This window comes from Pseudonaja textilis, chromosome 13, assembly GCF_049901715.1.
Source record: "Pseudonaja textilis isolate UNSWEBS1 chromosome 13, rPseTex1.2, whole genome shotgun sequence".
Classification (NCBI taxonomy): domain Eukaryota; kingdom Metazoa; phylum Chordata; class Lepidosauria; order Squamata; family Elapidae; genus Pseudonaja; species Pseudonaja textilis.
The window spans coordinates 16331708-16472811 of record NC_142002.1 but is presented as its reverse complement, the minus strand read 5'-3'; the positions used below and the strand labels follow the sequence as shown (position 1 = coordinate 16472811).

Sequence of the window (141104 nt, the reverse complement as noted above, 5' to 3'; positions counted from 1 at the left end):
AGCTGTGCCCTGGGAAAACGGAGAAAGGGTTCATGGAGGGGTTTAACTCTCTCTGGAAGGAGGCGAACTCATAGAGGAGCCCTCCTCCAAAAGAGTCAGGGTTAGGCTTCTCTATGGACTCTGTCTCTCGGGTTTTACTTCTCATCATCCCACAACCATCTCGATGAAGGGGTGAAAGGAAACATTGGCATTGATCCTGTTGTAAGTATCCATTTCTAAGCTTCGTTTCAAAGACTTTTTTTTTTTTTTAAAAAGGAAAGAGCTTGGCCTGCCATTTTTCCAGCCGCTGAAAGTCAGGCCCATCCGGTGGCCTCAAGATATGGGGGTTCGCCTCTTCCTGCAAACAATATATGTGGGGTTCTCTTCTCCTTGCCCAGACTAACAGCTGACTGGATGTTGTTTGGGTGGTTAGCCAAACCTAACTGGAAGCGAGAACTCCAGGCACAGACGCATCCCACTAAAACTGGTTGCCCGCTACTGCCATAAAGCACAAACCGCTTACATCTTTTAAGGGCTATGTTTTTGCTATTATGGTCTCCAGATGTTAGATGGGACGCAGACTGGGGCAGTGGGGTCTTACTGCAAAGCTACCTCCGATACAGAACCATCCTTCTTTTTGTGTGTATAGCCAAGTCCTTGCGGAAGATTTCGCTACTCATCCTTTCATAGGGATGAAGCTTGAAGCTTTTGAAAGAAGGTGACTTTACAATTATTATTATTTTTTTAAATTATAAGGGATACTGTAAAGGACTATCCATGAAAACAGACGTTTTGGGACTTGAGGGGTTTCAGGTTACGCCATCAATTCAGATGGGATCAAGAGGACTTCCTTGTATGGGTCCCTGTAAATTCTAGCGCCTTAAATCGTAGGTCTGTTAAAACGTACTTTGCTCAATATCCGTCATCAGAAATCGTGCCATAAAATTAAATCTTCCTTTCTGGTTTCTTCAGTACAGACCACCACCCCCATATAGCTGGAATTAACAAGATCTTTTGGATCAAAGATGAAAGCTCTCCAAGGGAGCCATTTCTCCTACATTGGGTATTAAACCAGATCTGGAATTCACGTGTTGGTTAAATCATTCTAGGGGAGCAGACACAAATAATTCTACTGTTAACGTGTCTAACCTGATGAATGGGAGTTGACCACCCTGGGTTTCTTTTACAGCTGTTGGAATATGTAGAAACCCCTAAGTCAGAGAGGCCACCTGGCATGAGATTTTGCAGTTGTCAATGGCTTCTCTACCCTAGTCTCAGAAAACAAGTAGAAGGGGTTTCTACTTGGACCCCAGCGGGTTGGCATTCCATCTGACATTCCAACTTTCTTCCTTTCCTCCAGCTTCTGCTTAGACAATGGGTCAAGGCCTACGGGGGCCCTTGAAACATCATCCTTGGTTTGCAATCTTCTTGGCCGGGGGTCTCCAACCTTGGCAACTCTTAAGACTTGTGGACTTCAACTTCCAGAATTCTGGGAGTTGGAAGTCCACAAGTCTTAAGAGTTGCCAAGGTTGGAGACCCCTGCTCTTGGCCACAACTTGGAAGTCATGAGGACCCAGGGATGAAGTGTACGCCAAGTATAACCGTAACCTTTCTTGACAACCAAATTGATGGTGGATGTAGTGATGACCTGCTCTCCCATGTGTCTTAGGCCCCTCTGAAGAGGGAAGAGTGCTTGTTTTCATTCATAGCATGACAAACAGATGGGTCTAGATTTTAGCCCACCAACAGAAGTGGTGGAAAAGAAGTCAATGTTTTCAATAATTTTTGAAGGTGGCCACCATCATCGAAGTGGCCAGTGTATGTAAAGGACTGTGTTTGGGGAAAATGACCCATTTCAAGCCCACTTTCCGCCATTGTTGTTCCTTTAGAAAAATCATGGTCTGAATTGTAGATTTGGCTTTCTGTATGCAAGGTATTTCTGTTCTTTCCTCCAAGTCCTTGGATAACCATCGGTGTCCCATCCAGATCACAAGCACAGGGAAAAGTGGAAACATTTGGTTGTAAATGCGGGTTTATTACTGAATCAAAACCTTTTAAGAAAAATCTGGACCTCCTGCATATTTTTTCCCCCATGAGGGTCATTTGAAAGCTGCCGACTCAAGTGGGCACACGGCGTTTCAATAAAAATAACTTCCTCCCCTCCACTCACTCATTTCATTTCATGCTCCTCTGCACCACACCACCCCCTTCTGCATAATCTTAAATTTCCTTTCGGCCCCACTAAGATTTAAAAATGGCAGCAGCAGGCGGACGTCAACAACTCCTCCACACTTCCTAAAATGTGAGATGTGCAGGAATTATGCAGGAAGTGAGAAGGTTTGGGGAAGGTACGACTAAATCTAAGGTAAACGGGGAAAAAAAAATCCAGTTATCCTTCTCCAATGTAGTACCTGCTTCGAGGAGGATAGAAATTCAAAAGTATTTCCATGATGGGGGAAATCTGAATTAATTGAGAGTTGATGAAACAGTCAAGTTAAGGTCCTCATCATCCAAAAGTCTAGAGTTTGGATCAACTGATGAGATTCTCCCCCTCACCCCCATAGTTGGTTGTTCACTTAAGTCAGATCTTTGGCTACACAGTTCTCATCCTGGATAGCCAGATTGAAGGTCCACATGCAATGATAGTTTGTGCCTAGTTTGGCTGTTCTGAATGGCAATGCTCCCCATCATGGTCTCTTTTTCCGCCCTGAATTTGGGAAGAGGAACTTTCTTTAGGCCATCTCCCCCATTTCCATTCCCACACACACAAAACACACACACACACACTCACGGGCTTTCGGTTTCCATCCTCCAAAGGAACACTGCCTCCCAACGGTGGGAGCATTTGGGGGGGGGTGGCATTCCAGTGGATTATACGATTCTTTTGATTGGTCTTTCTTATGATTTCCTTGTAGTATAATAATAAAGACAGACAAATGGGCATTGTGATCTCTGTAGCTCTGTAGTTCAAATGATATTCTGCTTAAGACTGAAATAAAGCACAGTCCAGTGGGAATTTGACCGGATTGTTTGCGTGAGTCTCTTCTCAGAAAAGTTCTGCTCTCCTGGGGAGCTGCCTACCACTTTATTTAACTAACTTACTTTAAACCTCACCGGATCCTTGTATTCTTGCTGGGCAAAACAGCACCAGAAATGCCCATTGGCTCGTGTGGATGCTTCACGTCCGCTCCCTGGGAAATGCCTCAGCAAAGCCCAAGCTTGACATCTTGAGACACGGGAATTTCCTGGCTCCACAGAACCATAAATAGGCTTTTGGGTTCTAAATCTTCAGAAGATCATAAGGCAGGGCAGATCACTTGCCTGTCAAGCGATTGCTTGCTTTTGAGCCCAAGACAGAAACATCCCTAACCTCAAAGGAAGGAAGCAGAGGAGGCCTCCATCTGACCAGGTGTTAAAAAGAATCCAAAATGCGCTTCCTCGTAAGTAGCAGCTTACTCAGAACGCCGGAAAGAAGAGGGAGCCATTCGTAGATATTGCTATCTGATCGGTATACTGGACCAAAGTTTAGAACACTGGGAGGCCTCCCAGAGGACAGGTGGTTGAAACCAACGTCCCTCAAATCTTGACCACTTTTAAGACAGGTGGACTTCCACTCCTAGGATTCTCCAGCCAGCCTTCTTGGGAGTTGGAAGTCCACTCGTCTTAAAGTGGCCAAGGTTGGAGGAACGTTGATCTAGAACCTCTTTGTCAACTTTGTCTCTTATATATATATATATATATATATATATATATATTTTGCTCCACGGTCTGTCAAGAGCATGAGGACTGGATTCCAGGTTCCTACCCCCAAATTCCTACCCTCATTACTATTTTTTCCAAGAAAATCTGGTCCTATCTGATCTCCTCTTCATCCTTGGTCTTCTTTCCTACACAACAGACCACAGAAAGTGGGAGAGGGAAGATCCAGGAGGCAGGGACCTTAAACGGCATGTTCTCCAGAAATCCAAAACATACGAAGGACGGTTGCAGGGTTTGGGTTTGGCTAAAGAAAAGAAGGACTAGAGGGGACACAATAACAGTCTTCCAGTATTTGAAGGGCTGCCACAAAGAGGAAGGGGCCAACTTATTTTCCAAAAAGGGGCAGGACAAGAAACCATGGATGGAAACTAGTCAAGGAGAGAAGCAACCCGGAATTAAGGAGAAACTTTCCGACAGGGAGGACAATTAACCAGGGGTACAGCTTGCCACCAGAAGTTGTGGCTGCTTCCTCGCTGGAGGTTTTTAAGAAGAGACTGGACAGTCCCTTGTCTGAGGTGGTCTAGGGTCTCCCGCTTGATCAGGGGGCTGGACTAGAAGACCTCCAAGGTCCCTTCCAGCTCTGTTCTGATTCTGAACCGGACAACCTGCAGCCACAAAGGACTTGGCTAATCATGTTGGCTAAAAACCAATTGTGTTTTTCTGCCATTTGCAGCTAGGAATCAATGTAGGCTGTCACCGTTCAGAAGCCAAACAGAAAGAGCCGCAACAGATTCCTGCCTCCTATACCGATACGTCCATCGATCTATGTGATGCAGCCATTCTCCCTCCTCTCTGTGACAAGAATGGTTAAATGTGGCCTTGGGTACCACAATGGGGGCTTCCCCAGACCACCTGGGTAGAGAGAGGGGTATATTTCCATAGGGGGAATATAGGTGAATACCTATATTCACATATATACATTCCCTGACTCCTTTCTTACTCAGGGACAGGAGGAGAACAACAGGAATCCAAAGATTGGCACATCCTAAATCCTAATCTGAACAAAAGCCGGATTGTTCCATAAAGGACCTGAAGGTCTGAAAGTATAATTGCAACAACAACAACAAAAGAAAAAACTAATCTCATACACACACGCACCAATGGAGAAAGTGTGTGCAAAAGGAAGCGCGCCGCTGTCCTGCATATCCAAGAGGAAAAAAACCGCAACATCTGCTGGCGGGTTTTGGAAAAAGGATCGCACACGGGGCCACCGAGCGCAGCTTTTTTTTTTTTTTCAAAGAGAATTTTAATAAGCTAAAACCGCTTGCTTGCACGCGCACATTCTCTCTCTGGGGGCTCTCTTGTGTCCTTGTGGGGTGTGTGTGTGTGTGTGTGTGTTTGTTTTGTGTTTCTTTTTCTTTTCTTTTTTGCTCGTTTTCACGGTTCCGAACGCCGTCGCCGAAAACGTGGGCATGCAGCAAAAACTCTTTAAACCCTTCCAAGCGCTCACGGGAATTGGGTCCAACTCCGCCCACTCAACTCTACGGATGTGGGGGGGGGGAGAGAGGATGGAGCTGCTGCACGCCCCCCCCCCCTCCAGGGCTGTTCCCCCTTCACCCCCCCAGCCCCGGCGTCCGCGGTCCAGAGGTTTTGACAGTGGTTGCTCCCTCCGGTGGGGGGTGTGTGTATGTGTGTCTCAGTCTTCGGCCAGGCAGAGTCCTGTGTATGGTCCACAACATCGGTCCCTTTTCCTGTCCCCCTCGGGGACAGCGCCAGCACAGTCTGAAGGGAGGGGCTCCTCCACCCCTTCAGTTTGTATAGACCTGAGTGCCAATTACACGCATGATCTCCTTCTGGATTTTAGGGTCCTGAGTATTGATGTTGGCGTCTCCGACTTGGCCGTCTTCATACCTGTGAGGACCAGGGAAGGGGGAGAAGAACTGTGAAATGGTCTCTTTTTTTGGGGGGTGGGGGGGGCTCCTTCCCATCTGGCTCCTGAGCTATCCCACAGAAAGAGAGCGCAGCCCCTCCTCCCACGCGGCTGAGAGGGCCGAGCTTACTCACACAAAGAAAAAGCGGGTGCAGACGTGGTCCGACACGGGACAAACCCAGATGTTGCCATGTTTCTGGAGATCCTTGGATGTGATCACTGCAAGGGAAGGAGAAGCGGGGGGTCAATGACAAGAGCGGGGAGAAATGGACGCGGCCTGCACCGGTCTGCCCCATTATGCTAGACAGCCGAATTGCGGGGGCAGGAGGATTTTCCAGGGTACCAGCCTGCCCACTGTTGAAATGGACTACAGGAGTAACCGGACATTCAGATTGACTCAGCAAAGCCTGCTGTCAGGGCTCCGACAAATCCACACACACACCCCAATTCAAATCAGAAGTCTTTAGCCGCATCTCTCAGAGTTAAAATAAATAAATCATTTATTAGGAGCGGCCATGTCGGCGTTACCTGGGTGCAGCCGACACTAAAATACATCATTCATTTCCCCCCTTGACCCCTGGTCTTCCCCGCATCCCCCTGGATGTATATTCTCCAATGGGACACATCCATAGCCAAGAGTCATCAATCACGCTCTCTGGGAAATTTCTCGCGCGCCGACAGTTTTGGCGATTATCTAAGGCGTTTGAGGAATGCATGGCTTTTCCCCACTCCCTTCCTGAAGGCAGCTAAAAAGACCAAAGGAGTCTTTTTTTTTTAGTTGACACCTGCACCATGTCCCAAAGGTGCTTTTTCCAAGGGTAACTGGACCTTACTTGGTTTCCACCCCACCTCTTGAAAAGAACTGAAGAAGCTTCTTGGATGAGAAGCCAAACATCTTCAACGAAAGTCCAGTTGCCTTCTGAAACAAAAAAAGCACCTTTGGGACAACCCATGGCCTGGATGACTGAGAACCTCCGCAGACTTTAAGGTGTTTCCAACCTCTTTCTTTCTGTGAATGATCTACCCATTAGCATTTGCACACACGCACACACACACACAATAAAGGAAGCAGACGAACCACGAGGGGTAAAGTCTCACAGGGGTGAACCGGACAGGTCAACCGAACGCTCCCTTTTCAAACTCACCTTCACAAAGCGCGATGCAGTTCAGATTGCGACTCTGCAGGAATCTGGACTGGATGGATCGCGTCTGGAGAGGAAAGCAGAGACCCAGAATCAGCCCCCACCGATTCGTGCTTGGCACTTGTCACCAATTTCCCCATCCTGCCCTCCTTGGCTTCTGTTCCTAAGCCTCACCCCCACAGGTGATCTCCCTAAAAATATGGGCATCCCCCCCTGCACCATAACAAAGGTGCAATGAAGAGTGTCAGGGGCTCCGGTAGTAACCCCCACTTAAATCATGAGTCTCTAGCCTGATTTTCAAAGCTCAAAGATTTATTAGAAGACATGATGGCGCTGCCTGGGTGCAGCCGACTCTGAGACACATCATTCATTGTCACCCTTGATGCTGGTTTTCCCCCCATCCCTCTGGGTGTATCATAATTCATATTCTCCAATGGGACACCTCCATAGCCCAGAGTCATCCATCGTAGGCTCCAGTTAGCATTTTGCGGGGCAGAAACTGTGGTTGCCGGGAAACTTATCTATGAAAACATCCACGGAATGCAGTTTCTGTTTTGCAGCAGCTATACTGCTGCCCCGCTCCCTTTCTGTTGGCAACGCTAAAAGACCAGAGAAATATTTGATGAGTTGACAAAGAAGAGCGTGGGAAACCAGGCAGTTCGAATGAACGTATGGGTTGACAGCCAAGCATCAGCTCTCTACAAGAATCTGGACTACTAACGGTCAAAGCGAATTGGCGGTAGATAAGGGTCAACGGAAGTCAAGGTGGGCTGGACTTCGATCTCTTGTGGGCCTGAAGGGCCTGATGACACGACTGACCCCTCTTTCAGACTCGGCCAGGTTTTCTCCTACATTTGCTTATGACACTCAACGAGGCAGGTCCATGGCAGACCTCAAGATCTGCATCAGAGGTGGTATTTAGCTGGTTCTGACCAGTTCTGGAGAACCGGTAGAGGAAATGTTGAGTAGTTCAGAGAACCGGCAAATCCCACCTCTGACTGGCCCAGCCCTCATCTATTCTCCACCTCACGAGTCCCAGCTGATCGGCTGGGTCTCCTTTTGTTGCCCTGCACAGGAGAACGGAGCTGGAAAGCAGGTTAGTGGGGTGGGGAAGGAATGGGGATTTTGCAGGATCCTTCCCCTTCCACCAAGCCACGCCCACCAAGCCACACCCACCAAGCTACGCAACGCGCACAAAGCCACGCCCACAGCTGATTGGCTGGGTGTCCTTTCGTTGCCCTGCACAGGAGAACGGAGCTGGAAAGCAGGCTAGTGGGGTGGTGGGGAGGGAATGGGGATTTTGCAGGATCCTTCCCCTGCCACGCCCACCAAGCCACGCCCACCAATCCAAGCCACGCCCACCAAGCCACGCCCACAGTAGTAACACTTCTTTGAATCGCATCGCTGATCCGCATAAACCGCTTACGTTACCTGGGGAATCGTGTTCATTCGGTTGTACCTCTGCACCAGCTCATCCTTAGAGGGCATCCGGTGCTGCCCTTTCCCCATCCCTGCGTGGACAAGGAAGAGGGTGAGAAGCAGCATCCACGGGAGGGACAACAGGATCTGGCTGACCTCCTAGCCTGAAAGTGAGCAGTGCTCTTAAGCCCCTGACAACGCAAAGCTTTGTGGAGAGCGGCGTAATGCACACAGCAAACAGGACCAAAGGAGATCCTGCTGAGCGAGAGAGTTCTGAGTCAAGCACCCTGGACCTCACACGGGGCCTTACAAGAGATTCCTTGTTGTGTGCCAAGCTTTCTTTCTTTTCCTTTCTTTCTTTCTCTCTTTTCTTTCTCTTTTCTTTCTCTCTCCTTCCTTTCTATCCTTCGATTAAATTAAAATGAGCTCAAAGCTAACACGCTGCAAAGCTAAACCCCAGCCTCAAGGATATATTCTGTAGAAATTTCCTGACAGAACAATTAATCAGTGGAACAACTTGCCTCCAGAAGTTGTGAATGCTCCAACACTGGAGGTTTTTAAGAAGAGGTTGGATAATCATTTGTCTGAAGTGGTGTAGGGTTTCCTGCCTAAGCAGGGGGTTGGACTAGAAGACCTCCAAGGTCCCTTTCCAACTCTGTTATTCTATTCTATTGGAAGTTTTGAATTCTATTCTATTCTATTCTATTCTATATTCTCTTCTACATTCTCTTCTCTTCTATTCCTTCTCATTCTGTTCTATTCTATTCTATATTCTATTCTATATTCTCTTCTACATTCTCTTCTCTTCCTTCTCATTCTGTTCTATTCTCTTCTATTCTATATTCTCTTCTACATTCTCTTCTCTTCCTTCTCATTCTCTTCTCTTCTCTTCTATATTCTCTTCTACATTCTCTTCTCTTCCTTCTCATTCTATTCAATTCTCTTCTATTCTATATTCTCTCTACATTCTCTTCTTCTCTTCCTTCTCATTCTCTTCTCTTCTCTTCTATTCTCTTCTACATTCTCTTCTCTTCCTTCTCATTCTATTCAATTCTCTTCCTTCTCATTCTCTTCTCTTCCTTCTCATTCTATATCTCTTCATTCTACATTCTCTCTCTTCTCTTCCTTCTCATTCTATTCAATTCTCTTCTATTCTATATTCTCTTCTACATTCTCTTCTCTTCTCTTCCTTCTCATTCTCTTCTCTTCTCTTCTCTATTCTCTTCTACATTCTCTTCTCTTCTCTTCCTTCTCATTCTGTTCTCTTCTCTTCTATATTCTATTCTATATTTTCTTCTCTACTCTTCTCTTGTCTTCTAATTCTTATTCTTATTCTCTCCCAAGAAGACTTCAGAGGCATTTTCAGAAAATAAAAAGGCCGGCTGGTCGCAGCCCGGTAGTTTGCTGGCTCCCCAATGTCTGGGTACGAATAGAAGAGAATATTTGAAACTTATGGATGAACTGTGGGGTTCTTGCTGCTCTCTCTCAGCTTGGTGGTTTTCTTGCAGACATTTCATAACCCGGCTAGGTAACATCATCAGTTCTAGAAGGGAGTGGGGATTGCTCTCATTTTACGTACTAGTGGCTGTTCCTGTCGGTATTGGTGTGAGTGGTCTTGGCGGTTCCTTAATTGGGCTGTTGTTTATTGTTAGCTTGCTTGTCTGATCTGACCAACTCAATTCTAACAGGACAATTCAACCTGAGCGTAGATCCCACACGGCCTCCTCCTCTTCCAACTACTAAGCAGAACTTCATATAATGGTTATTGAGAAGGAACAGGTTCATCTCACATTTTCAACTCATTTGTAAGGCTAGGTCTCAAAATTCATTTGGTGCATGGTGGTTAGTACCTTCTTTATTCCTCTACTCAGGAGTAGACCTTAAAGTCTGCATCCATAAAGTATATTCAACCTGGTTACTGAATTAACCCATGTTCAGGCTTTGAGCAATCGCACTGAACCTTAAACTAATCAATAAGCTAAGCTCACATAACATATTCAGCTAAGATTAAAACTAATTTAACATGCTGCCACCTGAAACCCCTTGATCTGCGAGACCCTCACAGGGGATGGCTGCCCCCTCACCTACTCACTCTCCAGAACCACATCATATTGTTGCTGTGAAACAAAAAGTGGGAGATATCTATCTGTAGATCTTCACTCTTTGGAGGATGAAGGGCATTTAAAAAAAATTTTTTTTTAAAGGACTCTGTGACACTGTGTTTTTCAATTTGGATCCATCTACTTAAAGAGCCAGCCAACTAGTTGGATGGAGGAGATTTATCATATCTATTCTTAATTTATATATAAATCAGAGGATAAAATAAAGAAGCATGGAGTTAACTCCAGCTTTCCCTCCTGTTTTGTGTGGTTGGCGGCACTCCAAATGGCTTTCCTCTCAGTTGGAGAGAGAAGAGTTGGGGTCCAACCTATCTGTAAGACATCAACTTCAAGAAGCCGGAGATAAACCGACTGGCAGGCAGCAGAGTGGAAATAGCAAAAGGCAGTGAGTCTGGGAGGTCTCAAGGCCGCGTCTCGCTCTGTGGAAGCAAACAGGCCCATAAGGTGGGCCACAGGTGCATGGTGCAGCTGCCTTATTGGACATTTGCCACAACTGTGCACATGGTTTACTCGGGACGCTCCCTGAGAGCCTCAAAACAGGTCTCCCACCAAAGCACACCCCATCCTAAACTTCAGGATGACCCACTGCGACTGTTGGTCAGATCCACCCGTTCTGACGACCTCAAGCTAGCAACCTGCTCCACGCGTACCCAACCTTCTCAAGGGCAGGAGAACCTTTGCCGAAGGAGAAGGGGGGGGGCCCTGGGTCAGGTTCCCCACCCCAAAAGAGAGATAGAGAGAGAGGGCCAAGGTTAGTGCTGGCTGCCACCACAGTTCAAGACGCTCGAGATGTCCGCCAAAGGAACCGACCCAGATGTGTGGCGTGAATGGTCCCTTCCCCGCCCTGGGGATCATGTGGATGAAAGAACACAGGAAAGGGGGGATGGGGGAGGGTGAGAGCGGCTCTTGGATGCCAGACAAGCGCATGTGCAGGACATGAGGTGCACTGACAGATGGAGGGACGACGGGAGAGCCGCTTACCTGAATATCCAAAGGAAATACTGGAGATGGGGCTCAGATAGATGCCTTTGCCATAGGCTGCTCCATGCAGCTTGCAGAAAAACACCAATGTGAGCCAGAAAAAAAAAAAACGAAACAAAAACAAAAACAAAAAAAAAGCAGACTAGGGCAGGGGTGTCAAACTCAAACTCATCGAGGGCTGTGGTTCACCTTGCGGGGGGCGGAGGGGGCGGCCACGCCCGACTGGATTGGCATGGCCAGCTGGCATGTTTCCCCTTCGCGTCGGGTGGACCGGGCGGAAGCTACGTTGGCCTGATCTTTCCTCTTCGCATTGGGTAAGCCAGGACGGTCCTGCAGGCCGGATCTGACCACATCGCGGCCACATCCGGGCCGCGGGCCTTGAGTTTTGACACCCCTGGGCTGGGGGGGGCAGAGGGGGGAAGAAACGGGACAGAGGACAGGGTCTGGGCCCTGAAGAACTGCGGTGTTGTCGTCTCTTTCTGGAATGATCTGGAAACGTTTCTCCAGCCTGGCTGCGGAGTCCCCCTACTACGGCTAGTAAGTTTCATTCTATACAGTAGCCAATCACTGAGCAGATCTTCTGGTGCGGGCGGGGGGTCTCGCCTCCCCAAAACGAGCAGGAGAACGGGGCTACCTTATCTAGAGACGCTGGCTGCGACTGAGTCAGCCATCCGTGCTGGGGGGCCTTGGGATGGTGCATCCCAGCCCGCCCCTCCTGGTGGAAGCAGAGCGGGATGGAGGGAGGGTCTCTCCTCCTAAGGCCTCTGCTAACTCTCAGCACGTGAAGGTTGCTGCTTCGATCTGTTTGGGGCGTTGAGCTCTTCCAATTAGACGGGGGGTGTTTCTGCAGGGGGAGGGAGGACGGGTGGAAAGAAGGGAGAAGCGTCAAGGGTCTCCCTCGCGCATCCGTGCTAGTCGTCCCTGCCTCTAGGGGGCGGTGCTCCTCTCCGTTACAAAGCCAAAAGCGCTGTCCGAAGACGTCTCCGTGGTCATGTGGCCGGCAGGACTAAACGCCTTCGAAGGGGCACGGGGCGCTGTTCCCTCCCCACCGAAGGGGTCCCTATTTTTCTACTTGCATTTGGTTTGTTTTTTTACATGCTTTCGAACTACCAGAAGCTGGGACAAGTCAAGGACGCTTGTGATAGCATGATTATAAATGTTCCGTGGACCGAGTTTCACGTTTTTAAATGGATAAAAGAGAAAATTTTAAATAGTTCCTTGCAGCCACTAGCCTTCCTCTTCAAGCGGCGGAAATGTACGATCTTCTGAGTAGCACAATTTTTTGCAGCTCCGCTTGTGTGATTGCGGGAAGCTGCAATTATTTTATTTTTATTATTATTCATCGCACAGTCAGCCAGATGTTCACACTGAGTTTGGCATTTTTGTCTATTATTATGATGATGATGAAGATTATTTTTACTACTACTATTACTACTATTTTTACTATTACTATATTATTAGGGAAGGGAGAAGGGAGTACTACTAGTAGTATTATTACTATTACTATTTTTAGGGGAGAACTATTACTAGTAGTATTATTACTATTATTTTTAGAGAAGGGAGTGCTACTACTATTATTACTATTACTATTTTTAGGGCAGGGAGAACTATTACTAGTAGTATTATTACTATTACTTTTAGGGAAGGGAGTACTACTAGTATTATTACTATTTTTAGGGAAGGGAGAACTACTACAACTAGTATTATTACTATTACTGTTTTTAGGGAAGGGAGAACTACTAGTAGCATTATTACTATTACTATTTTTAGGGAAGCGAGTACTAGTAGTAGTATTATTACTACTACTATTTTTAGGGAAGGGAGAATTACTACTACTAGTAGTATTACTATTATTTTTAGGGAAGGGAGAACTACTACTACTAGTAGTATTACTATTATTTTTAGGGCACGGAGAACTACTACTATTACTACTATTATTACTATTACTATTTTTAGAGCAGGGAGAACTACTACTACTATTACTACTACTATATTTAAGGCAAGAAGAATGCTGAATCCTCTTGAATTCCTCAGAAGAAAGTGTAAGCCGAAATAAAATCAAGACTTTTTAAGGCCGCAACACGCTTGTAGGGAAGGACATGAGTGTCTGTAGGCACGCAGGTGCCTTTACGTCAACGAACACAACTGGAAAGTGGGGAAATGCAAAGCACTTCCTCCAAGAGACCCCACGAGGGAGGCGATGCAGTTAATCCAGGCGGAGCCGCTAAGTCAGGCCAGCCTCCAGGACTGGCGACTCGCTCCTGCTGCACTGAGCCACACGGTGCTATCGTACAACGGCACCGAGGGGGTTGAATCTGGCTACAGGCCGGCATACCAAGCCCCTAGGCTTTACCAGGGGGCTCCAGACAGCTGAAGCGGGAGGTGAACAGCAGCTGGGGGAGGTGGGGGGGGGGGAATCGGTGTCCAAAGGGGGGAGTATCACAGGGGTGGGACGGTGGGGGCGGTGGGGGGCAGACATCCAGAGCTGCCCGTAGCCAGCTGGACAGGAAGGGAGCCCGGACGAAGCAGGACGGGTCAACTGGCTAGCCGTGATTATCATCTGAAGAATGGGGGGTTTGTTAGGCCAGGAAGCCCACAGCCTCCCGTGAATGCGAGCTGCCCCTCTGAGAACGTCGGGAGCCCAGCACAGTCCCTTACCTGCAATTTGGTGTAGGATGCGTTGACCAGCCCATTGCGCAGAATGGAATGCCAATTCTCAATGTGAGAGCCACTGTGGGGTGGGGGGGTGGGGACGGGGGGAGGTGAGAGAGAAAGAAAACTCGTCACTCGCCACACAGCCTTTTCTGCTGCCACAGATAATCATGTCAGCATGCGCGCGCATCAGTACGAGACCTTGTGGCAGGAAACAGACCGAGGCCTCAGGCTAAGCGAACCTGCAGAAAATGGCTCGCACAACCACTGCTTTCCCAAACCTCTTTGCCATCAAGGCAAAACCGAGAGAGACAGAGAGATGGGGGGAGAAAGAAAGAGGGGGGAGAGAGGAGAGAGGAAGAGAGAGAGGAGAAAGAAAAGGAGAAAAAGAGAGGAAAAAGAGAAAGAGAGAGGGGGAGAGAGGAGAGAGAGAAAGAGGGAGAGAGGAGAGAGGGAGAGGAGAGAGAGAGAGAAGTGAAAGAAAGGGAGAGAGAAAGAGAGAAATAGAAGAGAGAGGGAGGGAGGAGAGAGGAGAAAGAAAGAGAGGGAAGAGAGGAGAGAGGAAGAGAAAGAAAAAGAAAAGAAAAAGAGAAAGAGAGGGAGGGAGGAGAGAGAGAAAGAGGGGAGAGAGGAGAGAGAGAGAGGAGAGAGGAAGAGAGAGAGAGAGGAGAAAGAGAGAGAAGAGAAAGAAAGAAAGGGAAAGAGAAAGAGAAAAAGAGGGAGGGAGGAGAGAGAAAGAAAGAGAGAGGGGGAGAGAGAGAGAGAGGAGAGAGGAGGAGAGAGGAGAAAGAGAGAGAAGAGAAAGAGGGAGAGAGAAAGAGAGAGAGAGAAAAAAAAGAAAGAGAAAAAGAGGGAGGGAGGAGAGAGAGAGGAGAGAGAGGAAGAGAGAAAGAGAGAGAAGAGAAAGGGAGAAAGAAAGAGAAAGAGAGGGAGGGAGGAGAGAGAGAAAGAGGCAGGAGAGGGAGAGAGGAAGAGAGGAAGAGAGAGAGAGAGGAGAAAGAGAGAGAAGAGAAAGAAAGAAAGGGAAAGAGAAAGAGAAAAAGAGAGGGATGGAGGAGAGAGGAGAAAGAAAGAGAGAGAGGGAGAGAGGAGAGAGGAAGAGAGAGGAGAAAGAGAGAGAAGAGAAAGAGGGAGAGAGAAAGAGAGAGAGAAAGAAAAAAAGAAAGAGAAAAAGAGGGAGGGAGGAAAGAGAAAGGAGAGAAAGAAAGGGAGAAAGGAAGAGAAAGAGAGAGAGGGAGGGAGGAGAGAGAAAGGGGGGAGAGAGGAAGAGAGAGAGAGGAGAAAGAGAGAGAAGAGTAAGAAAGGGAGAGACAGAGAAAAAGAGAAAGAAAAGAGAAAAGAAACAAAGAGAAACAGAAAGAAAAAGAAAAAGACATGAGAGAGAAAAGAAAGAGGAAAAAAAGAGAAAAAAGAGAAAAAGAGGAAGAGAAAACAAGAAAGAAGAGAGAAAAGAAAAGCCCGAACACTCTCGGGACAAAGCACCCCAAATGACCCCTTCTCATTCAGGTTGGACTGGGAGGAGGACTGGGAGGGACTGGGAAATGGAGCCGGGAGACTTACTGGAAGGCGAAGGTGCTGCCATACAGTTTCTTCGCGGTCCGGAAACGAGCCTCCTTCGCAGGGGGGCTGCTCAGCAGGAGAAACTGGTGTGAGGTGTGCATAAATTTCAGCTGCTACCGAGGGAAACGGACCCACGTGAAAAGGAGAAGAGGAGGGAAGGGGGGGGGGGAACACAACAGCAGAGAAAGAAAGAAAGAAAGAAAGAAAGAGAGAGAGAGAGAGAGAGAGAGAGAGAGAAGGACCATCATGCAAGGTAGTTTGTTTTTTTGCCAGCAAGCTCCAATTCCAACATAACAGCCTGCCTTTTCCTAACCCTGTTTTCGTTTCTTTTTTTGTTTTGTTTAAGGTTTTAATGAGCATTTTAAAAGTCTTTTTTTACAAAAGGTAAATTATTCCGGCTCTTAACACGGGACTTCCAAGGGGGTGGCCTCTCCATTCTTTAAAAAAAAGAAAATGGCAGTGCAATTGTGCGTGTTCTTTTTACACCAAGTAGCTCTGGGAGGAAGAAGCTAGCCGTAATTTAGCGATAATTAGCAATAAAGCAGCAAATCGTTTAAAAGGATCCCCACGAAACTCAATCCTGGCAAGTTACAACACGTTGTAAGAATGCTAACTCCAAAGGGGTGGGGGGAAAAGGGGGTTACACCCTGGGAAGGGTTTTACAGGAGGAGCCTAATGTCACAGCGTTTAAAAGGTGTGCATGTTAAAAACCATTGGAAAAAAAAATATTTGAATGTGCAGAAATGAATAGGCTGACGCTAGAAATTAAAGAAAAAGAAGAAACTGAATGTTAGGTGGTATGGAATACGCTTTATCAACGGATAGAGAATAGAACAACTTAAAAAAAAGCTTTGATGTATTTATAGAGCAATTAGAGGAATTTAAGCCAAGTTATAATGTGTGGTATTATTATGTATATGGGAATGTATACAGGAACGTTGATATATTGGTAGATTTGATAAGAAGAATATCATTTATAATGCTTAAATAATTGAAATATGTACCCAAGTCAACGCATGATTGATATGGAATGATTGGTTGTATATAAAAAAAAACAATAAAAATTATTTTTTTTACAAACAGTGTATCGGTTGGTTTACCACTTTTTTTGTGCATCCGTTTCCTAGACGCCATTATAGTTGTATTACATAATAACTCATATTATCAATCAACAATTATATAACCTAGTATCATTACTGAGAAATCATTGTAAATCCATGAAGGAGGAGGATGTTTTTATGTTGTATGTTGTATGTAGTTTTGTTTGTTGTTAAAATCAATAAAACTTTTTTAAAAAATAATAATAATTTTTTTTTTAAAAAAAGGTGTGGATGTTTAGGGAACCAGGGGAGATGGTTGCCAGGTGAGAGGTTCGCTGCATCCTTTGGAAGAGATAGCAAACGAACTTTGAGACCGTCTGCGTGCAAAATCCGCCCTTTACTACGGAGTTACGGGGACGCTTCGCTACTCTCGTGTCCGGCCTTGAAGCGGGCTGACTACAAGCGAAAGAAATGGAGGCTGGCGACCTACCCTGCTGAGAGGTAGCTTGACAATGTGAGACCTGTTGCTGGAAATGATCCTAGGAAGGGCAGAGAGAAAGTCAGAACAGGCTGAAGATCCTTTCATCAAGCGAGAGCACACAATCCAGAGAATGTCCTTCGAGGCTGCTGGAAAAGCACTCACCCCTCACCCCACCCCAAGGCCAATTTAGCAGAAGATCCCCAAGTGGATAATTTATCTCCCCCGTCAGAAGCTCCTTTTTCAAAGACCTTGGGGGAAAAATGGTGCCCCCGTTTCCGAGTGGAGACTAGGACAACAGATAAATCTGTGCGGGGGGCCCTTTCGAACCTCAAATGTCCTGAACTCAAACCCAGGTCCTAAGGCAGAGGTGGGCAACTAAACCCGCTTTAGGACCCGTGGACTTCATCTCCCAGAATTCCTGAGCCAGCGTAGGCCGTAAAGAGGCTGTAGCTGCCGGGAGACGTTTCAATATGGAGTTGCTTAAGGACGGCGACCACCGTGGTCAACCCTGAAGCGAACCTGGGCTGAGGCCATCTTGGAGGCTTCAGGGTTTCCACACAACAAAGGGAGGGGAGTGCGGGGGGGGGCGGGGTTGGGAATAGTTAGATGGGGCTTTGGAAGCCAAAACAATAAAGTTTTCCTGTGGGAACCAAGGACATTCTCACAGGTAGCTGTCCAGAGGAGGAGTGAAGTCACCAAGCAACCGGATTGGAGAGCGTGACCAGGGACTTGGGGGGGAAAGAGGAAAACTTTTACTTTTAGTTGGGTGAAAGCCGCGGGAATTTTCAGAGCCGGCTTTCGCCAGTTGTGCAAGTGGGATACTTCCAATAAATTGTCTTTTGAGGAATTTGCCTGCCTCGGAGCTCAGTTACTTTGCAACGCCGACACGCCGCAGAGATAATCCCACTTCCTATCCCAAGCCCAACTCAGGCCTTCCTCTTGGCTTCCCAGCCATCACTGCACCACCCTGACCATCTGCTTGCTTACCACTGTAGGAGAGGGTGGGCCAAAGGGTCTAACTTGTCCATTTGCTTCTTGATCTCCAGGTAAGAACCCTGAAAAAAAAAAACACCCAAAGGCAGCCGATTCCGAATGGATGGCAACGCTCCTTGCCGTCGCTCTGAACGAGCCAACGTGCCGATTTCACAACCCTACACACAGGAAGGCACACCTACAAACCTACATCCAACGCATGCAGGGGTTCGTGCGCTCTAGTTCGCACAACTTCTACGCATCCCATCAACACCAGAGCTCCATCCTGACCAGAGATGGGCTTGATCTAACCCAGACATAGAAGTGCAAATGCCTACTTGAGTCATTTCACGGATTGACATGACGCTGTCCAGGGCCTTCTGCAGCCTCTCGTAGTTCTTTTTCTAGGTCAATGAAAGAGATACGGATCAAAAAACACAGATAAACGACTCTTACGTTATTTGCCCATAGCAAGAAAGCTCCGAGAACCAAAGGCTACACAGATTCTGGTTCAACTGGTGGTTCAACTGCTCATAAGACTACAAAGTTCTTGTTGCTGACCACGGGCTCTTGGCAATTATCTGAGCCCATTGGCTCAATGCTTCTCATCCCTGACAGCTTTAAGATGGCAATAGCAATAGCACTTAGACTTATATACTTCTATCACAGTGCTCTACGGCCCTCTCTAAGTTGGTTACAGCAGGGGTCCCCAACCACTGGGCCGCAGACCGGTACCGGTCCGTGGAACATTTTCTACCAGGCCGCTGGTTTGCTGGGCGCCGCCATCTTGTTTTGATGAGAAAGTGCTTCCGGTAAGCTTTTCTGGTTGGAAAGCGGCGTTTGGGTCCTGAAGGAATCCTCGCGCCTTAGTTTCATCAAAGGGGGGGCGGCTTCGAAACTAAGGCGCAAGGATTCTTTCAGCACCCAAGACAACGCGAGCCGAGCGACCCTCCCAAAGCCGTCCCAAAGCCCATCGACAAAGGTACAAAGGAGGAGTTGAAGGTGGTGGGGAGAAGCGGGGGACGGCTGGCTGGCCGGTCGCTCGGCTCGCCTTGCCATGTGTGCTGATGCCGGTACCGGGCCGCGGATCGTTTTGTGATGCCAGTACTGGGCCGTGGCACAAAAAAGGTTAGGGGTCACTGGTTTACAGAATCAGCCTCTTGGCCCCAACAATCTGGGTCCTCATTTTAGCCACCTTGGAAGGATGGAACGCTGAGTCAACCTTGAGCTGGTCGGTTTTGAACTGCCAAATTGCAGGCAGATGGCCGGCAGCAGAAGTAGCCTGTAGTACTGCACTCTGACCACTGTGCCACCATGGCTCATACGCAGGCTTCAGCTCCTAGAATTCCCCAGCCAGCATGGGTGGGGAATTCTGGGAGTTGAAATCCAGCCCCCTGTGATTTCAATTTTAGGAGCTGATCCACCCATCTTAAAACTGCCAAAGTTGGGAGACGCTGCTCCAGTTAAAGAACAAAGCAACAGGTTAAGTGGCTTCTATAATGGAGACACTGCATTCATGGTGTGAACGTTCTTGGCGACTGTACATCCCATCGCAGAGAAGAATGCTTTTATGCTGAAGGATTGTGCCAACCTTGGGGTTGAAGGCAAGGGTCTTGGGGTCACTGGGATCCACAACAGATGGGTAAGGCTCGAAGATGATGCTCTTGCGTGGAGATTCCAAAGCCGCCCGGCACATGGCGACTAGAAGATCCACTACCTGGAGCAAAGGAGACACGGAGGAAAGGCTGCATTGGCTCGTCTCCATTATAACGTCTCTCCTACTCTGACATTGTCAACTGATAGCCCGGATTGTGAGCCTCCCAGTGTCACTTGTTGAGAGGGGGAAGGAAGGCGGGGGAGGGAGGGAGGGGAGGGAGCGAGGGAGGAAGGAAGGAAGGAAGGAAGGAAGGAAGGAAGGAAGGAAGGAAGGAAGGAAGGAAGGAAGGAAGGGAGGGAGGAGGAAAGAAGGAGGGAGGGAGGGAGGGAGGGAGGAAGGAAGGAAGGGAGGGAGGGAGAGGAGGAAGGATGGAAGAAGGAAGGGAAGGAGAGGGAAGGGGGAGGGAGAGGGAAGGGGAGGGAGGGAGGGAGGGAGGAGAGGAGGAGGAAGGAAGGAAGGAAGGAAGGAAGGAAGAAGGAAGGAAGGAAGGAAGAAAGGAAGGGAGGAAGGAAGGGAGGAGGAAGGAAGGAGAAAGGAAGGAGGGAGGGAGGGAGGGGAGGGAGGGAGGAAGGAAGGAAGGAAGGAAGGAAGGAAGGAAGGAAGGAAGGAAGGAAGGAAGGAAGGAAGGAAGGAAGGGGAAAGAAAGAAGGAAGGAAGGAAGGAAGGAAGGGGGAGAGAGGAGGAAGGATGGAAGAAGGGAGGGAGGGAGAGGGAAGGGGGAGGGAGGGAGGGAGGAAGGAAGGAGGGAATCTGATATTTAATTTCCATCATAAATAGATATAGACTATAGTTTTAGTTAGTTAGTTAGTTAGATAGATACGACAGACAGATATAGAAAGAAATTAATATGTATGAGAATCACATCCCCAGTTTTCTTCCCTAACGTACTTTTTCACTGTCCCCTTTATTCCTCTTTCCATTCCACACGTCGCATGCATATTTGGGGGAACTATATCCAAATTCAAACTTCCAGAGATGCCGTCCCACTATTGGGTGGGTGGAGACAGCCTGTTTGAGTGAGGGGCTTCATGGGAGTTGAGGCTTAGTAGAACCTGAGGGTACCAAGTTGGGGACAAGCCCAAATAAAAGAGTCCCACTGAAGGTTCGACAAGGTGGCCCTTGACGGCGAAGGCAAGAACTAGCCCAGGGTTTAAGACGGGCCTTTCCCAGGTCCGAAGTTCTTCGGCCCAAGTCCTAACCCCGTGCCTGTATATGCCTCTGGTTTGGCACCCGAGCTCTTGTACCTCTGCTCCTGTGGCCACCTCTTCCGCAGCACCCGACATCACCCCCAAGGTGTAGAAGGAGAAGACGCAGAGCTCTCGTGTGCACACAGCTGGCTGGAGAAGAAACAAAAGCCACATCACAGGTCAGAAAGGACCCCCGAAGCCAAGCCGAAGAAGCTTCGGGGATGAGAAGCAAAACCTCTTCAAAGAAAAAGTCCAGCAGCCCCTTGAAAGAAAGAAAACAAAAAGCACTTTTGGGACTGCTGTCTACAGTCCCTGCGTTACGACCGCAGTTGAGCCCAACATTTCTGTGGCTAAGTGATACGTTTGTTAAATGAGTCTTGGCCCATTTGATGAATTTTCTTGCCACAGCTGATCACTGCCAGGGTTAAGTTAGGAACAGGGTTGCTAAGTAACTCTGGCTTTCCCATTGATTCTGGGGGTCAGAAGGTCACAAAAGGGGACCACCACCATCATATATATATGATGAATTTTGATCATCTGACCAGGGGGACGCCGCAGTGGCCGTGAGAAAAAAACCATCGTAAGTCACTTTTTTCTCTGCCGTTGTAACTCTGAACAAACAGAATAGAATAGAATAGAGAATTGAATTGAATTGAATTGAATTCTTTATTGGCCAAGTGTGATTGGACACACGAGGAATTTGTCTTTGGTGCAAATGCTCTCAGTGTACATAAAAGAAAAGATACATTCTGTCAAGAATCAAGAATCATAAGGTACAACACTTAATAATAGTCATGGGGTACAATTAGAATAGAATAGAATAGAATAGAATAGAATAGAATAGAATAGAATAGAATAGAATAGAATAGAATAGAATTCTTTATTGGCCAAGTGTCATTGGACACACGAGGAATTTGTCTTTGGTGCAAATGCTCTCGGTGGACATAAAAGAAAAGATACATTCTGTCAAGAATCAAGAATCATCACTTAATGATAGTCATAGGGTACAATTAGAATAGAATAGAATAGAATAGAATAGAATAGAATAGAATAGAATAGAATAGAATAGAATAGAATTCTTTATTGGCCAAGTGTGATTGGACACACGAGGAATTTGTCTTTGGTGCAAATGCTCTCAGTGTACATAAAAGAAAAGATACATTTGTCAAGAGTCAAGAATCATCACTTAATGATAGTCATAGGGTACAATAAGCAATAAGTTGTAAATTGAGGACTAACACAATTTATTATTTCATGTTCCGTTAAGATGGGAATATTTATAGTAATGCCCCATTCTCTGTTTAAACAAGAACACCAAGGCCTCCTTGCCACCCACAAGGTCAAGTGAAACAGCCCTAGTGACTCCAGAACTCTCCTTTTCCTTAAGGGCGTCAGAAATATTCCTGGTGGTCCCTTCCCAGAAGGAAGTAAAATCAATGAAATGGACAGCAAGCACGCCCCCGTTAACAACAGGCAGAGCAACCTACTCCACATAAGCAGGGAGCAAACTCAACCCCCACTGGCGCTGATGGTATAACTTAGTCAGGTAATGAAACTTCGGCAAGGCAACAGCCAAGCACAGAAGGCACCTCCAGAGAGAGAAACCAACGCTTTTTAACAAGGTGCAAAGTACCTTCAGCATGGACCCGTTCTGGAAGACGTGCTGCTCGTCACACACCACACAGTACTCATTCAAAGTAGGGATCCTCTGCTCTGCGTATTTCATAATCTGAGAGAGAGAGTGGGGGAGGGAGGGGGCGAGAGAGGGGTGTTATATATGGCAATTATATATATATTGTGAGTTACACCTGAGAAAATGAAGAACAGAAGAGATTCCATGTTTATCCGAAATATGACCTATAAAATGATTACTGGACAGTTGTATAACTATCTAACAAACATATTACGTTGTGTAACTTGTTAGGTTTTAAAAGTAAAGTGTCCTGTTCTTGGCTGGAGCGGGGGTTTGTAATCTTGGCTTAAAGATTAATGTAAGAGATGCTAGGTCGTTCTGACCCAACGGAAACCTGTTAATGATCCACTGTGATTAGATGGACATATACCAGGAAGAAGCCATGAGAACAAGGGTAGTTTCCAAAGACAAGGAAACAGGTGTTACGCAATGGGTGTGGCGTAGGGAGATACGTAGCTTGAACCCAGGAAAGGGGCAGAGACTGTATATTTGAACCTGTATATAAACCCCAGCCTTCTTGGAAACCCTGTCTTCTGCCATGAGCAGAGTTCCCTTTTGCAAAAGATTAATAATAAAAGCTCTTCCATGTTGTTCACTATCTGCGACCACATTTTGTGATTATTATCACAGAGAGGGAGAGGGAGAGGGAGAGAGACCACAGCGAAGTCAGTAAAACCAACTCCGCTAGGCCTGGGGAAGAGAGCAGAAGAGTGAAGTCTCAATTTGGAGAAGGTCCAGAGTCAATCCTTTCCCATTATTGGATCTCAAAGCAGGTTTGCCAGGCCACTCAAATCAACCTCACCCCAGAAACAAGGGATCAGCTTGGAGCTCGGATAAGAACAACACAGCTGCAGGGGAAGAGGGGATTACAGAAGGAAAGGCGACCACGTCTAGCACGGCCCCTTTTGGACCCACCATAAGCAGGTGCTTCCAGCCCATCAGCCTATGAGAATATGGCCCCGAAAGGAAAGTAGAAAGTACAGCCCATGACCTTTGCATTTAAGTCCCACCAAGCTATATACACCAATCCGTTCATCTGTCATAACTCACCAGAATTCCAGTCTCACTACAGATGCTGGAACTACAATCCCCAGAATTCTCCGCTAAATCAAAATTTTGGTGGACATTATGCCATTTGTGGACCAAGACACAAGGAAGGCAGCTTAGTTTGCACCCTTGTGCTAGCCGAGACACAGTTGTAGTTGTTGTTTTTACTGGAATTCCTAACTTCTGCCCAGGTAAACAAGGTTGGGTTGGGGTCAGTTGGGTCTTTGATTTCAATCGGACCAACACCAAACTGGTGTATTATGTGACGGGAGTTAGGATGTAACGCCGGGAAAAGTAGAATAGGAACGCGAAGGAAGATGCACGGATATTTACCTGGACGAGGAAGCCATACTCCAAGGTGGGGATGTTTTTGCAATGGCCGCCAACCTGCGGACAAAATACAAGGAAAGAGACCACCGGCATGACTTGGTACCTGCTCGCTCATCATCTGGAGGGGCCCCTTCATCCACGGCTCAGGCCTGTTCTCATTCCAGGAAATCTTTTTAGGAAGGAACTTCAGGAACCTCAGCCCAGAACTTAGTAGCCTATCCTTCTAGGTAGGCGAACCTGTGGCCCTCTGTAAGTGGAAAGTGTCAGGGTTCCAACGGATGCCCTAATTAATTCATAAGCCTCGAGCCAAGTTTCAAAAGAAATCCAACTCTTTTTTAGGAGCAACATGTCAGCACGTTCCCAGGTGCAGCCCAGGTGCAGCCTGCTTTGCCCCAAGTAATTTACTGCCTACCTATGACTCTGTTTCTCCCCTCCTACCGGGGTTGTGTCATAAATCACATGCTCCAACGGAGCACTTTCCCGGGCTGTAGAAAACACGCCTTTCCTGCTGGTTTTAGTAACCTGGGATACAATCTGGAGAAAGGTGCTTCCGGTTGTGGCAACCAAACTGCTCCATCAGTTCTCCCCGCTCCTGCCTATGGCAACTCGAGAGCAGGCCAGGAATGCTTTACAATTTGACAGAGAGCACCATTTCCGTAATGTGCAAGTGTTGACCATTCAGGTTAAAACTGGGACATCTGGAGGGCTTCCTATCACGGCAAATGTGCCAAGGAAAGCTGCTTGCTTATCCCCATGGGGCGAAGAAGGAAAATCTCCAACTTGTAGAAAGGAGCACTCCAAGAGGATGTATCCAAGTTGCGTTCTGCAAGGTTTGGGATGATATCTGTCGAACTAACCCCCTAAAAACTAACCCCCTAAATGGGAGGCGCGCTGTTGACGTAGATGACTGGGCAGCTTAATGCCAAGGTGCCAACTTTACACCAAAAAGTCCTGTTATGGTTTTTTTTTCATGGAGCCGTTGATGGGAAGGTGTCTCAGCTACAGATTAGACGGAAATGGGGCCCTGGTGGCTCCTAACCAAATATAGTATTTGCTTTGCTTTACTCAGTCAGCCAACCCAACCTGTCTTCCTACATATTGGGGCTATGATCATGGAAAGAGGGATGCTACTCAATTCCCTAGGCAGAGTAATAAAAACCAGGCAATTTCCAGCCAGATTCCAACAGAAGGGATTTTCCCCTCAGCTGTACTTGGTAGCTAAGAGAGACTAAAAATCTCTGTGGAACTCCAGAACAAAAACCCCAAATAAAACTGTTAAGTGAACTATAGCCGTAGCCATGACTGGATAGTTCTTTTTCTAGATTCCAAGGGATGCATCTTTTCAGAAAGTGAGCGATTGGGCTTTTAAAATTTTTCTCTTGACCAAAATTTTAAAAATAATAATTCTCATAATAGAAATAGAAATGAGCCGGAAGGGACATTGGAGGTCTTCCTAGCCCAGCCCCCTGCTCGAGCAAGAGAACCTATAAATAAATTAACAAGGCAGAAGAACCTCGACATTCTGCTCAAGGTGCCATGACGAACTTGCGGGATCTTTCCTAATGTAGCAGAGAGAAGCCTTCGACCTGTTTTCTTCCCACCTGCAACCCAAAGCATCCAACCCAGGTCTCTGTTCCAAGAGTCCGCCAGTCATCTTTTTTCCAGGCTAATTTCTCCCAGGAGGGAAGGCGCGAAACCCCAAATGGAAACTCTACCCAACCAGCCCGAAGGGACAAGGGCAGAGAGGGAACCCACCAGGATGTTGAATGGGACGACACCTGCCTGGGTGCTGGGAGGGTAGCCAAAAACTTCCACCTTAGAATTCTTCATGGTGCAGGAGATGGAGCGGTTCATCAGGCGGTTGACGCGTAGATCTGGGACGCCGAGTTTGCCCTTGAGCATCGAGTCCTGGATGACGGGAAAACTGGGAGACCTGCGTAGCCCAAAGAGACGTGCATCAGCTGAGGGATCTCCAGGTTGGGTGCGGAAAAGGAGAATCAGGAGAGCCTTGGCTGGGTAGGGCTGGGTTTCAAAGCTAGGGGGTCAACTATGGTGGTCGGGCATGTTGGCTTTCCTCCATTACCACATCCGTGTTCCCACTCCCTACTCCCTTAGGAAGGAAGGAAGGACAGAAGAGAGCAAGCCAACCATCTTCCACATCCAACGGAGGCTTGCAACCACCTCTGTGTCCCCCTTAGGAAGGGAAGGACAAGAGAACAGCCAGCCTACTTCCGACCATCTTCCCAACTTCCTTCCACGTTCAATGGAGGCCTCCAACCACAACCCTCTCACAGTAGGAAGAGAGGAAAGAAGAGAGTAGCCCTACTTGGGGATGGGCGAGAAGATGCTGAGGCCGGCACGGAACTTTTTGATGGTGCCGCTGGCTTTGAACCAGCTGTGCCGCTTTTCTTGCTGGGTCTTGAGGAAGTCGTTGCTGAGGTGTTTCCATTGCTGGGATGTGAACATGCCCAGGATTCTGTGAAGGTGATTGACAAGGGTTAGACAGTAACCAGACGAAAGAGGACACACCACAAGGCCTACTCTGGGGGTTTCCCCGCCCGATCTGAGTGTGAAAAGGAAGGATGGATGGATGGATGGATGGATGGATGGAAGGAAGGAAGGAAGGAAGGAAGGAAGGAAGGAAGGAAGGAAGGAAGGGGAGGGAGGACGAGGAAGGAGAGAGATGGATGGAAAGAAGGAATAGAGATTAGAAGAAGGAGATGGGAAGGAGAAGGAAGGAAGGAGAGGGAGGAAGGAAGGAAGGAAGGAAGGAAGGAAGGAAGGAAGGAAGGAAGGAAGGAAGGAAGGAAGGGAAGGAAGGGAGGGGAGGGAGGGAGGACGAGGAAGGAGAGAGATGGATGGAAAGAAGGAATAGAGATTAGAAGAAGGAGGAGATGGGAAGGAGAAGGAAGGAGAAGGGGCAGAAGGAAGGAAGGAAGGAGAGAGATGGATGGATGGAAAGAAGGAATAGAGATTAGAAGAAGGAGATGGGAAGGAGAAGGAAGGAAGGAGAGGGGGCAGAAGGAAAGAAGGAAGGAAGGAAGGAAGGAAGGAGGGAGGGAGGAGGACAAGGAAGGAGAGAGATGGATGGAAAGAAGGAATAGAGATTAGAAGGAGGAGGAGATGGGAAGGAGAAGGAAGGAAGGAGAGGGGGCAGAAGGAAGGAAGGTGAAGGAAGGAAGAGGAAGGAAGGAAAGGAAGGAAGGAAAGGAAGGAAGGAGAGGGGGCAGAAGGAAGGAAGAAAGGAAGGAAGGAAGGAAGGGGAGGGAGGGAGGGAGAGAGAGAGAGCGGGAAAAGGCCTCGGGCTTTGTCCTCCCCATCACTACATCTCCAGGCACACACAAGACAAAAAGCCAAGAACTTTCCTATGCCACCTGCCCCTGTAGTTTGTCACATCCTGGCTCTCTCTGAATGGGAGTCTTTCCAAAACTAAACCAGTTTTCATCACTAGACAGATAAATTTAAGCGGACTAGCAATGAAAGCGTCTGTGGAGATTCTCCGTCGTCCAGGTCATGCTTGTCGCAAAAGTGCTTTTTTCCCCCAAGAGTCAATTGGACTTTCTGGGTTTTTATTTGAAGACGTTTCCCTTCTAATCCAAGAAGCTTCTTCAGCTCCGAAGCAGCAGCAGCTTCTTGGATGGAAAGCAAAACGCCTTCTAAGAAAAACCAGGAAAGTCCAGTTGCCCCTTGAAAAAAAAACACATGCGATGAAACGGATTTACTGGCAGAGAGACGTCCTCGTTCGGAGAGGACCAGGGTGTGACAAACTACTTCAGGGACAGGTGGCAGCATAGGAATGGCTCTTGGCTTTCTGCCTTTGGGGCACTTAAGGCCCTTTGAGGCAAGCAGGTGACTTGTTTTTTTCCTTGGGAGAAATAATCCCTCGGTCCCAAAGTCCGAGGCCTGAGGAACGGGGTTGCTGTAACTCGAGGCCCGGGATTCAAAGGACCAACCCCCCGACTCACTTCTTCAACTGCAGGCCCAGTCCAAATCCTTCCTTGTTGGATGGTTGGAAAACCTCGATGGACGGTTCTGGAGAAGGAAGCCAGAGTGAAGGGTTAGCGTTTGAACGAGGAGTCTCGGATGGGAAACCCCCGTAATCCTGATGAGAAGTAGAAGGCCGAGACCACAGCAATCCCTCAACCCTTTCCCCCTCTTTGAAACACACTCGTGTTTCCTGGTATGTAATAAAAGAAAAGCCCTTTGATAAGGATGAGGGTTTTTTTTTCTCTGCTTGTAAGAGCAATCAAAAGAGATAATCTGATCTGTTGTAATGACGAGGCAGTCGAGTTGTTTGATCATGAACAACTGAATCAAGATGATCTTTATTGGAGTCTAGTCTTGCATTTATACACCTTTTTAGTTATCCTCCAACACTGGTTAACTTTGGTTACTGCTTAACTTTCGTTACTGTTTAGCATAGTAATTAACACAATTAATTATCTCTAGTTAAAGTCTAACATACGTTTACTTCCTCTCTCTAATCCTCCTTTAGATTAGTGACTTTGTTTGCCTGAGTTGTATTTGCTTGGAAACCATTCTTTATCCGAGGTTGGCCATCCGAGATTGGAACACTGCTGCAATTACAACTCTACTCTGATCTGGGTCGGAAGAATTCCCTTCGTTTAGTTTAGTTTATTGTCATTGCACCTCGTACAACGAAATTAAATGCCATCTTCAGTGTACATTATAACTATGAAAATAAAACACAAACACACTTCCTTCACATTCTATACGATTGAATTGAAAACCCCTGATATTGCATTAATATTCCACTATACAGTGGAATTCTATAGTTACTGCCCTGGGATAGAAGCTGTGTCAAGCCCAAAATTGACATATGTGTAGTCATTTTAGTTAGGCTTAGTATATATTCTTTTTCTTACTTTCTCTTTGGTGGTTATGGGGGAAGGGTTTCAGGCTGGCCACATTCCTCCGGAGGGAGGAGTGGCGATAGAGGGTTGTTTAAGCTAGGTGATTCTTCTTCCCGTGGGAACACGAGCTGACCCTGCTGAGGCCCCCTGAGGTGGAGATCTATGACATCAAGCAACGCTGAATTACTTCTGTTGGAGAATTTGACTTTTGGGGGGTTGTTTCTAATTTCTAATATTGCGAGGTAATTCCGGGTTGTGTCAGATCCGGAATTACCACGGACTTTGCCAATTGGATGCTTTCCTAAATAAAAGAAATTGTTTTTGGAAGGTGGACTTTGCTCTTTTCTTTTTAAATGGATTTCATCACTTGGAAACCCGACAAGCTGTTTTTCAGCCTATTTGTCCTTGTTTTTATAGAAGAGAGTTTTAGATAGTTTTTTTTTTAATAGTTCGAGAAAAGAGATATATGGGAGTTCTCTTTCCCCACTGCTAGGAGCGAAAAAGAGGAGTGGAACTTAAACCACCAGCCTGCCACACAACCCCAAAGTGTACTTCCACGCCAAGGATCACAAAGAAAAGGCTGAACCCCGTGTGATCAACCCCGGGCTTAGCGTTAAGAGGGCACTTCAGGGGTTTCTTATACCGAGGAGCCAGCAATCAAAAATTTAGCGTTGCGTGTCAGCAGGAGCCCAAAGGAGCTGATGAAATGTGACAGCGAAAAAGCCGTACGCAACAAAAGCTCTGTCATTTATTTATTCACTCGCTCATTCATCCACCCCGCTGTGGCAACTTTCAAGCTGGCCAAATGCATTTCGGCTCAAAAAAAAAACCCCAACAGCATCAAATAACAATGTACGGCTACGGGGAGTCCTTGACATAGGGACACAACTGGAGCCCAACTTGTCTGCTGCTAAGCGAGACTGTTGTTAAATGAACCATTTTTGGTGATCTTTCTTTGCCGCGGTTGTTAAATGGATCCCTGCGGTGGTCCTTAAATCAGCATCACGGTTGTTCAGTGAATCTGGCCTTCCTCCGTTGACTTGGCTTGTCAAAAAGGGGAAACGACCCCAGGATTTCCGCCCCACCCCCCCACCCACAGCGCCATTGTAACTTCGAAGAGTTACTCGATGAATGGTTGTTAAGTCAAGGGCTAATCTGCAATGGCAACTCGAGGACTGGACATGCACTCCTCAAAGAAAAGACATGTCAGATAGTAAAACGGCTAAGGGTCGACGGGCCCCCTAATCTTGACCAACAGGTCAACAAGCAAAAGAATTGAGACTCTTTAATGTTCCTTCCGTGTCTCATCAAGAGGCACGTTACTCACCGGGGCCATCCAGATACTGGGAAAGGGAAAACCGCAGTCGGAGGACGATGGGTTCGGTCCGTAGGACCTTCCAGGCTGTGGCGACCTCTTCCTACAATGCGAAACAATAAACTTAGCGGGGGTGGGTGGGGGGAGAGGGGGCTTTTCCTCATTTCCTCGTTTTGATGAGAGAGAGAGAGAGAGAGAGCAATCCCAGAGCAAACACACCAGGTGATCTTCTGGGCAGAAATCAGCAATTTTCCGCAGTGCTGGCTCAGGGGTCCCTTACAGGAGCCACTGGAGAGACTACGTGCCAGGGGAAGGGAATGTTTGCAGCTCAGGATTGAATTGCGGAGACCTTGGAGCTTCCCCCGAGCTTGGCCGTTTTCTTGCAGGCGTTTCATTGCCCAACTAGGTAACCTCATCAGTGCTAGAAAGGAGTGAGGTCTGCAAAACTGGGTAACGAAACATCAGCAAGGAAGAAAAAAAAAAAAAAACCCGAGCTGAGAGAGCACCAAGGGCTCTACGTACGTGCTGCGTCCTGCCACCCATACCGCCCACTGCTGATTTCAACAACTATGTTAGTCCCATCTTGGGAAGGAGGGTCCTTCGCTGTTGATGACTAAACAATGCCAGCTGGGGGAGGAAAGAAATCCACAGAGAAGAAAAGGGGCAACCGGGCAGCCCTTCTGCCAACTTCCATTCCCTTCCAGCGCAAGAGAGGCACTAGCCCCGGCCTGCAACTTACATCTAGGAAGCCGATGTTGATATGCAGGTCGATGTCCACATCATCGATGGTCCCATATTCCCTACAGGGGGAAAAGAGGCGGGTCAGGGAAAGGCCCCGTTGAAATGAGGAAGCCAGGCAAACGACACTGGGGGGCGGAGGCTGGAAAAGAAGGCTGGCACGGAAGTTTCTCCCGTGTTTATGATGGCACGGCTTAAGAGGGTTTTAGACAGGAAAGGTTATAGAAAGGAGAGAGTTAAGTTGTAACCACAGAATAAGCGGTGAATTTATCACGGTTCTGCTGTAAAAGCTCTGATACGCTTCACTAAAAATCCTCCCTGGTTTATTTCTCTGACCTTAACATTCTGGCTGCTGCTATCTAATAATTGCTCCTTCTGCTTCAGAAGGCAACCAAAGAAGCAACTTATCCTCAGGGCACAAGCATCTCACAAATACACACACACAGAGAGAGCGAGAGATACACACACACAGAGAGAGAACATTGTCCTGGAAATCACCTGAGAGAGATTTTATTGCTTCTCCAAGGAACTATATTTAGAAGGGAAATGACACAGTTCCTCTCCATTGCACATATCTAAACTCAGCTTTGCATTAAACAGCAGCACATGCATGTTCTCTAGCGCTCCAACCTCAAAGCAGTTCTTGTCTGTCTCGTCTTGTTTAAAAGGAAGTGGCCAGTCTGCAGTATTGGGCTTACCGGACAGAGACAGAATTCTCACTGTAGAGCTCCTTCACGGCTTCGATGTCCACATCCAGTTGAGGATGGCGATATAGGTCTGCGGCACAGGTGCCCTGCAGAACGACAAGAGAAAACCGTCGCGGAGTTATATCCAGAGACGTTGGTAGGTTCTCACGTCGCATTAGTCCGTAGTTTGGTGGCTGAGCCGCAATGCTTCTTCACACGGCGGGCTAAGCCAAAATGTCATCTGACCACCTCGTGGTTTAGCCTAAACCAGGAATCTCCAACCTTGGCAACTTTACGCCTTGTGGACTTCAACTCCCAAGAATTCCTCAGCCAAGGAATTCTTGGGAGTTGAAGTCCACAAGGCGTAAAGTTGCCAAGGTTGGAGACCCTGGCCTAAACTGTCCAGAACGAAGACAGTGCGATGCCAAGTCCTTAGACATTTAAGGATTGTGATTAGACTTCGGAATGAAATGCTAACATTGTTTCTAGTTATTCCCAGTCAGAGCATTTGAAAAACAGACGGCTCTGCATTGCAGGATCCAATAATCCAGGTAGGATATACAGAATGATGGTGATTTTATTTGAGTGAGGGCAGTTTTATGCTGTCCCAATTTTTTTCCCAAGAAATCCTACTCACTCCCACCTTAAGTAAGCCACCACAACTCATCATCTTGACCCTTCAGAGGTCACAGGGGCCTGACCTGTACTCCATATAAAAATTCCTCGGACTCATTTTCTCCATCAGAATCATCATCGGTCCAGTACTGGCCTTTGATGTCCTAGAAAGACAAAAAAGGCAGCTGAGATTTAGAGCTGGAAAAAATCAACATGTTCACCTCCTACTAGAATTGCATATCCTGAATCACAGAAGGGCTCATTTTGGGACTTCAACAACAACAAAAATAGTCACTCCTCCGCAATGAAGTTAAAAATCCATGTTAAATTATCTTAAATTGGCATGCAGAATAGAATAGAATAAAATAGAATAGAATAGAATATAGAATAACAGAGTTGGAAGGGACCTTGGAGGTCTTCTAGTCCAACCCCCTGTTTAGGCAGGAAACCCTACACCACTTCAGACAAAGGGTTATCCAATCGCTTCTTTAAAATTTCCAGTGTTGGCGCATTTACAACTTCTGCAGGCAAGTTGTTCCACTGATTAATTGTTCTAGCTGTCAGGAAATTTCTCCTTAGTTCTAGGATAAATTGGCATATTTTCTCATTGATCTTCTACTTTCCTTCCTGTTTGTTCTTCCATCTATGGAATCAGAAATTACATACTCCTCAACAAGAATCCAACTGCCTTCTTGTTACAGATAACCAGAGATCACCACCATTAGCCACTATGTCATGAGCTGACTCATACACACACATGTATAAATATAGAATTTTATGTGTATATAATTTATAAATAATTGTTTATAAGGTAATTGGTTTATAAATAAAAATGTATAATTGATTTATACACACACTCTAAAACAAAAAGGCTAGAAATAACAAGAACAATAATAATCCTGTGGGACTTTCAGATTGAAAGAGACTTTTGGCCCACGACACACCTGACATCACCATGATACCGTAGAAAAGAAAAAAAACGTCTGGTTCATTAATATTGCAATACCAGGTGATGCACAAATTGAAAAGAAACAGCTAGAAAAAATAACAAAAGATCATGATTTTCAAATTGAACTTGAGCAATTATGGAGGAAGAAATCAATGGTTGGACCAACAGCCACAGGAGCCCTTGGAACAATACCCAAAGGGCTGCCTAGAAACCTGGACATTTTGAACTTATCAGACCTGAATATTCTCAGATGCTACCTTAACAGCTCTTAGGTCCTTGGTTAGGATTTGAACTGTTAAGTTTTTACCAGCCCCAGACTGTGAATCGAACTGAAGATTAAATATTACTGTTGATGATATTGTTGTTATTATTTTACCCAGATATATTATTTTATTACCCAATTATTTATTATTGTTTTTACCAGCCCCAGGCTGTGAATCGAACTGAAGACTAGAATACTTTATTGTCCAAGTGTGATTGGACACACAAGGAATTTGTCTTGGTGTAAATACTCTGTTTACATAAAAAAAGGTACATTTGTTAAGAATCAAGAATCATAACGTACAACACTTAATGATAGTCATAGGGTACAATCAACACTCAAATCATACTAGGAAACAGTCAATATAAATTGTAAGGATACAAGTAACAAAGTTACAGTCCTACAATCACAAGTGGGAGGGGATGGGTGATAAGGAGTGATGAGAAGATTAACAGTAATAGTTGTGTACACTTTGTAAATAGTAGAACAGTGTTGAGGGTATTATTTGTTTAGCAGAGTGATGGCTTTCGGTGGGAAAAATGTTTTTGTGTCTAGTTGACTAAATATTGTTGCTGATATTGTTGTTGTTGTTATAATTATTTCACCCAGATGTATTATTTTATTACCCAATTATTTATTATTGTTTTTACCAGCCCCTGGCTGTGAATCGAACTGAAAACTAAATATTATTGTTGTTGATATTATTATTCTACCCAGATGTATTATTGTTGCTATTTTATTACCCAATTATTTGTTTTTACCAGCCCCAGGCTGTGAATCGAACTGAAAACTAAGTATTGTTGTTGATGATGTTGTTATTATTATTTTACCCAGATGTATCATTATTGTTGTTATTTTATTACCCAAATTATTTATTATCATCATCATCATCATCATGCGATCCCTGGAGGGGGCTGTTCAAAGGCCTCTTCCTATAAGTTCCACCCTCCGGGGACACAAAGGGCCTCCTTTTGCAGGGATTTTTGCCCCCCCCCCCCAAAAAAAACTCTTGTTTGGGTTTGAACCCCAGGATGGTGGCAGAAGCCCATCTCCTGGGATTCTGGCTGCAACATGGGGTCTGCCAGGGGGTCCCACCCAGTCACCGCTGCTGCCCAAACGTAACAATAAGGTGCAAACCAGGTGCAGGACAAGGTGCAAACCCTCCCTCCACCCAACCCCAGAGAAGGGCTATCCCAAAACCGGGCTGCAATGCTCTCCATGGGCACTAGAGGGCAGCAAAGACAAGCCGGGCACGGCCCCCTAGCGGAGCCTCGGGGTTCTGCAGCCCAGAATTGCCCTTCCTTACTTGGCTCCCCAGGGTCCATCCCGGGTGGGGGGGCAGAGCGGGCACGCGTTCCCCCCCCGCTCCCTCCCCGGCGCCGCCCCTTCCCCTCCGCCAGCCCTCCCCCTTCCGCCGCTGACCATTTGCCTGGAGGGTTCAGAGGCGCTGCTTTCTGCTCAGGGCCGGGTCTCGCCCCTCCATGCCACCCTCCGCCAGCCTGCGAGCTTCCAGACGGGCATCCGGGCCGGGCGAGGGGAGAGGAGGCCTCGGGGTCAGGCCGGGCGGCCGATTCCTCCGTCGCCCCGGCAACCAAGGCTCCGTCCGCGAGGAAGCGGCGGCGGCGGCGGCGGCGCGGCGGCGGTGACGTCAGCGTCTCCTCATTGGCCCCGAGAAACTCCGCCTCCTGGGGGGAAAAAGAGAGAGAAAGGGGAAGTCCGGGAGGGTTGGGTGGCTTGCTGCCCGGGGCGCATGGGAGTTGTAGTCCCATCTCGTGTGGAGCTGGGATAAGGTATCTGGCCCTGAATTCTCTCTCCTTTGCCTGCATTGGCCATTCAGAATTCGTCCTGGGCCTTCTGGCTATAAAGGAAGGAGGCGGGGAGATGAGCTAGACAATTGGAGAAAGGGAGGATAAAATATGGATAGATAGGTAGATAGATGGATGGATAGCTAGATAGGCAGACAGATAGGTAGGTAGATGATAGGTAGAAGATGGATGAATAGATGATAAGATATAAATAGAGAATCTAGACAGACAGACAGATGATAAGTTATAGAGAAGGAGAGAGAGAAAGAAATGATAAAATATAAATGGAGAGAGAGAATCTACATAGGCAGGCAGGCAGGATACAAATGGAGAGATGATTTAGATGGAGAGGGGTAGATGATAGACAAATTGATAGAGTGTAATAATAGATGATAATTAATAGAGAGCGCCCTGATAGATGATAAATGGATGATATATAGACTGAGATGGAGAGATAACAGAAGAGAGACTAGAGAGAGTGTGTATTAGAAAATGGAGGATAGAATCGGTAGGAGCTAGACAGAAGAGATAAAAGATTTATCTTCTAAGTAGAGTAGATATAAGATACATAGAGGTGAGAGTTAGGTGTATACATACCACCTGCACCTATATTTCTATCCATATATTTGTATTCTTTCTTTTATTTCCCCCAAAACAAGTTTCACACTATGAAATGACTTTTCTGCTGCCGTTACATTTTTTTTTCCAGAAAAGGAAGGTATTGGTTCTTCCTAGAATCCGAAAAGTTCTTTGTGGGAGTAACCTCAGGCTAGTGAAAGAAAAGTGTTACAATACACGTACTAGTTTGAAAATGCAGAGAAGTCCATTGCTATTAAAGCATTATCCAGGATACTTCTGGTTCATTCTGAGTCCTTTCCCCCATATCAACTGGTTTTGGTGATGTACAACCCTTCTTTCCATGATGTCTAAGCTGTTTTTTTCTGTTTATCTTTTAGATTTTATCATTTGCCTTGCATTCGTTTTCAGAGCAAGGGTAATATTAAAATAAAAATAAAATGGATACAGGGACAAACGTGGAAGGAAAGCAGGAGGCAGTGTTGGGAGAATGGATTCAACCTGTGTTTCTCAAACTTGGCGATTTTAAGATATGGGGACTTCATTTCCCAGAATTCTGGCTGGAGAATTCTGGGAATTGGAGTCCACACATTTTACAGTCGGCAAATTTGAGAAACACGGGATTAAACCAAAGCCAACATATTGGTTAGAACAACAGCCTTCCCTTCCTTTATCATAAAATCCAAACAGGTTGGAATATGATGCAGGAAAAGTCCAAAGCTCTTTCCTTCCTTGGCCATGAGAATGTTATGATAGTTAATTCAATAGCCCAATTGAATCATTTCATTTTCTTGATCTCCTGCCTCGGTAACCTTCAGGTCATTGTGCTCCTTAACCTACGTGGGAGAGTCACTCACTTTCAATTAATATATTAGAAATGAGCAAGAGCTAATTTTCTGCCCTAAAACCTTGATGTGACACTCCTTCCCTCCAACAGGGGCCTTCGCACACCCCAGTTGTAGGGAAAGGCCCTGAATTTTAACACTGTCAAATTAACTACTAAGACTATTATTATTAGACTATTAACTACTAGGAGTATTACTATTCTTCTTATCCTTACTAGTACCTATCTCTTCCCACTTAAGGCTATATCCATGTTGCTTGCATCTTTACAATTTATATTGTTTTTGTTTCCTAGTAAGATTTGATTGCTTATTAGTATCCTATGATTATCACTATATGTTGTATCTTATGATTCCTGATGAATATACTTTATTTTTTCTTTATGTACTTTATTTTTTCTTTACTGAAAGCATATGCACCGAAGACAAATTCCTTGTGTGTTCAGCCACACTTGGCCAATAAAGAATTCTATTTTGTTCTATTTGATTTGATTCAATTCTATATTCTTCTCCTCTCTTCCTGTCCTATCCTGTCCTGTCCTGTCCTGTCCTATCCTATCCTATCCTATCCTATTCCCCATTCTATTCTATTCTATTCTATTCTATTCTATTCTATTCTATTCTATTCTATTCCATTCCTTTCCATTCTAAATTAAAAAGCCCTCTAAAGGCTACTTGGGAGTTAAATGTCACCTTCTATTCTTCACAATCCCTGCTTGCAGGTGATCAGGAAGAATTGGGAAGTGCCTAACATGCCTTAGAATTCCCAGGGGTGTCCCTAACCAGCAGGACCCAATCCTCGTTTTATTACACACAAGGAGAACGTCACACCCGCTTTCTAAAAAGCCCCACAAAGCTGTCCATATGTGCATGAATATGCACGAACGAAATCAACCCCCATCCTTTGATGCAAGATTTGCAAGGCCAGATTGTGGTTCCTCCCCCCCCCCCCATCTCCAGGCAACCTTTACAAGCAAAACAGAGGCGACAACGTGGTTGTGGGGAAGGGTTGCTATGTAGCGGTTGGAGGGCAGAAGGCGGTCAAGGACCCTGGTTCTCCATCCCCCACCCCACCCTGCAGCAACCCTTGCAGGCTCTCCGAAGCCTGCAAACCATCCTCCCCTTCCGTCCTACTCACGGCGACTGCCACCCTGATGGCACGACCCTCTGCGAGGAGGTGGGCCAGGGGGACCCAGCCAGGAGACGCCGAGTGCCAGACGGAGCCTGTGGGATCAGCCTCCCTGCAGGAGGCTCACCAGAGCATCCCCGAGCTGGCCTGCCTGCCTCGGCGGAAACAAAAGGCTTTCCTTCGGCCAGCTGCCGCCGCTCTCTTTGTTGTTCTCCCAAAAGCACCAGCCTGGTGGCCCAGATGGTTGTGCCCATGCTCGGTGCAGCTCTAGGCTGGGGGGCTGGGGGGGAGGGTGTCATGTGATGGTTCCCTGTCAGCGGACTGGAGCTCTGAAGAGGGTCTGCTGGCACAGGAACAGCCATACACCAGGATCGGTGCGCGGGCGGGGGGGGGGGAGATGCCCCAAAACAGCACCAGCTGACCTCGGTGGGATCAAGAATAGAATAGAATAGAATAGAATAGAATAGAATAGAATAGAATAGAATAGAATAGAATAGAATAGAATAGATAATAAAATATAGAAATAGAATAGGATAGGATATTAGAATAGAGAATGGAATAGAATGGAATTAGAATAGAATAGAATAGAATAGAATAGAATAGAATAGAATAGAATAGAATAGAATAGAATAGAATAGAATAGAATAGAATGTAGAGGAGAATATAGAGTAGAGTAGAATAGATATTAGAATAGAATAGATATTAGACTAGGATAGAATAGAATAGATGATAGACTAGGATAGAATAGAATAGATATTAGACTAGGATAGAATAGAATAGATGTTAGAATAGAATAGAATGTAGAGAAGAATATAGAGTAGAATAGAATAGAATAGATATTAGAATAGATATTAGAATAGAATAGATATTAGAATAGAATAGATATTAGAATAGGATAGGATAGGATATTGGAATAGAGAATGGAATTAGAATAGAATAGATGTTAGAATGGAATAGAATAGAATAGATATTAGAATAGAATAGATATTAGAATAGATATTAGAATAGAATAGATATTAGAATAGGATAGATATTAGAATAGAATAGATATTAGAATAGGATAGATATTAGAATAGGTTAGAATAGATATTAGAATAGAATAGGAATAGAATAGAATAGAATAGATATTAGAATAGAGAATGGAATGGAATTAGAAGAGAAGAGAAGATTATTTGAATTTAACCTTTGTTCTCCAGACTGAAGCACCATTGCTCATCTGTCCCTACCTGGAGGACATGACATGCTCAGAAGTCCAAGCTGTGATGACCGGTGGCTTCGCTACCATTGCTGGTAGTGTGATGAGCGCATACATTTCATTTGGAGTGAGTCTGATCATTGGTGGGATTTAAAAAATGTTTACTACTGGTTCTGTGGGCATGGCTTGGTGGGCATGGCAGGGGAAGGATACTGCAAAATCTCCATTGGGAGTAAATACTCCACTCCTGGGGGAAGGTTATTGTAAAATCCCTATTCCCTCTCCACCCCACTAACCCGCTTTCCAGTTCCGTTCTCCTGTGCTGGGCGACCCAAAAAGACCCAGCCAATCAGCTGGGACTCAGGAGGCAGAGAATAGGTGGGGTTAGCAGGGCCAGTCAGAGGTGGGATTGGCCGGTTCTCCGAACTACTCAAAATTTCCGCTACCGGTTCTCCAGAACTGGTCAGAACCTACTGAAGACCCACCCTTGTGGCAGATGGTTGGTACAGATGGCAAGGCCCACGGACTGGGCTCTCTTTCCAACCTGCTGTGGGTTTCACCACAATCCAGTCATGGCAGCATTCTCCCCAAGAGCATCTTCAGAGGTAGGAGGGAGAAATGCCCAAAGGGGACAGCTATATATACACACACAATGCTTCTTCTAACATCTTATCTAACCATGATTCTGTCTGTATATATTCCTAGTTTCCCCTCAGGCTGAAATCTCTGTGTTTTTAATGTGATCCACCTGAATTGTTTGTGATCCTGATCCCCTCCTGGGGGAAGGGAAAGGAGTCTAAGCGAAACTTTTTTGAAGTTTGTCCTGCAAAACCCCTGAAGGCCAGGAGATCCTGATGAGAAACTTGAAGGGCAGAAAAAGAAAGACAAACCTTGCATTGAACAAAGCCAATTCTCTATCACTAGGGGTTGTCTTTGGGTTAAAAAAAAACCAAAACAAAACCCCAGAACGATTTTGTTTTGCTTGTTTCTTTTTTTGCCTTCCACAGCCTGAAAAAGTTTCAAAACTCCTCTAAAAAAGCTAAAACTCGTTTTAAAATAGATTTTTATACCACAAGAATTGGAATGTCCTTCACATGAAGTGAGTTTATTCATTTGTGAATGTGCTAGTTCAATATCTGCATACAGTTCAACCCCATTCTTTTTGGGCTGGGGCAATCAGACCCTTGCTTGCAGAATAATAGAATGACAAAGAGTTGGAAGCGACTTTGGAGGTCTTCTAGTCCAACCCCCCCCTCCTCCACCCTCTAGCAGGAAGCCCTATATCTTTTCAGACAAATAGCTGTCCAATCTCTTCTTAAAATCCTCCAGTGTTAGAGCATCCACAACTTCTGGAGACAAGCTGTTCCACTGATTAATTGTTCTTGCTGTCAGGACATTTCAACCTTAGTTCTAGGTTTCTCTCTTTGAGGAGTTTTCATCCGTTGCTTCCTCAATAAAATGATTGTTATCCATTCTGTGTTTCTGGTTGATAAGACTTGATTCCTCTCCCACCAAGACATTTGAATCCAGGGAATGGAATGTCCTTTTGAACCCTTTTGAGGGTTTTAATTAGCCCATTTGGTCCCCTAAAGTCCATGGTATATATTGCACTGCTTTTTAAATGCTGTATATTTATTCTTCTCTTCATCGCAGGCAGCTCAGAAACTTCCTTACTTTAGCAGATTTACAGAGTTGAAGGGACCTTGTAGGTCATCTGGTCTAACACACACACACACACACACACACGCTCAGGCAGGACACCCCACACTATTTCTGACAGATGGCAGTCCAATCTCTTCTTGAAAGCCTCCAAGGATGAAGCTCCCACAACTTCCGAAGGCAACTTCTGTTCCATGGGTTGATTGTTCTGTCAGAAAATTCCTCCTTATTTCCAGGTTGAATCTCTCCTTGTTCAGTTTCCATCCATCGTTCCTTGTCTGGCCTTCAGGTGCTTTAGAAAATAGCTTGACCCCTTCCTCTTTGTGGCAGCCCCTCAAACATTGGAAGACTGCTATCCTGTCTCCCCTGGTCCTTCTCTTCACTAGACTAGCCAGGCCCAGTTCCTGCAACCGTTCATCGTTGAATTGAGTTGGGCAGTCTTATAAATGTATGAAACAAAAAAAAATTACATTACGGGTTTTTTCTATCACCACTGTTATCTGAACAACTAGATCTTTTTCCATTGCAATGCTTGAAAGTTTGTGGCAGGTGTCACCTCAAATAAAATATGCCATCACTTCTATTATATTCCATGCTCTATTTTTTTACTTTTAGCGAAGAAGAAAACAGTGTTGACAACCAGTTCTATACAGTCAAGTAATTTCTTCTCATTTATGCTTGATACAGAATCACTAAAAAAAAAAACCAACCGGACACTGCCTGAAGGGTTTTGCAATTTAGAAATTTCCATCTCAGTAGAACGTTTCGCTTAGATGATTCCAAAATGAAAAGATGAGTTGAAATTGTAGCTTTTTTTTTTCTCCTTGTGCAGTTGGACAAATGCACTTCACATACAGGGATGGTGTGGATAAATCATGTTGTTTTCTTCTGCTGTGGCTGGAGGCAAGAGCTTTTTTTAAACTCCCAAATTTTGCAGCAACTAAGGAGAGGACAGTTTTAATCATTCTCAAAATCTTCTTTCCAGACTTGGAAGTTCAAGAGCAGAGACAACTATGCCTCCCATTTGAAGGTTTGGGGAAGGATTTTTGAAAGTTTTGCAAAGCAAAACAGCCCTTTATATTCCTTGCACACAGCTGCTCATTTGCATTCTTTTAGGGAGTCGTTGAGGCCACTGTGTCCTCAAGGAATTGAAATCCTTCCATTCCCCCCACCATCCAGTCAGAGCTGAAGAAGCTTCTTGGATGAGAAGCGAAACATCTTCAAAGAAAAACAAGAAAGTCCAGTTGCCTCTTGAAAAAGCACTTTTGGTCCCTGTTTCTTATGTAATGTTGTTATGTTATTTTTAATTGTAAATTCAATAAAATTTATATGAAATGAAAAAAAAAAAAAAGAAAAAGCACTTTTGGGACAACCATGTCAACACAATGAGTAAACACAGTTCTCCAATGAGTAAAAGTTACCATGAACAAAGAAGACCGCAGTCTAAGTCTGCCATTTTGCGTTTTTATTACTTACTTGAAGGAACCAACAAAAGACAACTCAACTCTTACCAAAGAAGGGTTTCACAATGCATCCTGGATAAATTCATAATACTGAACTGCTTCTAGACACATGCAAAGACTCTCCATAACAAGCCATCTGCTTCCAGGCCAGCTTCTTCGTCCATCTAGCCGTCTCAGCTTCTTCGCCCATCTGTTGATGTAACTACGAGTAGCTCTCCAGCAATCCAGCAGGAGTTTTCCACATCATAGTACAGTTTAATTCTTCTTTAGTAGAAGTTCCTGGGAATTAGATCTGCAATCTTTGCGCGCCAAACATCAGTTTTGGCACTGAGATGTGGCCTCTGTTTTCTAAATCCTTTTTATTTAGCTTTCTAGTCCATTAGCCCATCAGTCCAGATAGCAATCTTCTCAATGCATCTGTTCTCCAATTAGCAACAGCAGAAATCCATCAGTCCTGAGAATCAGATAAAACACCTAAAAGAAATCTATTCTCTTAGTTCAGAAATTAAAAGAGTCTTCTCTATCTATAAAAATAGAGACCCCCATTCAATCATGGGATGGAACCCACCAAAATTAATCTCATAGCTCATTAAACCTATTACGTTGATTAGGGCTTCTTGACTGGCTAGCAAGTCATTAAACCTAGTTATGTTGATCAGAGCTTCTTGGCTGGCTATCAAGTTACAATAGACCAAGAAGGACGTGGATGTATAAATGACTAGAAATGTCATTCCTTAACCCAGTCATTTATACATCCATGTCCCTCTTGGTCTATTGTAACTTGATAGCCAGCCAAGAAGCTCTGATCAACAAAACTAGGTTTAATGACTTGCTAGCCAGTCAAGAAGCCCTAATCAACATAATAGGTTTAATGAGCTATGAGATTAATTTTGGTGGATTGACAGGGATGACTCTCGATGCCATCAAATATTCAAGCATGCCACCAAAGAAAGGTTTTGATGGGACACATATTAGATCCTACAAACGTTGGATCTGCAAGGCCTCCGTTGCAGAGGCAGAGCCATGAAGAAGTAGAAGCGACGTACCCAAGAGGTAGGAATGGATGAGCACTGAGCAGATGGAATTCACAATTTGGGAGGCTGGGGGGGAGGGGTGGATGCAGGGACGTCATTGCAAAACTCTGGATTTGATGACCCAAGGTCCATTTCAGGACGGACCACTCCCTCCACGGAGAAGGATGACCTGGCAACCTTGAAGAATGCTTTGGAGTCCAACATGCAAGATGTGGCTGTATTGGCCAACTACGGAGCCTAAGATACAACCATTCTTGGATCTGCAGACCTCTGGCCCACCAACGAACTGTTTCCAACTTCAGGCGCTTCCTGCCTCCTCTGCGCAACACGAGCCTGTAGACCACAAATGCTTGACCCAACCTTGACCCAACCTCCAGCTCCTGGCTTTTGGGCCCTTCAGCGCAAGTCACTGCTCTGCGGCCAGGCAGCTGGAGGGCTGAGTAGAGACCGGGTAGAGCAAGGACATGTGTTCAGCCCCCTGAATGGGCAGCTTGTGGCTGGCATAGTGGTGGATGACCTCTGGGATGTTGTTGAAGGGGGGGCTGTGCTGGCCCAAGATAAACTTGTTGTCTTCGGTCTGCAGGAGCTTCATGTGAAGGAACCCTTGGCTGTTCCTAGTGGGAGAGAGAAAGAAGAAGAACACAAACACATAGGTCAGCCTGCAAAACGACTTCAGCTGAACCCATTCTCTCTCTCATGCTTACTCCGGCTTCGTTTCTTGGTTGTCATTCATGGTGGGGTTGGGTAGGGTGGAACTTAGGAATGTGGTGCCTCAGCGGCTAGTCAAAACATCTACCAGCCGGCATGTGAACCAAGGCCGTGTCAACAGACACCAGTCAGAGCTGAGCAGGAACCTGTGGCTGAATTGATTGGCCCATGGTTCTGACCAAGGCCATAATTAAGCACACGTTTCGTCCAAACAACTCTTTGTTTTAATTCAATGGCTGGGAATTAAGTTCATCCCCAGCCTGTAATGAGCCCCAAACAGTCCCTCGAGATAAGCACCCACCTTTCTCTCCTTTGAATTGCTGCCAACAACTAAAGTGCCACATCAACTGGAAAAAAAAACCAATCGAAGTACAAAGTCCTTCAAGGATTAATCTGAACAGAGCGAACGACTTTCCTTCCTGCAAAGGCTTCTCTACCTTTGCCTCTCCTTTATACCTTATGGGAGGGACAATCACCTCCCAGTCTTGCTCCCGAGTTGCCCCTTTTGTCTCTTCGAGCAGCTCTGTGCACACACGCACTGGGGACAGGCTCCCCTTGTTCCTCTGCCTTGCTGCTGCCAGACTGGAGGTTCTGGAGTCAGCACTCCACTCCCAGAGGGTCCTGGCTCCATCCCTGCATTGGACCCAGGACCCTCGTTCGAGTTCTCTCCAGACTCCCTGAGTGGTCCCCGTTCTACGCCACTGTTTGATTCCACTGCCGTCTGCAAACCACAACACCCATGTGATCTAAAAGACACGGGGTGAGTGGGTGAGGAATTTCTATTCTATTCACTATCCCTAAACCAGAGGTCTCATTCTCGCGGCCCGTGGGCCAATTGCGGCCCCCAGGACAATATCCTGTGGCCCCCACCGTGATATGAAAGTATAATATTAGTGCGGCCCGCAGGGGGAATGGACCTCTGAAGGAAGTCCCGCCCGCCGTTCCTCATCATGGCTGACATTCGGTGCTAGGCTAAGCTACACCGACTTCATGCACACTACACTTGTAACAACAGTGTGGTGGATGACGAACAGTCCGGTAGCAGTTGCCTTTTTTTTTTGCGGTCGCCATTCCGGTACTTTCTACCATCAACAAATGCCACGATCAAACGCAGAGAAAGGCGACTGCTACCGGGCTGTTCGTCATCCGCCACGCTGTTGTGACAAGTAGAAGCGGAAAGGACGTCACGCGGAAGCGGAAATGACGTCATTTTCGTGGAATCCCTTATGCGGCCCAGCCTCACCCAGACTCTGCCTCCAGCGGCCCCCAGGTAAATTGAGTTTGAGACCCCTGCCCTAAACGCAGGAGTATTTGGAACCAGCTTCACCTTTCTAAATGCCAACACGGTGTACTCAATAAAGGGTTTCTTGGACCTGAGCAAATGGTCAAGAGTCTTGACTGCCCTGAGTTCAGGAATCAGAAGGTGGACACATATGTGCCATCAGGGTGCCAGCCATTCGCTGTGATGTACCAAGAGGAGGAAGCGCTAGTATGATTACACTCACTTGAGGGAAAGGGAAAAGGCATCGTGGCTACTCTCACTGTTCCGAACCAGGTAACTCGCTTCCCGGCAAAGTCGGAGCAGGTTCTCAGCATCCACCCGACTCAAGGTCCCATGGTACCACCTGCAAAGAAGAGATTCATTCCCCTTTTATCCTTTTTTTTTTTTTTTAAAGTATTCAAAAAGTTAAAATACAATTTGTTGTTTTTTGTTTTGCTTTGTTTAATGTCCCTGTAATCTCTCGCGGGGTGGAGTCGGGGCAACTGAATGGAGCGGAGTGTTTACTGGCTGGATGCCCTTCCTGTCGCCAATGCAGAGTTCTCTTTCAGCAGATCTATTCTTATCGTGCCCAGAGGGAGAAAAAAAAAAATATCAGCCTCTACCTAGGATGGAACTCACAGCCTCCTGATGGTGAGGCGAGAGCTCCACCGAATCCCGAAAAATAAATCCAAATCTCAAAAAAATAAAAGAATTACAAGTTTAAAAAAAAAAAACCCAAACAAAATGAGAGAGAGAAAAAATGTTTTTAAAAATGCCCCTTCAAAAAAAGAAGATCAAAAAGAAGGTCTCCTGGGATAGGTGGCGGTCTCTAAATCAGCCTACTTACGCTTGGCTCTCCAGGGGCAGTGCAGGATTGACATATTCGCCAAAAGCCGCCCCATCCTCTGGGCTCAACCAGCAGGGGGCGCACTTTCCTTCCGTGCACGCCGGCGGCGCATGGTTTTTCACCGTCGCTGCACCTTGGAGCAGAAGCACATAATGGAATAATAATAATAAAGGTGGACTGGGAGCTGTGGGACGCGGCTGCAGGACAAGAGTGAAAGGCAGGATCAAGCCCTCCCCGGGGAGGGGCGGGAATATGGGAGGAGGCGAATGAGATGGAGATAAAAATATAGCCAATGGGCTGAGGATTTGGCAAAGTTAGGGGTATCTACGGTAGGAGCAAGAGAGTCTCTACAATGGAGGCCCCGTCCCGGTTTTTTTGACATATAACGCATTGTGATAGGTGAGGAGGCGGAGGGGCTGCCTTCCAAAGGAGCGAGAGGCCGCTCAGCCCAGATATTTTGTGTGAGAGAAAGAGGGTGAGGATAGCTTCTCCTCAACAGTTCCCACAGTATATTGTAGATGCAGATAAGGGCGTCTTCAGTCTGGCAAGATTCTGTCTATAGGTGTGGAACAATAAATATCTCAGCTGGGTAAGAATTGTCATGTGTCCTTCTTGGTTTGGGGACTGAGATATGGTGACTGAGGTGTTCTGGGACTTGAAGTCCACACACGGTAGTTGGGGAATTCTGGGAGTTGAAGTCCACAAATAATGTGGGAGAAGGCGGTGAGGTAGATTCCCAGGAGGGGAAGGGTGCAATCCAGAGTAGGAAGAGGCAACGGTGCCCTGGTATCATGTGTGAGAGAAAGAGGATGAAGACAGACACTCCTTTATAGTTCCAAGGGTATATTGTAGAGGCAGATAGGTGTGTCTTCAGTCTGGCAAGATTCCGTCTATAGGTGCGGGAACAATAAAGCACTCAGCTTGCAAGATTCATCGCCGTGTCACTCCTGGTTTTGGGCCTGACACTCGCATGTGAAAAGAAAGGGTGTGTGTGTGTGAGAAGCTTTGAATAAGTGGTTGCAACCAGCTTGACTTTTTTTCCCCCCTCCTCTCCTGCAAAGAGACCCTTTGGGGCACAGGATGAAGCTCCAATTCTCTGGTTCAGCGGCTGTTCATTAAGCAAGGACTGCCTATAGCTGACGGTGCAGTTGAAATTTGGCAAAAACCTATGTGCTCATTTATACTGTTTTAAGGGCTGAAACACACACACAGTCACACAACACACACACACCTTTGTTCACACAATCAGCTTACTCACTATTGCCTTCCAGGGGACAGGACAAAGCAGACGAGTCTGGAGTGTTGGTGCTGGCATTTTGGAGGCCCGGAGGAGCATCTCTGTAGCCGCTGCTTTGGAGAAGGAGGTGTTTCTCGGGTTCCGAGTGGTTAGTAGTTGAACCATCGAGCTGCCCAACTGGAGGAGGCCACGGCAGGTCCTTGATCCCTTCAATCTCCACTGGGGGAACCATCAAGAGAGAAAAAATGAGGAGGAGGGGGCGCCGGAAGATGTTTAGAGAGCAGGAGACCACCAAGGTAGGTAGCCTCGTGCTCATGGGTGCAGTGGTGGGATTCAAAATTAAAAGGTTCTCTGGGCGTGGCTTGGTGGGCGTGGTGGGGGAAGGATACTGCAAAATCTCCATTCCCTCCCACCCACCCCCACTAACCTGCTTTCCAGCTCCGTTCTCCTATGCAGGGCAACCAAAGAAGACTCAGCCAATCAGCTGGGACTCAGGAGGCGGAGAATAGACTGGGGGGCGGGGCCAGTCAGAGGAGGATTTGCCAGTTCTTCAAACCATTCAAAATTTCCGCTACCGGTTCTCCAGAACTGGTCAGAACCGGCTGAATCCCACCTCTGCATGGGTGGGAGGCGGCTACCCGAGTCCCGATTCTCAGGACGTCTCCAGAGGTAGCATTCTGACCAGTTCTGGAGAACCAGTAGCGGAAATTTTTGAGTAGTTCTCGGGCAGAGACCCCCGTGGCAGCAGGGGCTGCAATGCAACCAGGCGCACAGCCCTTCCTCCAAATCGGATTGCCCGTTTACTCGGAAGTGAATCCTCTGAGCTGGCTTGTTTTCTTGCAGAGACGTCTCATGACCCCCACTAGGTCACCTCATCAGTGCTAGAGGACGGCGTGGGGTTTATGCTAGCCGTTCTAACACTGATGATGTCACCTAGTGGGGGGCCATGAAACGTCTCTGCAAGAAAACAAGCCAGCTCAGAGATCCAGCAGGTTCTGACCGGTTCTGGAGAACCGGTTGCGGAAATTTTGAGTAGTTCCGAGAACCGGCAAAAAACCACACCTGATTGGAGATTTTGCAGTATCCTTCCCCTGCCAGGCCCACCCAGCCAGGCCCACAGAACCGGTAGTAAAAAAATAAATAAAAAATCGAATCCCACTCAGACGAAAGGAAAGAAAGATGGAGGGAATCAAATGTGGACGTTGTGGGCTCCAGGCAAGACCTCTTGCAACGGGGAGTTAAGGAAGGAATGAACAAATTGGTGGAAGGATTTTGGACTCCGCTTGATTCCTGCTCTGAACTACCACCTAACCTGAGCTGTCTCTTGAAAGGGAGGGAGGAAGGAAGGGGAGAAAGGCAGAGGAGGAGGAAGAAGGGCAGAGGCAGAGGAAAAGGGAGGGGAGGAGGAGGAGAAAGAGGGAGGGAGAGGGAGAGAGGGGAAGAGGAGGAAGAAGAAGGAGAGGCAGAGGAAAGGGAGGGGAGGAGGAGGAGGAGAGGGAGGGAGAGGGAGAGAGAGGGAAAGAGGAGGAAGAGGAGAAGGAGAGAAGGAGGAGGAAGAGGAGGAAGAAGGGGAGAGGCAGAGGGAAAGGGAGGGGAGGAGGAGGAGGAAGAAGGAGGGAGAGGAGAGAGGGAAGAGGAGGAAGAAGAAGAGAGGCAGAGGAAAGGGAAAGGGAGGGGAGGAGGAAGAGGGAGGGGAGGGGAGAGAGAGGGAAAGAGGAGGAAGAGAGAAGGAAGAGAAGGAGGAGGAAGAGGAGGAAGAAGGGAGAGGCAGAGGGAAAGGGAGGGGAGGAGGAGGAGGGAGGGGAGAGGAGAGAGAGGGAAAGAGGAGGAAGAGGAGAAGGAAGAGAAGGAGGAGGAAGAGGAGGAAGAAGGGGAGAGGCAGAGGGAAAGGGGGGGAGGAGGAAGAGGGAGGGAGAGGGAGAGGGGAAGAGGAGGAAGAGGGGAAGGAGGAGGAAGAAGAAGGGCAGAGGCAGAGGGAGGGATGAGGAGGAAGAGGAGGAGGAAGAAGAAGGGGAGAGGCAGAGGGAAAGGGAGGAGGAGGAGGAAGGGAGGGGAGAGGGAGAGGGAGGGGAAGAGGAGAAGGAAGAGAAGGAGGAGGAGGAGGAGGAAGAAGGGGAGAGGCAGAGGGAAAGGGAGGGAGGAGGAGGAGGAAGAGGGAGGGGAGAGGGAGAGAGGGAAAGAGGAGGAAGAGGAGAAGGAAGAGAAGGAGGAGGAGAGGAGAGGAAGAAGGGGAGAGGCAGAGGGAAAGGGAGGGGAGGAGGAGGAGGAAGAGGGAGGGAGAGGGAGAGAGGGGAAGAGGAGGAAGAAGAAGGAGAGGCAGAGGGAAAGGGAGGGGAGGAGGAGGAGGAAGAGGGAGGGGAGAGGGAGAGAGAGGGAAAAAGGAGGAAGAGGAGAAGGAAGAGAAGGAGGAAGAAGAGGAGGAAGAAGAAGGGGAGAGGCAGAGGGAAAGGGGGAGGAGGAAGAAGGGCAGAGGCAGAGGGAGGGGATGAGGAGGAAGAGGAGGAGGAAGAGGAGGAGGAATAAGAAGGGGAGGGGAGAGGGAGAGAGAGGGAAAAAGGAGGAAGAGGAGAAGGAAGAGAAGGAGGAGGAGGAAGAAGGGGAGAGGCAGACGGAAAGGGAGGAGGAGGAAGCGGGAGGGGAGAGGGAGGGGAGGGGAAGAGGAGAAGGAAGAGAAGGAGGAGGAGGAGGAGGAGGAGGAAGAAAGGGAGAGGCAGAGGGAAAGGGAGGGGAGGAGGAGGAAGAGGAGAAGGAAGAGGAGGAGGAGGAAGAGGAGGGAGAAGAAGGGGAGAGGCAGAGGGAGAGGGAGGAGAGGAGGAGGGAGAGCGAGGAGGAGGAATTTGGCATCTGTACTTCAACTGGTCTCTGTGGCACCCACATAACGGCAGAGCATCTCATCTTGTCTTACCAGCAAAGACTCGGGAGATCCGCTCCTTCTTCCACTCCCACGGCTGGTCATACTCCTCTGGAGGCCTCTCATCATCTTCTGGCAACCACGAGTAGCGGCAGGAGAGGGCAGGCTGAGAAGAAGGCGGGTTCTCTGGGCCCGATTCATTCTCGGGGGCTTCGTAGGGGGTGTCATACAAATGTAGAGGTTTCTGAGTGGCAACTTCTTCCTTGGATCCACCCTTCTGAACCTCTAGGTTGCAAAGAGAAGGCGCATGCTTGGCCAGGACTTCCTCCTCCTGGTTATGCATGCATCACGACACCAACTCTCCCCTCCCAGTAGAACTTCTCCTAGCCTCTTGGGGAGGAGGAGGAGGAGGAGGAAGGGGAGGAGGAAGAGGAGCAGGAGGACTGGGGGCCTCCTTGATGCTCTCTGAGCTTGATGGCTTCCTTACCAACTTTTCAATTACTCAACTAGATAACAGCCTCCGTGCACTGATGATATGACCTACTTGGGTCACGAAACGTCTGCAAGAAAGCAGTAGGACCCCACAGTTCTCTTCCTCCTCTACTTTGCAAACCCCACTCCCTTCTAGCACTGAAGATGTTATCTAATAGGGTCACGAAACGTCTGCAAGAAAGCAACTAAGCTCAGAGAGCCCTATGGGCCTCACAGTCCTCCTCCTCCTCTTCTTCTTCCTTCTCCTCCTCCTGTCCACAAACCCCTCTCCTTTCTAGCGCTGTTCATGTTACCTAGTAGGGTCATGAAACATCTGCAAGAAAGCCACTGAGCTCAGAGAGCATCAAGGATCCCAGAGTCCTCTTCCACCTCCACCTTCCATCTCCTTCATCTCCACACTGCAACCCCCACTCCCTTCTAGCGCTGATGATGTTACCTAGTAGGGTCATGAAACATCTGCAAGAAAGCCACCAAGCTCAGAGCACACCCAGGACCCTACAGTTTAACCCTGAGCTACCAATATTCTCTTCGGTCAATGAAAACCACCTCGCTTACCAGCCAGGAGCTTCTGGGCTTCGAATGGTTCCATGTATCCTTCATTTTTATCCCTTTGCTGCTCCTGCAGATGACTGTGAGTTTCTTGCCTTGTGTCGAACGGGTCTGAATAGTCTTGCAGAATGGTCATCTACACAAAGGAAAGGGCCGTTTAATCATGGATCCAAGCAGTAGCAGGAGAAGACCAACTTTGGCTTGGGGGGCAAGGAAGAAGGACCTTCCAAGCCAAGATGTGCCCATGTCCTTGACTCCAAAAGGTGCCATTTGACACCAAATTTGCTCCGGCCATGCTGGAGGATTTTGAGATCCAAGTGAGTCACTTGTCCACCCTGTTCATTCATCAGCAACTCAAGGAGAGATATTTTAATTAATGGCTAAACTGGAGGCAAAATCTATAGTCACGAAGGGCCTGTTTTGGCTTGTATATTCCAAAGGAAGGCCCATAAACTAGATACAAGGACAGTTTTTCCCCAAAAGCCATCACTCTGCTAAACAAATATTTACAAAGTCTGCACTACTATTACTGTTAATCTTCTCATCACTCCTCATCACCCATCTCCTCCCACTTGTGGCTGTATGACTAACTTTGTCGCTTGTATCCTTATGATTTTTATTGACTGTTTTCTAGTATGTTTTGATTGCTTCTTGTACCCCATGACTATCATTAAGTGTTTTGTACCTTCTGATTCTTGACTCTTGATGAATGTTTCTTTTCTTTTATGCACACTGAGAGCATTTGCACCAAGACAAATTCCTTGTGTGCCCAATCCCACTTGGCCAATAAAGAATTCTATTCTACTCTACTCTACTCTACTCTACTCTACTCTACTCTACTCTATTCTATATCCCTAATTTTAATTCTTATTCTATTCTACTCTATATCCCCTATTCTATTATATTCTACTCTACTCTATATCCCAAAAACTATTCTATTCTATTCTATTCTATTCTATTCTATTCTATTCTATTCTACTCTACTCTATTCTATATCCCTAATTCTAATTCTAATTCTAATTCTATTCTATTCTATTCTATTCTACTCTACTCTACTCTATATCCCTAATTCTATTCTATTCTATTCTATTCTATTCTATTCTACTCTACTCTACACTACTCTACTCTATATCCCTAATTCTATCCTATCCTATCCTATCCTATCCTATCCTATTCTATCCTATCCTATCCTATCCTACCCTACCCTACCCTACCCTACCCTACTCTACTCTACTCTACTCTAGAGTAATATTCTAATATTCTATTCTAATTCCATTCCATTCCATCCCATTCCCATGCTATTCGCAGTGTCCCAAGGAGGTCTGAACCCCAAACAGCCCAGCCGGGGCGCAGCCCAGGCCAAGCGACCAAGGCGGATTCGCCCCTCTTTCCCTCCTCCCTGGAAAGCCAAGAAAAGACCCTTCCCCTCCGCTGGACAGAGGTGCCCAGCCCTCCCCTCCCGCCGCAAGACCTGGCTCTCCTTGTTCTGGTCCGGCGGGCGGTCCCCCAGGCCGGGGCCGTCGGCGGGGCCCGCCTTCTCCTCCGCTTCCACCCGGACGAGCCTCCGGCGGCGGGGCGAGCGGCAGCGGGGCGGGGCGGCGGCGGAGGAGCCCCCGCCGTAGGGATCCTCGAAGTCGCGCTGGCGTTGGAGGCGGTAGGCGGCGAGGAGGTCGGGCTGCTCGGGACCCGCCGCGTAATCCGGCTGCGGGGGCTCCGGCTTGGCGCTGCGGAAGAGGAGGCGGTCGCGGAGCCAACGAGCCATGGAGGAGGCGGAGGAGGCGGCGGCGGCGACCCCCCTTCGCGGACCGACTCCAAGCAACGATTCCCGGGGAAGGGGAGTTAGGGGGCTTGCACCGCCGCCAGCATCCTTTCCCCCCCCCTCCTGGATCCCGGCTGGATCGCCCAACCCGCCGCCTTTAAACCCGCATCCTCCGCGTTTCTACCTTGCCAGATGCTGCGGGGACTACAAGGCCCGGCAGCCTCGGGCGGGCCCGCTCTCGGTGAGGGATGATGGGAGCTGTAGTTCGCCACTTCGGAGCAGCCTTCCTCCTCCTCCTCCTCCTCCTCCTCCCCGCGCGGAGCCTCTGCTCAGAGCAAAGAGAGAAGGAAGCAGCCCGCTTAGCGTCCTGCTAAGGGTTGCAGGCGGGCAGTTCCATGGGGCCCGGCCATGGGCAGTGGCTGATGGGGCAGGGGGTTGGGGGGGGTTAAGTCCCAAACAGGTGTCCATCATGCTGGACTCAGAGCCGTCTGATGCCACACACACACACACACACACACACACACACACACACACACACACACCCCTCCCCTGGGCAAAGCGGTCTACTGGAGCCCCTACCACAACTCCTCCCAGGAATCAAAAGTGTAAATGGTCCATAAAATAAAATACATATTTATCTGTGTTATCTGTGTTGATTTCTAATTAAGGCATGTTAGTATTCATTTTAAAAAGGCAGGAAAATTAAACATATATTTGCATGTTGGTGTTAATCTTTAAAAAATGCAGTAAAATGTAAATAAATACGTTGCTGTATTTATAGGATACAAGGTGCACGGAAGGGTTAACATACACAGGTTAGTATGGGGGTCCCTATACTGGGGGGTGGGGGAGGGCACAGGCCCATGTGTTGAGGCAGCCCTGGCTGGATTGGTTGGTCTGAGGGACTCAGGACAGTCGAGCCCTAAATATAATACACTCATAAAGTCAATGTAGTTTCTTCTCTTTGAGGACACATTGGAGTAACAGAGAGAGAGAGAGAGAGGGGGAGGGAGAGACGGGGGATGTTTGGGGTCATTTATGCCCCTTGTAGGCATGTTTAGGTAAAATCCACACACTGATAGACTACCTGGAGTGAAGCTCTCTTACATTGGTATATAGGCCCTATAGGGTCTCCTGCCTGGGCGGGTGGGGGTGGGGGGTTGGACTAGAAGACCTTTTTAGGTCCCTTCCAACTCTTGTTATTCTGTTATTTCTAACGTACTGCTAAAGTTCAAGGCCCTTTGCTCAGGATGGAAATATACATTGCAATGTCCTATCTGTCAATGAATACTTCAGCTTCAACCACAACAACACAGGAGCACACAGTAGATACAAACTCAAGGTTAACCGCGCCAAACTTGATTGCAGGAAATACGACTTTAGCAACAGAGTGGTCAATATCTGGAATACTCTACCTGACTCTGTGGTTTCTTCCCCAAACCCCAAAAACTTTAACCTTAGACTGTCTACTATTGACCTCACCCCCTTCCTAAGAGGCCTGTAGGGGGCGTGCATAAGCAAACAAATCGTGCCTACCGTCCCTGTCCTATTGTTTCTTCTTATTTTCTTATATGTATCCATTTCATGTATTCATAACTATGTTTATTCTTATACCTGTATCTTGTAAGCGATTGACAAATCAAAATAAATAAAAATAAAATAAAAATACATTCAACCCTGTATTACATATCAGTATACATTCTGTTCATTGTCACTTATTATATCTATGACAACTTTCTATTCTATTCTATTCTATTCTATTCTATTCTATTCTATTCTATTCTTATTCTATCCTATCTTCTATTCGATTCTGTTCTATTCCATATTCTATTCCATTCTTCATTCCAATACATTCGATCCTATCCTATCCTATTCTATCCTATCCTATTCTATTCTATTTCTATTCTATCCTATCCTATCCTATCCTATCTTCTATTCTATTCTATTCTATTCTATCCTATCCTATCCTATCCTATCCTATCCTATCTTCTATTCTATTCTATTCTATTCTATTCTATTCTATTTTTATTTCTATTTCTATTCCTATCCTATCCTATCTTCTATTCTATTCCATATTCTATTCTATTCTATTCTGTTCTATTCCTATTCTATTCTATCTTCTATTCTATTCTATTCTATTCTATTCTATTCTATTCTATTCTATTCTATTCTATCCTATTCCTATTCCTATTCTATCCTATCCTATTTTCTATTCTGTTCTATTTCATATTCTATTACATTCTTCGTTCCAATACAGTCTATTCTATTCTATTCTATTCTATTCTATTCTATTCTATTCTATTCTATTCTATTTCTATCCTATCCTATCCTATCCTATCCTATCCTATCCTATCCTATCCTATCTTCTATTCTATTCTATTCTATTCTATTCTATTTTTATTTCTATTCCTATCCATTGGCCTTGAATGGGTTAAAGCTTAAAAACAGCAAAACGGACGCCTCCTGGGCAAAATGCAGCCGGGGGTGTTGCGCGTTGTTTTCCAGCAAGCTTACAACCACCCCTCCAGCAAATTGCACGCGAAACATACATTCCAAAACAATTCACTCCGAATGTAAAACCGGATTCCTGCTGGAAGAAACCCAAGCTGGGCTTCCCGCCTCGACGCTGGGCTTCATCGGTGCATTGAATTTTGCAAGAGCCCTTCTCTTTTCCTTTACTGCCGAATAATTTAAAAAGCACAGAGGAAATCCCTTGTCGTTAAAGGCTGGAAATCCGAATTTAGAAAGGGGAAAGAAAAAGGAAAGCACCCTTGCCGTGACTCGGATTCGAACCGAGGTTGCTGCGGCCACAACGCAGAGTACTAACCACTATACGATCACGGCGAGCCACCCAGGCGCTGGAGAAACAGCTTGGCAACCACCTTCTTCATTTCTACGGTCTCTGACGTCATCGCTTCTTCGAATAGGGATGCGTGCCCGTGCACAGCGCCCCCTTTGGTGAGTAGCCTGCAGGACAGGATGGAAGGAATTAAACCGAATTTTGTGGACGATCAGCCTTCGGATGATTTGCAGAGAATTCGAATTAAAAATTTTTATTGGCCAAGTGTGATTGGACACACAAGGAATTTGTCTCTGTGCAAATACTCTCAGTATACATCAAAGAAAAGATACATTCGTTAAGAATCAAGAATCATCATGTACAACACTTAATGATAGTCATAGGGTACAATAAGCAATCAAATCATACTAGGAAACAGGCCATATAAATCGTAAGGATGCAAGTGACAAAGTTACAGGAATATAGTCACAAGTGGGAGGGGATGGGCGATAAGGAGGGATGAGAAGATTAACAATAATAGTAGTGCAGACTTTGTAAATAGTTGAACAGTGTTGAGGGAATTATTTGTTTAACAGAGTGATGGCTTTTGGGAAAAAACTGTCCTTGTGTCTAGTTGTTCTTGTGTGCAGGGCTCTATAATGTCGTTTTGAGGGAAGGAGTTGAAATAGTTTATGTCCGGGATGTGAGGGGTCTGTAAATATTTTCACAGCCTCTTTTTTATTCGTGCAGGATACAGGTCCTCCATGGAAAGCAGGTTGGTAGTAATTGTTTTTTCTGCAGTCCTAATTACTCTCTGAAGTCTGTGTCTGTCGTGTTGGGTTGCAGAACCAAACCAGACAGTTATAGAGGTGCAGATGACAGACTCAATAATTCCTCTGTAGAACTGGATCAGCAGCTCCTTGGGCAGTTTGAGCTTCCTGAGTTGGCGCAGAAAAAACATTCTTTGTTGTGCTTTTTTGATGTCTTTTTGATGTCTTTTTTCCATTTTAGGTCTTGTGATATAATAGAACCTAGAAATTTGATACAGGTAATTCTTGATTTACGACTGATCATTTAGTGACCATTGGAAATTACAATGGCTCTGAAAAAAAGGGACTTACGACTGTTTTTCACACTTACGACCATTGCAGTATTCCCATGGTCACCTGGTCAAAATTCGATGCTTGCCCACTGACTTGTATTTATGACAGTTGCAGTGTCCTGGGGTCACATGATCCCCTTTTGCAAAGCAGAACCAATGGGGAAGCTAGATTCACTTAACAACCGTGTTACTAATTTAACAACTGCAGTGATTCACTTAAACGGGACAAGAAAGGTCTTAAAACGGAGTGAAACTCACTTGACTGTCCTGTTTAACAAAAGAAATTTGTGGCTTTTTTGTTTTTTTGAGTACAATTTTTTTTAAAAATTCATATATAAACATTTTGAATACAGCGTATTGTCAGAGCATATCATTTTACAAAAGAAAACAGAAAAAAAGAAAGTCACATGTATGCTAATAACCACAGTAGTGGTACAACAGAGTGATCTTGAGCAAGATATTTGAGACTTAATTGTGGCCCTAAATGGAGAACTGCCTGTACTGATGTGAAGGTACAAGGTTGAGTTGTGAGATTGATTAAGAAACGCTTTTTATCTCGGTGGCACCCAACTGTAAAGTCTGTCAGACATTATGGCACCTAAAATAGATATGGGATGTGTTTAGGTGAGTCCCCTGGAGCTGCCCCCACACACACACACTTCTTTTGATGGAACCGTTGGGTTGTTATCTCCATGTCCAAAGTTGACAGTTATTATGCAGTTGGCACCTAACAACAGGCAGATTAAAAATTCTCCAAGGAAGTTTTGCTGCACTGCATTCTCCTTGGGCGACTATCGAGAAGCATAACGGTCATTCTTTGACTTCTGATTGTTGTTCCTTATCCTTTTCTCGAATTCCCTTTGATGCTAGTTGTCATACCCCTGGTGGAGACTGACTGAGGAAGAGGAGGAACAGCTGACAGGGAATGGAAGTGTGGTTCTGGAGGTTGTGGAGGAGGCTGGGGAGGGGGAGAGGCCAGCTGAGCAGTCAGAGGAGGACCCAGGCCCATCCCCTATCCATCCTAGGGCACGCAGGGAGGAAAGGATCAAGCAGAGATGCGTCTACTTGGGAGGAGAGGTCCTTGATCCTCTTCATGCGCTGCAGGTGTGAGAACTGCATAAGAGTTTGGACCTGCATACTGGCAAACGCTGGAAACAAGGCGTGTTTTATTTTGGTCTGGAGTTATCTTAGTTGGCCTCCTTCCAACAGACTGTGCCTTGTTATCTCCTTGACTTTGATAAATACTTCTCCTGTTCCGTTGTGGAAATTTCATCATTGTAGTTTGTCTGGTTTTGTATTTCACCTCTATCTGCTCATTAAATTCGGACTGTATTGCTTTCTCTTGAAGACAATTTTTGAGTATCTCCAACTGAGTATTATTGAGCAGTAGGGCCAAGTTGGAGGCCTTAAAGGACATTTATTTACATTTTGGATTTTGTTACATTTGTGTTAACACTCTGGGTCATCACACCAGTAGCTGGAATCAAATCAATTGTTTGCGTGCAATTTTTGTTTATTCATCGGGTTTGACATTCATTTCAGATTTGGCAGCCTCCCAGAACACATCTTATAAATATTAGGTTCAAATACTACACAAATAAAATTATGACTCATCATCATCATATAAGTAAGAACTGGCACAGTTAAAGGAAGAATGGCAGAAAGTTAAAGGAAGAATGGCAGAAAGTTAAAGATATTCTTAAGGCCTAGGTGGAAAAAGAAAGCTTTGCCTATCAAACTGGGGAGGAAAAAAACACACTTAGCAACTCTAAAAAAAGGATTTTTAGATGGAACCTGAAAAGCCGATGGATTCTGGTAAGAATAGACAGTACTGTGCCAAAAATGTCTGACTTTTCCCACTCTAAGAGAAGAAGAAATGGTTGAATGCAGGGGTGGGATTAAAATTTCTTAACAACTGGCTCGGTGGGCGTGGCCTAATTTGTGGGTTTGGCTTGATGGTCACATGACTCGCTGGGCATGGCTTGTATGTAAATATTGTAAATATTTATGTAAATATTTAATTTTTTAAAAATGACTTTTATCCAAAATCAGGCAAAGCAGACAAGCAGATGGAGTTGCTCACAAAATCACAGATTCACTTAGACAGCTATCTTTCTGCAATCTGCTACCTGAGTCTGCACTGAAAAATAGAAGCCTCAGTCCTTTTAGATTAGCAAGAAAGCAAGAAATCCAACTATTTCATGCTTTCTAACTAATCTAAATCTCCCAGCACAGCAGTACAGCTAATGGTCAGGAAAAAAAAGAAAAAGAAAAATAGCAACTTAGCAGGCAAGTTTGATGGCACGCATGCCAGGTAAGAAGTGACTGGGCGGGAAGGGGTGGGGTGGGACCAGCCAGCCACATTTCTCTGTGAACCACCAAAATTTTCTCATGGACCACCAGTGGTTGGTGACCACTGGACTAGAATATCTCCAAGGCCCGTTTCCAACTCCGTTATTCTCTTCTCTTCTGTTCTGGTGACATTTTGTCGTTGTTTCCTTAATGACTTGGTTTCTTCTTATCTATCTCCCTTCCTTATCTGTCCCCTGAAAGGATCTTGTAGACTAGATTCCTGCCTTTTGTCCTCCCGGCTTACTGTACGTCAGTGGTGGGATTCAAATTTTTTTACCACCGATTCTGTGGGCGTGGCTTGGTGGGCGTGGCAGGGTAAGGTTACTGCAAAATTCTAAAAAACTGAAATTCAGTGTAGAGAAAAGTGAAGTCCTACACTTAGGCAAGAAAAACCAAAAGTACACATATAAACTGGGTGAAACCAGGCTCAATAGCAGTAACTGTGAGTCTTAGTGGACAACCTGCTAAATATGAGCCAGCAGTGTGCAGCAGCAGCCAAAAAAGCTAATGCAATCCTAAATTGCATTAACAGAGGGATACAATCAAGAGAGGTACTAATACCACTCTATAAGCCTTAGTAAGACCACACTTAGAGCACTGCATCCAGTTTTGTTCAACACATTATAAAAAAGATGTTGAGACTCTAGAAAAAGTGCAGAGAAGAGCAACCAGGGTGATTAGGGGACTGGAGGCTAAAACATACGATGAACGGTTGCAGGAACTGGGCCTGGCTAGTCTAGTGAAGAGAAGGACCAGGGGAGACAGGAGAGCAGCCTTCCAATATCTGAGGGGCTGCCCCAGAGAGGAGCAGGGGGTCAAGCTATTTTCTAAAGCATCTGTAGGCCAGACAAGGAATGATGGATGGAAACTGAACAAGGAGAGATTCAACCTGGAAATAAGGAGAAACTTTCTGACAGTGAGAACAATCAACCAATGGAACAGAAGTTGCCCTGGGAAGTTGTGGGAGCATCATCACTTGAGACTTTCAAGAAGATATTGGACTGCCATTTGTCAGAAATGGTGTAGGGTCTCCCGCTTGGGCAGGGGGTTGGACTAGATGTCCTACAAGGTCCCTTCCAACTCTGTTAATCTAATTTAAATCTAATGTGCAAAGTAAATTCATACAGCTCTCAGGACCATCACAAACATTTAGCCTTGAGAGGTATGGAAGTAACATATAATAATAATTATCTGTTATCTGTTATCAAAATCCCCATTCCTTCCCCACCCCACTAACCTGCTTTCCAACTCTGTTCTCATGTGTAGGACAACCAAAGGAGACCCATCCGATCATCTGGGACTCGATGGGAGGCAGAGAATAGATGGGGTTGGTGGGGCCAGTCAGAGGTGGGATTTGCTGGTTCTCCAAACTACTCCAAATTTCCGCTACTGGTTCTCCAGAATTGGTCAGAACCGGCTGAATACCTACCTCTGCTGTACATGCCTGCTTCATCTTGAGGTATGGCAATTTCAGCCAAAAGGTTGTGAATGAATTGTCCATTGTTGAAGATCCATCCTGAGTTTTCCTGGGTTTTATTCCACCCAGGCAAAATTTAGTGATTGTTTTCAAGCTATCCAAGAGCTGAGTTGTTTAATGTGTAACTATCACCAGAACAGCACCAAAGTTGTTGTTGAAACATCAGCACATTTTACCCTTCTCGGAGTACAAGAGGGCACGCATCTATCCTGCTGAGCACACAATCTAAAATTATGCGATTGTGGTGGTTTGCAGGCTTTTCAGTCTTTTAAGGAGATTGCAAGGACCCCTGTAATTCCACTGTATTGTTATAGCTTAAAATAACTGAATCTTGAAAACCTGCCAAAGTCTACTTCTATTCCTTCTTTTACCAAATAAAATCAAGGGTGGGTTATTTTGCCTTTTTTTTTTTCAAGCTTTCCTTTTTTCCCCCTTAACTGCTCCTGAGTACCGAGGAGATCTTGAAAAGAAACGATCAAGATGATTTTTGCATTTCTCTATATTTTAGACTCTGCCTAAAGTATGACTTGAAGAAGCTAGAGAGAGAAAAATTGCTGACATCCATTCTAGTCCTTCTCTGTTCTTGACCCTAACTTGAATGTACCATTTCCCTTTAACGCTGGGTAGCCTTTTCTGCTTCTACCTGTTCTGTATTTAAGGAGTAGGGTCCCTTTGCTGTCTAAAACCAGGTGCGTTTCATATCTGAAGGACATCAAGAGGACCTCAGGACGTCTAACAAGCCTCCAGAAAGCGCCCCCTGGAGATTCTTTCTGCAATCTACTCTGTCCTCACCACCCCATTCCTTGCAATTGGAGAATATTGACTGGATTGAGATCTTTCTTCTCAGATCCCAGAAAAAGAATTGAAGTTCTTCCTAGAGATGTGCAATGCTAAAACATAATAAAATGTTGTGCAAAAAATGGGGAGGTGTGTAAACAACAGGTGTGTGAAAAAAATGGGGAGGAGGAGGAGTTTTACGGTCTAATAAATCTTTGGACTACGCAATTCATTGATTACTGATTTATGACCTGGTCTTAAGGGTGTAGTAAGAAAAGGATTTCTTCTTGGTTCTGAGGGTAAGCTGGGAAGAGTCTGATTTTGCTGGAAGTTATTTACCTGGATATGAGTAGGATTATTGTCAGCATTGGGAAAAGAATTAGACCCACTAAAGAGGGATTAAGGAACAACTGGTTCCCCTAGACAAAGGAGCCAGACAACAAAACTGTGTGGTCTGGTTTGTGATCTCCTGTAGATGTGGAAGGAAATACAGTGGAAAGAATCACAGGGTGTTTTGTTGGTTGAGAAGGAAAGCTGCACATTGTGATAGCAAAGATGCAACCAATTGACCATCTGGTGCATTCAACTGAAATAGGTAGTGTTGGGTCATAGATTAACTCAACAGGTTTGTGTCTCCTACAGATCTTGGTGGCCCATGGACAGAGGCACTCTACCTGGAACTGGGATTATAGGATTGAAGCAGTGCTGGGGGGAGAGAGGTTGGGAAGGACGGGGGTATGAGCATGGCTGTTCTGACCACAGGAAGATGCTCTGGGGTGCTACTTGCCAAGATGACAGTGGATCATGTCTTCCAGAACAGACCAAGGTAACAGATTCAGAACCCCAAGACAATGGACGAAGTCAAGATTTCACCTAAAAACAGCGACGATGGCTTGGCAAACCCAGCATTTGAGGCTACAGTAAGTTTTTCTAATCCTCCTTAGCTTTGTCCTTCACCCTTTCCCCAAAGATGGTGATGGGGTTTGTGTTTTTGGCAGGAATCAGAGACAAATGGAATGGAGGAAGTCAGGATTTCATCTAAAACCAGTCATAAGGGCTTGGCAAACCCAGCATTTGAGCTTATGGTAAGTTTTTCTCCTCCTCCTTAGCTTTGTCCTTCACCCTTTCCCCAAAGATGGTGATGGGGTTTGTGTTTTTGGTAGGAATCAGAGACAAATGGAATGGAGGAAGTCAGGATTTCACCTAAAACCAGTCATAAGGGCTTGGCAAACCCAGCATTTGAGCTTATGGTAAGTTTTTCTCCTCCTCCTTAACTTTGTCCTGTACCAAATATGGTGATGGGGTTTGTGTTTTTGGCAGGAATCAGAGACAAATGGAGTGAAGGAGGTCAAGATTTCACCTAAAAATGGAGATAGGATGGTAGGTTTTTCTTCCTCTCCTTAGCTTTGTACTTCGCACGTTCCTCAAAGATGGTGAATTGGGTCTGTGTTTTTGGCAGGAATCAGAGACAAACGGAAAGGAAGCAACATCTCTTGAGTTTGGGGAAGAAAATCCTGTGCAGGACAGTCGTTTCGGGAGGTACTAAATATGAATGACCAAAGAAATTCAGTGACGTTATTTCAGCTGGACGGTCAACTGTTGTTTAATATTATAAGATCCTCAGATGCTCCCCTTCTTAGAACTGCTGTTGTGTGTAAACCCGTATAGATTGACAGCCCCAATCTGAGATCCCGGTTTGTCTTTTCACCCCAACTTTTGCAAGGAAGAGCAAAGTATTACCTCTCAGAAATGACACAGAAATATGACAGCTCCTCTGGATATTGTCCGTTATTATTAACTATCGTTTGTACGCTGCTCCATTTCCAGAAATTCTGAGCTGTTTACTGTATCAATGTAGTGAGACTTTAAAAGAAAAGAAGAAGAAGAATGAAGTCATGGGGTTAATCAAGATGATGTGGTCCCATATGGAAAAAGCCTGATTTTATTCATCCTTAAAGGTCTTTGCGGAAAGCTTGTTTTAAAGTCTCCAAATATGTTACAAGGATGGGTTGAACCAGATCTTTGGAGGTTAAGCTAGTATAGCAGGGCTCTTCAAATGTGGCAACTTTCAGATTTGTGGCTTCAGTTCCCAGAATTCCTCAGCCTACCTGGCAGAGGAATTCTGGGAGTTGAAGTCCACAAGTCTTAAAATTGCCAAAGTTTGGAGACCTCTAAAATTACACAGTAGGGACAGGGCTATGAAGGGCTGATTCAGAGTCTCTGAAGTTGACAATTCACTGGTGATGGGATCTTTAGCTACCTGTCTCATCAAGATCTAAATAAATCAGATTCAGCTTGCAGAACACAGTCACCGAGCTATATGGGCAATCTCTAATCTAATAAATATCTAAAATAGGACTTTGCAAAATGATGTCTAACATCCCTTCTAGATGCCCTTTAACGTTGATTTTATTGATGTGCTTTTCAGCAGGTTCAAGAACGTGACTCAACCTTTCTCTAAAGTAAAGGGATTTTGCAAGGCTCATCGTGAATTACTCCACAAGATCTTCTTAGGCATCTTATGTGCAGGTCAGTCTTTCACTCTCTGGTCAAAAATGGCAATCCACATGACCACAAGAAACTGCAACTGTTATAAATACAAGTCAGTTGCCAAGTGCCTGAATTTTGATGGCATGATCGTGGAGAGCCTTCTGATGGCTGTAAGTGCAAGGGTTGCTTGCAAGTCCCTTTCTTTTCCAGTGGCATTGCAATTTTAAATGGGTCACTAAATAAATGGTCATAAACTGAGGACTACCTATATTCGAGCCAGTGCTGGAACTTCTGCCTCAAACCTTTGAGAATGGCACCGGTCTAAATGAGGTATAGGGACCAGCTGAACCTAATTTGCAGCGGTTTCTGATGACTTAAGACCTTGGGCTGTTTGATGCTTTGATGTCTTGACGTTGAATGCCTTGAGCCTTGGTGGTGCATTGGTCAAAAGGCAGTATTGCAGGCTAACTCTGCCCGCAGCCAGGAGTTCGATCCTGACTGGCTCAAGGTTCACTCAGCCTTCCATCCTTCCGAGGTTGGTAAAAATGAGGACCCAGATTGTTGGGGACAAGACAGAGGCTGACTCTGCAAACCGCTTAGAGATGGCTGTAGAGGACTGTGGAGTGGTATATAAATCTAAGCGTTGTTGCTATTCTCATTTTAGGCTATCTGGCCTACTTCATTGCTGCTTGTTACCTGGACTACCAACGAGCCTTGGCACTGATCATTTTAACAAGCCTGGTCCTTGCTTTCCTGGTTTATAGCTTCGTCAAAAAAAATTGGGGAGCCAAGATTATCCAAAGGTTGAGACCCTGCAGGAAATGCTGTCAGAAGGCCTGGCCGTGGTTGAAATGGTAAGAGGCTGACTGGCTGCACAGATCCGTTTTATGGTCAGGTCTTGTTCAAGAAGCCATGGTGAGCCAATCTTCACTCCACTCCTTTGGATAGCAGAGCATTTTTAGAACATTGAGCTGGTGGTTGGGTTGGGTGATCATAGGTGACCCATGATCATGGTGGAATAAATACAGTGCAATGCAATACACAACACAACACAATGAAATAAATAATATAAGTGACTCTGGACTCTGCCCAGGATCCTCAGCCAGGCAAGTAGAATATAAATATCAATATTGTGGAAAGTAAGATGAGATAAATTAAGTATTACAATAAAGACTTTTCTTATATCCCAACCTATTATCTTTTGTCGTCCCCTCCTTTCCCCCTTATCAAGGCTTATCAAGAGTGTATATTTAATAAATGGCTTATTGTGGATGTATATTTAATCACGCCGATATTATTATGTTTCCCTTGGAATTTTCTAGGGTTTTGTGCGCCGTTCTTCTAATTGCTTTGATCACATGGCTGGCTCTGGACATGTCCCAAAGGAAAGAACAGCTGGTCTCACTGGGTGGCTTCTGTGTGCTCATCTTCTTGTTATTTCTCTTCTCCAAGCATCACATGGCGGTAAGCACCATCATTGGTTTTTTGGTTGTTGTTTTTTTGGTTTGGTATCTTAAACCTAACCAAGATTCAATAGAATAGGTCTTTGTCTTTTGCTACTGCTACTTTCTTCACTCTGCCTCCAGTTCCACTTCACAGAGCAGTCGATAAATTCTCCATGATGTTGGCTTGGGTAGAAGTCACTTGTTCATTGAAGACAGTCAATTGTTTCTCTGGAAACAATTGGTTTGATCTGCAGCATTAAGGAAAGTTTGAGTTAAGGCGACGCTGAGCGCTGATTGATTTTTTCCAATCCTCTATTTGACTGCCTTTGCTTCTTCGGCTACTGAATGTATATGGAGATTCTCAGTCCTCCATGATTGTCCCAAAAGTGCTTTTCCAAAAGTGAGGCAGGTTTTGTTTTTCCTTTGAAGACCTTTCGCTTCTCATCCAAGAAGATTCTTCAGCTCTGACAAAGAGTCCAAGAAGCTTCTCGGATGAGAAGCGAGAGGTCTTCAAAGGAAAAACAAAGGCCAGTTACCTTTTGAAGGAGCTTTTGGGACTTTGTCTACCTAGTACCAGAGATCAATGTGGTTTAACCTCAAGGCTTCGATCCAAGTGTGGGTTCCTACCTGTTCCACTACTGGTTCAGGGATCATGCGTGCGTGTGGACCTAACACATGTGCACCTAACAGCTTTCCCCACACCAGCTGAGGTCTACAGCACCAATCAGCTGAGAGGATAAAGAAGAGAAAGGTGCAGGGGCAAGTTGGAGGGATGATTCTGCCTTTTATCTTCTTACTCCTCTCAGCTGATCATCGGAGGGTTTTTTTACTACTGGTTTTGGTGAACCGGTCTGAACCGGTAGCATGCCACCACTGCTTCCGTCTCTCCAATGTGCAAATCTTCTATCTCTCGTGGCTCTCCAGAAGATGTTCACAAAATGTCCTGGATTGCAGGTACCCTGGAGTGCTGTGTTATGGGGCCTTGGTCTACAATTTGCCCTTGGACTTTTCATCATCCGAACGGAACCTGGATTTCAGGCTTTCCAATGGATGGGCAATCAGATTCAGGTACGGTGGAATAACGTTTGAAGGCGTTATATCCCATGTTCCTCGGGGACAAAAATCCCCACCTTACAAGTCACACGTCCACTAGCTTCGGTTCAGAAAGATCCCACGGGAACCATTAGCCAAATCAACTGTTTGGTTTGACCCAAGACAATGTCCAGCTTAGGATGACCAAATCTAGTGGGGAAGGAGAAGGCTTCGACCGATTTTCCAGCAACGAGGACAATGATTTTGAGTGGCTATTATGATTATCATTGACTTTGCACTTGAGCTTCTGTAGATCCAAAGGCTGCTAAAATGATCAGGGATCCTTCGTGTTGAATCGCAGGTTGTGCCATCATTTTTTTAAAAAGTTGTTCTGACCCAAGCCTTGTTCAAAGCAAACAAACGCCAAACAGAGATAAGAGCAAACGCTTTTTAATGCCTCTCTGTGAATTCTGTTGCTTCACGCTTAAAAGGCTATTAAAACTAATTGTCTCTGATAAGAACAAGCCTTGCCAAGGTTGTGCAAGGCTGCCAAGAACACCAGATTAAATTGCAAGGAAATAATCAAAACCAAAAGTCTCCAAACACAATTCAGGAGAGTCTGAACTTCCACAAGACTTGAAGTGCAAAAACGTCTTTGCTTCCTGCAAAGAATCCCATCTCCGAGGGCTGGCTTTTATCCCTTAAGGGAGGGGCCATTACTTGCAGCCTTACTCTCGAGTTGCCCATGCTGCTGCAGCTGCTCTTTCCTTTGAGCAGCCCTGTGTGCATGCACACTTGGCACAGGCTCCTCGGAGATCTCTTCATCACTGCTGCCAGCCTCCACAATCTCCGTGATGGTCCTGGCCCCATCCCTGCATCACAGGCAGGCCCCTCATCCGAGTCCTCGCTCTCTGAGGCCTCAGCCATCCACACCTGCTGCCAGCGAACCACAACAAAAATGAACATGACTCTATTTCCAAACATTCCTTCTAACGTTGTTTCCCTTACAGGCATTTCTCAACTACACGACGGCAGGATCCAGCTTTGTCTTTGGAGATAAACTGATTCAAGAAATTTTTGCCTTTCAGGTGAATTTAGATAAACATATTCTCCCTCTCCTCCTCTTTCTGGTCCCCGTTTTCTCTTGATCTCCTTCTTGAAGGTCTTAAAAAATGGCTTCCCAGCTGCCTTGCCCAGGTCTTTGATTCTTTGTGCTGGGGTGAAAGATGGAGGGGACACCTCGGCTGGGTTCATTCTGTGTCCTTGCCTCTGTCCGCTGCTTCCGTCAATGAGGGAGTGACAAGAAAGCATCACGCCCAAAGATCCTCCAAACAGGATGGGAGCAACTTGCTTTCTTCCCAAATTGGACAGAGCAGATCAGGAAGTGGTTCCTTCACATTGTTTTCTGCCCAAGCGGTCCATCAATTTGCAGATGTGTTTTTGAACACTTGTGTCAGGGTTCCGAGGATTGCCCTAATTAAATCATGAGCCTCAAACCAAGCTTCAAAAGCATTCAAAAGATTTATTAGGAGCAACATATCTGGCACTAACCCCGTATGAAGCCAACTCTGAGACATGTAATTTACTATCACCTATGACCCTGTTTCCCTCACCCAAGCCGTGTGTCATATATCAGATTCTCCAACGAAACACATTCCAGGCTGGGTGTCATCAATCACGCTCTCCAATGAAAGATTTTCCCGGGCAGAAGATCCAGTAGCCTAGGCTACAATCTTCACAAGATAAGCGTGGAATGTACTTCATCTGCCATACTGCTCCGTCAGACCTTTTCTCCCCTACTTCTAATGTCAACTTGGGAACAGGCAAGAAGAATGATTTACGAGTTGACAACTTAGTCTGTTCAGGCTGCCCCATGTTTTACTAGCAACCTAAGTTTATTCTGATGGAATTTTTCCAATGCTTCAAACTCCGCAACTACCACATGACTTCTCTCTATGAGGGTGTGTTACTTTCCTCCAATTATCCTGTATCATTAATCTTATTGGCTAAGGTGGATGGGATTTGTCATTCAGCAACATCTGGAAAGCTGCAGCTCCGTGCTAAAGCTGTCTACTGTTCTATTCTGTCTCCAGGTACTGCCTATTATTATCTTCTTCAGTTGTGTGATGTCCATCCTCTACTACTTGGGAGTCATGCAGTTTATAATCCTGAAGGTAAGGCTGAGTTTTAGGAATTCAAGAGTAAGCTTATAATTGTCCTAGTGGAGCTAAACGGTATATTGATCACCCATATATACCATACGCCTGGCCATGAGGCACCCGGAAAGGCCAAGATACGTTATAAGGTACCCAAAGAGAGTAATATTACTTCTTCTGTTATTAGGAAGTACTAACAGAAGGGACACAACACGATAATTTACAAGGAAAGAGTTTATGGTGAAGCACAGAGTGCAAAACAAAAAGTTGCGTTGCCAAATCAATGGGGGTATCAGAGATTGAAGAAGAGAGAGAAACATGGAAGATGCTACTTCTCAAAATGATGAGAAGAGAGCACCACCACGAGATGAGGGCAACACAGGTAGTGGGGTTAATTCTGTTGACTGCGTCCTCTCTGTGGACTTCATTTCAAGTCAAACCCCACTGCTCCATCTATGTCACAGTGTAGACCAGGGGTCTCCAAACGTGGCAACTTTAAGACTTGGGGACTTCAATGCCCAGAATTCCTCAGCCAGCTTCTGGGAGTTGAAGTCCCCAAGTCTTAAAATTGCCAGGTTTGGAGACCTCTGGGTGTAGACCGACCTTCTGGAAGAAGCTTTCATGGAAGAACCTCCGACTGAGATGTATCAGAATTTGGACCAAAGGTTCTGGAACACAAATCATATGCTTGTCACTGAGCTACGGCCCGAATAGCTAAGGATATCTCATTGCTGCGAGACTGGCAAATGAATCAGCAAGATATTAAATCTAGGATATTCTGGGCAACAACCATTAAGCTGCCAATGTCCTCCAACTCACACTCTCCAACTTTCTTCCAACAGTTGTCCTGGCTCCTGCAAATCACAATGGGCACAGCGGCCACCGAAACTCTGAGCGTGGTGGGGAATATATTTGTGGGGATGGTAAGTGATCTTGACCTTCCTCCATGAATCTCCATGAATGGTCCTCTCCATCTTCTCCTCTCTGTACAAGAGAGGCAGCAAACTTCCGTTCTGATTTCTTTCTGTTTTTCATTTTCCAAAGCTGTTTTGCTTCTGCATTTGAGAATAGTCTCCTTTCTCCCCCGCCAATTTGTGTGTATGTGTGTGTGGAAAATTGCTAGGAAAAGGGGTACATACTTTTGAGTGCATTTCTCTGAATATGTGCGTCTTTGCCTGTTTCTTCGATGTAATCTTTCTTCCTTTTATTCTGCTTTGCAACACTTAAAGAAATGCAGAAGGTAGAACTAGCTAATGTTTGGATTATATTTTGGTTCTGAGGTGCAAAAACAAGGTATGTTTGCATTCCAATGAATTTCTCTTCCATTTCTTTGTAATGTGAAACAATTCACAAAATCTGGACACTTTCTTTCTCACAGTTTATTCCAGAACTCCAGTGTTTTATTCTCCTGGGCTGTGTGTTTAAGCAGAACATGGAACCATGCTATCTACTTGTTGTTTCTGACTAATAGAAATCTGAGACATATTTCTAGGGTCTGCAGAGATCTTGAAAAAAATCTATTTGGATTTATCTTTTGTCCTCCAGACCGAAGCACCATTGCTCATCCGTCCCTACCTGGGGGATATGACACGCTCAGAAATCCATGCTGTGATGACCGGTGGCTTTGCTACCATTGCTGGTAGTGTGATGGGCGCATACATTTCATTTGGGGTGAGTCTGATGAAATATGATGTCCGTTCAGTTAAATCTAAGGGCCAGGTCTCTCCACATCTTCCAATCTTGAACGACCTTCTTTGAGTTGTTCTATGCTGTGGATTGTGCCAGCTTTGATGGTGAGGGTGAGTTTAGTGTATCTATCTATCTATCTATCTATCTATCTATCTATCTATCTATCTATCTATCTATCTATCATCTATCTAAAAGCAAAATACCATTCACGCATCATCACAAAATCTCCAGAATTGTAAAGCCTACAAACTTGAAATTTGGCACATATGTTCCTTTTGGCTTTTAGGTGCTCACTAAGAAAGGATTTTTCAAAACGACCATCAGAGCATTTAGTATTTCGTATATTGTTATTAACACGCTCTGATGCTAAGGAGTTCTAGTCCCTCTCCCCACCTGAAAAGAAATATCTTCCAAATGCAAAACACAGAGGAGAGGAGTATCAGTTTTGGTTTTAGGTTCACAGCAACAAACAGCTTTAGTACAGAACAGTTGAGCTAAGCCACGCCCAGGCTACTTGCTGTCTTCTTCTTGCTCACACAGCAAATACTGTTTCAGTTTCCTTGTTTCAGTTTCCAAACAGCCCTCAACTTTCTCACACACTGACAGGACGCTAGTCAAATGAATACCGATGGATGCTGGTAGGCAGAGGCAGAAATTTTTCCCCTTATTTTCCTCCCCAAAGTCTAAGCCTGATCACATAGTTTTGTAGCGAAGCATGGGTATCCAGCTAGTAAGAAAATAAATATCAACAGCTGAGTCAAGAGGGGAAATTCTTGTACAGCAGCATTTTCTGTTGCACAAATGATATGGAATTATCGTAGGTATCATGGCAGATTATACACACTTTGGTGTTTTTCTGAACCAGGCTGTTTGACTGTCTACAGGTTCGATATTGGGACATACTTTAGGTCCTTCCTAAGTGTAGGTCGTGGAGTGAATTTCATTTAATCAGATGAAGGCATTTGATCGGGCCAAATGGGAATTGGATGAAGATTCAGAGGACTTGGGTTGGAGTAAACAACTTTTTTAAAAAAATAATTTTTATTTTTTAAACCAACATACACAAACAAAAAATAAAACATAAAACCATCTTCCAGTTACATACAGTGTGTTGGTTGGTTACAAGTCTTTTATGCTTCATCTCCATAGTCCTCACATATAATTTGTATAAATTCTCATGTTATCCATCTAGTATGTGTGTGTGTGTGTGTGTGTGTGTGTAATCATAGTTAATAATAATATATTTGACTATAACTATTATTCCATCATTTTATGCGAGATATTCAACATTTTAGATTTATTTATATTATAACATTCATTACCTCATCATAAATCCATCCAATAATAATACATCCTTATGTTATATTCTCTATAATTCTATTATCCTTATATTGTGAAATTCTCTAAAATACAGTATTTCATTTCCGTATTTTTAATCTAACCATTGATAAAATAAATCCCGTATCTTGTAATAGTGTTTGTCTTCTTGTTCTCTAATTTCAAATGTCAATTTACTCATTTCAGCACATTCCAATATTTTCTTAATAACTTCTTCCTGCATTGGTATTTTCTCATTTTTCCAATTTTTAGCAAATACAATTCTAGCCGCTGTTAATACATTTACAATCATGGAGTAAACAACTTTTGACAAAGCCAATTTACTTGGACTATTACTGCAACTCAGTTTAAGGCTAGATATTATTTTATCTTTATAGTCCAGACTTTGGTCTGAGTTGTTTTATCAGGGGAATGGGGGAGGAAATTGTAGCAAAAGGCCATTTTGTGATGTGTGATTTGGTATTATCAGTATCATATTCTAATAAACTGTGTAGGAATCTAGGCAAAATGTATTTCCCAGTCAGCCTTTTGATTAGAACTGATTGGAAGAACGTATAATTATTCCACAGCAAAGAATAATTGTATCATACTTTTTTTAAAACTGTGCTTGGCAAACTTTTAAACTACTGTTTGAAAAGGGAAAGAATCCGCAAAGCTCCAGAGTTAAACCTCTTGGATTAAAAAATACCATACTTGTTGACTCTTCTGTGGCAATTTGTGATTCTTCTTGCAGATCGATGCCTCGTCTCTGATGGCAGCTTCAGTAATGGCGGCACCGTGTGCTTTAGCTATGGCCAAACTTGTCTACCCAGAAGTGGAAAAATCTCGATTCCAAAGCCAGGAAGGCATCAAAATTGCCCGCGGGTGAGAACAGCTAAAATCCATGAGGTTCCCGTGGCTTGTAGGAGGATCTGGGAAGCAGGTTTCAAGGAGGAGGAGGAGGAGAGAAAAGAGGAGAATGTGTCGAGCACAACTGGATGGGGAGAAGGTTGGAGAGATACAAAGGGAAGAAGGTGCAGCCTCAGTTTCCCAGCTGTTTTTACCTGGGCTGGCAGGAGGACCATGGCACAGGTCCCATCAATTAAAGGATGCCATCTCTCTCTGTCACAGTGCCTGCCTTTTGAAACTCCACAGCCTCTGAGTGGAATTAAATTGGCCCTGACTCTGTTAAGCATGGTTTTTTGTTGTTTTTTTCTCAGCACAAATCTCAGTTGTCTAGGAAGGTATGGACAGCAAACAAATTTAAGAGGGAGGGAGGAAGGAAGGAAGGAAGGAAGGAAACAGAGAAGGGAGGAAGGAAGGAAAAAGGAAGGAAAAAGGGAAGGAAAATGGAGAGAGAAGGGAGAGAGGAAGAAAGGAAGATGAAGAGAGAAGGAGGGAAGGAAGGGAGGAAGGAAGGAAGAAGGAAGGAAGGAAGGAAGGAAGGAAGGAAGGAAGGAAGGAAACAGAGAGTGGAGGAAGGAAAGAAAAAGGAAGGAAAAGGGAAGGAAGATGGAGAGAGAAGGAGAGAGGAAGAAAGGAAGATGAAGAGAGAAGGGGGAAGGAAGGAAGGAAGGAAGGAAGGAGGGAGGGAGGGAGGGAGGGAGGGAGGGAGGAAGGAAAGAAGGAAACAGAGAAGGGAGGAAGGAAGGAAACGGAAGGAAAAAGGAAGGAAAATGGAGAGAGAAGGGAGAGAGGAAGAAAGGAAGAAGAGAAGGAGGGAGGGAAGAAGGAAGGAAGGAAGGAAGGAAGGAAGGAAGGAAGGAAGGAAGGAAGGAAGGAAGGAAGGAAGGAAGGAAGGAAGAAAGAAACAGAAGGGCAGGAAGGAAAGAAAAAGGAAGGAAAATGGAAGGAAGATGGAGAGAGAATGGAGAGAGGAAGAAAGGAAGATGAAGAGAGAAGGAAGGAAGGAAGGAAGGAAGGAAGGAAGGAAGGAAGGAAGGAAGGAAGGAAGGAAACAGAGAGGGCAGGAAGGAAAGAAAAAGGAAGGAAAAAGGGAAGGAAGATGGAGAGAGAAGGGAGAGAGGAAGAAAGGAAGATGAAGAGAAAAGGAAGGAAAGAAGGAAGGAAGGAAGGAAGGAAGGAAGGAAGGAAGGAACGTTCTGGACCACCTCTCCATTTCCTTCTCTCTTTGTACCTTCCTACAGGGAGGAAAAGAATATTCTGGAAGCTGCTGGTAATGGAGCCTCTGTCTCTGTGGGGCTGGTGGCCAACGTTGCAGCCAACCTCATTGCCTTCCTGGCTTTGCTGGCATTCATCAACGCTGCCCTCAGTTGGCTAGGAGGCATGGTCAACGTGCCCCAACTCTCCTTCCAGGTATCTCCCACAAGACACACACACCCCAAGTTGTTTGTGACAGGATAATGAAAATATCAAGAGGCAGGAGGGGTTGTCTGGCTAAATGACGAGGATGTGAGATGCCCAGCCTGACGAGAATCATCTTTGGAGAAGAAGACCACCTCATTTCTTCTACTAGTTCTGGGTTCCTACAATCCATTGTTATTTGAGCGTGCTCCCTTGTAACAATGGAATTGAGGTTCAAACCTTTGGGCCAGTATCAAATTAACCCTGATTTAAGGTGTGTACTAGGCCCAATTTTCAACCATCATTTGTTTCAGCGGCTAGTCCAGCTAGAAGCTGTGTCCCACACTCACAAGGCACACACCCTAATCTTGTGGTGTCTAATGGTGGAAACGTGTTGTCAGCTTTGGAAGCCATATTAGCACCAGGAGCTTCCATACAGCCACATTCTTGCGCTTGGGAAATTGCATTATGCATTATGCAATGCTAATATTTCAACTAGACTTTTGTCAAATTTCGGAGAGAGGGGGGGAGTAGAGGGGCCAATGGATGTGTACAGAGGAAGCCATGGCAGATGTCAAAAGATGTGATGACCCAGAGTATCTCAGAAATATAACAAAATCCAAAACATAACTAAAAGTCCTTTAATGCCTTCAACTTGGCTTCACTGTTTAATTGTTCACCGTGGAAGAGTCAAAATAACATTTCAAAGGCAAGAAACACAGTTCACATTCAAAGAGCCGATAACAAAGCAAAACCCCAAAACTAACCACATTGAATTAAAGTTCCTCGACAGACCAGGTTAGATAATGGCCAACTTCAGGAAGATAACCAGGAACAGTTCGTTGGAAGAACGCCAACCAAGATAAACCCTCTTTAGAAATCAAACACTGATTTATCTCCAGCGTCTGTTAGCACGCAGGTCCACACTCTCATGCAAATCTCCCACCTGCAACCCATGAAGAGGATCATGGCCATCTCCTCCTGAGTAGGCCACACTTTGCCCTGATCCTCTCCTCCCTGCGTGCCCTAGGATGGAGAGGGGATGGGCCTGGGTCCTCCTCTGACTGCTCAGCTGGCCTCTGCCCTTCCCCAGCCTCCTCCACCACCTCTGGAGCCACACTCCCACTCCCTGTTGGCTGTTCCTCCTCTTCCTCAGAGTCAGTCTCCACCAGGAGCATGACAAACGATGGCCAAAAGACCAACCACGATGAGTTAGCCAAGCACTTCATTTACAATGCTCTTAAAAGAATTGTCTTCTGGCTTTCAGCTGATCTGCTCCTACGTCCTGATGCCTTTAGCCTTCTTGTTAGGGGCCAGCTGGGAAGAATCTTTTCTGGTTGCTGAGATGCTGGGAGTCAAGTTCTTCTTGAATGAATTTGTGGCCTACCAGCAATTGTCGACCTACAAAAATAATCGTCTGATGGGTCTGCCCGAGTGGGATGGTTCTCAAAAGCAGTGGATTTCGGTGAGTACTGTTAGGGATATACCCTAGCAGTATCTGCAGGGCAGTCAGTCAGGCAGGCAAAATATGTGAGATAAACGTTTTTGTAGCTTACACTCAGTAAAACAGATACACAGTGCTAATTAAATAGTTTATTCCAGTAAGAATTATAGCATAGTCAAAACAGTCCATATATCATTCACTAGTTCAGTCCGTCCAGGGATTATTCAGTTGCAAATTCCAGTGTCGAAAAAGAGAGGTCAGTAAACTTACAAATATCAGTCCAGTGATATATCTCCTCGCAGTAGAGAGATATGAAGAACTCAAAAACTCCTCTTTTCCTTCAGCAACTCAGCAATAGGGGAAAACACGCAGCTAACAAACCATGCAATCCAGTAATTGTCAGTAATTGCCAGCAATCAATCAGGTTCTCTTGCTCCCTCTTATGGTGGTTTCACACCACACCCAAAATTACATGCTTTGCAGTTTTAAAGTGACACACACTTAAACTTACAATCATAGTTTATATATATTATTTTACCCAAACTACGTTAGGTAACCTATGTTATTCCTAACAAGTACCCTGGTCATCATACTGCATGGAAAAGAAAGCCCACTGCTCTTTTTCCTCCAAGCCCACCTACCCTACCCTCTTCTTGATTTTGTGAGAGCAATCTCAGAAAGAAAGTTAGGGATGTCCTGACTGGCGTGTGGTTACAAGAGCTTCAGTGGACTGTCCTTCTTAAGACCAATGATTTTCAACCTCGGCAACTTGGATTTCAACTTCCCCATGCTTTCTGGGGAATTCTGGGAGTTGAAGTCCACCCATCCTAAAGTTGTGGAATGGAACAATTCACCAATTCACCATGGCCAACTCGCCATAGCCAACTCACTTCAGGACAACATGCCACGGCCAACTCACTGTGTAATATCTTTATTAGTGGAACTCCTGTCCCACAGCAAGTTGGCTGTGGCAGGTTGGCAATAGTGAGTTGGCCATGGTGTGTTGGCCACAGTGAGTTGGCCATGGCGAATGGTCATAGGCCCCTAAAGTTGACTATCCTTGCTTGAGTACACAACAGCAAGTGCTGAGCAAAGTGGAAGACGCCAACTGGAAGAGGAATGAGTGGGTGGTGGATTTGTTCTTTATCACAACACTGATTACATTCTCTCTCTCTTTCTCTCTCTCCTTCCTTTAGCCCAGAGCTGAAACCATTGTAACCTTTGCTCTGTGTGGATTTGCCAACCAAAGCTCTATTGGGATCATGCTGGGTGGCTTGAGTAAGTGAACAAACCAGGGAGGAATGTGAAGACTTTATGGTGGGTGGAAAACATCTCTTTTTGCTACTGGTGGTGGGGAAAAGAATGGACTGCCCCATAGCTATAGCCTCTGTGGCTTAAGCATCCCAACCACTCCTTCCAAAGGCTTGGTTATCTTCAGTTACCAAAGTGGTTTGGTCCTGAAGAAGAGCAATTACAAAGTGTGTATATTCCCGTGACCCAGTTCCATGTGCTTTTCTTTTAACACAAAGCTTCGATGGCACCGCAACGCAAGGGTGACTTTTCTAGCATCGTTCTACGAGCTTTGCTCACCGGGTCCTGCGTCTCCTTAATCAACGCATGCCTTGCAGGTACTGCCTGGGGGAGGTTGATGGGGGAATGGGGCTAAAAGTAAAACAAGTGCCGTTGAGCCCCCAACTTTTATTGCTAAATGAAACCTGCGTTAAGTGAAACGTGTGTTATGTGTGAAGTGAGTTCGGACCCATTTCTTCAGACCTTTCTTGTTCAGTGTATCACTGCAGTTGGGAAGCTAGTAACACAGTTGTTAAGTGAACCTGGCTTCCCCATTGACTTTGCTTGTCAGAAGATCACGAAAGGGGATCATTGATGACGCTGCAACCGTCATAAATACGAGTCAGTTGACAAGCGCCTGAATTTCGATCCCGTGGTCATGGGGAAGGTGCAACGGTCATGTGAAAAATGGTCACAAGTCACTTTTTTCAGTGCCGTTGTAAGTTCAGTCACTAAAGGAACTGCTGTAAGTGGAGGACTCCCTGTATAGGGTTCTTACGTTCTCTCATTGTAAGCTCATGTTTTTTCGGCATGCAGTGTCCTTTGCAACAATGCAGGCTGGTGGGTTTGGACCAGGGGTGGGATTCAAATTTCTTAACAACCGGTTCTGTGGTTGTGGATTAATTTGTGGGTGTGGCTTGGTGGGCATGGGTGGGCATGGCTTGCTGACTGGGCATGACTTGGTGGTCATGTGACTGGGTGGGCGTGGCTTGTATGTAAATATTATACTTATGCAACTATTGATTTTTTTATTTAAAAAAAGAGCAACTTTTACTCAAAATCAGGCAAAGCAGGCAGGCAGATTGAGTTGCTCTCAGAATCACAGATTCACTTAGAGATCTATCTATCTGCAATCTGCTACCTGAGTCTGCACTGAAAAATATAAGTTTCAGTCCTAAGGAAGGTTCAGGTCTGCTTTTAGATTAGCTAAAAATCAAGAAATCCAACTATTTCCTGCTTTCTAGCTAATATAAATCTCCCGGCACAGCAGAACAGCTGATGGTTGGCGGGGGGAAAAGGAAAAATAGTAATTTACCAAAAATTAGGCGAAGGCACAAGGCAGGCAAGTTGGATGGCACGCATGCCAGGTAAGGATGAGTGGGCGAGGCAGGGCGGGGCCAGCCAGTGGCACGATTTGCCGGTTCTCTAAACTGGGCAGAATCGTAACAACCGGTTCTGTAGAACTGGTCCGACCAGGTAGAATCCCACCCCTGGTTTGGCCCCACAAGTTGGTGACTTCCTTTCTCTTTAAGCAAAGGTGTGGCTTTTCCCACAAGCTCCGAATTTCCTACCCACAGGAATCCTTTACGTGCCCAGAGAAGTGCCAGACTGTTTAGACTTCTTTAGCAACACCACCATCAACTCTACCAGCTACTTTCTGCATGAATGCTGTAAAAATTTGTTCAGGTGAGAGCTTGTGTGTGATATACACAGTGAAAGGAAGTACCTCGAAACCCTGATTCCTTTTGCTTTGCTTTTACACAGAGTAGGGCACATCATGGATCTTTCTACCAGCAAGGGCAAGTAGAAGAATGTCAGGACACAGAATTGCCACAGATGTGTGGGTCAATGCCGCTTTAATAGCTTTACACTTGGTTCTGTGCTTTAGAACAGTGGTCCCCAACCTTTTTTGTGCCGCGGCCTGGTACCGGCATCACAAAATCATCCGCGGCCCGGTACCGGCATCAGCACTCATGGCTAGGCGAGCTGAGCGACCGGCCAGCCAGCCGTCCCCCGCTTCTCCCCGCCACCTTCAACTCCTCCTTTGTACCTGTGTCGATGGGCTTCAGGATGGCTTCGGTACGGTCACTCAGCTTGCCTTGCCATGCGTGCTGAAAGAATCCTCGCGCCTTAGTTTTGTTCAAAGCCGCCCGCCCCCGCGATGAAACTAAGGCGCGAGGATTCTTTCAGCACCCAAATGCCGCTTTCTACCCGGAAAAGCTCACCGGAAGCACTTTTTCATCAAAACAATATGGCGGCGCCCAGCAAACCGGCAGCCCGGTAGAAATTGTTCCACGGACCGGTACCAGTCCGGGGACCGGTGGTTGGGGACCCCTGTTTTAGAAGACACCAGGGATGATATTGTCTGTGGTTTTATTTAACTTTAATTGCCACATGGAATGAGCTTCAGGTCACCGACACTAGGAAAAGCTTTTGTCATGGTAGTCCCCAAGTCCCTGCTTTCTCAGGAGGCAACTGGGCTTTATTTTTTTTCTTTTGAAGATGTTCCACTTGTCATCCAAAAAGCACCTTTAGGACAACCATGACCTGGACGACTGAGAATCTCTATGGACTTTGTAGTAGACACATATCATTAACCGATTCCTTCTGCATTGGCTGGCAAAGTACATCATCAAGAGCTTCCAAGGTGCCTTTGAGGTTCCCACGTTTGAAAACTGTGTTTTTGAAATCCTGGCCATCAAGGCAGCCCTAGAAATCCCTTGACTGTTGTGTATGCGGTCTTCCGTTTCCTTAAAAATACTTTTTTTAAAAAAATGACCATGAGATGGCACCCTTTTGCCTTAGGAAAAAAACACACACACGCACGCAACAGCTCAGCAAATCGATACTCAACTTCATAGTGGCTTGAACGATTCGACATCTCTTACGGCCAGTCATTTAATTTCCAGAAAGAAATATTGCAAATCTATCGAGCGCTGAACAGATTTCCACATCACATTTGTTGCTTTAAAATAAAAAAGTAAGATGATCTGCAAGGCAGGTTCTCGTCTTCCCTGTGTCAGCATTATCCATGGAAAATTAGAGGCTGGAGAATCACGTTATGGAGAACACAGAAAGCCGTGGTGACCCAGTGGTTAGAATGCAATATTGCAGGCTAGCTCTGCCCACAGCCGAGAGTTCGATCCTGACCGGCTCAAGGTTAACTCAGCCTTCCATCCTTCTGAGGTCGGTAAAACGAGGACCCAGATTGTTGGGGATACCACTCAGTGAGGGCTGTGAAACAGATTAGCCCCCACCACACACACACACACACACCTTGGTGGACTGGTTTGATCCGTGCATTTGTGTGATTTTTTTGATCGGTGCATTTGTGTGATTTTTTCGATCGGTGCATTTGTGTGATTTTGCACACTGCCTGGATCTTGCAAATGCATAGATGGGGCTTCGCATGGATTCTGGGCAGGCCATAGACCAGTGCTGGGTCCTGGCCCAAGGGTTGTGATCTCCTGAGGTAAAGTACTATGGGTCCATAAACAAGCGCTATTGTTACTAAACCCCCTAACCTCTTAACTTTTCTTTCCCACAGTTCTTTCTCCTTAGATGGCACGTGGGAGAACCTACATGCCAACACAACACAGCTCTATCTCCAGAAATGCTGCAGTTATTATAACTCCTCCGTATGTCTCTGGCCTTAACCGATGAAGAATGAGATGGTGGGGCAGAAGAGAACCATTCGATGAATACGTAGAAGATGAATAAAGGAGGGAGGTGGCAGTTTTCAGGATTGTGTGAGACCGTTTTCAGGATTGTGTGAGACAGGTTTAAAAAAAGGGTCAAGGAGCAACATTTCCCCTTCAACTGTAAAAGAGTTTTATCAACGCCGACGAAGAATGCAAAGAGCTCAAAGCTGCACTGTAATGTATGAAAAACATCCTCCATTGTTTAGGTTCGAAGTGCTCCATTGTGCAAATACAACACTCCTTTCAGAGGTTTGATTTTGTGACAATGCAAGAAAGGGGTCCAGCAGGGATGGCCCAGGCCAACTCTTTGTGTGTGTGTGTGTGTGTGTGTTTCGGCAATTGAACCCAAATGCAGTTGAACCCCAGGAGTTCACCCAGCCTTCTACTTCTGTTGGCTCTTCAGTCGCAGAGGTGACTATCTGCCTGCGTCTACCCACAGATAAGCCTGCTGAATTTCAATCAGATTTACACTCAGCCGGAAACCCGCACTCACCTCCGAGTTTCTTCCTGAGTAATGAAAAAAAAAACAACACACCCTCAAATTTGCAGATGGCAGAATTACTTGTTTTGAAAATAAAACCGATGTCCTCACTCATGTTTTCCAAGAAACCGTGTTCTCAAGTCTACGCTTACCAAAGTCTTGGCAATCAGCCAGATTTCGACAGAGAAATGCGCGTACAGTACATAAAATTCAGAGAAGATCTCAGCTGCTTCCACAGACAAGTTACATCCTGTTTCACTTTATTCAGTAACTACTGAACCCCAAGTTGTTTATTATTATTATTTTTATTTTGAGTCAGCATTACACAACCCAATCAGTCCCAATTTCTCCCTGTATTCTTGTAAACCCTATACAAGGGCATCAGGGGTGGGATTCAAATTTTTTAACAACCGGTTTTGTGGGTGTGGCTTAGTTGGTGGGCGTGGCTTGGTGGTCATGTGACTGGCTGGGCATGGCCAGCTCAACATCACTCACATCGAGGCACGCATCGCCTCGCCTGGCCTCTCATAACTGTGGGGATGCTGCAACAGTCGTAAGTCTGAAAAATGGTCATAAGTCACTTTTTTTCAGTGCCATTGTAACTTTGAATGGTCACTCCACACAAGCAAAGTACCAGCAAAGGAGGAAAAAAAAAAACCTCCAGAGAAGTTCCTGAGACAGGAAGTCTAGTCCTGCCAAGAATGTAAAAAGGGTTAACGGAGAGGCAGTTTCTGTAAGCAACACCAGAATGTCTCCTTCCTGCCTTCCTTGCAGGATTAGCCCTGTAATTTCTTCTCACAACCAGTTCTCCGAACTGCTCAGAATGTTAACAACCGGTTCTAGCGAATGGATGCGAGCCTGTAGAATCCCACCCCTGGGAGGGCATACAACTTCATGCCTGCACCTTCAAAGGAGCTTTGAAGACAAGTTTTGGCCCTGCCACTTCAACATCACAGCTTCAGCAGAAGTTCCGATACATCAAATGAGGTTCTACATGGTTCGTTGGATGACCCACCACGGGGAAGAGTCCGCAAGGGGAACTCAGCTCCTTTCTTTCACTTGGGCAACTCAAGCACTAATATCAAGCCGGCAATATTTATAATGAATTGTTTTCCAATTGAATGGCGCAGGAAGAAAACGTTTTAGAAGGACCACCCATTAAACCTAGATGTCCCTCACCCGTCCCTGCTGCTTACATCGTTTTTGGGGGGTTCCTTTGGGGTTCCTAAGGTGTTCTCTGTCTAAGGGTATGATGGAAGACAATAGAGGTTTATTCACAAGTGGCAGGTCTCCAGATTGTGATGGTTTGTACAGTAGTCTTTGGTTGAAGGGACAGTCAATGGAGCACCTATGTTCAGGATCTTCTTGCTGAGTGACATCTCCATCCTACATGTAATTCAGTTGAGCTCTGGAGCAGTGGTGTGATTTAAAAAAAAATTATGACCTGTTTTGTGGGTGTGGCTTGGTGGGCGTAGTGGACAAGACAGGAGAAGGGTACTGTAAAATCCCCATTCGCTCCCCACCCCACTAACCTGCTTTCCAGCTCCATTCTCCTGTGCAGGGCAACCAAAGAAGACCCAGCCGATCAGCTGGGACTCAGGAGGCAGAGAATAGATGGGGCCAGGGCGAGTCAGAGGGGGTATTTGCCGGTTCTCCAAACTACTCAAAATTTCCGCTACCGGTTCTCCAGAACCGGTCAGAACCTGCTGAATACCCACCTCTGCTCTGGAGGCTAAAGGCAATTTATTTGACAGTAGGTGGCGCTTCAAATCTTGCTGGTTGAAGGCAACTACTACACACCTTGCATTTATCTGCTAAGGGGAAATTTGGAAAAAAAGCAAAATATATAAAGTGAACCAAGAGAAAGTTGTTCAAGAGAGAGATTTGGATCTAAAAGGCCTTCCCTAACTCTACATCCTCAAGAAGTGACGGATCTGTACTTCCAGAATTCCTAAGGTTTTGAATCCTGGCTAATCCCAACACATCTAGAAGAAGTTAGACTGAGGAAGACTGCAACCCAGACAGCACACTTATAGCTGTGTTCATACAATATCCTTGTCAGCTGTAAATTTAGGAACTGCATTCATACAGGCTGAACTTGGTTCTGGTTAAGCCAGTTTCTCTTTGGGAGGCATGTGGGGTGGGGTTGGTGTGTGAATCCAGCTTCTTTGGTTAACTTACAGGTCCGTGTATGATGTGAATCTAGCAAAAAAACCCACATTACTTCAGTAACCAAGTTCAGCCCGTGATGTGAATGCGAGCTATCTGTGATCATTCACAGGTAAGAAATATAACAGATCCGCTTTGAATATTCATGTCCCGGAGTCTCTGACAGCAAATGTGTCCCTTATTCTTTGATCTCTTGAGGGGAGATCAAAACATTAACTGAAATCAGAGGTTTCGGTGTGCAAAATATGTGCACCAGGAGTGGATGGAACAGGAAGTCGAGCAGGAAGGGTTTAATCTTCCGTTCATCACAGCAGCCTCAGTCGATGGGTCCAAATGTCCTCCCGTGACATGTTGGACGCTTGAATTGTCCCCAAACACTGCAAGGAGATACCGCCACGGCCACGTCGCATGGAGTCCCATCAAAGAAGCAGCCGAGGAGAAGGAAGAAGTCAACTCTTTTCTCCTAGGCGGTCTTTTGGGTGTGGGCGGGAAGAGAGCCTTGGGCCCAAGTTCATTCTCAAGAGTCTTGACTGGGATGGTGGTTGGCCCACTCCATCATGGGAAAGGCAGAGAGCGTTGGGTCGTTGGGAGGGCATTGCAGTCAAGGGCGTGACTCCTGTGTTACAGCCCAGCCACCTGGCGTCCAGACCCCCATCTTGGACTTCAAACCTATTGGGAGCCCTAAGAGAGGCTCGATATTCAAAGCACGGCCCAAGCACTAAGGAGAAACAGAACCACAGAGGGCCAGGCTCATGTGATGGGACTCTGGAGATGGGACTCTCTTGCAGGGTCGGTAGTGAGCACACGGTTGCATTCACACATCGTTCCTGAGGGGGTTCCAAACCTGCCCAGAGAGCGTGGCTCATTCCATCAAACACCACACACAGACCTCACACTTGGACAGAAGTGGGGGGAGCCAACAGGGGGACAAGGCAATCCCGCCCCCTTCCTCGGGCACACACAAGGTGTAGGGCTGAATGGCCCCCACCGCCCGTCACTGCAGCTGTCCTGCCTTGTTGCCGTCTCTTCCTTTGGGCCATGCTGTCGATTGTGATTCCGCCACATGTTCTGGACCTTTCCGGGCATTCTTGGGGCTTACAGACCCTTTTCTGGAAGCCTGGGGACTAGAGAGGCCTTTCTTCTGGAGCTGAGGGCTGGATTGGGCTGACGAGGATTTCCGGCCCACGTTGGGGCTCCGGGAACCTTTGCTTCTCGGGGGTGGTTGAGGAACCTCAAGGCTCTTGAGAGCAAGGAGCTCACAGTAACGGTTGCATTGATGGGAGGTCACAAAGTGATTGAGGAGGTTGGGGTAACAGCTCTCCTTCAGGCCTTGGTACCTGTCAGAGAAAGAAGGTTACTCCCCAAGGTACATTCCCCATCCATCTTTGACATGCTCGTAAATTATGGGATTCGCTGATGCTTCTCCCTGGTCTTCTATCTATTCATGGACTAGTTGGATACCCGTGCTTCGCTACGAAATGATGTGGTCAGGCTTACTTTGGGGGGAGGAAAATAAGGGAAAAAAATTCTGCCTCTGCCTATCAGCAACCATCGGTATTCCTCTGGCTAGCGTCCTGTCGGGGTGTGAGAGAGTTGAGGGCTGTTTGGAAACTGAGACAGTATTTGCTGTGTGAGCAAGAAGGAAACAGCAAGGAGCCTGGGCGTGGCTTAGCTCAACTATTCTGTACTAAAGCTGGTTGGTGCTGTGAAACTAAAACTGAAACTGAAACTCCTCTCCTCTGCTTGTGTTTTGCATTTGGAGGAGATTTCTTTTCAGGTGGGGAGGGGGAGTAGAACTCCTTAGCATCAGAGCATAATAATAATAATAATAATAATAATAATAATAATAATAATAATAATAATAATAATACAAATGCTCTAATGGTCATTTTGAAAAATCCTTTCTTAGTGAGCACCTAGAAGCCAAGAGGAACATATGTGCCAAATTTCAGATTTGTAGGCTTTACGGTTCTGGAGATTTTGTGATGATACGTGAGGAGTATTTTGCTTTTATATAGATAGATTAGCTGACATCTGAGAGACAGCCTCTGTGTTAATAAGCACCGTAGAAAATTCCAAAGGATTTCAGGTCAACACAGAAGACCTGTGGGTGACTAATCAAGGTTTAAATGCCCACATCCCATCAGAATCCTCTGGTCTGGATTGTACAAGAGTTTAGCATGAGTTTAACAAGAGTTTAGTCTTTTGCTAAGCCATGATGGACAAAGATTTCACAGATTCCCAGTTCAGGAGTATGAACTGCGCTGAAGTCAGACACAGCAAGACATTATGATCATGGTTTCATCCTAGAAGGGAGCTATTATGGAAGGATGATGCCCTGAGATACGCTGAGAGTTGAATAATAAGGTGCTGAAGCGGCTTATTATTTGGCAGGTAGAGAGAAGCTGCCTAGTTAATGATATTAGCAGATTCCTTCATGTGCCAAAAATATAGAATCGTAGGGCTGGAAGGGATCTTGGAGGTCTTCTAGCTCAACCCCTTGCTCTAGCCTTGGCTCACTGTGGTAGAGCCCAGTTATCCAGCCTGGATTGAAAGCTACCCAACGTGGTTACTTACCCCTTGATTTTGGTAGCAATCTTCACATTGGTGACTTTCCATCCAACCCCTGCAAGAAAAGCTCTGGTGAAATCGTAAAGTAGGTCCACTACACGCTTCATGTATGGTTCAGCAACAGCGCCATGCTGACCCTTAGCGCATCACACTGAAGCCAGCCTCAATCCATTCACCTGCAGCAGAGGTGCAAAGGTCTACCTTCCTCCCACTGTTGCTGGCCTACAACTCCCAGCATGCCTCAGAACATCAGGAGGAACATTATCCAACTATGGCAGTGATGGCGAACCTTTTGGTTGCGGTGTGCCTAAAGCCACGCGCATGCAACACGCACAATGCAATGCACCCTGCCCCCCCCCAAACACACACATGCGTGTGCAACACTCCCACCCCCTTACCTGCACTGTGCATGCCCATGCGTCCTAGTTTATCTTTGGTCCGTTGGAGGCCGTTTTCGCCCTCCCGGGAAGCATCTGCAGCCTTTGGAGGCCGAAAAACGGGCCCGTTTCGGCACTTCCGGTATTTCCGGAAGGCTTGTTTTTCAGCCTCCCGAGGCTGCAGAGGCTTCCCTCGAGCCTCCAGGAGGGCGCAAAATGGCCTCAAATAGGCCAAAAATCAGCTGGGAGGTGCGCGCATGTGCAGTGCAGGCAAGTTTGGCTGGAGCAGTGGTGGTATTCAACCGGTTCGCACCAGATCGGACGAACCGGTAGCAAAGAATTTGGCATCGGTCGCCGAAACGGTAATAAGTTCTGGCTGGCCACGCCCCCAATCCGGTCACCCGCCCGCCCGATGCTCACTTACTATGCCCGCCTGACGTTCACCTAAGGTATTTCTTTCTTTTTTGTCCCTCCCGATAATCAGCTGTAGATACGATCAGCTGTGGTGGGATTCAGCCCCCCGCCTCCATTTTTTGCCTTCCAGAGCCCAGAGGAGCCTTAGGGGAGTAAAAATGCCCCCCTCCCTGAGGCTCCTTTGAGGCTAGGAAGCTCCCCAAAATGGGTGGGGGCAGCAAAAAAGCAAAAAAAAAAAAAGCCACACCCCGCCTACCCTGTTTCTCCAACCATACGGCCTCCCCCAATAGGAAGTCCCAGCATGTTTTATAGGCATGAAATGAAATTAAGCCCCTCCCCCCAAATTAAGGCCTATATTAAAACATGCGAAATGGGGGGGAATGGTGGGAGGGATTGCCGTTAGGAAGTACTTTTGTTGCACACCCGGATATGGTGCTGCCTGCGTTGACCCTGATACGAAGTGCCCCACCAACGCCGAGGTCAACATCCAAGCCATCGCTGCCCGCCCACCCGAAGATGCAAAGGGGGTAGAATTAAGTCATCCCTGAAAAGACGGCCTAGCCATTTTTTCCGGGCTCAAAAAAAAATAAGACTCGGCCTTATTATATGAGAAACACGGTAGTCGCATGGCCACGCTCACCAACCTATGCCCACAGAACTGGTAGTAAAAACAATTTTGAAACCCACCACCGGGCTGGGGCTTGCGTGCCTGCACAAATGGCTCTGCGTGCCACCTGTGGCATGCATGCCATAGGTTCCGCCATCACAATCTGACCTGCCTCCCGCCAGGCCTTCTCCTAAAACTTTAGACGGTGCAATCTTGTGGCCCGCACAAGAGCCTCACCTTCCAGGTCTGTCACCAAGATATTGCCATTTGTCCACTGGTAAAGCCAGTGCTGGAAAGCGGAGCATTTTTGTCCAATCTCAGAGGGGTTGGGTGGAGCCAACCGGTTGCCACCTTCTTCTCGTCCACAGTAGCACTGAAAGGAGCCAGGCAAGTCTTCCTCCATGGTTGCATAAGGAATATTGTTGGCGGGGCGATAGATGAGGTAAAGTGGGATTATCCTGTATCAAAGAAAAAGAGCGCTCCTAATTAGGGAACTTCATCTACTTGGGTTGACACGTCAGATGTGGCCATCATCTCCCAATTAGGATGGAAGTTTGGGTCAATTAAGAGGGAAGTTGGGTCACCAGTCAAGAGTTCTTGGACATGTAAAAATTAGTCATTCTGGAGCAAGCTGAGGTCTGTAATGCAAAATATATTTGACCACAATCAGGATGTTCTTTCTCTCTACGCCGCCAAATTTGGGTCATTCATGAAACCTCCCCCTAGACCAGTCAAAGTGACAACAGAGTTATTTATCATCATCGCCTTCTTCATTTAATGACCTCATAAACAAATTGGAGCTGGCAGAGTGTTGTAATGGCCGGATGCCCTTCCTGTCACCAATGCGGCGTTTTTTTCAGCAGATCTCTTTGCAGTGCGCCCAGGCGGAGAAATATCTGCCTCTATCTTGGATCGAACTCACAGCCTCCTGATTGTGAGGCGAGAACTCTGCCCCTAGGCCACGGCACCGCTCCTCCCCACTGCTACTTATGGCCCAGTTTTTGAAGTTCTAAAAGCGGCAGCCTCCAACTCCTGCGGTCACACGAACGCACTGTGGGCCCTTATCAACTGCCTCGCATTTTCTGTGGCTATTTGCCGCGCTTGGTGGTCACGGGACTGTGATTTTCAGTGTTTTGTTTGCCAGTTTCCAGAATTTACCGCTGATTTTTGCCCACCACCCAACCAAAAAAACCCATTGTGGAAAACGAACTCATTTAACAACCGCAGCATTTGCTGAACAACCACCATGAAAAAGGGCATAAAATCAGGTGTAGCCATGTGGTGATCAGCTTAATGACTGACCTGACTTACAACCATAATTTCCTGGCTCAGTTATGGTCAGAAGTCTAGGACGACCTGCAAACCTATGAAGATTTAACCAGGCCGTTCACAGCCTTCGAAAGAAACAACTTACTCAGGTACTGATCCAAAGTCAGCGATGACTCTTGTCTCCGCAGCAAAGATCTTGCAGTATTCCCGACTGGAATTCTGGATTTTACACTCCTGCAAGGAAACGGACAGTTCTTGACATCTTTTAACCAGGGGTGGGATTCAAATTTTTTAACAACCGGTTCTGTGGGTGAGGCTAGGTGGGTGTGGCCACGTGGCTGGATGGGCGTGGCTTTTGCAGCACCTCCTCCATTTTTTGGCCTCCCAGGCCTCAGGGAAGCGTCCTGGGTGGGCGTTTTTGCTCCTAAGCGGCTTCCCTGAGGCCCAAGAGGCAAAAAACGGCGAGGGCACACACACACACACACACACACACACACACACACACACATGCCCCTTTTGCCTTCTGGGCTTCAGAGGGATCTCGGAACAGCTGATCGTCGGAACAGCTGATCGTCGGGAGGAGGAAAAATAGAAATACCTTAAGGAGTGACTGGACGGGGGAGAATGCAGTCAGTGATGTCGGGCACGCGCAATAACAACTGACTGGGCAGGGAGGGGTGGGTGGAGAGGGAGTTGTTGCCCACAACAATCTGGACCCTCATTTGACTGACCTTGGAAGGATGGAAGGCGGAGTCAACCCCGAGCCAGTGAGATTCAAACTACCAAACCGCTGGCAGCTAGCAATCAGCAGAAGTAGCCTGCAGTACTGCATTCTAACCACTGTGCCACCACGCTCTTATGACTGTAATTCCAGGCTCAGTTACGGTCACAGTTCGAGCACCATCTGTATATTATCTAATTCTTGGTGACTGAACTTGAAGATCTGCTTGACTACAGGACTGGGGTTGAGCAAAGGGTGCCCTGCTACCCACCTGAATGGTGATATCATAATTCCTCTCCACCAACGTGTTCTCGCTGCGTCCGCCAAATGCAATGAGGTTGTGGACCTTGATAATGCCAGTGTGCCCAGACTCAAAGACCGGCTCAAGGCCATATATGGCCCGGGCCCGGCAAGCCTTGCGTAGAAATCCTTGTCCAACCTCCAGGTCCTCCACCATGATCCGACCAAAGAGCTTATCCCCCCAGAAGCCAGAATCAGCTAGACCTTTGGCAAACACCATGGGGGTCATCTCAATCTCCTCTCCAGCTGTAAAAAAAATAAAAAAATAGAAGAACTGCCTTAATTTTAAGACTGGAATTCCTAGCAGTGGATAACTAGGAGAAGAGAAGCAATGAGCTGGTCATCTGGGCCCATGTCTACTGCTGCAGGAATGGCTGAAGTAGGAAATCAGGTATGGGTTGATTCCACCAAGATTTGCTGGTTTGAAGAGAAGAGAATACAATAGAGAATAGAATAGAATAGAATAGAATAGAATAGAATAGAATAGAATAGAATAGAATAGAATAGAATAGAACAGAATTTAGAATAGAATAGAATAGAATAGAAGGAATGGGGAATAGAATAGAATACATTTAGAACAGAATAAATTTAAAATAGAATAGAATAGAATTTAGAATAGAATAGAATAGAATTTATAATAGAATAGAATAAATTTAGAATAGAATAGAATAGAATTTAGAATAGAACAGAATTTAGAATAGAATAGAATAGAATAGAATAGAATAGAATAGAATAGAAGGAATGGGGAATAGAATAGAATAAATTTAGAACAGAATAAATTTAAAATAGAATAGAATAGAAATTAGAATAGAATAGAATAGAATTTATAATAGAACAGAATAAATTTAAAATAGAATAGAATAGAAATTAGAATAGAATTTAGAATAAATTTAGAATAGAATAGAATTTAGAATAGAACAGAATTTAGAATAGAATAGAATAAATTTACAATAGAATAGAGTAAATTTAGAATAGAATAGAATTTAGAATAGAATAGAAAAGAATAGGACAGGACAGGACAGGACAGGACAGGACAGGACAGAATAGAATAGAAATAGAATAGAATAGAATTTAGAATAGAATAGAATAGAATTTAGAATAGAATAGAATAGAATAGAATAGAATAGAATAGAATAGAATAGAATAGAATAGAATTCTTTATTGGCCAAGTGTGATTGGACACGCCAGGAATTTGTCTTGGTGCAAATGCTCTCAGTGTCCATAAAAGAAAAGATACATTCATCAAGAGTCAAGAACGATAAGGTACAACGTTTAATGATAGTCAGAGGGTACAAATAAGCAATCAAATCATACTAGGAAACAGTCAATAAAAATCGTTAGGAAACAAGTGACTCCATAAGCAACGTTGTCTGCAAACACAGCAGGTGGATTCACATATCACAGAGAGCCAAAATAATAATAATAATAATAATAACAATCTTGGCCCATGTATGGACCAAACCAGGGAAATGGGAGAAAGGCACAGAATTTTGCTCCGAACCTCCATGAGTAAAATATCTTCCTTCCTTGGATCTTTGGCCTCGGTATGAAACGGGACCATCTCAACCATCTCTCTTTCCTTCAACTGGAAAGTCACCCATAGCGAGGAGCTTGTGGAGGGCAGGGTTCACGATGGGGACCATGTTATCTCCAAGGGCTTTTGACTCACCGTACCTTTTTTTTTGGTGTACTTTACCTTCTATTTCTTCTTTGGCGATAAATCCAGACAGCACTAGGGAAAAGAGCAAGACAGGGAAAGAGATGTAGTATGATTCTCTTACTTGGAAGAAGATCGGAAAGGGGTAAAGAGGTCTTAACAGAGTTGGAGCCAAGCCGCGTTGGACTTGTTCTTTTTGGAAGATACAAAGCCAGATGTAGGCTGATCCCAAGAGAGGGGCCAAGCCAGAAGGGGGCTGCTGCAGGTTTGGACCAGTTCACCAGAACCCCTTGTTCCAATTCTGCGCGATTCGGAGAACCGGCAAATTGGACCACCACTGGCCCCGCCCCACCTGTTTTTGGGGGCCGATTTTGGCCATTTTGGGGCCATTTATTAAGCCAAAATCAGTGTCAGGATTCATTTAAATCATGAGTCTCTAGCCAAACTCCAAAAGGATTTATTAGAAGTCAAAAGATGCGGTATTGCCTGGATGTAGCTGACTCTGAGACACATCATTCATTGTCACCCTTGACCCTGGTTTTCCCCCCCGCCCCCTGGGTGGATCATGATTCATATTCTCCAATGGGACACATCCATAGCCAAGAGTCATCAATCATGTTCTCCAGTTAGAATTTTGCACAGCAGAAACTTTGGTTACCCAGAAACTATCTTTGAAAACATTTGTGGAATGCAAGCTGCCCACTGCTCCTCCCTCCCTTTCTGTTGGCAACTCTAAAAAGACCAGAGAAATATTTTATGAGTTGACTATCAGCCTGAAAACAGCCTGAAAAACGGCTTGAAAATGGCCCTGAAAGTGGCTGAGAAATGGGTGGGGGCGGGGCCAGCCAGTGATGAGGTTAACCCCCCGACAGCTGAATCCTACCTGTTCCTTTGAGGTGAGGGGCTGGGAGGCAGGGCTGGGTATATGAGTGACATCACCCACCCAGTCACATGACCAACCGGCCACACCTACCTAGCCAGAGAACCGGCTGTTAAAAAATTTGCAGCCCACGACTGAGTCAAGCAAGTCATTCGTCTCGAGTCTTTCACTCTCACCAGAGATCTATTGAGTGACTAAATCTCACCTTCAGAGCTCAGCAGGAAATCAGTACTGTCACTCCCATATTCATTCTGGATGGTACACTGATACACCCCACAATCCTTCAGGGACATCTGCACGATGGCCAGAGCCGCCTGCCCTTCGTCTCCGGAGCTGGAAAACACGAAATCTACAGCACACATATGCTTCCAAATTATCATCATAAAAAAATAAAGCAATTAAGCTGATGGTGAGTAAATGGAACCTTTGAATAGAATAGAATAGAATAGAATAGAATAGAATAGAATAGAATAGAATAGAATAGAATAGAATAGAATAGAATAGAATTCTTTATTGGCCAAGTGTGGTTGGACACACAAGGAATTTGTCTTGGTGTAAATATTCTCAGTATACATAAAGAAAAGATACATTCGTTAAGAATCAAGAATCATCATGTACAACACTTAATGATAGTCATAGGGTACAATCAACAATCAAATCATACTAAGAAACAGTCAATATAAATCGTAAGGATACAAGCAACAAAGTTACAGTCCTACAATCACAAGTGGGAGGGATAGGTGATAAGGAGCGATGAGAAGATTAATAGTAAGAGTAGTGCAGACTGAGTAAATAGTTGGACAGTGTTGAGGGAATTATTTGTTTAGCAGAGTGATGTCTTTTGGGGAAAAAACTGTCCTTGTGTCTAGTTGTTCTGGTGTGCAGGGCTCTATAGCGTCGTTTTGAGGGAAGGAGTTGAAACAGTTTATGTCCAGGATGTGAGTGCTCTGGATGAACTTCGTAAGCTAACAGCCCTCCCCAATTTGCTACCTGCCAGAGGTGTGCAACTTAACTCCCAGAATTCTTAACAAGCCTGACGATGGTGGTGGTGTGGTTCGCCGGCAGCCTGTGCAGATGGCAGCGGAATCAGACAGTGAGGAAGAAAGGGGACCAGTCAGGGAGTCTGGAGAGGACTCAGACGAGGGTCCTGCGTTTGATGCAAGGATGGGGCCAGGACCATCTGGGAGTGGGGTGGTAACTCTGGAGCCTCCGAAGTCTGGCAGCAGCGAGGCAGAGGACCCAGGGGGGGCGGTTCCCAGTGTGCGTATGCACAGAGCTGCTAGAAGGCAAGAGCAGCTGAGACAAAAGGGGCAACTCGGAAGTAAGGCTGGGAGGTGATTGCCCCTCCCCTAAGGTATAAAGGACAGTCAAAGGTGAAGAAACCTTTGCAGGAAGCAAAGTCGTTTGTTCTGTTCGGATTAAACCTTGAAGCTCTGTGTGGACTTTGTACTTCGGATGGTTTTTTACAGTTCATTTGGCACTTTAGTTGTTGGCAGCAATTCAAAGGAGAGAAAGGTGGGTGCTTATCTCGAGGGACTATTTGCGACTCATTACAGGCTGGGAATGAACATAATTTCCAGTATTGAAATAAAACAAGAGTTGTTTTAACTTAAGCGGGTGCTTAATTACGGTCTCGGGAAGCCTTGGTCAGAACAGATGGCTGGGAATTATGGGGGGTGAACTCTAGCCTATCTAGAATGTTGGAGAAGGACTGAAGATAGGAGTTTGGGGCATGGTGGGAAAAGAAAACAGGGCAAAAATTATCCAAGAGAGAGAAAGAGAGAAACACTGCTCAGATCATCACATTTCTACTGCTACCCACTGGAGACATTTCCACAAGACTAACCTTCGTTTGACTTCTGCCATGGGCACCTCATCCTTGTACCAGATAAGCTTAGAGTCACTCAAGATATTGAAGAACTGACACCATAGCTTCAAATTCCCGGAGGCATCCGAGAACTGTTCCCCTCGGATCTTGCGAACCACTTGCGGTGCTAAGAAAAGATGACAAACGAGAGCGGTCATTTCTCACTGCCCAGAGGTCAATTGGGATGGAAGAAGCTGCAAGCTCTCAACTCGCTTGGCTTTGAAAAGAACATTTACTGGATTCTAGAAGGCAGGGGCTACGTAGCAGAGAGGTTTCCATCAGTGATGGGATTCAAAAAATTTTTGACTACTGGTTCTGTGGGTGTGGCTTGGTGGGTGTGGCTTGGTGGGCGTGGCAGGGGAAGGATACTATAAAATCCCCATTCCTTCTCTACCCCTGGGGGAAGGTTACTGTAAAATGCCATTCCCACCCCACCTCCACTAATCTGCTTTTCAGCTCCGTTCTCCTCTGCAGGGCAACCAAAGAATCAGCCAATCAGCTGAGACTCGGGCGGCGGAGAATAGATGGGGCGGGGCCAGTCATTTGCCGGTTCTACGAACTACTCAAAGTTTCCGCTACCGGTTCTCCAGAACTGGTCAGAACCTGCTGAAGACCCACCTCTGGTTTCCATAGGTTTGTTCAACCCACAGCTGTGAAGGTTCCGGGATCTCTTCCTACCCTGTCCAGCCTCCTTCCACCTACGTCCCCCCCAAAGAGAAGGTCTTTTCAGAACCTCAGTCCTCAAGGTCTCCTGACTCTCCCAGAAAGAGGTATGCACACCTACCTTTAAATGGATCGTTGATTTTCCTAGATTCTCCCACCTTGGACACACTTTCTTCTACACCCTCTGGCACCCACGGGGAGCTGTCCTCCTCCTTTTGGCTTTCTCCCGCCGTCTCCTGATACATCTTGGGAACCTCCAGTGTTGCCATCTTCCTGGCCAAGTTTGGAGAGCGCTTCTCCGCAGGAGAACCCGGGGCCGAGGTCTGCAAGAGAGCCTGGCTCTTTCGGCCCTGCTGTGGAGACACACTGGGACTGTCCCTTTTAGGCCACAGCTGACTCTCCAGGGACCCTTCTTCCATCTCCTCCGTTGGCTTGGTTTTGGGTAGAAAGATCTTCCGACGGGCGCCAGATGCCAGCTCCTCAGGTGTGGCACTTGGCAGGGCTGTTGGGGTGTCACTAACAATCTCAGAAGAGGGAAGGTGGGGGAGACCTGCTGGTTCACCGCCAATGCCGCCGACCACAATGGAGGGAACACAGGGCAAAGGAGGCGTCTCCGGTTCAATGTTGAGGTTCTTCTGACAAGCAAGCAGTTCTTGGTTGATCATCCCTGTGAGTTTCCGAGAAGTTCTAGGCGTCAACTGCAAGTTCTCGGCACTCTGGAAAAGTTGATCGGTCTCCACCTGTTCGAAGATCTTCCTGGAAGTCCGGGGAGTTAATCCCGCAATGCCCACATCTGGCAGATGTTTTGGAATAGCACTTAGTGGAGTCTTCTCCTCCATCATCTTGGCTTCTGGCTTGGGGCTTCTGGCTTTGCTTTTGTCTGACTCGGAGGTGATCTTCAAGAGCAAGAGCAAATAATTTTTCAAAGAAGAAACAAGGTCGGTGTTCTGGTCTTTCTCCAGGGATAGATTCTCCTCCACTGCCGCCTCAGGAGGACGAGAATTCTCTCTTGAAAGAATATCAGAAGCTATCGTGTCCTTTTCTTTATCTCTAACCTCTGTCTTCTTGGTGTACATTTTAGACTCTTGCTTCTCTTTTTTACTCCTTGGAGGAACCAGGAATTCTTTCTGCACACAGACCTCTTTGGTTTCAGTCCTGGTGACTTGCCGGTCTGGTTCTTCTGAAGCCACCATCGTCCCAGGTGGCTGAGTTTCTGTTTCTCTCTTAATATCTTTTAGCAAGTGGGCTACGGATTGGTTCCTCTCAACAAGGTCTTCCTTGACTGGACAAAGCAGAGTTTTTTCTTGGGAATCATGAAGCACGGGAGCGCTCGTCACTGCTGAAGCTGGAGAAGGACTCTCTGAAACAACTTGAGAAAGACCTGGGGTGGTGGTGGCAACTTCTGAGATCGATTGTGATCTTTCTATTGCTTCAGATGATCTCTTCCTCTCCGGAACTAAATGCATTTGGGGAGTGGGTGTATTCTCTCTCAATAACTTAGGGGCTTCTTCTTGCTCTTCTCCTCTCATGCCTTTGGTCCAAGGAGCAACTTGGTCCAACTCATCCTTGGATCTACCCTGAAAACGGGTTTCTTGGGCTGTTAATGCGGGAGTAATTGGCTGCTTACTCTCACGATTAGGAGGTAGTCCATTTTGGGTTTCATCCTGGCCCCAACCTGGACAATACTTCTCTGCATCTTCCTTCTGAGCCCGACTGTCCATCCCATTTGGCAATGGGACACTAGAAGAAATGCCTGGGGTATTTTGAGAAGTCACCGGACGATTCTGGAAAATTGCTGGCTGGTGCTCTTCCAGGTGTTGCTTTCCCATATTTGAATCCTGGATCTCTGGGCTGGAACCAGATTTCTCCTCTGACCATTTTATTCCTGAATCTTCCAGGATATCTTTCCTTATTGTAAAGCAAGTGGTTTCCTCTTTTGCTTCCTCCCTAAACTTGGAATTTAGAGCCTGCAAAACAGAGGCAACAGATAAGCTTGGCTGTGAGTTTTCTAAATCCTGCAAAGAATAGACAGCCATTAATTAATAATGGTCATTAATTAATCAAAGAATAGAAAGGCCTTACTATTACTATCAATCCTCCCATCCTTTCTTTCACCCATCTCCTCCCACTTATGACTGTATGCCTGTAACTTTTTCGCTTGTATCCTTATGATTTATATTGACTCCTAGTATGATTTGATTGCTTATTGTACTCTATGATTATCATTAAGTGTTGTACCTGATGATTCTTGATGAATGTATCTTTTCTTTTATGGACACTGAGAGCATTTGCATCAAGACAAATTCCTTGTGTGCCCACTCAATAAAGAATTCAATTCTGTTCTATTCTATTCTATTCTATTCTATTCTATTCTATTCTATTCTATTCTATTCTATTCTACTCTACTCTACTCTACTCTACTCTACTCTACTCTACTCTACTCTACTCTACTCTATTGCGTGCCCACTTGGCCAATAAAGAATTCAATTCTGTTTCTATTCTATTTCTATACTCTACTCTACTCTACTCTACTCTACTCTTTTATACTCTACTCTACTCTACTCTATTTTATACTCTCCTCTCCTCTCCTCTCCTCTATTCTTTTCTTTCAAAAGTAGGAATCAAGACCAGCAAGACTTCAATCAAGACTTCCTCCCTTTTTCAATGCTGCATTTGGGGGAAAAAGGCATTTGCTACCTCGTTACTCCTCTCCAATCCGTTCCTCGCTTTTGATACCCTTCTGGATTGAGAGTCAGTGCATAATTTTTGTTTTGTTTTGTTTTCCTTGTATTATTACCAAACCACGTCTTTTCTTTCTCCCCAGCTGTTCTTTGAAACATTACGCATTTTTTAATCTAATTCTTAGATGTCAGTGGCGCTTGGGAGAAAGCCAACCAGAGAAATAAATTGGATGTTGGTACATTCAGGTGTTGGCAGCAGAGTAAACTACATCCTTCAGCAGGAACAGAAAATCATGTTTTCCCTCTCCAAGTTCAGCGGGGAATGGTTGGCTTTTCCCAAAGTCCCTGAATAACTTTTTTTTCTCTTTAACATTTGGTTCCAAGAGCCCAAATTAACCTTGCCGACAGCTCTTAAGCTGACAGAGAGATCAAGAAGAAGCAAGCCACGACATCTAAGCTCCCCACTGAGCACATGGCTTAGAGGCCCGCATGAAGACTTGGCTTACACATCGTTCGCTCACATACGGGGCACTAAATTAATCCCTTTTTTTCCCTCATTTTTGCACAGTCTATTTTAGGGGTCAACGGACCAGCTGGGCTTGACCAACCAGCTGTGCCCGCAAATAACTAACCCAGGTTAAAACTAAGCCCAGTTTTATGAACAAGTGCAAGAATGCAGCTGCCGAGCATTTTAATTGGGCTTGCGCAAGTCCCCGTTAAAGCTACAAGATCGTTGCAATCTAAGGATCCTGAAAATTTTGCATTTTTAGCTGCTGGGAACGAATGCGCCGGGTTAGAAACATCCTCACAAATCAGCAATATTATTTGACAACTGAGTCAGCTAGAAGCTTGCCAAACCGTGCAGCATGCGACCTCCTCCGCAATTTCTCTATTAATACAAAAACCCTTCTCTCTCTTTTCCGATGAAAGGCATCCAAAAAACTTTGGGGTACCTTTGGCCGAAGCCTATTTCTTTCCACAAACGTCGCTCACGCAATTCTTTGCGCGCCGACTCAGGAACGAGCATCACGAAATCTGATATAACTAGGACCGACCCCCTTTTAACAGCAGGCTTTCGTTTTGTGTTTTAAGCCTAGGGTGGTTAAAAGTGGGCTAAACTGGATTGTTTGGTTAGAAAAGGAAGAAGAACTACTTGGATTAAAAAAAAAACTGGATAAATCCTTTATGGACTTTTTGCTGGGAATGCAGAAAAAAGTCCGACGCCTGGAATGAGCGCCCTCACCAAGCCTTCCAATGGTTATTATGCCTGTTCTTAGCTCCACATCTTCATCAAAGGCCGAAGCTCTCCTGCATCTCCTAAAATGGTGAGAGGCCAGACGAATTCCAAAGAGACTGCAGTCCAATCACCAGGACACACCCAGGTGCTGAAAGCTGCTTTAAGAGGGCGATAAGAAGAAGGAAGTCATCTGAATAGTCCCTCGACAGGGTCAGCAGCTCCAGTGAGCCTGCTCACATACCAGTATACCAAAGCGAACTGTTCCTGGGGAAGAGGAAGGCCACGTGCTGATTAGATTATCGATTTTAATTAGAGTTTTTTTTTCTCCATACGATAAAAGTCTTAAAACATTCTAGGGAAATCGGAAAAAGAGAAAGATAATAAGAAAGAGGGGAAGAGAAGAGTAATATCAAGGGGTGGGCTACAGGTGTTCGCGGGAGCCTCTAAGCTAAGATTCTGTGCAGTTTGAAGAACCCCCAAATCTCCTGGCTGACTCCGCCCTGCCTCTCCCAGGAGTCCGTTTTGGATGCAGGTAAGTGTAGGGTTCACACGGAGGCTCGAGGAGGCCGAAAAACGGGCCTCCTGGAAGTTCGAGGAGGCCAGAAATGGGCCTGTTTCTGGCTTCCAAAGAGCCTCCGGAGCCCGGAGGGAGGCCATTTTTGCCCTCCCGGAGGCTCGAGGAAAGCCTCCGGAGCCCGGGGAGAGCAAAAACGCCCCCCCTCCCCACCATGGTGCAGGAGGCCAATTAGGCCACGCCCACCATGGCCACACCCACTCAGCAACCAGGCAGAGAACCCCTTGCTAAAGTTTTTGAAATCCACCCCTGGTAATATCCCTTTTAGGAACCTTTTTCCCCCCACACACACTCTAACTTAGACTGAGCTCATCCCCACCGTCACAAGTTCAACATTCAAATGCTTGGGCCCGCTGATTCATATCAGATCGCTTTCACAATGTCCCGACGAACCGAGCCAAACGGGGAAGCTAGATTTGTAAGCCACCATGTAACTCAGTGCAGTGATTCCCTTCACCCCATCCCGGTGGGAAGAAAAACGGTAAGAATGGGACACTTCGTGGCTGTCTCGCTTAGTGACATACATTTTGGGCTGGGTTGCGGTCGTATGTGGAGGGCCACCCATGGTTTTGCTTCTTTGCCTCTTCTCTTGGTCTTGGTTGGAAGAAGTTTGGGACCCAGTCCTGAGACTGCAAACCAAGCCAGGCATTTCAAAGCCAGAACATTGGCCTGGAACAGATGGGCCAATTATCTAACTCAGAACAAACAACATCATCTGTTCACATTCCAAAGGTCTCCCAAACCTCCCACCCTGTGGAGATCTGGAGTTCCCCAGAAGCAAGGAAATCCTGCATCTTGTCGAAACATGAGACCAAACCTCCTTCCACGTCCAAAAGCATCTCACCCACATGCCTCCCACGCCGGGGGGCAGATTGCTTGACGCACCACGAAGCCCACCTACGTGCATTCCGCAAGTGCATCGGTAAGCTCTCTGGATGCCTAGACAGTCAGGAGCGCGAACCTTGCCCCGCGAGGCCCCCACGAGTTAGGAAACACCAGAGCGACTAAGACATGCGTAGCCCGCCCACCCACCCTTCTTCCCTACCGCGGAATCGTATGGAAAAAACGTGCATCAAAGCGACGGAAATAGACGCTGGCTGGTGAGTGCCAGAGACAGCTGGGGCCCGGCTGGCAGGCACGGTGAACATGCTGGTGGAGAAGGAACCCTGGAGTCAAGAGTACAGCTGTGAGTCCTGACTCCGTACTGGCCCACATGCACACCAAAGCTGGGGTGGACCTCACCCTACGGCTGTATCTGGCTGTACCCTCGGGTTGCCACCTACCGAAGAACCAAGGAAGCCGGCTACCTATCCTGGTTGTTTCAAAACCAGGGATTCATTAGTCCTGTCCCTCCCAGAGACCACTCTCTCATCCTTTTTTTCCGACCTGCCACAGCTCCCGCATGCCCCCGCTATAAATAGCGGGCAAAACTTGGGCCGTCGCTGTAGGGCTGGTTGGCAAGCATTTTGCATGAGGTCAGCCTCACTCAAGAAGAAGAAAAATAGAACTTACAGTACCTCAGAAGGCCCTGGATCAGGCAACGGCCTCTCCTCCCAGGCTCCTGGGGTAAGGGCTTGCCTTGCTCCTTGCAAAGGCAGGGTCAAATCCACAGGTCCAGCCTCTGGGAGCTGCAACTCTGGCTGGGCTTCAGAGTCCAGCAAGTCCGTTTCACGGATGAGAAGGACTTCTCCTCCTGCAAAGAAAGGTGGACTTCCAATTCTTGGTGGACCAGCTTGGCCAGGCTGCAAAACATCGCTTTTGGGGGCACTGCTGCTTGGACATTCCACTTTATGTCCTATCAGGACCTCTGCGGTGGGCTCCACTGCCTGGCTGGGATGCTGGAATTGCTGGGGGTTCGATTCCCGGTCAGTCCCAGGGGCTTCCGTTTCACCCTGCTTTATCTCCTTGCCCTTAGATTTCTGCCTGACTTGGGTTTCATTTCTTTCTTCTTCTGCCTTGGCCCTTCTCAAAGCTTGAGCAGTTGTTGGAAGAGTGTCCTCCATGTTGGAAAAGTCTCTAGTGGGAAGGGCCTTCTCCATAGCTCTTGCCTGACTTTCCAGCGCCTTCTTCTCCGCTTTAGGCTTTGCTCCAGCGTCATAATACATCTCTTTCAACGAAAAATGCATCTCGGGTTTGGAAGGGGAGGAATGCAGCAGGCAGTTCTCTTGGGGTTGGGTTTCCACTGGCCTTCCGTTGACTATAGGAGATGCAACTTTTGGGGACGGGATAGCAGGCCCAGCCTCCTTCTGCATGGAGACCTTTCTCCTTGGCTGCATGTCATCCTGTAGTTGGGAGGCCTCTTGGCTTGCATTTGATGGAGCTGCCTTATCTTCCTCTTTCTTCTTCTTCTTCTTCGCTGAAAACTCCTTGGTCACAATTCCCACCGTGTCGTAAATATACTGAAGAAAACCACGGTCATTCCTTTCTCCATTTTCCTCCCCGCTTTCCAGGGAAGAGTCCCCATTGGCGGTGGCCACTTCTGTTTCCAGATGTCCCGCTAAGAAGTCATTGGGGAACAGGGCGGGGGCAGTCAGAGAGGCCTCTCTGTTCTTGGCATTCTCATCTTCACCAAAACAGGCCTTCCCATCTGGGATCCGCACCTTGGCCACTTCCTCCTTGTCCCAGAGGGAGGTCCCCGAACGCATGCCCACCTCTCCGGTCAACCGTCGCTTCCTCTGGAACCTGTCTGGACTGACTCGTCTCAGCTGTTCCATCTCCACGTTCTCCTTCCCTAGCTTCCGGCTCTGCTCTATCTCATACAGCTTGGCCTCGGCATTCCTCTTGAGCTTGGCAAACCACCGTTGGTGGATTTTGTACTCCGTCATGGTTCCAACCTCCAGAACCCCAGAACAGGACACAATGCCCTTGTTGTTTCTTGCCGAAGCCTGGTAAATAGCTGCGTCCTCCTCTTGACACCTGGGAACCAGAAAGAAACGCCATCGTGAGGGAACTCTGGACCAAGAGAGTTGAACTTGCTATGAGTAATGAACAACCGTCTTTTTCTTGACGTTCTTCAGCAATATCAGGATTTAGCTCCCAGAACCTCCCAATTAGAATGGCCGTAAGTGAGGGAGTTTGGACCAGAGGTGGTATTCAGCAGGTTCTGACCAGTTCTGGAGAACCGGTAGCGGAAATTTTGAGTAGTTCGGAGAACCAGCAAATCCCACCTCTGACTCGCCCCGCCCCCATCTATTCTCCGCCTCCCAAATCCCAGCTGATTGGCTAGGTCATCTTTGGTTGCCCCGCACAGGAGAACGGAGCTGGAAAGCAGGTTAGTGGGGTGGGGAGGGAATGGAGAGTTTGCAGTATCCATCTCCTGCCACGCCCACCAAGCCACGCCAGGCCCACCAAGCCACGCCCACAGAACCGGTAGTAAAAAAAAAAATTGAATCCCACCACTGGTTTGGACTCTGAAAGAGATCAAAGAAGTTCCACATATCTCTTGAGAACTAGATTGTGAAAAGGTGTCACACGGGAAGTTAATTGTAAAATCTCTTGAATTTCAAGCGGGTGGATTCAGGCGGAACAACAGTAGTTTGTCCATTGGCAGGGCATGTCAAATTTTTCGACTTTCACTTTCCAAACATTAGCGGTACTCAAAAGTTGTGACATCGCCTTGGGGATTGCAAAGATATTTTGGTTACTTTAATACAATTTAGATGTGCTTGGTAAGTAACTACGTAAATACCGTAACTTTTTTAACATTTTGTTTGTTTCATGTCCAGGGTCCTGAATTACTACACTGTGTTCCACCAAGTAGGTAAACTCAACATATATTGGACTACTACACTCAACTGAGTACTGCAGTAGAGCTGAATGAAGTCCGGAACATGAAAGACAACTGTGCATAGCTCAACCATTCTTATATTTTCTCATATTTACAATGGTCAGAATGGGACAGTATAAAAATCCATGATAAATTAGTGCACTTTCTAAGGGATCATCTAAAGTATAGCTGCAAAACTTAACACTAACCATTTTCCACGGAATTATTTTATGAAACTCCCTCTCCTCTTCGGTCCTGGCTGAAGGCATCTAATTTCCTAGTTATCTAAGCAGATACCATAATTTATTTGTCAGTAAAACATAAATTTAACATCTAATCAGCTGTTCAAGCAATGTTCTCCTGACATAAATTTTGTGGTTGGCATTGTTTGCGATGCACCAGCAGCGACTGTAAAAACCATTCAACAGAGATTCGGAAATTTCCCAGCTATAATGGTGGCTATCAGCTATTATTGGCACCCCTCATCCAGCAGCTACTGGCAACTTCGCTCCAAGATCATTTTGTCTTGGCTAGGTATGATGATGTCAGATGCAAAAAAAAATCAGGACCCTACCTTAAGTTGCAGTTCAGAATATTTATTGCAAGTTCAACACTAAATGGGCACCAGGTAAGGCTCAATGGAATTCAAGCAGGGCTGGATTTCCCACCATTTGTGGGAACATAATGATTCCACACTGATGACTTCTTTAACTCTACCTCCTAGCTCTGCCTGTTCTTCTACAGAGGATGAGGCACTGGGCATTAGAAAGGCTCTTTATCGATCCCAATAGATAAATTCCCTATAAAGATCCCATATTTAGAAAGTGTACAGGTTGGAGAAGACTGTTGTTGATGGCCTGAAAGGACAATTTAAGCACCATCAAACAGGCAGAACCTATCAACGTCAACTAGTCAAGGACACCACATCAAATTTAGAGAGGCCATCTCAATTTCCTGGGAATTAGGGAGAGGGGTCTGATTGGTCTCCAAACCTGCTCATGGGACCTCACGGAAGAGATGGACTTTTGGGTCAAATTCAGGAGGGTTGTCGTGTTCTTGGACTTATCAATCACCCTGTTGCCAGAACGGTCCTCACTGGCACCAAAGCCATGAATCCCCTTTCTCACCCAACGCTCCTTACAAAAGAATCAGTATTCTCCCCTGCTTAGTACAAAGATGGTTTTGGCTTTCCAGGGCACCCCTCCAACCTGGCCAGGGGACAAGAAATTAGGCTGCTTAAATCCCCATGGCTTGCAAGGCTGTCTTTCTTAGAATAACTGGAATCATTTGCTTGTTTGTAACAGAGCTTTTGACCTTGTGCTTAGGAAATGGTAGACGCTTGGACAGATGGTCTACGAACGATGTCATTCTGAGCTTAACTGAACAATACACGGGCTTTTCCCCTCTCCCCCTCCCCGCAAGAGACAGCTGGCGAATGGGTTGTCGCCCAAGAGGTAGGTGCTCCCTTCCTTCCTTACTTGTATAACTGCAGGGTGTGTCGGTTCCCGTGTCGCAAAATCTCATATTTCGGCAATCCACAGTATCGATCCATCTCTTCGTTATCTCTGTACCAGGTCACCTCTGGCGGTGGATATCCTGATGAGGACATTACACGTTAGCGGAATCAAGGAGCATTCGTGCCGGAGAAACGGGTCTCGTTCCGAAACAAGCATGAAAGCAACTGTCTTTTGCCTACGAGACAGAGGTGGTCCTCAGCAGGTTCTGATCAGTTCTGGAGAACCGGTAACAGACATTTTGAGTCGTTCGGGAAACCAGCAAATCCCACCTCTGACTAGCCCTGGCCCCCCATCTATTCTCCTCCTCCCACTGAGTCCCAGCTGATTGGCTGGGTCTTCTTTGGTTGCCCTGCACAGGAGAACAGAGCTGGAAAGCAGGTTAGTGGGGTGGGAAGCAGAGGTGGCGTTCAGCAGGTTCTGACCAGTTTTGGAGAACCAGTAGCGGAAATTTTGAGTCGTTCGGAAAACCGGCAAATATTCCCTCTGACTGGTCCAGTGGTGGGATTCAAATATTTTTTACTACCAGTTCTGTGGGCATGGCTTGGTGGGTGCGGCAGGGGAAGGATATTGTAAAATCTCCATTCCCGCCCCACTCCTGAGGGAAGGTTACCAACTACTCAAAATTTCCGCTACCGGTTCTCCGCCTCTGACTGACCCCGCCCCCATCTTTTCTCCGCCTCCTGAGTCCTAGCTGATTGGCTGGGTCTCCTTTGGTTGCCCTGCACAGGAGAACGGAGCTGGAAAGCAGGTTTAGTGGGGTGAGGAGGGAATGGGGATTTTGCAGTATCCTTCCCCTGCCACGCCCACCAAGCCACGCTCACCAAGCCACGCCCACCAAGCCACACCCACAGAACCAGTAGTAAAATGTTTGAATCCCACCACTGCTGCAAGACCAGTGTACACAAGTTGCCTGTTATTGTATTGGCTTTGGACACCACAAGAAGGTCAATTTGGACCGGGGCGGGGGAAATAAGGAATGCTGAAAACAGATACTTCCACTCCAGCCACCAAAAAGGAAATCCAAATTTAAACAGGCTGAGAATATAAGCAAGAAATCATTGAATAACCTTCTCCAATGCGATGCCTTCCAAATGTAGGCGTCCATGCATATTGACATAGCCTTTTCCTGGAATTGCTAGCTAGGAATTCTGGGAGTTGCAGTTTCAACACATTAGATATAGGGGGCAGTGTTCATCTCTGCTTCAAAGCCATTGAGCCAGCACAGTCCGAAGACATTTCTGTGGTGATGTGGCCAGTATGAGATAAGGGAACACAGACACCTTTCCACTGAAGTGGTACCTATTTATCTACTCGCATTTGTATGCTTTCAAACGGCTAATTTGGCAGGACCACCAGTGGTCCCCAAATTTTCACGGACCACCAGTGGTCCCCAGCCCACTGGTTGGTGACCACTGATCTAGAGAAGGAAGGAAGGAAGGAAGGAAGGAAGGAAGGAAGGAAGGAAGGAAGGAAGGAAGGAAGGAAGGAAGGTAGGTTTACCAACAAAAGTTCTAGATGTACTAGGAAATCTAAAGTCGACCCAAGGGATATATATTGATTAGTGGGCATACCTACAAAATAGATATAAAAAGATAAACAAGAGTATGGAATATATTTGGAACTACAACAATTGGATAAAATTTTAACAGGCCCAGATAAAGCAAAATCACAAAAATCTATAAATATCTATTAGATATAGAATTGGAAGAAGAGGTAGGTAAGGGATGTATGATAGCTTGGGCTCAAAATATTGGACATAATATAAATTTGATAGAGTGGGAGAATATTTGGAATTTAAATTAGAAATTAACAAAATTGACTTGATATAAAGAGAACATCTATAAGATGTTTTATAGATCGCGCCTGACTCCAGCGAGATTGGCAAAGATATATCCCAACGTGAATCCGGCATGTTGGAAATGTAAGAAGAAAAAAGGCACTTACTATCATATGTGGTAGTCTTGTTTAGAAGCCCAGAAGTACTGGCTTAAAATTCAAAAGTGGTTACAAGAGATCTTTAAGGAACAAATAGATTTGGAACCAGAATTATTCTTATGAGGGATAATTAAAAAGAAATATGGGAAAGATACAAAATACATAAAATTACATATTTTAACCACTCCTAGAATTGCCTATGCTCAATGTTGGAAACAGAACTTTAAACCAACAGATAAACTGATTATTCAAAAAATAATGGCATGTGCCAAGATGGATAAATTAACCCTGATGTTACAAGAGAAAGAGGAGACTGAATATTATAGAATTTGGGGAAAATTGTACGATTGGATTGAATTAGGACAAAGGGATGATGAAAAGAGTTAATGATAAGCATTTCGTAGATTAAAGGTTTATATTTGCATGAACTGTATATATTTGTAAATAAGCACAAAATAGAAGTATATGAGATAGATGTCACACACGGTTAATGTCATAATATTTATATGTTTTGTTTTTAAAGATATAAAAGAGTAATAAAGTTTATTAAAAAAATTAGAGAACTAACTTCCAAAAAGGAGCCAAATCACAACATTGCAATTAATTAGTATCAACAATTCGGGCAACAGTTAATAAAGAGGACAAGAAGTTCTAGGGAATGTTTGAAGTTGTACATTTTTAGTTTTTGGGCCAAATGATTGCCAACCTTGGGAGTGCATACAATGCGTTTGGATTAGTTTATTCTCGGCGTGCGATCAACCAGCACCGAGATTAAGCCTCTTGTGTGAACACAGCAACAGAACGACTTCGCCGGGTGCAACAATAACCCATGAAAGGTAGTCTCCTTCCTTCAAACCAGGAAAAGAAGTCGCCAATTTTACCTTCCTTCGCGGGGTAGTGGGGAAATAACACCTGTTTCCAAGCAGGACTTGTAGAGCAACGGAACCAGGTGGTCTTCCCTGTCAACCCTCAACATAGACAGGAGATGAGAACATCCCCACCATTCTAGGAAGTGAGGCCGCTTTGGTGGATTGAAGTCCGAGGTTAAAAAACAGACCCTTGGTGACGGGCCAGTCTCTCCATGGAGAACCACACGTCATAGCCTGTAAACTGAACCCAAAGTTTCCATTGGGCCAAAGCAACAAGGGTTGCATCATAGCCCTCTTGTGTCCTTTAAGTGCCTTTGGTCAACAGATGCCTTTTCAGGACAATGATATCATACCATCTGCATGACTGCTTGCTTCTGAGCCAGAGAAGCGGGGCATAGAGGGCCAAGCTCAAGGGAGGGATTGTCTATCTCAAGAACTATCTTCTCCAAGCAAAATGAAAAGCAACCTCCACCAGCTTGTACCAACTGAGGCTTCAGGTGGAAAGAGCCGCCAATCTCTGAAAAGCATGAGCTTCCAGGACCTTATTGTCAACTCATAAAACATTTTTATGCCTGCTGAAATCCTGACGCTTACATCCTAAGTTGCATTAACAGAGGAATACAATCGAGGTCAAGGGAGGTACTAATACCGCTCTATGAAGTCTTGGTAAGACCACACCTAGAGTCCTGCATCCAGTTTTGGTCACCACACTATAAAAAAATAGGTTGAGACTCTAGAAAGAGATGCAGAGAAGAGCAACCAGGATGATTAGGGGGCTGGAGGCTCAAACATACGATGAATGGTTGCAGGAACTGGGCCTGGCTAGTCTAGTCTTTTGAATTCTATTGTATAGTGCAGTGTTGGTGTGGTGTCAGGGGTTTTCGGTTCCATGTGTGGAGTGTGAAGGATGTGTGTTTGTGTTTATTTTCATGGTCATGATGTGCACTGAAGATGGTGTTTGATTTCATTGCATGAGGTGCAATGACAATAAAGTAAACTAAATTAGTGAAGAGAGGGACCACGGGAGACATGAGAACAGTCTTTCAATATTTGAGGGGCTGCCCCAGAGAGGAGGAAGGGGTCAAGCTATTTTCCAAAGCACCCAAAGGCCAGACAAGGAGTAATGGATGGAAACTGATCAAGGAGAGATTCAACCTGGAAAAATACAAGAAAAGAAAAAGATAAGACTTTTGTAAGAACAGAGGTGTGGCACAAAGCAGTGGGTGGGGCCAAATCACGAGATATCATGTACACAAACACATCATTAAAATTAAATGCAATTAATGCACTTATTTTCCCGGCACCAAATCATTTTCTGCTCCTATCATATGAAAAAATATGTCTCAATTTGGAGATCTCGAAGAATCATGTAAGAGCCCTTTAAAGGCTGGGAGGGGGATTGGACTGGCCCTGAGGGGTATGGAGATGTTTGTGAGAATGCTCAGCCCTACCAAGCCCCCCCAAAATGAATCATCTTAATGTTCCTCATAAAATGTCCAGTCTGCTCCTTTGTGACCTTCCTGGATGATGGCTGTGCTCCAGCAAAAAGGATAGAGAGAAAGGAGGCCGATATTGACCACCAAGGGGAGTCAAGTGGTGGTTGGGAAACATAACTGGGCACTTGGACTCTTCTGGAGATGGAAATGGAGATAGAAGTGGAGATGGAGAAGGAGATGGGAGTTGGAAGGGAAGGTGGAGATAGAAGTGGAGATGAGAAGGAGATGGGAGTTGGAAGGGAAGGTGGAGATAGAAGTGGAGATGAGAAGGAGATGGGAGTTGGAAGGAAGGTGGAGATAGAAGTGGAGATGGAGATAGAAGTGGAGATGGAGATAGAAGTGGAGATGAGAAGGAGATGGGAGTTGGAAGGGAAGGTGGAGATAGAAGTGGAGATGGAGATAGAAGTGGAGATGAGAAGGAGATGGGAGTTGGAAGGGAAGGTGGAGATAGAAGTGGAGATGGGATGGGAGTTGGAAGGGAAGGTGGAGATAGAAGTGGAGATGAGAAGGAGATAGGTGAGTAGATGAGAAGAAGGAGATGGAGTTGAAGGAAGGTGGAGATAGAAGTGGAGATGGAGATAGAAGTGGAGATGGAGATAGAAGTGGAGATGAGAAGGAGATGGGAGTTGGAAGGGAAGGTGGAGATAGAAGTGGAGATGGGAGTTGGAAGGGAAGGTGGAGATAGAAGTGGAGATGAGAAGGAGATGGGAGTTGGAAGGGAAGGTGGAGATAGAAGTGGAGATGAGAAGGAGATGGGAGTTGGAAGGGAAGGTGGAGATAGAAGTGGAGATGGAGATAGAAGTGGAGATGGAGATAGAAGTGGAGATGGAGATAGAAGTGGAGATGGAGATAGAAGTGGAGATGAGAAGGAGATGGGAGTTGGAAGGGGAGATGGAGATAGAAGTGGAGATGAGAAGGAGATGGGAGTTGGAAGGGAAGGTGGAGATAGAAGTGGAGATGGAGATAGAAGTGGAGATGGAGATAGAAGTGGAGATGAGAAGGAGATGGGAGTTGGGAGTTGGAAGGGAAGGTGTTGGGTATATGAATATTCCAACTGGTTTGGGTTGAATAAATATGTAAACCTAGGATTAAGTGTCATGTAGCTTTAAAGCTAGAAACTGCAATGTCATTGTGGGTGCGGTTGCAGGCAGCCATATAGGTAGGAGGGGAAATGTAATAGCCCCGGCTTCTGGATGCAACTGTCTGAGTCCGGTTTCTGGATGCACCTGGTTACTGTTCCTGGTCTGCTGTCTACTGTTGCTGGAAGGTCTGTCTGCTTACTTATGGAGGCTACTGTGCCAGATACCAAATCTCAACTGAACACAAGGACTGTTTACTGGTGAGCTGAGGATTCAGCATTGTATTTGAGAGAAAGGTATCTTAAGAAGAAGATTACAAGCAGATAAGAACATTGTATTTACTGTAAATGGACTTGATAACTGGATTGATAAACTGGATACTGATATATGGACTGAATGACTATCCTTAATCTCTGTATGAATTAAATACCTATTTAAACCACAAACAGTGTATTTGTCTCAAGTGTGTGTATACTCTTGGGCCCAGCCTCTCTCTCATTTGGCTGCCTGGCTTGACTGCTGCTGCACACTCTGCTAGGGGGTTTATCCCCAAACACTAACATTGGTTATGGGCCCAGCAGTGTGCACAGTCTAGCTAACCAGGATATACCAGTGAGAGTTTTGGTCAAGAGTTACACATTACTGTAAGTACAAACTGTTTGTTAAATAGTTATTTTTCTCCAGAGCAATGGCACAAGTAAATTTGCCAAATCTGTCCATGATATCCAGACTAGATGGAACAAACTATGTTTCATGGTCAATGAAGTGTAGTTTACTGCTACGAAGAGAAGGCTTGTGGGACATAATTACAAACCCACCAGATGTATCAAACTTAGATCCCAACGATGAAGAGGATTATAAACTGATACAGGATTATGAAAGAAAGAATGAGCAGGCTTTGTGCATCATAGGTCTCACCCTGTCTGACCAGCAACTCATTCATATCCGAGGAGTGGAAAATGCTGCAGACTGCTGGGATAGTCTTAAAAGGATTTATGTTCGAGACAGTGTAGGAGCTCATATCAATCTTACACGGAAGCTGTTTAGAACACATCTTGAGATAAATGGAGACATGTTAACTCATTTAAACTGTATGAAAAGCATTTTTCAACAACTGCAAGAAAAAGAGCTTGTATTTAATGAGTTGCAACAAGTATACATCATATTGTCTTCTCTGGATCGAAGCTATGATGATTTTGTGACTGCTTTGGAGGTATTGCCAAAAGACAGTTTATCAGTAACTGAGATAACCAGCAGGCTATTAGAGGAAGCCAGGAGAAGGAGTGAACGTGAACAGCTGAGGGAAGATAAACATAAGGAAGAGAAATTATCTTCAAAGCCTGAGAGAAACCAGCTGTGTAAAGTAAAGCACCCGGAAGAAGAGAAGTTATCTTCAACGGCATACACAATTAAAAAGTGTTTTAATTGTGGAGGCAGAGGACATTTGGCAAGATTCTGCAGAAAAGGAAAACGCCAGAATGTAAAGAAGCCAAAGAAATCCTTTGAACTGGCCATGTTTAGCAATTGTGATATTAAGAATAATAAGTGCACACTGAAAAGAGATAACAAAAAGGTAACTGCAGCTTTAAATGGAGCATTGTATGTCTTACATGATGGTAAGAAAGGGGAGGCACAAACTGTATTTAATAATATCAAGCCTCATGATGAATGTATCCATTTATTGCATAGACGTTTGGGGCATGTAAATTTTAAAATGCTAAAACGTACAGTAGAGTTATCTGAAGGAATAAGGTTAAAACCCTGTGATAAGTATTTGCGTTGTAATGTCTGTTGTGAAGATAAGAGTAAAATAATGCCTGCAAATAGGCTAAATGGTTTCAAAACTAAAGAACCTTTAGAAGTAGTATTTGCAGACATTATAGGTCCAAAGAAACCCAGCTTGGGGGGTGCTCGATATATACTGAGCATTATGGACCATTACTCTAGATATGGGTTTTGCTACCTAATGAAAAGCAAAACTGAAACATATCAACATTTCTTCAACTGGTTAAAGTTTGCTGAAAGAAAAACCAAACGGCAACTGATAACCTTGGTGACAGATAATGGCACGGAATTTGTTAATAGCAAATTCCAGAGTAGATTAAAGGCAGCTGGAATAGCTCATAAGACATCTGCACCATACAGACCACAGCACAATGCATATATTGAAAGGCGAGGCCAAACATTGCAGGCGATGACCCGTACTATGTTAACTGATTCTGGGTTACCTGATTCTTTGTGGGGGGAGGCCACAATGTGTGCTAATCATTTATTAAATAATGTGGTTAACTCAACCACTGGTGAAATACCATTCACCATGTGGCATGGCAGGAAGCCTGATTTGAGTTATCTGCACACATTTGGTGCACCAGCATGGGTGCATATCCCTACACAACTCAGGCGTAAAGGGCAACATAGAGCTAAACAATTATTCTTCGTTGGTTACCAAGCTAACCATAGGGCATATAGATTTTGGGAGAAAGGCACATCTAGGGTGTTATGTAGTGCCAATGCCCAATTTCTAGAGCACGTAGGATGGGATAAGTTAGAGCAGGATAGCAATAACGAGGTGGTTATTGAATCCTACAGAAATCCCATTAAGTATCCCTGTAACTTTAAGAAAGATGTAAAGCAAGAAGTACAGGAAGAGATAGTGCCCATAGAAGTAGAAAAGGAAGAAATAGCTGAGCAAGATGAGGAAAATGAGAAACAGGTAGTAACTCAACCAAGCCCAGTAATACCCAGAAGGTCTACACGTGTATCTAGACCGCCTGATTGATACCAGGCTAACACAGTGTGCCAGGAAAATAGAGTTCCATCTACTGTGGATGAGATAAAAAGATATCCTTCTAAAGAGAAAGAAAAATGGTATGCAGCAATTAATAAAGAATTGAAATCTCTGAAGGATATGAAGGTATATGAGAATGTGAGATTACCTGTTAATGAAAAACCCATTGGCTGCAAGTGGATTTTTAAAATAAAAATAGACAAGGATGGAAACACAATCCATAAGGCAAGGTTAGTAGCCCAAGGCTTTAGACAAAGTGCAAAAGACTATGATGAAGTATTTGCACCTAGTCTTAAAGCAGCAACTTTAAGGGCAGCATTAGTGTGGGCAGCAAGCAAGCAATATATAGTTAACCCTTTAGATGTGGAAACTGCTTACTTGCATGCTCCACTAAGACATACTGTATATATGAAAAGGCCTAATGGATTTAAAGGAGACAATAATAATGATAATGATTGTTGGTTGTTAAAGAAGAGCCTTTATGGTCTTAAACAATCGGGCTATGAATGGAACCAGTATATTGTGAAGGAACTGACCAATATAGGATATAAAGCTGGTTTAGCTGACCCATGTCTATTTAAGAGAGAAAAGAATGGGAAAATATCATTATTATTGTTATTTACTGATGATATTGCTCTGATAACTAAGACTAATGATGAAGCAAATGAAATAATATCATCATTAGCCAAGAAGGTAAAAATCAAGCAATTAGGGGAGATAAAAAGATATCTAGGTTTAAATATACTGAGAACACAGAAAGGGTTTAGGATATCTCAGGAAGATAAGATATCGAAATTGCTAATGGATTATAAGATGGAACTTTGTAAGCCTGCAAAGACTCCAATGAGTCAGGATATTTGCAAAATGGATACACAAAGTCCCAAGTGTGATAAGGAACTGTATCAATCTTTGATTGGTAGCTTATCATATATTAGCAATTGGTCAAGGCCAGATATTGCTTTTAGTATTAATCAGCTGGCTCGACACAATAATGATCCGCTTCAATGTCACTGGATAGCATTGAAAAGAATCCTAAGATATCTTAAAGGAACATTACACCATGCACTGTATTTAGAACCAGAAGGTGATCTCATATTGAGTGCTTATGCGGATGCTAGTTTTGCAGCAGAAAGAGATACTAGAAAGTCGACTTCAGGAACAGCCATAATGCTGGGTAAGACATTAATTGGCTGGAAGTCAATTAGACAACAGCATATAAGTTTGTCTACTATGGAGGCAGAATTCTCCTGTTTATCATTTTTGTGTACTGAGTTGATCATGTACAAACAAATGTTGAAGGATATGGGTATAACTGTAAATTACCCTATAGTTGTACATGAAGATAATCAGGCAGCAATTCAAATGGCCACTAATATTGCAGTTAAAACAAGAAGTAAACATACAGATTTGAGGTATCTTAATGTAAGAGAATCTGTACAGAGTAAATCGATACAGCTGGAGTACTGCATGTCGGAGGACAATGTAGCTGATCATTTTACTAAAGCCCAAGGTGCTATTAAGCATCTAGAGAATTGTGAAAAATATGGGTTCAGATTGTGAAGGCATTGCATATTTATATCACCCAAAAGGGGAGAATGTTGGGTATATGAATATTCCAACTGGTTTGGGTTGAATAAATATGTAAACCTAGGATTAAGTGTCATGTAGCTTTAAAGCTAGAAACTGCAATGTCATTGTGGGTGCGGTTGCAGGCAGCCATATAGGTAGGAGGGGAAACGTAATAGCCCCGGCTTCTGGATGCAACTGTCTGAGTCCGGTTTCTGGATGCACCTGGTTACTGTTCCTGGTCTGCTGTCTACTGTTGCTGGAAGGTCTATCTGCTTACTTATGGAGGCTACTGTGCCAGATACCAAATCTCAACTGAACACAAGGACTGTTTACTGGTGAGCTGAGGATTCAGCATTGTATTTGAGAGAAAGGTATCTTAAGAAGAAGATTACAAGCAGATAAGAACATTGTATTTACTGTAAATGGACTTGATAACTGGATTGATAAACTGGATACTGATATATGGACTGAATGACTATCCTTAATCTCTGTATGAATTAAATACCTATTTAAACCACAAACAGTGTATTTGTCTCAAGTGTGTGTATACTCTTGGGCCCAGCCTCTCTCTCATTTGGCTGCCTGGCTTGACTGCTGCTGCACACTCTGCTAGGGGGTTTATCCCCAAACACTAACAGAAGGTGGAGATAGAAGTGGAGATGGAGATAGAAGTGGAGATGAGAAGGCGATGGGAGTTGGAAGGGAAGGTGGAGATAGAAGTGGAGATGAGAAGGAGATGGGAGTTGGAAGGGAAGGTGGAGATAGAAGTGGAGATGGAGATGGAGACTGTCCTACCAATAATTCTCCACCTAGAGCAGATCAAATCCAGAATGTTTTACATGCAAGACACACAGCTCCATCCCTAACTTTTGCCCTCATTCCCAAATCCAAAGAACGGGGGCAGAATTAAATTCACCAGCTCTTCCAGACACGGATCTGGGACACGAGTCCTTGTCGTGCAATGCTTTCTACACCACCCATCTCGTCCTTCAGAAATCAGTGGCCACACCCATCCCAATAAGGAGGCTACAGAAAGCAGCCATGAAACTGGAGCAAGGAGAAGTGCCAGCTGGTTTGCCCTCCTTACTTTTACAGCGATGGTGCTGGCCAAAAAGCAGAGGGGTGACATGCTCCGAGAGAATGAAATAGAATCTGACTGCTCTCACTCCGCTCCAAGATTCGTTACGAAGAGAAGCTATCCAAGAACTTGATGAGTGTCTTTCCCAACAGGGGCTCCAGTTACGTGTCCCAAGCCCATTGCCACTAGCATACATGCTGTGAAGAGTAGGTGGCATTAGCAGGCAACTTGTATGCCGTTGAAACCCATCCCAGATCTATGGAGGTCTGCTGAAACAATACACAGGTTTCCATGAAACAATACCAAGGTTTCCAACCTTGGTCACGTCTGAGAATTGAAGTCGACACAACTTCAAGCGGCCAAGATTTAGAAAAATAGTTTAGTTTAGTTTTCTTTCTTGTCATTGCACCTCGTACAATGAAATCAAATGCCATCTTCAGTGTACGTTATGAAATGGTTGTAAGTAGAGGAACTATCTATACCTGTTTAATACACCTCAGCCCTTCCCTTGGCTTGAAAACCAGGCAAAAGCCAGGCTGGATTTCTACTTGGATGGATGTGTTGTAGTTAGGTAGCAACAGGTGCAGAGGGCTAAGGAGAGTGAGGACTCAGATGAGGGGCCAGGACCATCAGGGAGTAGACTGCTGCCTTCAGAGATTGTGGGGGCTGGCAGAAGCGATGAGGAGGTTCCCGAGGAGCCTGTGCCAAGTGCATCTGCACTCAGGGCTGCTTGCAGGAAACAGCAGCTGCAGCAGCAGGGGCAACTCGAAAGCAAGGCTGCAAGGTAATGGCCCCTCCTTCAAGAAGACAAAACCCAGCTGTGAATCGGACATTCTTTGCAGGAAGCAAAAACGTTTTGAAACTCAGCCTCGTAGATATTGCAGTATCTTAAGTTGGTATTTGAAGACTCTTATGTTATGAAATATTTCTTATCTGTTATTCTTGGCAGCCTCGCACAGTTTTATTTATTTTATTTATTTATTCGGTTTGTCAATTGCTTACAAGATAATAGGTATAAGTAAAAACATAGTTATGAATACATGGATACATATCAGAAAAAAAATAAAAATAAAAGAAACAATAGGACAGGGATAGTAGGCACATTGGTGTGCATATGCACGCCCCCTACAGACCTCTTAGGGAGGAGTGAGGTCAACAGTAGACAGTTTAAGGTTAAAGTTTTGGGGGTTTGGGGAAGAAACCAGAGAGTCAGGTAGAGTATTCCAAACATTGACCACTCTGTTGCTGAAGTCGTACTTCCTGCAATCAAGTTTGGTGCGATTAACCTTGAGTTTGTATCTATTGTTTGCTCTTGTATTGTTATGGTTGAAGCTGAAGTATTCATTGACAGGTAGGACATTGCAATGTATGATTTTATATACTATAGTTAGATTGGACCAAAGACGGCATAATTCAAGGTTTTCTAGGTCTAGAATTTCAAGTCTGGCGGCATAAGGTATTCTGCAACGAGTAGAGGAGTGGAGAACTCTTCTTGCAAAATATTTCTGGACTTTCTCCACTGTGTTAATATCAGATCCGTAATGTGGGTTCCAGACTGATGAGCTGTATTCGAGTATTGGTCTAGCAAATGTTTTGTATGCTCTAGTTAGTAGTGTAATATTACCAGAGAAAAAGCTACATAGGATTAGGTTAACAACTCTTAACGCCTTTTTGGCTATGTAGTTACAGTGGGCTCTAGCACTTAGCTTATTAGAGATGAGCACTCCAAGGTCCTCGACAGGGTTTGTTGGAGTACTCATCTCTAATGATCTAAGTGCTAGAGCCCACTGCAACTACATAGCCAAAAAGGCGTTAAGAGTTGTTAACCTAATCTTATGATTAAGCGAGGCTTGTGCTTATCAAAGTTAATTAGTTTGCAGCAGCCTTTTAACCGGGGATTCGTAAGAATCATTAAAAGGTTTTTGTTCCCTTTGGTTTGTGTTTGTTTTATTGGAAAAGGATTTGGGTCAGAACAGGACGGGAGATCACACAGTCCCAACCTGGGGCATGGTAAAACCAGTTCTGAATGATTGCTTAGGAAACCATCCAGAGTTCTGTTTGAAGGTGACTTAATTTACATGAAAGGAATGACAACAGAGCTGAAGGGGCTCAGGACGTGTAAATTGGGCTTGTGGGAAGAGATCTCTTCAAAAGCTTTCTCCTAAGCCACACCGGACTTTTAAAGATCAAATCAAAAGCTTCAGCAGACATGAATCTTGTTGTCACGGGCTATGTCTATATCCTAGGCACGACGGACAAGGCTACAGTGAATAATTCAAGGTGGAGAAGAGGCCAAAAAGTGTGTGAGAAAAGCCATTTGGAGGGGTGTGTGTGCAGAATTTGGTAGACTGGAGAGTTCAATATTAGACCTTAATCTTGGGATTATCTTGGGATTCTACACTGTACAGGAGAAATAGGAGAGAGGGAGAGAGAGAGAGAGATTGAGAAGCTCAAAGAACAAGAGGCAGATCCAGAAGAATATGGAGACAACATTGAAGATACACTACAAAAGCATCAAATGACAATGGTTGAGAACCAGAACTTTGTATTTCCCTTGGTAGCCAAAGTGGTAAAAGAGGAGGAGAAGGAGGAGAATGCATTTTTTAACCGCCCCCTTTCCTTAAAAAAAAGGACAAGAAATGTACTATTATTTTTGAATAGAAAAAAAAAATTATTGTCACTTTAAACGTACACGAATCAGCATAATAAGAGACGCGGGTGGCTAAGACACTAAGCTTGTCGATCAGAAAGGTCAGCAGTTCGGTGGTTCGAATCCCTAACGCCCCGTAATGGAGCGAGTTCCTGTTCCTTGTCCCAGCTTCTGCCAACCAAGCAGTTCGAAAGCATGTAAAAAATGCAAGTAGAAAAATAGGGACCCCTTGGGTGGGAAGGGAACAGACTTCCGTGCGCCTTTGGCATTTAGTCATGCCGGCCACATGGCCACGGAGACGTCTTCGGACAGCGCTGGCTCTTCTTCGGCTTTGTAACAAAGATGAGCACCACCCCCTAAGAGCCGGAAATGACTAGCACATATATGCGAGGGGAATCTTTATCTTTAATCAGCACACATTAAAATGAAATTTAGTTGCATTCAGCTCTCAAAAGGGTAACCATTATGCCTAGACCCACCCACCTACCCATATCATATCATCGTATTTTCAGCCATCGTATTTGAGGTTCGGAAAGTCACAAAAATCTCGGCTTAGAGACAGCATGTTGGAGAAGGTAGGTAGATACAATTTTAAATATAGATATATATTGGGACATAACTTCTGCCAAATGGGATACAAGTCAGCCCTGTGGTGGTCCAAAGGAAGAATCCAACACTTGCTATTGAGACCATCCGTGCAAATGTTGAGTTGTGTTCACTCACCTATCACAATGCACGTGAATTTGGCATCGGCGTCTTTCGAGACGGCGTAGGATTTGAGAGTTGTTTCGAAGACGGGCTGGGTCTCTTCGGTCAGCTGAGCAATGATTGCACAGAAGGTACCCCTAAAAAAATATCAAAGGACCCCAATTAGAAGTTGAGCAAGCTGGGTTAAGGAGAACTTGGAAGAGTCATCTTCTCTCCAGACGCTTCCATTGAGTACACACACATTTCTAGCTGTTTGAAAATGTCTTCCCCCTTTCTTTAGAAATCTTCTGGAGAACTTAAGAGGCAAAGCAATGCAATGAAGCAATTCCAAGTTCATTCCAGACGTGGACAGTTGAACAACCACAGGAACATTGCAACACACAAACTCATCCTGGTCGTTCCAGAGGACAGATGTTGCTGCTGGGGATCAGCAGCTGTAACATGGCAGACACATGGAAAGAGACAACTGAGGGGGCAGCATCACCGATTAGGGTCTCTAATCGTCTTTAAAATTGATGCCGTTAGTTTGGTACTAACTTTGTAATTATTTTTCTCGGAGGCTCAAAAGAAACAGGGCTGGGGTTGTGGCGAAATGTTAAGAGGCAACCCAACTTCTTACGCGGAGAGTCCTACCAAATGGATTGGGAGAAATGCTCACCTAGAGGATGAGGACCTTATGGAATATTTTACTTGAAATGATGCACGGGATCCTATGTTATGCATGTTTACTTGGGGGGGCAGGGAGGTCTCATTGGTTTGAATGGGGCAAAGCCAATGAACAGTTCTGGACCTGGGTATGTCTAACGAAGAGAAGGATCAGAGGGAACAGAATAGGTGTCTTCCAGGACATGAGGGGTTGACAGAGAAGAAGAGTTGGCTTATTCTCCAAAGCACCAGAGGGCAGGACAAGCAGTGAAGGGTGGAAGCTTATTACAGAGATAAAACCTAGAACTAAGGAGAAATTCCCCGACAGTGAAAACAATTGATTGGTAGAATGGCTTTCCACTAGAAGTTGTAGGTGTTCCATCAATGGAGGTTTTTAAGAAGAGATTGGACAGCCATTTGTCTATTGGATAGGGACTCCTGCTCGGGCTGGACTAGAAGATCTCTAAGACCCATTCCAACTCTGTTATTCTGCATTCTGTAAATAAATAACTATAGACCATGGGCCAACAGGGAGAGTTTTTCCTCTCCCAGACAAGAAGTCAACCTAAGACACTAATCGATATCTGTTAGGGGAACAGTCTGTTCAAAAGCAGAGAACTCCAACACCTGCTATTGATGATTCCTGCAGATGTAGATCCGAGCTGCCCATGAGGGTCCTCTTTTATCCAGATGTACAAGTGAGCAATGCCACTCATGTAAGGTACATCAGAGTTCACTACAACTGACAATACGGGATGATAGCACATTTTGGGGGTTGCTGTCTATTACCCCCCAAATTAGCTCAGCCTCATTCTGAAATGAAAATTCAAATGTGAGAAGAAATCTGGAAGTGGAGAATTTCACAAGCATTGCCCATTGTGCTTAAAGTCATCACCTCTGACTCAAGTGTGAAAGTCTTGACATCCAGAACGAAGCCATGGTAATCAATGCATCCTTCTCCGTTCCCATTGCGTGTCAAACCCAAGGGTACCTGAATAGATAGGATGCTGCTACCAAGGCTTCCTCCTGTATTCCTGTAGCTGAAATATCTTTAGAAGGCAGGGTCCAAATGATGTATGCAACATAGAAGGCAGCAACACCATAGAAAGAAGGGTATTCGAGCTGTTTATCTTTTTTTAAAAAAATAATTATAATAAAACCAAAATTCTTTCTGGCCACAGCTTGGTTTTGTCAATCAATCCAGGAATAACCTTTTAAAAACTGCACTCGGAAAACTGAATGGGCCCTAAAAATGTGATGCTAGGAGATAGGAATCTTAAATATTTCTCTAGTCCCAACTGTAAACTAGAGAACTAAACATGTGTTTTCAGGAGGAAAGAGACACACTGAAATTCCGCGAAGTCCAAATTCTTCATCCCGGATCAGGTTTCCACACAATGTGGAAGATATGAATAGCACAGCCTTGGAAAAAGGAAGTACTGTCCATGTTATGTCTCCTTGGTCCTCTCTTTTTCCTGGTTTTAATCCCTATTTTTTTTTTCCCCTTCCATGGTTATAACATGTTCTCTAGGAATTGCATTGCACCCGAAAGTTTTGTTTTGCACAACACAGATTTTGTTGTTCCAGTTGCTTTCATGCATTTGTGTGTGCACACCCACTCTGTTTGTTGGGGGAGGGGGGGATAAAGGTAGAGGGGGGGAGGGGGAGATGATGAAATCACAAGAATCCTCAGGCTTTGCTTGTGCAACTATGCTAAAGTAAAGAAGATCGTGCATGGACAGAAACGGGTGCAAATTCATCTCAGACGGAAATGCTGGATGATAAAAGAAAAGCACGTCAGACTGCAGTCTACATTCATGGTGCAAAAAAAACAACGCCTACGGCTTTTGTGCAAGCCCACACACTCCACACAGTGAGAGGTCGTGCGCAAACAGTGACAAATCAAGTCGCAAAGTTGTGTGGATGGGCTATCCAAGATTGCTTGGGGGCGGGGGGAAACAGATTGAGTGAAAATATATTATCCCTTTCAGGATAATACATTTTCAAGGTTACAGCTCCTATTTTTTTAGTCCCTTCGGACAAGACTCCATCAGCCAACTTGCAGAATGCATGCTTGGCCTGCCACAGATCCTGGGCTCAACTCTTGGCATCTCCACTTTGAAGGATGGTACAACAGGTGACAGAAAAGAATCCTTGCCAGGGATCTTTAAGAACCGATGCCCAGTTTGGATGAACAACTGATCATCGGCCGGATCTGATTTAGGGAAGCTTCCAAGGTTTATGTTCTCCCCTCTAGAAATCCAGCACTGTTCCCTGGTACCTGACTTCCACCTTGACTGTCCCCATTACGTTTTCAGCCATGTCATGTTTATTTCGCAACAAGGAGCAAGATGGCGGAGAATAAGGTTGGCAAGGAATCCCAGCAACCCCTAAATTCTGCCCCCTTACCAATAATCCCGTCCAAGTTGATTGTAAAGGACAAGCATTGATCTGGCTGATAAATCCAGGGTGGCCTCTCTTTACCATTTCTTCCTTCCTTGTCCACCCTGTTCAAGGTGGAAAGCCACCTATCTAAAGGAGAAAGCTTGTTGACTGGAAGATCCTACAGAGAAACGGTTCTCTGCTCTGTGACATTAAGCTCTCGGCCAATGTTGAGAAATGGGCTGTTTTCTTGCAGATGTTTCATTACCCAACTAGGCAATGGCATCACTACTGGAAGGGAGTGAGCTTTGCTCTCTGTTTATATATAAGTAGTTTGCCCTGTCAGTATTGGTAGGAGAGTTCTTGGTAGTTCCTGGATTGGACTGTTGTTTACTGTTTGATTGCTTGTTTAAATCGGTAGCTTCTTGATTGGAACATTGTTTACTGCTTGATTGTTGGTCTAGTGTCAATCTTGGGGCTTGTTGATCCCTGAACAAGAAAGTGTCTTAGTCTTTTTGTTTCCTTTTTAGCTTTTTGGTTTGTCTGTTTTGAACCATCAATGCCTCTCTTTTGGAAACTCTATAATACAAACAGAAAACAAACCTAACATTGAAGATGTTACTTAATTGGGTAATAAAACATCTGCAAGAAAACAATCATACTCAGAGAACAGCAGGAACCCAACAATTCAAGTCTAAGCTACCGATATTCTCTTTTATTTGGCACTACTTGGACCAAGAGTCTCCAAACTTGGCAAGTTTTAAGACTTGAGGACTTCAACTCCCAGAATTCCTGAGATAATGCAACTGGAGGAGGAATTTTGGGAGCTGAAGTCCACAAGTCTTAAAGCTGTCAAATTTGAAGACCTCACGGCCCACATTCAAATCTCCATTCAACCCAGGAGAACTTGAGTGATCTCCTTCTTCCAGCCCAAACAAGCTTATAAATCAAGGCCCTTCAAACTTGGCAAGTTTAAGCCTTGTGGACTTCAACTCCCAGAATTCCTGAGCTAACATGACTGGAGGAGGAATTCCGGGAGCTGAAGTCCACAAGTCTTAAAGCTGTCAAGTTGGAAGACCCCTGTTGTAAATCTATTGCCAGATTTGAGCAAGGACCTCTTTCCAAACTGAGCCCCGTGTCTATGAAGCGGTTGGGCACCTGGTCCTTCAGCAAACAACAACTTGGCTTTAATGAACACTGAACAGAAGCAGGGAAGGGGGTGGGTGTAAACTCCCTGGCAAAATAGGCAGAGCTGTTAGTACCCCTGGACAACAGTGAGCCACACCAAAGTTTGGATGCCATCGAGTTGCAGTTGGGCAAGACGTAGGAGAAGATTTACCTTCTATAGCTGGTGGGGGACAACCGCCTGGGTAGCAAGCTAAGCAGAAACAGCAAACAAAAGGGTTAGGCTTGAGAGAGAGAGAGAAAAGCAGAGAAAAGAGATGAAATCACAGCATACTTGAAACCAATCTTCTGGCCGAGGTCAAGGATATTAATATAATTCAGCTGCTTCTGACGACCCAGGGAGGATAAGCAAAGGAGGTTGACCATGGTAACCGAAGCTCTGAGTGAAGAACCTCATGGAGAGGAGCATAAGGCAGTTATCACAAGGCCAAATGTTCCTTCCTCCCTCCCAACCACCAACAAAGCTCGCTAAATTCTACAGAGGAATGATGGAGTCTATCATCTGCACCTCTATAACTGTCTGGTTTGGTTCTGCAACCCAACAGGACAGACACAGACTCTGGGGGATAATTAGGACTGCCGAAAAAACAACCTGCCTTCCATCGAGGACCTGTATCCTGCACGAGTCAAAAAGAGGGCTGTGAAAATATCTACACACCCTGGACATAAATTCTTTCAGCTTCTACCCTCAAAACGATTTTATAGGGCATTGCACACCAGAACAACTAGACACAAGGACAGTTTTTCCCCAAATGTGGTCACTCTGCTAAACAACTAATTCCCATAACTACTGTCAAACTATATTATTATTATTATTATTATTATTATTATTATTATTATTATTATTATTATTATTATTATTATCATCATCATCCTTCCTATTACCTATCTCCTTTTCTACTTATGACTATAACCTTGTTAGCTTTGCTGGCTGGGGAATTCTGGGAGTTGAAGTCTGCCAGGCTTAAAGTGGCCAAGGTTGGAGACTCCTATTCTATACTATTCCGAAACTTTGCGGCTGAAGACCTCCGCAGATGGGAGTTGTTCTTTTTCTGGTTCATCCAGTAAACCCAAGACAGAAACTGGGTCACCTAGACTAGACACATGCTTGCAAGCAGCAGCTGCCTTTCTCTCCTCTCAGTAATTCCTGAACTGCAGAATGGAGTGTTTATGTCCATTCTCAGTCCTCCAGGTCATGGTTGTCCCAAAAGTGCTTTTTCAAGAGACAATTGGACTTTCTGGTTTTCTCTTGGAAGAAGTTTCTCTTCTCGTCCAAGAAGCTTCTTCAGCTCTGGTCCAAAGGTAAAGGTTCCCCTCGCACCTACGTGCTAGTCGTTTCCGGCTCTAGGGGGTAGTGTTCATCTCCGTTACAAAGCCGAAGAGCCAGCACTGTCCGAGGACGTCTCTGTGGTCATGTGACTGGCAGGACTCAATGCCGAAGGCGGACAGAACGCTGTGACCTTCCCACCAAAGTGGTCCCTATTTATCTACTTGCATTTTTAGAACTGCTAGGTTGGCAGAAGCTGGGACAAGTAATGGGAGCTCACTCCGTTTCATGGCGCTAGGGATTTGAACCGCCAAACTGCCGACCTTTCTGATTGATGAGCTCAGCGTCTTAGCCACTGAGCCACCACGTCCCTCTGGTCGGGCATGGCTAAATTCTACAGAGATTCTCCATCATCCAGCCAAAGGGGCTTTTTTCAAGAGGCAACTCAACTTTCTGGTCTTTCTTGGAAGATGTTTCGCTTCTCATCCAGAGCTGAAGAAGCTTCTTGGATGAGAAGCGAATTGTCTTCAAAGAAAAACAAAAGAAAATCCATTATAAGATATAATATTATAAGATATGGGAACTATTTCATCAATGGCTAGAGAAAAAAAAATATGAAAGCTAGAAATAGCTAATGGACCAGTGAAATATAGAAAATAGGTTTATTATAGAAATAAACATGCTGAGGAGTGTTATAGTAATAGAGATATTATGCATATTGATAAAATAAGAATAAACTAAAAATAGAGAATTAATACCAAAGTAATGAACGGGGATGTAAATTTTAATTGTTATTACACAAGATATTTGTACCCAGACGAGACACCGTTAAATGGAAGATGAATTGTATGTACCTTAAATAAAAGTTTAAAAAATTTACAGAAAGAAAGAAAGAAAGAAAGAAAGAAAGAAAGAAAGAAAGAAAGAAAGAAAGAAAGAAAGAAAGAAAGAAAGACAGACAAAGGAAGTCCAGTTGCCTCTTGAAAAAAGCACCTTTGGTGCAGATTGGAGTACAGACACACATGGAACAATGAATGCAGCATTGGCCGTGACATGACAGTTTGGTCTTAATCGGTTCCTAGGCGTCAACATACCCACTTGGGAAACCAGAGAGCGAGTTGAACACTATCTAGTGGAGGCCTCCATCAGAGCGCAGCATTCCGGAAAGCAGGCATATAAATAGCCCGCCTGTTCTTCCTTAGCCAGCTCTCCAACTTCTTATCTCCTCCAACTGGCCTATTTGCAAGCCAGACTGTGACGCTTTTGTCGCGAGAAATGCCCTGCTTTCAATTTGTTTCTTTGAATGGATCCCAAAGTCCTTCTCCAAAACCCCAAAACTTTGACCCGATCTCAGGGCCATCGCTAGACAGCCAAGGGGTCAGAAAATAGGATTGAGGTTGGGTGCACACTCACACGCAACAGCTCCAAGCTTTGGGACGTGGGAGAAGATTGTCCCATATTTTTTCCAGGGGAATACAACCAATCTAGGTTCTTTGGGCATTTCCTATCTTAGAAGAAGGGCCTCCAAACTTGGCCACTTTAAGCCTGGTGGACTTCAACTCCCAGAATTCCCCAGCCAGCTTTGATGGGAGTTGAAGTCCACCAGGCTTAAAGTGGCCAAGGTTGGAGGCCCCTGTCTTAGAAGGTAAGGTTTGGAAGAAGTGAAGGACATGTCCACTTGCTTGGAGAGAGACAACTGTCATCGATCTGGCTTCAGTCTAGGGGAGGCAGAGAGGATGTGATCTTGTCACTCAACGTTTTTAGAAATGTGAGGTTTGAGGGTGGAGGCAGGAGGCTGGGGTAAAGAGTGAAGCGACAGAAGGGTGTCACAGGGTGGATTGGAACTATAGGATTCTTAAAAGTATGAATGTTATCACAAAAGCCTGGGTCAGTCTCTGTCTGGTTGGAAAGATATAACATCACAATAACAACAGCCAGAAGGGTGAGGGGAAGGCAAGGAAGAGGAAGGAGAGCGAGAAGAGGGAGAAGAGAGAGGGGGAGAGAAGAAGAGGGAGAGGAGGAGGAAAGAGGAGGAGGAGGAGGAGGAGGAGGAGGGAGGAGGAGGAAGAAGAAGAAGGAGGAGGAGGAGAGGAGAGGGGAAGGAGGAGAAGAAGAAGAAGAAGAAGAAGAAGAAGAAGAAGAAGAAGAAGAAGAAGAAGAAGAAGAAGAAGAAGAAGAAGAAGAAGAAGAGAAGAGGAAGAAGAGAAGAAGAGAAGAAGAAGAAGAAGAAGAAGAAGGAGAAAGAAGAAGAGGAAGAGGAAGAGGAGGAGGAAGGAGGAAGGAAGAAGGAGGAGAAGAAGAAGAGAGAAGAAGAAGAAGAAGAAGAAGAAGAAGAAGAAGAAGAAGAAGAAGAAGAAGAAGAAGAAGAAGAGGAGGAGGAGGAGGAGGAGGAGGAGGAGGAGGAGGAGGAGGAGGAGAAGAAAGGAGCAGGAAAGAGAGAAGAAACAGGGAAGGAAAAGTAGGAAGAAGACTATAATGACAAACTATCCTGGACTGTGTAAAACTCACGAGAACAATGCAACTTTCAATAACCGTTTGGAAGAGATTCTTCGCTAAACGTTTTTGCTTAATTCTCCCCTTCTGCTAATACAGCAAAACCCCAAACCCTTAAAAAAAAAAACCACCACCTGCTTTACAGCCAGTACATTCCTAATCCATTTTTACAGCGAAACCAACTCACGAAAGAATTCCCTGAACTTCCCCACTGGTTATAATCTTTTTACGGGTGGCCGTTAAAATGGTCGATCCTTTCCTATTCGGAAATACAAGAAGCTTTTGCCACATTTGCCCCCGCTGTGTCTGAGTGTTTATGTGCGGACACCATGTTTCCTAAGGCGTTTCAGAGCAAGGCTCCAGGTAGGGAAGCATGCCATAACGGGATTAACATCAAGCACGTGTGTAATTTGTATACTTTTAGCTTGATTTTTCGCCGCTTAATTCAGGGAAGCACACACCTGCGTTTCTGCTTTATCCCTGCGTTATCCTCTCAACAGGGTTTTAAGGTAGGCCAGGGTCAGATATAAAAACTGGCCCGAGGTCATTAAAATGAGAGTCATAGGAACAAAATCCAGATTTTTCAAACCCTTGTTTACTGGATTTATTTGCTACTTCCTACAATATCATGATCCACCAGACCGTTAGAACTTTGTCACCCACAAACACGTTGGACTGCTTTAACGTAAAGAAGTATCCCTTCCAGGTTCAAAGTAGACCCACAATTGGATCATCATGAGTCCAAGAGTTGAGCTAGATCCTCTTCTTAATTCAAAGAAGCCTTATTATACCATTTGAAATGGTACTGTTTTCCTGCTTGATCAGGGGGCTGGACTAGAAGACCTCCAAAGTCCCTTCCAGCTCTATTCTGATTCAACCTATCCAACAATATTTGCCTAAAATTAACAGAGCAGAAAGGACTTCTTTTTTTTTAAAGGAAATTGAATTCTGAAGAAAGCAAGGACAATGCTAATCCATGCCTAAATTAAAATGACTTTGATACGACTTGTCACTTGCAAGACTCCTGGCTTGACACCAAAGCTGCCAAGGATAATGTGTATTTGTTTATGTGTGTATCCACACAAAGATAAATCCATGCAGGTGTTTTGGGGTTTGTTTTTTTTTAAAATGCCAACGTTTTCAAAGCCGGGATGCCCTTGCCTTCCTCCTTGGGCTGAAAGTGTGTGACTGGCTTTGTCTCTTTGGAAGGACTAGAATTCAAGATCTCCTGGTTTCTAGCATGGTGATTTTAACCACGGCACCAAAGAGGCTCTCTGTATCGAGATCACACGATCTCGAGATCACACGATCTCAAGATCACTCGATCTACTTCGGAAAGCAAGCCCCTAAACGGCCCCATTGTTTTCCTATCCTGTGGAAATTTATGGCCTTTCCTGAAGAAGCCTAGATCAATATATGGGACAAGAGAATAAGTCACCCAGTTGGTTCGTTGTCTGTGGCAGGACTAGAACTCCCAGCTCCCGGTTTCTAACCTGGTGCCTTTAAACCACCGCCTCAAAAGGGTCAAAAATGATCGAGAACTTTTGCACCGTTCTCGTCAAATGGGATTCCTAGTACGTTTATGAGCTATCGGATTTGGTGGGATTTAATTCCCCAGCAGATGACTTCGCAGAGGCAACTTTCAAGGGAAGAGCTCTCTTGGTCTACTCAGCCGTAAACACACCGCCCAGTTCAGTGCAACTTATTGCTTCTGGCTCAGCTGGGACAGAAACACTGTACCCAAATAAAAATAAAATAAATGAAATGAATTTTTTTTAAAAATACACTCAGAGCTCCTTTCCAAAAGATTGTCACAGGAGAAAACAAGACGAAAAGCCACTTTCGGTGTCGTTGTTAGTTGCATCCGTCACAACCCCCTGAACAACATTCCTCTAGGCCTTCCTGTCCTCTACCATCTTCTGGAAGCAGCTAATTCGGGAAACTCTTTCATACTTTTCAGAAGTCCCTTAAGACTTTACAAGAATGAATAAAAACACCCCGTATTTTAGCTATCTGGGGTTCTGGAAAAAAAAAACACAACAGTTTATAGCTTCATTCAGAAGCCCAGAGCTGCATTTGGTCTTCTCTATCCCTCACCTTTCTCTCCCCTTCCCCAGGGTCCTTGCCTGTGGGCCCCACGAGCAAAGGGCCCCCATACTAACCTGTGTATGTTAACCCTTCCATGCACCTTGTATCCTATAAGTACAGCAACGTATTTATTACGTTTTACTGCATTTTGCATTAATACGAACATGCAAATAATTTAATTTCATGGACAGGTGGATCCCTGGGAGTTGTCCTAGGGCCCCCCACTGCACCGCTTTGCGGGGGGGGGGTCCATAATGCTGTGCAGACGGGCCTGCCCTTCCCCCAGCCCTCCCTCCCTCCAGTTCTGTGACTTAGGCACCCCCTCAGCAAGCTGTTTCTTGGGCCTCCTCCCCCTCCCCTTCAGATTGGTGGTCTCAGTTCTGGCTTGCTTGGGACACAGCTGGCGAAAACGCCCCCCCACCCTTTTCAACTCCGGGATCTTCGCCCCTTCCCTATTTCTTCCAAAGTCAGGCAGAAACCTTGCTGGGACCGGAGCGGGAGAAGGAAGGGAAGGGGGTCTTGGGACCCCCCCAAGAACTGGGCCAGGGTAGGTCGTGTTTCTAGGGAAACCCTACAAGCAGCCCCAGCCCGACAGAAACAGACACACACACACACACACACACACACAGAGTTCTCTTTGTAGGGTCCCAGCCCTTCCCGCAACGCCGGCTCCTCGAGGTGGGGGGGAACCTTGCCTGCCCCCTGCAAGAAACAGGGGAAAGGGGGAGAGGCTCCGTTTTCGGCCCCCTTGGCTTTCACCCCCACAGCATGCCCGGCCCTCGGAAGCTCGCTAGAGCAGCGGACCCCCCCCAAAAAAAACCCCGCCTGCCTCTTGTGGCCGCGAATTCCGCAAGCCGCGGCTCTATCCCAAGGAGTCCTTGCTCCGTCCTACCGCCTTCCACCTGCTCAGGTGCCCGGGAAGGGAGGCTTCCCACCTTGGGGACCCCTTCTCCCCCTCCCTCCGAGGGGCGCGGCGCCCTTTGGGCTTTCAAGGGGAGTGGGGAGGCTGGAGCTGCGTTCCCGGGGGGTGGAGGGGGGGGGGGTTTCCTTCCTCGTCCCCAGCGGGCCTTTCCCCTCTTACCCCCCCCCCGCACCTAAGCCTACCTGTTGGCGGGGCGCACGCTAAGCAGGTAGTTGCGCCTATCCGGCCGGTACTCCACCAGGGGCCCGTTATCCTCGCCGTCGCTGCCGGGCCCGGGGCAGTAGCCCAAGGAAGACCCGTTGCCCGAGTAGGAGCGGCCCAGAGGTCTCCGCCGGGAACCCATCGCGATCGGCAGCCCCGGCGGGGGGCAAAGCGGGGTCCGGGGACGCGGGGTGGGGGGTTCCGGCCGGTTCCTAGTCGGGGGGCTTGAATGCGTTGCGGGGCCGCTCCGCTCAGTGCCCCAGCCGCCGTCAATCACCCCGGGGAGGCCCGCGAACCCGGCTATTTATAGTCGGCCCACTTGGGGCCGTCACTCAGGCGGAGCGGAGGGGGGGGGCAAGGGGGCTCGGCCAGTCGGCCGGCCGGGCTACGAGGCAAGAGAGGCCGCCGGGGTGGGGGGAGTGGGGAGTGGGGTGGTCTCTACGCTGCGGGGAAGTCGCGGTGCATCTCCTAAAGGGGGTCTTGGGGGAGTGGGGGGCGCTTTGACCTTCCTTTTCCCAGCGCTTGTTCCCTCCCCCAAAACCGGATCGCCCCCTCCCCACTGAAGCAGGTTACACACACACACACACACACACACCCCGCTGCATAGAAACTTTTCTGAACCGCATCGCAGCAGTTTTGGAAGGGACCTTTGGAGGTCTTCTAGTCCAACCCCCCCTGAACTAGAACCAGCGGTTCTGCTTCGAGTTCAACCGCTGCTTGCTCGCCGTTTCCAGCCTTCCGTGTTAGAATCGCGGCACCCGCTCCTCGCTCTTTCCAGCGGTGCCTTCTCCCTTTTGCTTGTAACCTGGTTGTAAAGACAAAGGAGCCTGTATTAAGGGCGCATTTGGGGAGCTGGCCTTCGGGTTCTTTTCGCGGGAGGGAAAGGTCCGGATTTTGCGCCTAGGCCTTGGCTGACACAACTGTGATGACCTAATAGGTTGTCAGAAAAAGAAAACACCGGATAAGAGTTCTCTAGGACAGGGGTCTCCAACCTTGGCAACTTGAACACTTGTGGACTTCAACTCCCAGAATTCCTCAGCCAGCTGGCTGGGGAATTCTGGGAGTTGAAGTCCTCCAGGCTTAAAGTTGGCAAGGTTGGAGACCCCCGCTCTAGGAGACAAACTTCTTGCACTCACCACACACACACACACACACACACACAGAGAGAGAGAGAGACCGTACACAAAATGCAAGGAAAATGGGGTGAGGGCCTGCTGTAATGGAACAGTAGCCTTGAGGATTTTTGGAGTAAACTGTGCCTTCCTATTCCTCCTGGGTCCAAGATGCAAAACTGAGCTATTCCAATTACAGTTTGGGGGGATAATCTGAGCTGTTCTCTGAACTGGGACTACCTGTGGATGAAAGGGTTAAAGCTAGCCTGGTGGCTCTCCCCGTTGTGCGCCTCCAAACCTATCAGCCCCAGCCAGCATGGCCAAGGATGAGGGTCCAGCTTCCAGAACCCCACACTTGGGCCCCTTCCCCGTTAAGCCCTATCATCTCTCTACCACCTTCACATTTCCGGTTGGGATTGGCTAACTTTGGGATCCAGTAAGGCCATGCAATCCAGCCAGTAGAGACGGGCAAATAACCTGTTCAGCTGTGAGATTATCTCCAGTCAACCCTCCAGTGCACAGGTCTCCAAACTTGGCAACTTTTAAGACTTGTGGACTTCAACTCCCCAAATTCTCCAGCCAGCCATGTCTGTTTATTTGTTTTTCTTTCTCTTAACCTCCTAAAGTGGAGAGAGATTGCAGAGGAAGGGATTACAAGAGAGTAAACTATGCTGGCTGGAGGATTCTGGGAGTTGAAGTCCATGAGTCTTAAAGTTGCCAAGTTTGGGGACCCCCTGCTCCAGTGGGTGAATGGAGCCAGTGAGTCCCCCAGTTCAGCTCCTGTTGTTGTTTTTCCTCCCAATTCTTACATTACAATCCAATCCAATAACAAGACCCACTTTAAACTGCATCATGTGCCGTGGGGTATGCTGAAGAGGCTGAGCAGAAGGCCTATGGCATCACCGCCCTGGCTGGCTGCCCACCCTGAAACCTCCCTCCCTGCCTTTGGCTGGTACACTTGTAAACTTTAGGAGCTGCAAACGCAGACGGCGGCCTGCCGGGGCCGGGCTCTTTTGTATCGGATTAAAAAGACAAGAGTTTCTTTCCCTCTACAGCTTAAATTGTGCCGTGGCAATTTTTTTTTAAGAGCCGTGTCCGCAGTGTTGGGGTGGTGAGGTGGAGGTGATTTAAAAGGGTCCATGCAGGCACCAAGGAGGAATGACCATCCCTGTCCTATTGTTTATTTTTCTTATATGGATCCATTTCACGGATTCATAACTATGTTTATACTTGTAACTGCTACCTTGTAAGCGATTGACAAATCAAATAAATCAAATCAAATAAATCTTGTCTTGTTTCTCCTTCTTAAAAAAACAACAACAATAACTTCCTCCAAGGGAACGCTGGTCCAGATTTAATCTCCCTCATCTCCGTGGCCTGATAAAAAATAATAATAATCTTAAACTCTTCTTGGTCCCAGAATCAAAAGAAACTCTCTCTTCTGTAGCCTGCAAAACTCCTGTGATTTGGACGAGGCTTCCTGCAACCTATCAAAACATCCTTTACAAATAGTACCAGATACAGTTTTGCAAAATGTGTTGAGTCACGCTGGAGCAAACCACGTTTTTGCCATAGGTTGTGTGTAGGGAGTATCAGTTTCTGGAAAAGTTCCTTCACTTTCTTTTGGAACCCTTAGCCATCTTTCCTCTCTACACGCACGCACACAAACGCACATGTAACACTGTGAAAGGCAATGGTGTCAACTTTTTGGGCAGTTGTTTGGAATCCCAAATGGAACAGGACTGGCTTACTGTATCTTCAAGTAAGAGAAGCATTATCAATAATAGCTGGCTCCATAATACGGTGCAACTGGAAGGGAATCCACACTTCAATATGCACATATGCTACAAGAACATACACCATGGTGCAAATACTACAACCCCTCCATACCCCAAACTACTAACACACAATGCCTTGAACCACATACTGAGCAAATTTAGTGGTGCTCTCTGAGCTGGGTTGCTTTGTTGCAGATTTTTCATTACTCAACTAAGCCACAAAGTTTTAGCGCTGATGATGTTCCCTAGTTGGGTGATGCAATGTCTGCAAGAAAACAACCAGGCTCAGAGAGCACCAAGGACCCCATAATGTAACCCCGAGCTACAAAATGTTTACTGCAATTTAACCCAGTGCGCTATATATGAATTCGTCCTGATTGATGAGTTTATCATGCAGGCTGTTGTCTGAATTCAGAGAACTGGAATAATGCACTAAATTGTTAACCCTGTATGAGTTGGGCAGCCATATAAATTTGTTTTTTAAAATAACAGGATGAAGTTAATCAGGGTGTGTCCTGCCTAAAACTAGCTAAATGCTTCTCTATCTTAGAGAGATTCTCTAACTGCATAGTTCCCACAGTGATAGGGATGTTAAAGTGGGTTGGGGTCCCGAAGGGGCCGATGTGCTTAAAGAGGGCTGTGAAAACGTTTACAGACCCCTCACATCCTGGACATAAACTGTTTCAACTTCTACCCTCAAAATGATGCTGTAGAGCCCTGCACACCAGAACAACTAGACACAAGGACAGTTTTTTCCCCAACACCACCACTCTACTAAACAAGTAATTCCCGCAATATGGTCAAACTACTTACTAAGATTATTTTACTATTATTCTTCTCATCCTTCCTAGAACCTAATCTTCTCCCACCTATGACCTTGTTGCTTATATCTTTACGATTTATATTATTTTATTTAGTTTCCTAATATGATTTAGATTGCTTATTTAGTATCCTATGACTATCACTCGGTATTGTATCTTATGATTTTTGATGTGTTTTATTTTTTTCTTATGTACACTGAGAGCCTATGCACCAAAGACAAATTCCTTGTGTGTCCAATCACACTTGGCCAATAAAGAATTATTCTATTCTATTCTATTCTATTCTATTCTATTCTATTCTGATTCTATTCCATTCTATTCTTAATTGCTATTCTATTCCATTCCATTCTTATTTCTATTTTATTCCATTCTCTATTCCATTCTTAATTGCTATTCTATTCCATTCCATTCCATTCCATTTTTATTTCTATTCTATTCCATTCTCTATTTATTCTATTTTTAATTGCTATTTTATTCCATTCCATTCTTACTTCTATTCTATTCCATTCTCTATTCTATTCTAATTCTATTCCATTCCATTTTTATTTCTATTCTATTCCATTCTCTATTCCATTTTTAATTGCTATTCTATTCCATTCCATTCTTATTTCTATTCTATTCCATTCTCTATTCTATTCTAATTCCATTCTATTCTTAATTGCTATTCTATTCCATTCTTATTTCTCTTCTATTCCATTCTCTATTCTATTCTAATTCTAATTCTATTCCATTCTATTCTTATTTCTATTCCATTCCATTCTCTATTCTATTCTAATTCCATTCTATTCTTATTTCTATTCCATTCCATTCTTATTTCTATTCCATTCCATTCTTATTTCTATTCTATTCTATTTCATTCTCTATTTATTCTATTTTTAATTGCCATTCTATTCTATTCTATTCTATTCTATTCCATTCCATTCTTATTTCTATTCTATTCTATTCTATTCTATTCTATTCTATTCTATTCTATTCTATTCCATTCCATTCCATTCCATTCCATTCCATTCCATTCCATTGTGAAGAGGCCTGGAACTATTCGATCCAAGCCATCTTTTTCGAAACCAAGAATTAGCATGTGCTGACCTCCTGTGGCAGCTGCGGGAAGGTGGCTCCTCCGAAAAGGAGGAGTCTAATATCCACAGTTAGACAGACATAAGGCAGAAGCTGGGAGAAGAGGGGGGCTCCTGAAGACCCCTGCACACTCTCCTGCCATGCTTAGAAGCCATGACATAATAACACAACAATAAAGGACCCGCTACCTGCCTGTCACGTCTCGACCGCCTCGCCTTCTTTCAGCAATTGTGTGAAATATATCAACGCCCCCAGGATACCAGAATCTGAGACACGGAGAGAATTAGGTACAGATACAAGTAGTCCTTCACTAATTGAACCCAAACTTCATGTTGCTAAGTGAAACGTTTGTTAAGCGAGTGTGCCCTCTTTTACGGCTTTGGTTGCCACCGTTGTTAAGTTGAATCGTTGCATTTGTTAACATGGTTGTGTCTGATTTTACGAGGGTGGTTTTTTGTTTTTGTTTTTTTTGCTACCGTTGTTGTGTGAGTCTGGCTTCCCATCCCGGCTTATGGGTGGAGCATTTGCCACCACATGCCATCAAAGTCAGTAACAATTATTTATAAATGCTTTTGCCCTACTAAAAGAAACAGCGGGGAAATTAGCAGGCCCATTACAAAAGGGCACATTAAAAAGTTGGATCTGGACCAATTCCGCTTCTTTTGCTGTGAATGTTTACAACAGGTTTTAACGACAAATGCCCCAAGATATTGTATGAACATTTAACTTCTAATAAGACAGCTCTGAATACAATATAGACATAATATTAAAGGCAAACCTGTGTGCATTTACTCAGAAGGAGCCATGCTGAAAACAGTGGAGTTTTTTTCTCAACTGAGTCACCCACATACTCCCCATGTCCTTCGGAGAGTCATGACGCCCACATATGATTTATCACTAAAGACATAAGGGCAATCTGCCCTCCTGATGAGGCATCCAGAAAACCTCCTGAGTTAACCAGATTTTTCCCTAACACAAGCACAGATGGCAACTTCAGAAACACACACATAGACACATGCACATTAAAATCGCTTTGGTTTTCTGCTTGCATTGAGATTTGTGGGGGGGTCTGTGTACGCGCACCTTAGTGTCAGGCTGATAAAAGAGGGGAGTGATTAAACCTTACAGAAAATTGAGATTAAATGTGCTGCAAGAGGTCGCTGCTAGGATGTTCTCATTTTGGGCAGAAAAACAGCTTAATGAACTGCAGGGAGAGAAAAAACAAACAGAGAGGATTGGAGAGGATTTTTCCAAACTCAGGGCCGCTGGAAACTTTCCTTTGGTGTTTTGTTTAAAGCAGCCTTTCTCAACCTTGGTCAACTTTTAAGATGCCTGGACTTCAACTCCCAGAATTCCCCAGCCAGCATTAAGTTGCTAAGGGAATCCACCCATCTTAAAAGTTGCTAAGATTAAAAAATACCTTTGCATCTTTTATTGTTATTCAAGGTTCAAGGACCCACGATGCTTCACAACATCACATCATCTCCCCTGCTGCTCTGATTCTTAGAAGCTCTTGTCTGTCTTGATGGGATAGTATTAAGCCAACTTCTCTTCTGTCGGTCTCGTTTTGTATAATTTTTGACAAAAGCATGGCTGGTTGGGGGATTCTAGGAGCTGAAGTCCACAAGTCTTCAAGGTTGGGCAATCTTGCACCAGAGACTTCTCCAGCAGCCTAGATCAGGGGTCGCCAGCCTTTTGGACCTCAGGGATCACCAAACTCATCATTTTAAGTCCCGCGGACCACTAATATGAATTTTGACTTGATGGCGGCTTGTTGACGTTGGTTGGAAAGTTGGTCCCATATCCCAGAGCTGCAGGAGTCACGGGACTGGCCCTTTGGTCACCCCAGAGCAGCTGCTCCTCCACCCAGGTGTACCGGCCTGCCAAGGACTGGGGGAGCTGCTCCGGGATGACCAAAGGGCCAGTCCTGTGACTCCTGCAGCTCTGGAATATGGGACCAACTTTCCAACCAACGTCAGCAAACCACCCTGGGGTGGATTTCCCTCCCCCACCGTTGGTCATACCTTCCAGTTCCATCTCACGTGGCTCTACACAAGGTAAGGTTTGCGCTTGGCGGAAGGGTGGGGGCCAGAGGGTGGGGGCCGCATATGGGCAGCACAGCCTTGTGTTTCCGCGCAGCCTGGATTAACTGCTTTGGGGGGAACATTTCTCTGCGGACCACCAACATTTTCTCGCGGACCACCAGTGGTCCCTGGTCCACTGGTTGGCGACCACTGGCCTAGAGTTATACCCTAAGGTGTGAGGGGAGCGGTTCATTCTCCAAACTTGTGGGTTGGTTTCTGATCGTTTCATTACCACAGTAGGTAACATCCTCAGTGTTACTAGCCTGGTAACAAAACGTTCAAAAACCCAACCCACAAGCTCGGAGAACAAACTTCCACCCTCACCTTATACCCAAGCTGCAGATATTCACCAGTATCGCAAATCCTAAGGTGTGTTTGTCCTCATCAGGATGAGTATTATACAATTCTTCCAGAAAGCCCCAAAAGCAACCACGTTTCAACATTAAGAGTGATGCGTTGTTTTTCATCTTTTTTTTTTTCTGGATATATATATATATTAGTTTTAGTATCTGGGGAAGATGTGCATTTAAACCAGACGGCTGTTGGAAGGTTGTTATATGGTTGTTACATTTTACGGTGTAAACCATCCAGGCTGGAGAGCATACAAATAGTTGAAATAAGTAAGCCATAACTAGGAGTTGTTGTTGTTTTAATCATACTATGCGAAATTAACAAAGATCATGTTGTGCTTGTAGCTTAATATGCGTGGCAGGCTTTAATGCTTTATTCAAACATCCCGGTTAAAATAGATTTCCTTAGGGCATTGCATAAACTTAACATGTGTGTAAACTAAACTCTACGTCTACTTATTGGCTGGGTTTGCATAACTAATGATAGCTTGAGCGGAGCGAACACTGAGCATTAAGCTAAGTTAATTCTGTGTGGCTTGGCATCTTCTTCAAAGCCAGCCTGCTTAGTTGGTTTCTCAAAAAATCTTGCGCAACAATACCCCTCCAACAGGTTAATTCAGTAAGCAAGGGAGGCACGTTCTTGTGTCTTCCTAACCACCACAACATGAGGTGCACGGCTAATCACAAATTTCTTATCTCCCCTTGTTGAAACAGATAAAAGTGAGGTGTAGAATGTAAGGTTGGAAGATTATCAAACCCAACACGCTGCCGACTGCCAGAATCTTTCTCGCATTAAATTATTTAAAACAAAGAAAACAAAACTAGCAACAAGTTATTTCCGTGTTGAATCACCCAACTAGGCCCAGAACGTCCCACACTGAGTGGCGACATCTCCCTACTTCTGTAAGTCTACTTAGTTCTAGCTTTCAGATGGTATTGTAGTTGTAATTCTCATTCTTTCTATCTTTTTTACTGTTTGTAAGCCGCCCAGAATTACCTTAGTAGTAACAGGGGCAGTAAGTAAATGGAATCATAGAATGCAAAGATTGAAAGCTACCTTGAAGATTGATATGCTGCCTATCTCACTCTGAAAAGCATAAGGTAAGGACATAAGCTACTCCACATAATGGTAGTTAATGTGATTCTTTGTGTTCATGGCTGCAAATAATTAAGTTTTTGTTAAATTCTTGTTGGTTTTTATTTCTATAAACTAACTAGTCACTTCAGGTAATCGTTGGCCTTATGAATTGTCTGCGTAGGCAGGTAGACAGACAGACAGACATTGGTCTGACTCCCAGATCTGCCTCCAATGATAAGAAGAGATCAGATCAGATATCAGAAGAGACACGTGAGTTTTTGAGGGAGCTATGTTTACACAAACACACACTGGCATAGTTTGCTTAAGTGTGTTTTACCCAAGGCACCATCTATTAGGTCACGCAGCCAACGAAACTATAAAGCTACAGCTGAGAAACCAGAATGGCCGAGTTTACTCCCCGCACGCTAAACCACAAACAAGCCAGGCCCAACTGTGGTTTAGCATGTTGGGCAAACCTGACCAATAGACTAGCAAGCAAGACTAGCGAGCGAACCTTACCGACAGACTAGGAAGCACATGCAAGTTTTTCCGAATCAACGACGAGAACTATGAAGCTACATTTCGTTGTTAGGATGACTGGCCCTGTTGCCTGTGAAAAAACGAGGGTAATAAGAATCCCATAATTTAGAAATCAGAAACTTTCTCCGCTGTGGGGACCATTGGCCATCATAGCTCTCTAAACCCCCCATTGTGTCTTCTTGAAAGCAATCTGATGGGTTGGAGAGAGGCTGGAGCTGACATGATGCTAGCCTTCTCTCCAAGCCCCCAGAAACCCTCCATTTTCGGAGATAAAAGAAGTCATTAGCAAGGCACAAAAGGGCATCACAATTATGTCAATGTGCCTCTCCTTTGAAATGAATGGAATAACCTTTTATATAATCCCATTAGCATTTTCAGGGGGAAATGGTGGCATTTGAGCAGATAGTTAAAAGAATGCTGTTTCTTGTCTTGGCAGAAAGGCCAAAAGTATTATCTGATTTACTATCTCAGAATTGATATTCAACAATGTAGGGGAGTCTGGGCTGAACAGGGAATCAGCTCCAACCTACTAAGAGGTTGAGGTTTTTTTGTTGTTGTTGTTCATTTTTGCAAAGTATCCTAGCTGCACATCTTGCATTTTCTCAGCAAGGGAAAAGTTTTGAAAAGACATTGTAAAACTAATGTGACTATTGCCATTATTATACAACAATGGTTTGATTATGAGCCGTCAAATCATTTTCTGCTTCTGTCGTAGGTGTCTCCTGTTTTTTCTTCTTCTTGGGCTACTGGGTTTTTTTATTTAATTTACTTAAGATGTTTTGGAGGACTGTAGTTGGTTTGTGTGTTACTTAGTTGAGTAATAAAATGTGTGCAAACTTACAACCAAGCTCAGAGAGCACCAATCCAACCCTAAACTACAATTATCCTCTTCTGTTATAACTTTGCTTTGGTGCCATATGGTTCTTTCCTTGCTATTTGTTTTGGATCGATATCTCTGGACTACATTTACATTCTGGATCTTGGATCTGGATTTCTGATTTCATTTTTCTCATGAAACGTTTTGTTATCTTGTTCTATTCCATCTAATCCTTGGCATACCTAATCTGGCTTGCTCAGGCAGGCACGAAGGAAGCCATTGACCTCATTCAAGCACAGATCACAAGCGATAAACATTTGACCACACCCTGCAGAAGATTAAGATATCCATTTCTCCCCTTAGTACCCCACCCCACCCAAAGAGATCCTGGGCCCCATCCCCAACGCCTCTTGAGAGTCCACACTTTGACATGGTGTGTCACAGGAGTCACTGCAAATGAGCTAGGAGGCAATAGAAAATTTCTTAAATAAATAAATAACATCCGTTTCAAAAAAAGTATTTCTGCAACTGTACCGTTCACAAGTGAATCAAGCATTAGTATGTACAATAAACTCTGTATTGGACAGAAAGAAAAACAGAAAGAGAGGTGTATTATGACAAAAAAAAAGATGTTTACTATGAGTTCTTGGCATAATTGAAGATCTTACTAAAACAGAAGCCACCAAAAGAAATCATGAGAGCACATAAGATTTTAATTGCAAGATGCTAGCTGCGTAGCCTCCACCTGTCTGGAATTTCAGGAGGCTTCTTGGCACAATTTGGAGCTGATAATTGAAATATTATCTACAATAGCTTATGCAAATAAATCAGAGAATTAGAACTGCTCAGAATAATTTAGCCTCTGCTTTCCTTATAGACTAGCTCATATCAAACATCTCAAGGCAATTCACAAGACTAAAATCCAATATAAATATCCAGTAATGATGAAAGTAAACCATACCCTATCTCACAACCAGAGATAATTGAGCAGCTGGGGAGGCAGCCGGCTTCTAAGATGACTAAGGCAGACTCATGCCATGGTGGCATCAGGAAGAACCATTGGGGCCAAGGTGAGTATGGTCCCCACCTTTTTAAAAGTGCAACCAGGTTCAACGTGACACTCATCACTTCACAATGTTCCTGAGGTCAAACAAAGCATCAGTGATTGCTAGGACTGTTGGAAAGTTGGCACTGTTACCACCATCCATCTTCACACGTTCTGCAGCTTGTGTGGCTCTCCACCTTCTGGAGTGAACACCAAAGGTGCTGGACTGCAAAACCCAGCACTTTCCACAGCACCAGGGGCTTGCTGGCAGTACAGTTCCTTACCATAGCGCATGGGTCTCTCGGGAGATTTTTCCAAGACCTTCTCGGTTATCCATTCAGGACCAAGTTGAGTTGAGTTCAGGGAGGAGGAAAGGATGCTCCCTTGAACCCTGGATGCGGACTGGAAAAGGGTGCTTGAACTTCACGGACTATGCTGGGTGCAGAGAGGGTGGATGAAGCTGCTCTGCAGGACACCTATGTTTCGCTGGGTGCACGGCCAGAGTCTATGCCCTGCTTGCCATGCCCTGGCTACGATAATATGACTTCCCTGCAATAACGTGCCATGCCTGCAACGCCAGGCCATACCTGCAATAACATACCAGACCTGCCAGGGCAGCCATGCCATGCCATACCTGCAATAACATACCAGACCTGCCAGGGCAGCCATGCCAGGCCATACCTGCAATAACATACCAGACCTGCCAGGGCAGCCATGCCATGCCATGCCTGCAAGAACATACCAGACCATAGCTACCATACCCTGCCAATCAAGGCCGAGCCATGCCTTCAATAACATAACATGCCTGCCATGCCATGTTAGTCGGGGCCACGCCATACCAGCAAAAACATACCATGCCATACCAGCCATATCTGCCATGCCATGCCAGTCAGGGCTGTGCCATGCCAGCAATAACATACCAGGCCATACCTGCCGTGCCATGCCTGCAATAACATACCAGGCCATACCTGCCATACCCTGCCAATCAAGGCCAAGCCATGCCTTCAAGAACATAACATACCTGCCATGCCATGCCAGTCAGGGCTGTGCCATGCCAGCAATAACATACCAGGCCAAATTTGCCAGGCCATGCCAGTCAGGGCCATGCCATGCCATGCCTTCAGTCCCATACCCTACCATGCCAGTCAGGGCCATGCCATGCCTGGCACAACATACAATGCCTGCCAGGCCAGGCCGGCCCAGGCCAGG

The 141104-nt window shown here is 45.5% G+C and overlaps 5 protein-coding genes and 1 non-coding gene across 21 annotated transcripts in view; 2 read left to right on the top strand and 4 right to left on the bottom strand.

The window, feature by feature from the left end:
• The window catches only part of CELF6 (CUGBP Elav-like family member 6), a 149036-nt gene extending 144284 nt beyond the window's left edge, over positions 1-4752 (top strand). The window contains exon 13 of the mRNA XM_087941496.1: positions 4683-4752. The gene's annotated coding sequence lies outside the window, so the exon portion shown is untranslated. The remainder of the gene's footprint in view (positions 1-4682) is intronic.
• A 207-nt stretch (positions 4753-4959) lies between these two features.
• PARP6 (poly(ADP-ribose) polymerase family member 6) lies at positions 4960-37934 on the bottom strand. Of its 12 annotated transcripts, none has more exons than XM_026709786.2 (23): positions 37690-37932; positions 34751-35013; positions 32146-32281; positions 31515-31609; positions 30818-30878; positions 30091-30181; positions 27855-27921; positions 26216-26365; positions 25645-25822; positions 23893-23946; positions 22453-22548; positions 20877-20969; positions 19567-19692; positions 18314-18379; positions 17991-18058; positions 17013-17061; positions 15483-15595; positions 13929-14001; positions 11271-11340; positions 8182-8261; positions 6754-6817; positions 5743-5827; positions 4960-5589 (listed from the first exon to the last, which is right to left on the bottom strand). In XM_026709786.2, exons 3-23 carry the CDS (start codon positions 32170-32172, stop codon positions 5487-5489), a joined length of 1809 nt encoding a protein of 602 aa, XP_026565571.1. In that variant the 5' UTR covers positions 32173-32281; positions 34751-35013; positions 37690-37932; the 3' UTR covers positions 4960-5486. The 12 variants fall into 12 exon arrangements, 8 of the variants coding, with proteins under 8 accessions (XP_026565571.1, XP_087797620.1, XP_026565570.1 ...); XM_087941494.1 differs by having other exon boundaries at positions 15483-15592; XM_026709785.2 differs by having other exon boundaries at positions 32204-32281.
• Positions 37935-41984: 4050 nt separating this feature from the next.
• Positions 41985-60538, bottom strand: SHF (Src homology 2 domain containing F). Its single transcript, XM_087941489.1, has 9 exons — positions 60398-60538; positions 55563-55702; positions 52448-53060; positions 50983-51112; positions 49990-50220; positions 47106-47303; positions 45848-45980; positions 45245-45364; positions 41985-43645 (listed from the first exon to the last, which is right to left on the bottom strand). Exons 3-9 carry the CDS (start codon positions 52736-52738, stop codon positions 43438-43440), a joined length of 1311 nt encoding a protein of 436 aa, XP_087797615.1. The 5' UTR covers positions 52739-53060; positions 55563-55702; positions 60398-60538; the 3' UTR covers positions 41985-43437.
• TRNAH-GUG (transfer RNA histidin (anticodon GUG)) lies at positions 55508-55579 on the bottom strand. The gene has a single exon. It is a non-coding gene; the product is annotated as a tRNA-His (tRNA).
• On the top strand, positions 55603-80293 carry LOC113442307 (sodium/nucleoside cotransporter 1). 3 transcript variants are annotated; one of them, XM_087941488.1, is made up of 20 exons: positions 55603-55693; positions 62038-62142; positions 62221-62307; positions 62386-62472; positions 62682-62761; positions 63651-63751; positions 64377-64566; positions 65035-65176; positions 66112-66225; positions 67200-67277; positions 68283-68363; positions 69188-69268; positions 69891-70016; positions 72106-72236; positions 73499-73667; positions 74923-75120; positions 76296-76377; positions 76629-76727; positions 77967-78075; positions 79937-80293. In XM_087941488.1, the coding sequence occupies exons 2-20, from the start codon at positions 62074-62076 to the stop codon at positions 80043-80045; spliced, it is 2133 nt and encodes a 710-aa protein (XP_087797614.1). In that variant the 5' UTR covers positions 55603-55693; positions 62038-62073; the 3' UTR covers positions 80046-80293. The 3 variants fall into 3 exon arrangements, with proteins under 3 accessions (XP_087797614.1, XP_087797613.1, XP_026565591.2); XM_087941487.1 differs by lacking the exon at positions 55603-55693 and adding an exon at positions 55981-56289; XM_026709806.2 differs by lacking the exons at positions 55603-55693; positions 62221-62307; positions 62386-62472 and adding an exon at positions 62543-62602 and having other exon boundaries at positions 61636-62142.
• A 567-nt stretch (positions 80294-80860) lies between these two features.
• On the bottom strand, positions 80861-129471 carry ALPK3 (alpha kinase 3). 3 transcript variants are annotated; one of them, XM_087941484.1, is made up of 14 exons: positions 129178-129374; positions 122380-122418; positions 118029-118150; positions 103803-103920; positions 100076-101474; positions 94188-96033; positions 93383-93530; positions 91742-91869; positions 90696-90731; positions 88971-89245; positions 88124-88212; positions 86947-87167; positions 85318-85366; positions 80861-84077 (listed from the first exon to the last, which is right to left on the bottom strand). In XM_087941484.1, exons 1-14 carry the CDS (start codon positions 129336-129338, stop codon positions 83735-83737), a joined length of 4974 nt encoding a protein of 1657 aa, XP_087797610.1. In that variant the 5' UTR covers positions 129339-129374; the 3' UTR covers positions 80861-83734. The 3 variants fall into 3 exon arrangements, with proteins under 3 accessions (XP_087797610.1, XP_026565718.2, XP_087797611.1); XM_026709933.2 differs by lacking the exon at positions 122380-122418 and having other exon boundaries at positions 129178-129471; XM_087941485.1 differs by lacking the exons at positions 122380-122418; positions 129178-129374 and adding an exon at positions 121068-121758.
• Between the last annotated feature and the right edge of the window lie 11633 nt (positions 129472-141104).

What these genes read in the sequence shown, in the direction of transcription:
- ALPK3 (XM_087941484.1), bottom strand. Translation starts at nt 129,338, where the DNA reads ATGGGTTCCCGGCGGAGACCTCTGGGCCGCTCCTACTCGGGCAACGGG. An exon ending in TCCCCCACCAGCTATAGAAG is followed by an intron (nt 118,151 to 122,379) that starts GTAAATCTTCTC and finishes ATATTTTTTTAG; the next exon opens with GGGTACCTTCTGTGCAATCA. An exon ending in ATTGCTACCAAAATCAAGGG is followed by an intron (nt 84,078 to 85,317) that starts GTAAGTAACCAC and finishes TTTCTCTGACAG; the next exon opens with GTACCAAGGCCTGAAGGAGA.
- LOC113442307 (XM_087941488.1), top strand. Translation starts at nt 62,074, where the DNA reads ATGGACGAAGTCAAGATTTCACCTAAAAACAGCGACGATGGCTTGGCA. An exon ending in GCCTGGCCGTGGTTGAAATG is followed by an intron (nt 64,567 to 65,034) that starts GTAAGAGGCTGA and finishes GGAATTTTCTAG; the next exon opens with GGTTTTGTGCGCCGTTCTTC. An exon ending in TGCTGTAAAAATTTGTTCAG is followed by an intron (nt 78,076 to 79,936) that starts GTGAGAGCTTGT and finishes TCTTTCCCACAG; the next exon opens with TTCTTTCTCCTTAGATGGCA.
- PARP6 (XM_026709785.2), bottom strand. An exon ending in GCCCACCCTCTCCTACAGTG is followed by an intron (nt 17,062 to 17,990) that starts GTAAGCAAGCAG and finishes TGCCCTTCCTAG; the next exon opens with GATCATTTCCAGCAACAGGT. An exon ending in TGCACCCGCTTTTTCTTTGT is followed by an intron (nt 5,590 to 5,742) that starts GTGAGTAAGCTC and finishes TGGTCCTCACAG; the next exon opens with GTATGAAGACGGCCAAGTCG.
- SHF (XM_087941489.1), bottom strand. Translation starts at nt 52,738, where the DNA reads ATGGCTCGTTGGCTCCGCGACCGCCTCCTCTTCCGCAGCGCCAAGCCG. An exon ending in ACCAGAACAAGGAGAGCCAG is followed by an intron (nt 51,113 to 52,447) that starts GTCTTGCGGCGG and finishes TCCTTTGTGTAG; the next exon opens with ATGACCATTCTGCAAGACTA. An exon ending in GCCTTTTCCCTTTCCCTCAA is followed by an intron (nt 43,646 to 45,244) that starts GTGAGTGTAATC and finishes CTCTCCCACTAG; the next exon opens with GAACAGCCAAGGGTTCCTTC.